Consider the following 144,179-nt stretch of genomic DNA (forward strand, 5'->3'; position numbering starts at 1 on the left):
TTGCTAATACAAGAGAGTGTGTTGGTGCTTGTGTATAGATACGTGGTAATTCTGCACGGAATCAAATTCAAAGCGGGGTAAGTAAAGCTGCTGCATGGAATAGCCAGGCTCCTGAGCTTAATACAGGGAGGAGGTCCATGCTTTTACAGGTGTGCCTGTCTCCAGAGCTGTTGACTTAGGATGCAAGATGATCCAGAGCCCATGCAGCACATGGCTGGGTCCACGTGTGCTGACTTTCTCACTGGTTGCTGCTCCTGCTGCTGGAAAGAGCATGTGGATGTCTGTCGTCAGAGTTGTACTGGAGGAAAGCTCAAAGGGGCGATGCCAGCCTGGTGCTGTTTCTTCTTCTTTTTTCCTTTTTTTTTCTTTTTTTTTTTTTTTCTTTATCACTCAGCTGCACTGAAGCCCGACACCTCTGGTAGCCAGTGGTGGAGCAGTGAGAAGCTGGTTTTGTTGCTGAGCTTTTACAAGAGAAGCTTGGCAGCATTAACTCTTGCAAAAACAATTACCTAGACAACTCGAACAAAATCCAGTGATGGAGGTCGGCTCCACAGAAGCCAGCAGCAGTTCCCAAGGAGTCACCGGCTGGCTGGATATTACCCTTGTCACCTGCACTGAAACGGTGACTTTCACTGAAGTGGTGGCAGAAGAGGAGTGGGGATCCTTTTACTATTCTTTTAAGGTATTCTTTTAAGGCGTGCGTTACTTTGCTCACATGCTTGAGTCTGGGGTGCATTTTCAGCACCTTTTCAGGGAGGCAACTAGGGTTGTTGAACTTTTTCACCCAGCTATTTGTGGCTCTTTCCCCCCCACAGACAGCAGACAGCACGTGAGGCATTTACTGAAAAACAAAATAGTTGGAGGAATTGGTGTTCATACTTTCAGGTCTTAGCCAATTGTATCTCCTTCCAAGAGGGGACGGTACTGCTTTTCTATAGAAGTATTGTAATTGAACATGCATCTTTAATCAAAAGCTTGTATTAGTTTAACACATCTTTTATGTGATTTCTAATAGACATCGTCTTGACATGAGGGGATTTCTTTTCAATTTTCAGCTGCAACAAACATGGGACACAAGTGAGAGTGTTTTTTGTGTGTTTTTGTTGTGGGTGTTTTTTTTTCTTTTCAAATCACAAGGGACAGGTTCTAATTAGTCGGTTGGTTTGTTTGTTTGTTTGTTTGTTTTTCACTCGATTGGGGGATGCAGGGTCTCTTGAAGGCTGCTGTTAAGAATGCACCAGATGAGTCATTCAGTTGTGAACGCAATTGAATGACATGGGAATATATTCATTCATCACCCCAAACAAACATCACTCTTGCAATATGTGAATGTCAGAAAAAGGATGAAAGAGATACTGAGATTCATCTTTCCTTCAGATTTTCTGTGCCTGTTGCCATTGCTTAATTTCATGCTGCATGCATTGTGTCACTTCACTGTTGTGGCACGTTGTACAAGTTAAGTTCAAGCTGTTAAAAAGTCTGTCAAGGAGTACCCTGCCATTCCTTCTGGAGCTCAGGACCAGAGAGATCACTTTCAACTGGAAAGATATAGGCATGTACATCATCTCACAGTACGTTATGTAAAAGGGGATATGTTCAGAGGCAGTTTTGATTTCTGTGAGATTGTTAATACTCTGACACAATGCCAGTGGCATCAGTGAAATTACAACAGGTTTCCACTGTTAAGGAAAAAGTTGATCTGTAGTTCTACAATTAATTAATGAGAGGCTCGTTTAACATGCTACTGATAGTGGGGTTTTTTTTCTTGATAAGACAGTACTTTCTTATCTAGGATTTCAAGGATGAAAATTTTTTCCTCTTTTTCTTTTCTCTTCCTATTAGAGTCCAAAAATGCTCTTGAAAAAATCAGAAGTGGCAAGCAAAATACCTTTAACAACTTTCCTCTATCTCCTTTGTTCTTTCCACAGTTAGGGCTGTATATCTTAACAGTGTCATGGGAGCAGTGTTTTATAGTTGTAAAAGTGACAATTAGTTCCATGATTAGAAAGTCCACAGGCAAGAAAAATGCTCCTTAATAGGGGAGGTTGAGTAAATTACAATAATTGGGAAACCATAGATAGTCATGCATGCTTGTCCACTGCTAAAGGAAACTTGATTCTGTTAGCGGAGAGCTTCTCATTAGACTTTCACTCCTCTGTCGGATGTCTAGCTCTGGCATATATAGCATGAAGTTTGCAAGTGGGTTCACTAATTTCACATCAGTTACTAGCTGTTGATAGGCATGGAAATATTTTGACTATAGAGACAAGTGACAGCTGGTGCTGCTGCAGGAAAGAAGGGATAAAGCACCTGCTCTGATAACTACGGTGCAGGGAAGACAGGGCTCCCTGCCAGCAATTTCAGCTCTCTGTAAAAGCTCACATGTGGAAGGTGCTGCTGATTCCTGCTGACTCAGTTGGCTGCCTTCCACCAGTGCTGCCCGTGTGGTGGCCGTGCCCTCGCCCCCCTCCAGCAAGCTAGGCAGCATGTCCTTCCTCTTCACAAGGGTCTGGTTAAGCAGCTAAAGCAATAAATGTTTCACCTTGGGATTGGCTGAATGGATCAGTCATCAAAGAGCTGGATCCTACTGGATCCTCTCTGAGAACAAACACACTCTCCTACCCTCAGGGAACATTCGGTGCTGTTGCGGGCCTGGCAAGGGAAGGTGCTTCCTCCAGCCTTGAAGACTCCAGCCCTGTGGACAACTAGATCAAACCGATTTCAGCTTTTCCCCACACTCTCCATACAGTTTTCTGGTTCACACCTATTCAAGAACACACAATTAAGAAGGTCTTAAAGTGGAGGAAGGCCACAGGTTTTCAGATAATCTCCCTTATTTTCAGATTTCAGTATTTGGCAGAGGGCAGTTGACACTCTTTGAGAGCCCTTTTATGGCTAGATTAAATGCATATGGGAGAGATTGTAAAGGGATGCAATGAACTCTCCTTCAGCCTGTGAAGTTAGAGCTGCAATTAATACCAATTTTCACATCTGTTTTGAATTTGGTGCTGATACAGCCAACAGAACTTCTGATGCTCCTGGATTGGGACAGTAAATTACCTGGATGCCTCATGTAAAGGCACCCAGGAAGAAATATGATCTGGGCTTTCAGGGACCCTTTGCCATAACACAGCATCAAGACCTGAACATAGATGAGGATGAGCCCCAATGGGAAGGGGAATGACCATCTCATCTTGAATGTTGTGTGGTGCATGGGTGCACCCAATCCTACCCCAAAGGCTGCGACTCTGTGCCCCTAATTAGCACACTTGGTCATGGCCCCAAGGGAGGCTTCCTGGGCAAAGCCTTGGTGAGCAGCGGCCAAGGAACTGCAGTAATGACTACCAGAAGGGAGATGTGCACTCCTCCAAGTGGATGAAATGCTCCATTTCCCAGAAAAAAAAAAGAAAAAAAATCTAATTGAACTGGCAAACTGCTTTCCAATCTGAAGCAGCACACAATTTAGTTGTTAAGCTCTGAAGGGGAATAGAGAGAAAATCAAATGCTTCTGAAGGGGGGAGCAGAGGAGCACTCACAGCTCAGCCTGCAACAGGATCTTTTGGCAATGAAATGCTCTAAGGCACATTACTTTACTTTTATCGCATTGCCACCTCAGTATAGCACAGACACTACATCAGGTGGGTACAGGCTGTCCTTTTGAAGCATGGGAAGAAAAGAAGAAACCAACACATGATCCCTTAGTTAAAGCAGCATGTGAGATTCCTTGTGTAGCTGTCATTGGGTAAAATCATTGAGAAGTCATTAACAGAGGAACTGCTCCAGGTACTGGGTGAGTGTCACTCCCTTGGCTCCACTTATTGGCTGAGATCATGTTTTGCTATGAACATTTTGGCAAGATAGGTTGCAGCTGCATTTCCCAAGCAGAAAAAGCTTGTGTGCCCTATGTTGGACTTACTGCAACCCAGCACTCAGGCTCTGAAGTCCCCCTGTGCAGTGGCGACTCATCCAGCCTGCCTTCACTGTCAACCATGGGCTACAATGCGTCTGAAAACCCCAATAAAATGCCAAGACCCCATTTGTAGCGACAGGTTGAGCACTGAGGTCTGGTTCAGATATTAACCAGATATTCAGATTAACTCAGATATTAACCAGCATAAGCACAAATCTAAGACCATGTGTTGCTTAGGCATGGGACTTTACAGTCCTCTTTAAAGAGGTCTGGGCTTACCATCTCCATCAAAGAGATGAGGAGACAAATGTGTGGAGAGAAAATTTGCATAGACTTGCACTGCAGGACTATCAGGCAAAAAGCATTTGTGTCCTTAGAGTCTGCTTTAGGTCAGATTCTGTTGTCCCTATCATTTCATCCAAATTCAGTAGTCTCTTTACCTCCTGGAAAGCATTTGCCTATGCTATTGCTCATTCTGATTTTCAAACAACTTTCAGAGAGTATCCCATCATTGAATACATAATAGAAAAATAATAATGGATGCTGTCAAGTTTCTGGAATAATCTCTGCAAATGCAATCATGCAGTTTAGAAAAATAGGCATATCAAGTAATTCGTAAGTAACTTTGCCATCTTTGGGGGGGGGGGGGGGGGGGGAGGTGGGGAGAGGAGGAGAATTAAGTCTACACAAATATAATGTCAGGAACCCCTGAACACAGCCTCTGTGATATGCTGTAATGACTGTTGCTGTTCCTGAGATACCGCACTGAGAATGAAATAGCTGATCAGCCTGTGAAACAAATATGCAGCGCTGTTAGCCAGGCTGGCTTCATCTAGTAGTTGAAACGCAACACAGAAGTGATCTGGCTGCGTGACAGCCCGACTGGGGGTAGTAGCTCCAAGCCAACCAACCTGAGTGGGTTTATACTAGCAGCCCTTCTGACTCCTGTGGTCCACACACCCACAGGGTTTGGGTCTGTCTGCCTCTTTTATATAAATATGCCTAGAAAGTGTTCATTTCTCCAGTTTTGTGAGATGTTTTAATTGTACAGGTTCAGCATCCATAACCATTTTACCTCTTTCTGTGATTAAGGGGAAAAAAACCCCCAGCATTCCACAGGTGCTAACAACAGAGCTGTCAAAATCGTATAAAGACCCACAGACCGTTGAGTGATCTAATATTAACTCTTCATGTTGAAATTGTTCTAGGGAAAAATAGATAGGCACACGGTGAAAAATGTATCTTTCCAGATGACATGAAAATCAGGCATATCTGTTTGTCCACTGTGGAAGTTTCCTAGGGTGCAGTGGGTAAAAAAGTCCTGCAATGACTGAACAGTAGTGTCACCATTTATCACCCATCTTGTTCCAAAGCACAGCAAAATGGCAAATGTGAACTATCAGCTAGTAAAATTGAATTATTATCATATGTTATGGGCTGAAAATCTTCCCCTCTATCCTAGTCACCACTATGGAGAATTTTGGGGTGGGTTGGGGTGTGGTTTGTTTAACAGTCATTTGAGCTTGGCAAATCACAGCAATTCATATGTGCTAAACATTGCACACTGGGAGGACCCTGCCTCACCTGTGATGGTGAAATCAGAGCTAAGAAATATATTTTTAAAGGCCTGGGAATGACAAAAAAGACAAATGCAGTGATTCTAGATTTCAAAAGGATGTGAAGGTGACATTAATAACATAATTACCCCTTTCCATGATAAAGTGGCTTGGTTTAGTGAATCATTTAGACTCATCTTGTCTGTTTCCCTAAGTCTAAAGGTGAGGAAATATTATAGATTTTTTCCTCTGTATAACATATGAACATTCACAGACTATGAGTGCAATACCATATAGACACAAGCTCAGGCAAAACCACTTCTGAAGTTTGGCAGAATAGAAAACATCAGCTTGGGTCCCTTTGGCAGTGCTCTTCTTCCACACAGAAGGACGCATTGGGAGGTGACTGTTGTCAGCACTTCTGAAGTGTTATGAAGGCAGCACACACCAGGACTGCCAGAATGACCAGGAACCCTGTACTGGGAGTATAAGACATCCAGCCTGTAAGAAGTCACAGAATCACAGAATGTTAAGGGTTGGAAGGGACCTCTGGAGATCATCTAGTCCAGCCCCTCATGCCAGAGCAGGATCACCTAGAGCAGGTCACACATCCAGGCAGGTTTTGAATGTCTCCAGACATGGAGACTCCACAACCTCTCTAGGAAGCCTGTTCCAGTGTCTGTCACCCTCACAGTAAAGATGTTTTTCCTTCAACATCTCAGTAAAACAGTTGCTATCAGGCACGATCTGGGACTGCACTAGTATTTATGCAGTTTGAATCAGGTTTCATTCCAGGCCAAGCTACCAAAAAAAATCCAACTCCTAGAGGGCTTGTTGCCTGCTCAAACAGGTTTCTCTCAAATTCAATCATAATGGAAGCACTTTCAAAGACTAAATAAAAATCTTAGCTTTGAACTTTCTCTTTCCTCAGTCTTTCTTATCTTCACAGTTTTCTCAGAGCTTTCGGGTGTCAATGAAATTTTTTTCTCCAAAAATTTACAGGAACATCTCATGTGAGCATTATTTAGTAATGTCTTCTTGGCCTTGCTTTGCTAGATGGAAAATGTTCTTTCAAGACACACTCGTATTACAGGCATAGCCAATAAAACTTCCCTGCTCCTTGTGAGAAGTAGGGCATAAGATTTCAGTAATTATCTCAGTTGTTAGCATGTTTCTTTCTTACTGAGATAAGGCCTATCTGCAAATTAATCAAGTGAACCAGCCATTTTTGCAACTTTTCTTCCTCCCCAAACATTCATTCCCTTTTCTTTTTCTTATTCTTTATTTTTCTTAAGAATTAGGAGCTGGTTTGAATTAATCACCTGAACTTTCACATTTAGGTGCCCAACATTAACTTAAGAAACTTACTTCTAGCCTAAATACTCCCATCACTGTCCAACTCTTTGTAAGATATTTGTTGCCTTCTACTTTGCTCTCTCTCTCTCTCGTCAGAGTATGAGTAATGCAACTACAGCTTTTCTATAAAGAGATTTCTGTTGGTTTTTTTGCAACCCAACATGTGTTGAAAGTTTCAACACAATAAGAAGTATCGTTCCTTCTAGATGGTACATGAAGCTAGTTTGTTCTTTTTTATCTATTAAAGAACCTTTATTTTATAGCTGATAAACCAAATAATAGTCATGATTCCTTCAGTGGCACTGGACTGCACTTGTGACAGATCATTGCTCAAGCTGGTCGTGCCCTGGCAGAAATTCTTCATCTCAGGCTTCTTATGCTTCCACATAAGAAAAATGCTACTTTACTTTATTCTTTTTAAGGTGGCTTTTTTTCCTAAGACTAACATGGTTGCATCATTCCCATGCCAGTAGCTTTTACACCCATATTCTTGACTTGCATGGTGACTTTTAATTTGTGCAAATATTCCCACAAAGATCTGACTTGTTCGTCTTCCTGTGATAAAATAAATAATATACAACTTGTGCAAAGTACTCGTGTGATTACGTCTGCATACCTTTTATGTGTCAAGTACATTCCTTAATGAAATAGGTCCTATGCATACTTGTGTGTGCACAATAATTAGGGTATTTTGAACTTCTGTGTGCCAACCACTTGAAAGCAAATTCAAGCTATTGCCAGAGCGCTCAGGACAGCGTCCACTCAAGTTTCAAATACCTTCAGGAATCCTGCAGTCTCTCTGGGCTCCCATCCCAGTATTTAACCACCCTCATGAACATTTTTTCCTAATATCTAACAAAAATGTCCCCTGGTTCGACTGTTATGTATGGACTCTTGTGCTTCCTTTGTGCACTTCTGAGAAGAACCTGGCTGCATCTTATCTGCACTCTCCTGTTAGGTAAGTGTAGGCAGCCATTAGATCCCACAAGGGTCCTCTAGGTCTTCTGCTAGAGAAACCTGGCAGGATAAGGCAGAGGGATTTTTATTTATTTATGCTTTGTTTACTTATTTTAAAAAACTTTATTAATTATGTCAGAAGTTGTGCCAGTAAGACTCTTCAAGTAAACTGCGTCAATGAGTGTCTGTCTGTGATTTCTTTCAGTGTTGCAGCCCAAAGAGCAATTTACCTTAGAGGTAAACTGATTATAAATCCCTGACTGGAATCCACCAAACTGCATAGCACCTGTCTGCCTCAGGAAAACTAATATTTCTGGATTGTTGGGCTGGGGGTGGATGTTTGGGGTTTTTTTTTTGTTTGGTTAGTTGGTTGGATTTGTTTATTTATTTATTTTGGGGTTATTTTGTTCCATCTCAAATGGGGCTGTTAAAATAGCAAATCCATCCAGAACATTTTCAGTATTGAAAGTTCAAGATTCCAGATCTTCAAGAACAGAGTTAAAAAATGCAAAATCTACACTTCTCAATTTTCTTGTATAACCTGAAATTAATGTGATTATTTCAGAGTGTGAGAAAAGATTTTTTTTTTCTCCTTTAAGAAAGTGCAATGCAATCTACTAGTGGTGAACCTGACTACGAGCATGACAGTTCCCCAGTTTAGCAAGATTTATGTGTTCTTATTATGTGCTAAGAACATCCTTACAATTTTTTTTTGCTTGCTCCATGATTACATTTGTCCTACAACCTCAAATTCTGCAATAGGCTACACTAGAAATATATTTTCTAAAATATACCAAAGGCAAGTAGTAAAGACCATTTGCATATTTTCAGTATTTAATCAGCCAGCAGGAAGTTGTTCAGACACTTAAACTATAAGGGATCAGTGCTTCTTCTTCACCCAAGTGACCAAGAACATGGAGGTGACCTGGAACAAGGTACCAGGTCAGCAACGACATAAATTCTCTATAGGCTTCCTCTCTTCATATTAAGGATGCCAGCCATCCATCTCAGGATCAGACCACCTCTCCTTCTTTACTGTTTATTTGTTAATTTTTTTTTGTACCTGTGAACCTATTCCTTTTTAGGCTGTTTCCAAACCAATATCATCAGCTAGAATGAAACTGTTTCATTCAAGTACAGATGTGCTTTGTCCATTGATATTTGAACCTCTCCTCCCATTAGGCAACTGCTTTGATATCTGGCAAAGGCTTCTGCACCTCAAGGTTTGAGCAGCAGCACCTCCATAGGGATGGGATATCAGGTATATGCCTGTTCCACAGCCAAAGCTGGTACCCCCAAACAGAAGAGATACAAATCCTGAGAAATAAGGGATCAAGGAAGTTGGTTGGGGACAACTGGAGGGAGGGATGCCATTGTGGCACCAAGATGTCTCCCAATGGCTCCAAAAGGGTTTAACTATAATCTTGATTAAAGATGCTGACAGGCATGATCTCTGACTCAAATGTAAAGCAGAATACACCACTTGCTAGATTTACTGCAGCCTCAGGATTCAGAAATTTTGTCAGAGAGGTAAAATCACAATCCTCTTCTACCAGCAAAGGAAAATGTGCTCAATTTTCAGATGGTTTTCTGGCTTACATTCCACCCACCAAGAGGCTTGCTTCACTGACTAAAGCTGGCTTTAATCTTGAAGCAAATTAGCAAAACATGAATGTGCGCTCCAGATGTCAAGCACTTCCATGTTCCAAACACAGCAGTCTTGTGGAATAGCTGCGTGTGCAATGGTTGTAGTCAAGCTGGGGAAATCCTCTTGACTTTGACTTGTTCTGTGACCTTAATTAAGTCACCAGCATCTTTAGTTCTTCTAATCTACAGGAACTGGTGTATGACACTAGTCTCCCTCATGACATTCATGTGTAGTGCAGTTAGCAACACCCGCTGCAAAAGCAACCCTTGCCAGAAGCTTTTACACTGGGTTTTCGGAGTTATTACTATCTTCCTTTATATCTAGAATGGCTCTAATGTCTTTGCAACATGCAATTAAACAATGATTTTTGTAAATCACTTTGCTGAGGTTTGTTGCAAAAAGAGGATTTTTGCTTGATGAACAAACAAGGCATGAAAAGAAACACCTCTATGTCTAAGCAACCTCAAGGTGATGAATAAAACAAAAATTACAGAAAATGTAGCTGGAGTGAAGTTCAAGGATCAATCAACTTTCTCTCTAATCTACTATCTGGTTTTAAGACCTTCACAGACAGAGTTTTCATTGACTCAGTCTATGTACATATATACAGTATATTTTTAAGTCATTTTTAAAAAATGATCAACCTGAATTCTGTCCTGTAATTTTGGTTCACTGATAGTCTTGGCCAGTTTGCAGTCGATCAGAAGAGATTATTCCTTTCCTTTTTACATCAGTCTTTTTTGCATCTTCAAAGCTATGTACATACTTTCCTGCAGTCTGCTTTTTGCTAGATTAAACAACTTAATTCAGTCTTTTTTCCTGACTATATCCTCTAGACCACTGTCAACTCATCGCTCCACGTCTCTCTTGAAGCGTGGTGCCCAGGAGTGGGCATATTTCAGATGCTGGATACAGCAGAAGGATTAGAACAGAGGCACATGAGATTAGTGCCAATCCCATGATGGTGGTTGTTGCTCTTATGATAGACTGATATTGCTAAATCATGTTCCACCTGTGGGGCACTTTACGCGCTACATGCAAGGGTGGGTGGTGTTTTGAAGGCTCACACAACCTGATGTGATTACACTCACTGCATTGTAGAGTCCTGCACTTCTTTGCTGAGCAGAATCTTGTTTGTGGTTTTGTTTCTTTACAGTGGATGCTTCTAATTTGTCAAGATCATCTTGGATTCTAATCCTAGCCTCTGTGAAAGTCTTTATCACGGTGGGCATCCCATTAATAACCACAGAAGTTTTTATTCTGCAAGCTAACACAGACTGAGAGAGGCTGCAGTGATTTAAGTTGCCTATTATTATAGCTCCTTAATCCCTAAGAACGCGATCTTTTTCTCTTCTCTCTGAATGGCAGCTACCACAAATAGATTAATAGAAACTTTGGCTTTATTCCTTTGTCTATGGCCTTTCAAACTTATCTCTGCTGTACTCAGCTTTTGCACCTTTTAGGTTATCTTTGTAGCTTGGTTTAATTGTGTATTTCCATAGAGGCTTAGCCTAAAATTGCTTAACTGTTAAGCATGGCTTTTTAACTTGGTAGGAGGGGATTTAAACTGACCGTATGTGCTGCGCCCCTATGGCGGGGAAACACCCCTCTAACACAGTCTCTGTTGCTCCATAGCTATTTCTTCTGTAGGAATCATAGTGTCAGATCCTTGTTCTGTTTGTATCCATAGCAGTATAAGATAGGAATACAGAATTTCTTTCAAGGAAATGCCCTCCTGATTTTATACCACAGAAAATGGGAACAAGTCTTGTGCCTCAGATCTCTTCATATGTAAAATATATGTTTTCTGAAATCCTACCTTTTATATTTTAGTTACCTTCCAAAAAGACAGTTGCTTCCAATACCTGTACAAAGGAAAGGATCTCCATAAAAATAGTTGTTGTGTCTCTGCCACACATTGTGAAGGGAATTTGCTTCCAAGAAATTCAAGAGATTTGCAGACACCCAAAGAAGGTGGGTTTGATGGGATTTTTTTCTCTGAAAGCTAAGCATCCAGCCCACACAAGTTGTCTTATCTAAGTCACTTTATAATCAGTGGAAACAGGTCATCCCAAGGTAGGTGAGATGAATAGTGACTCATCTCTCAGATACTGCTATTACCTAGACTACACTATGACAATTTAGAATAGTTGTCTCTCTTTAAAGCTTTAAAGTTAGGTGAGATGACCCAGATGCTAGATTACATTGGCAAAAGTTATCATGGTGGGAAAAGCTGACACCATCTAAACACAGCCTTCATTGTAGGCTTAAACTAATTTCTGGGTTCAGGCACAGAGCTCAGACTCAAACTGCTCATACACCACGTCTTGCTTTTCCTGCATGTCCACATAACCCACAGGGTAACATGGCCAAATGTTTTTAATGAGTGCTTTCCCTTCCTTCTGCTCCATCATCACCCCAGCCAGGTAGGCCCAGGTCTCCCTGACAGCCTCCTTTCCCCCACCTGCTCAGGGCAGTGCCTTGGGGTCACTTCGGTAGGGCCAACACTGGGATCCTTTTTCACATTCTCACATGGCAAGGAGAAACCTACAGAGTGGCCACCTGAAAAGCAGCTATCCTGCATGTAGAGAGGACAAAATGGGGCTTGGTAGGCCAAAAGGAAGGAGAAGATTGGGTGTGAGCTCACAAAACAAGCAAGTGTGCAGCCAGAGGTTCCTGATGCTTTGAGAACCGAGCGATTTTTGTCTTGCTTTCTCTGCTCTGTGCACGCTGCCACTAGGGGACGTTTCGTCATCACGTATTGCTCACCACACAGTTCGCCTTTTCCTTGCAGTGGGTCTTGCTTTCTTTTCAGTCTTGGTGCACATCTAGATCATGGAGTGGATGTCTGATTTTATGTAGGACTTGTGGATGATCCGGGCTCACTGGAGCTGGGAAGGAGAGAAGTATTTATTTCCCCCATTTCTCTAGAGGAGCCCATCTATCAATATTCCTTTCAAGGCAAGGCAGCTGGTTATTTCACAGCTTGCTGGAGCAACACGAGAAAACTGAGAGCTGCCTCTCATTTTAGTGTTAGATGCAGAACACAGACATCGCTAGTTGTTTCGTGAAGGCAGAAGTAATATACAGCCACTGCAAATCAACCTGGAATGAACACCACCAGCTCTGATGCATGTTAAGTATTTTCTGAATGAACAAGAATATCCTTTAGACTAAATAATAAGAAACCTATTGGCAAAGCTTACATTTCACTCTTTTTTTTTTTTCCATTCTCACCTCATTTGTCCCAGGACAAGTGACTGGCTTAACCCAAGTCTCTACCGACCCACCTACTGATACACAACACACTTTTTTTCCTTCTTTCCAATGCAGACAGAGCAGCTGGTGACTCTTTGGGTTCTCTTCGTTGTCACAATTGCTGGAAATGCCATCGTGCTCTTCTCTACTTGGAGGAGGAAGAGGAAATCCCGAATGACCTTCTTTGTTACACAGTTGGCAATCACAGGTAGTGCATGGGAGGGGAAAGGGCATCTGAACTGCACAGGAACCAGTATTAAAATGACAAATAAGAGAATGCAAGTTGAGTGGTGAAGAATTCAGTTGCCATAAGACAGATGAATGACTGCTTATCTTAGGACTCAGTCTGCCTCTGATCTAAAAAGATGTTGCTAGATGTAGTAGTGTCTCTGTCAGAAGCAGCAGCTGCAACTCATTGATTTCACTGAATCTTATCTTCCAGTCTGAATTTGCATCCACATTTCCCAGAAGTTATGTCCCCAGCTGTTGTTGTGGAACTGTAAATTAAACTAGTTTGAGATGAATCTCTTGTGGTTTTCTACTAAAACCCTTTCTAAAAGTACTTCATAATGGTATTGCTCCATCAATTACACTCTTACGTTCAAGAGCGATAATGTCTGGTTTAAGCTAGTAAGGGAGATACAAAAATGTAAGTGTGGAGAGAAATGCTTTTGGTTAAATTTTTTGAAATGAGAAGAAAAAAAAAGTGATTCTGATCCAAGAACTTTGTAGATTTTAAACAAAATGGAAAATGTACAGAAACCTCATTTGTAAAAACGTCAATATCTCAGCAACTAGGAATGGAAACAAGAGCATAAGTAGCACATTGTTCCTCTGTAGGCTTGAATGGACTGAATTTGTGGGGTTGTAAGTTTCCCGGGGGAAAATATGTGCTGTTTCTATAAAAATGTCCTGCTATTAATCCCTGTTCATAAGACAACTGTGTTGTATTGTTTGTGTACATAGGATATATTTATATACTTTCTGTTGCCTTTATGGGGGGGGGTGTTGAGGTTTTTGGGGTGTTTTGTAAGATATGGTAGGAATCGCAGCACTTTTCCACTGAAGAGGTTTTTAATATGCAATTTCCCAGCAATATTGTAACTCTCACTGATGTCTGTTACATCTCTTTCTAAACTGGAATCCCCAATTTTCAACATGGATTTTTTGCCACTAAGTAAACTCCTGCTCATGGTGACAGCTGTGTCTGCCCAGGAGCTTGTTCCATTTGAAGAACTACTCTCAGCTGGGACAGTTAGACCGAAGTGTTCAGCAATGCAAAGGTACTGGCCTGTTACTACAGATGATGTAAGAATTATTGCAAAGTGAGGAGGTGAAGGTTTGCAGTGACTCCTGAAGTGCTGATGGCTGGTTTTCCTGTTTGCCTGTGAGTCATCTGTAATAAACGGTTCTACTCCTTATCTCAGTCATGACTTTCACATTGCTTCCTTTGCATGCCAGTAGTATTTCCCACCAGGTAAGACTTGTTGATATAGCCTCATGGCACAGTTTAGCAACATCAATCACAGATCAAGTATTACAGTGCTTCCAGGAGTTTCAAAATAGCTAGTTTCTGCTCAAAGAGCTCCCAGTTCCAGATGAATATATGGAAGATGGTAAAAGGTAGGCAACTAAACTATGGACAGATGAGCAGTTAAACCCCCAGGCACTATCTATTTTCTACCTAGTGAGCAGAGTACTGGGTCACACCCCATTAGGCATGGGCTGCAAATAGTGCTATACAGCCAACATTATGATAGTGACTGAGGTCCATGTGTTCCACTTGCTGATTCTTCCAACCTCCCCTTCCCTAAAATTGTCCCTGACTTTTAAAATCAGATCTTCAAAGTGCATGAGTTCAACAGTTTGTTGTTCAAGCGCTTGTCTGGGGGAGCAAAGGGGCAGGCACTGATCTCTTCTCTTTGGCAACCAACAAGAGAACCTGAGGAAATGGCATAAAGCTGAGACATGGGAGGTTTAGGTTGGATATTAGGAAGAGGTTCTTTACTGAGAGGGTGGTTGGGCCCTGGAACAGGGTCCCCAGGGAAGGGGTCACAGCACCGAGCTTGACTGAGTTCAAGAAGCATCTGGACGATGCGCTCAGACACACGCTCTGACTTGGCTGGATCTGTGCAGAGCCAAGAGTTGGACTTGATGGTCCTTATGAGTCCCTTCCAACACAGGACATTCCATGATTCTATGATTCTAAGATGAGTCCTAATAGGAAGAGCTCAACTAAACAGCAAAGGGTCTTGTCCTAATAAAAATCCAAATGTATTTACTACAGAAGAGAAAGAACCAGCATAAGGATATAGGTGTCAAGGTCAAAGGAATAAAGGAAGAAGCAGACAGAAATGTCTGGACCAGAATACCTCAGGAGAAGGCTGGTCCACGAGTTGTCCTAGAAGATGGCTACTGATGTTGCTGCACTGGGTAAAGGCCTGGGTGAGAGTTTTGCCATTTTCAACCCATGGAAAAGTCTAATTTTTTGGATTAGAATGCAGATGAATAGAGTGTTATTCACTAGAATTTCAAATAGGTGTTGCAAGTGCAGTTTTGACAGAATTGGAATAATCAGTGCCAGACAAACAGACTAATATCCCATTAGGCACGGGCTGCAAATACTGCTGTACTGCTGACATTACGATAGTGACTGAGGTCCATGTGTTAAACTTGCCGATTCTTCCGGCCTCCCCTTCCCCAAAGTTATCCCTGACTGTTAAAATCAGATCTTCAGAATGACCGAGTTTAACAGTTTGTTCCATTTCACATCACAGAAATTCACATACAAAATTCACATTCACATCTGCAATATTAAAAGAAGTAACACCAGCTTGAACAGCAGGGATCCTTTCAAGTAATGTTGACTTCTTTTTTTGTGATGCAGGAGTCAGAACTCTAGTTTATCTTCCTGCACCACGAGTTCCTGTCAGTATTTTGGCACAAAGAAATTACTTAATTCCTGAAATGGAGCCATTTCACTTTCTTATCTTAAAAAATATTAATAAGAACAAAGCAAGCTGGCAACAGTCATCATCCTTTCACAACAAGTTATGAGGTAGACACAGAACATTATGAAAACACTGGCTTGTCACATTGCTTTGACATGCCAGGCATATTTAAGTCCTACCAACTAAAGCCTAATCTCCTGGCAAACAGTTTCTGCTTAGTCAATGTTACTACCACCATCTATTTCGGGACTCTTAAAATATTCATTATTTCTACCCCAGCAGCAGAGAGAAGAATAATGGATATAGCTTTATCAATGCAGACATTTCAAAGCCATTTAAAAACTTTTTGTCTATTGATCTGTGGCTCAATAGCTGAGTAGTGGCCTCAATTCTCACGTCTTCTCACTAATGCAGTACCAAAACGAAATGAAAATATAGCCTTCGTGTTAGAATAAACAAGGTATTCAAAGCAAATTGTGCATAATACATGAATAGGAAATGAGCGCTGTTGTTCTCCTTGACTGGTTGCCAAGCCAGATGCAGGAGAGAAGTAACTAACTGATTGAGGCTTCTTTCAACACCACCAAAATTCAGTGATTCAACCCACTCGGCAATTGCAGAGATATGACTCGTACTGATCCCTTACTACACCATAATTCAACGTTGGTGCTCCTGGCTTGCAGGGGACTGTAGGAGTGTGAGTAATCCATTCAGCTTCACTGTGCTTAAAAACGTTGCTGAAGCCTAGATTCAGAATATTTCATATTAAATATATGCCTATACATTGCGGTTTTTCCCCAGCTGGCAGCCAAACACCAAGCACCTGCTCACTCACTGCCCCAGCGGGGTGGGGGAGAATGAAAGTGAGAAAACTTCTGGGTTGAGATAAAGACAGTTTAACAGGTAAAGCAAAAGCCATGCATGCAAGCAAAGCAAAGCAAGGAATTCATTCCCCACTTCCCATGAAAGGCTTCTCTGGGAAAGCAGGGCTTCATCACACATGACAGTGACTTGAGAAGACAAACTTCATCATTCTAAATGTGCGTGTGTGTATATGTCCACCCCCTTTCCTCTTCCCCCAGCTTTATATGCTGAGTATGACATCATATGGTACGGGATATCCCTTTGGTCAGTTGGGGCCAGCTGTCCTGCCGGTGTCCCCTCACAACTTCTTGTGCACCCCCAGCCTGCTTGCTGGTGGGGTGGGGTGAGGAGAAAAGGCCTTGGCTCTACATCACTGACAGTGCTCTGCAGTAACAAAGACATCTCTGTATTATCAACACTTTTTTTCAGCACAAATCCAAAACACAGCCCCCTACCAGCTCCCTATTAAGAAAATTAACCCTATCTCAGCTGAAACCAGGGTGCTCTGCAATGCCTGTGTCAGTCTTGCATTTAAGTCTGTGTTTAACTCTCAGCTCACACACAAATCTCTCCGAAATTATCTGTGAATTAAGCACTAGGAAATCAGCAAAGAATTAACAGCTGAGTTGAACAATAGTACTAATCACTTTGCATCAGGTAATGTAATGAAGAGCAATATTGCCATGTTTGTCTTGTGTTCAACTTGCTTTCAGGCATATTCCTTTTTTGTAAAAATGTTCTTTTTCTCAAAAACAAGCTTGTCTGTGAAGACAGAAACTAAAGCTGGGTTTCCTACAGATTTCTATCTCCAAGGCAATTTAGTTTCTCAGAAAGTATGTGCTCTGAAGATTACCCTGCGAAGAGGGTATTTCTAACACTTTTTGCCAAATAGATTTCTTCCGAGTTTAGCAGAAGTTATGCTTATGGCATAGTTATCTCTCCTGGCAGGAAACCTCTCACATCTTCTGCTACCTGATGCTATTTCACAGAACTTCAGAGTCTTTGTGTCTTTAAAATCTTTGCCTCTGACTGAATTTACCGAGTGGTTCAAGATCAAAGAGTGAGGCCTGACAGGCAGGTGAGTTCATAGGCGCTGTATCAAGCTGGAAATTTTCAAGTGAAGTATGGTCATTTTCAGAAAAGAAGGTCTGTCTACACATTAACATTCATTTAGATCACTTCACCCAGCCCTACCAAATGAAGGCTGCCTTAACTTTACTCTCAAAATACAAAAGCACAGGACATGAGCATATGTAGAACACAATTATTTGAGTGGCATTGGACAAGGAACATCATGTGTTGGCTAAAGAGTCTATTCAATAAAAACTATTGACCAATTCTAAAACCAATCAAAACAAACATGAAAAAACTCTGCTGAAAAGTGTTTTACTTGTCATTTTTCATCCAACTTCACCTACTATTGATAGAGGAACAAAAAGTTCCTTTTGACGATCAAAAGTGAGGACTGGGGATTTTTTCTTCAACATTAAACTCTGGAAAGTCGGAGCTGGAAATATTATGACCATTAGCTATGTGAGTTTCTCTTCTTATTCCAACAGTTAGCAGAAATCAGTACCTTAAGATCAGTGTTAGACTTTGTCCACTGTTAGGGCCAGAAGTCATAGAATCACAAAATCATAGAATTGTTAGGGCTGGGAGGGACCTTAAAGATCTAGTTCCAATCCCCTGCCATGGGCAGGGACACCTCTCACTAGACCAGGCTGCTCAAGGCCCCAGCCAACCTGGCCCTGAACACTTCTCAGGAGGGGGCATCCACCACTTCCCTGGGCAACCTGTTCCAGGGCCTCACCACTCTTGCAGTGAAGAATTTTTTCCTAATAATGTACCTCCTTCCAATTTAGAATGATTCCCCCTCATCCTATCACTACATGCCCCTCTCAAAAGACCCTTCCCAGCCTTCTCATAGGCCCCTCAGGTACTGGAAGGCTGCTATAAGATCTCCCCGGAGCCTTCTCCAGGCTGAACAACCCCAACTCTCTCAGCCTGTGCCTACATGTAGACAGTTTACTGCATGCCCAATTTTAAGCCATAGACTGACAGACTTAGTTGGAAATAGATGTTCAGAGTATTGCCGTGGTTGCAATGAAGTAAGAAAATAAAAAATGTCAGCTAACCTTGATGATAGTTTATATATGAACAGAAAAACAAAATTATGACCTGTAGAAGTATTGAGCTACACTCTATTTTGTGATATAAACACCAAGTCCTATGGGATGACTTGAGAATGACATTAAAAAGGCAAGGAGGTATTTTTAAAAGTATATCTTTCTATCACTGCCACCTTATTCAGTTGCTTCTAGAAGGTTGGACCACAGGAGACTTTGGTTCTTGAGAAACTGCTCTCATTTTGTTCACTGTTCAGTAAAAAGCCAGCACATTGAAAACCTGATATGAGAGGTTTATGTGAGCAATTAAGTGGAAATGAACCCTGTTAAAGCAATGAGTGTTTATTTTCTGCCTTCTGCTTCTGACCAGATCATAGGACTAAAACCAACTGGGCTCATGCACTGTCTTCTGGGATGGCTTTGGTTAAAATGACTAAAAGGGAGAGTTTGCCAACTAATCTGCAAGTTAATTTCACTAAACAGGTGTGTTAAACTCCACTACTACAACAGCTAAATATGAGCAAAGACATTAGAAGTTGTCCTTTCCTTTTTTTTTTTCCCTCTACACCGAAACGATGGCACTGACCACTTCAATGGACTTCAATAATTTTCTTCCTTGTCTATGTGACTTGAAGGAATGAAGATGACTTGTTACTCCCTGATCTGTACAAAAGCTTAATATAATAACACCATTAACAAAATTAACATGTAGAACAATATTAGCAGCTAATTGTCTCTGTTCCAGCTTTTCATCTGGAAAATGGTACTTGTAATATTTCCACACTTCAGAGAAATACGAATTAATCAGTTTTACAAGTACCTTAGACATCACAGTGATTATGAGCATCGGAAGTTAATTGCGTAGAGCCAATTAACAGCTAACTCAGCAAGTCACCTTTATGGAGCTGGACTGTTGGCAGCCACAGAGTTCCCAGTTATACTGGAAAACCTATACCTTGTTAGCTGGGTCTTGGCTAGAACCTGCCATCTGATTTACATGATTGCCTACCCATGACACAGAAACCTAAATGCAGAACTGAAATAGAGATTATTTCAACAATTCTCAGAAAGCTATGTTTTTCTTCCCTTTCCACATCTTGATTTTCTGCTAATTTGCAAGGAAAAAAGTGAAGGCCAAGGGAAGGTGAGAGGCATCATTATCCTACCTGCAGAAAAGAAGACTGGAGGAGTTTAGCAATTTTACTGTAGAGTTCACTGCTAAAATTGAAAGAGGGCTACCTGTATTTCTTATGTTTATAATGTCCTAAAAACTCTTGAAAATGTAATTACCATATGGTAAGGAAAGACTCTGCTTATGGATCATCTGTGTTCTACACTGAAAAGGGTATGTCAAAACTATGAAGGATTAAATAGAGTAATTTGATAATATTCCCACAGTCTCACAAATCCCCCATTTTTGGAAGCAACCTGGTTCCTGGATGCCTAGCTGGAAGTCCAACAACTCTGCAAATCACCTGAATCCACACATGACTTGAAAAGAAAGGGAAAAAATAGCTTATATCCACCTTTCCTCTGCAGGCTAGAGAAACTACAGTCTTTAGTACAAGTATTCATTTTGCATTCACAGAACAAATGAGAATCAATTTACCAAGAACAGAAATGGTCTCCAGGAATAAACACAGCAATATTAACATCGCTTATTCAGTGCATCCCATGAAACTGTGCCGAGTTCTTTGGACTGAGAGGGAGTAAGAAAATTCATTGCACAGCTGCATTAGTTGCCTGGAGAAAAAGCAATAATTTTCTATCCTGATTCTGCCAAGAAGACTAACTCAGTAACTGGAAAACAACATGGGGCTTACTTTAAGTCAGGTACATGTTAGTGCATCCCCCAAAACCTGAGACACAAAGCAGATTAAGATAAAAATAGTCACTCACTGTCTGCAATATCCCATGATAGTATATGGCAAAACAGATTTGATATCCATCACCACTTCTGAATATTTAATACCACCTAGGAGAAACTCAAATTCTCTGTTGAACTTTAACTCAGATTTGAAGATGAGTCATAGTACCCTAGATTGCAATAAGTAACTTGGACACTGACGCTGTGTGATTCCAGCTTGATGTTATGAATCATGCTTTACTATACTCTTAGATTCCTTACGTGAACAGCCAGGAATATCCTGTGTGTCTATATACAATCACTCTTGTCTGCATAGATGGTTATTTAACACCAAACTCAATCTTTCCCATGGTAAATACCCAATATGTGCATCTCTCTCAAAATGTGTTTTCTCCAAAGCCAAGCCTGAAGTTGGACAGGGTAAGAACTGGAGTATCCTTGGAAATTAGGCAATGAAACCAAGAGCAAGTATTAGCCTCAAAACTAAGGGACTGTATGCAAAGAAGTAGCCTCTTTTGGAAGTACCAGAACCTCTGTTACAGCTAAAAGAAGAAACAGCTATGGAAAACAAAGTATATGTCATTCTTTAGAGGTGAAACCATGAATTCAAAGGTCTGGCACAAAGAACTTGGCATTCTGAAATGCATTGTTCCAATCCAGTCTAATAGTGTAGCAATGGTGAAATTTGGACTAGCACACAAGCATTTGGTCTAGTTACATGACCTCCTTGTGAGGTTTAATGTAAAAGAAACTGGTTTTGGTGCAAAATTAACTCTCCTTGAAAAAGTAAAGTTGTGCTCCCATGAGAATTGGGGCTTTATGAAAAAAAGGTGGCCTTGGAGGGCTGAGGTTTAAGGCAGCTTCATCGCTTTTGCTTTCTATGTACACAGGTGAGAGAATTGGCATCAAGAACATATGCTAGGAAAGACAAAGAAACAGCAATGGAGCCAATCTCAATGCAATAGCAGAGAGTTTTAGTCTAGAACATGCTACCCCAAAAAGCAGGTGGGCAAGTGCCCCACAAGGGAGTTCCTATAGAGGTGGAACACCTGGAGAGTATAGAAATGAGCTGAAGTTTCTGAAGTATCTGAAAAGGCAGATACTTTTGCTCTAGTTTCCAATTCCAAACCAAATTCAAAGTGGTTTTAACCATCTTGTGTACTCTGTATTTTGCCTAATACTCCAGTGTTTCTAGATACCTTCCTAAGGGCTCACTGGAAAGTCTAGGGCTGGACACAACATTTGTGTTTGCTGTGATCCAACCCATTGTAGCTCACTGCAGTAGGAAATAGTAGCTCTGGCAAAAAGCTGAAAAAAAAAAAGAATGCTGAAGTGCTGTATCTGTAAGAGTAGCATGCAATGTCCCTCTTGTTAGTGGAAATATAAAGATAATGAGCTCTCCAAATTTGCTACTGGAAGCAAGAATGGTCATCCACTTAAAACCCCTGTAATGGCTGTTATTTATATAGCCTACTTTAATCTTACAAACGCAGGAACAAGATGTCCATGATTCATGGTTTGTAATTAATGCAATCACAACCCAATAGGCAGACATTCCTAAACCAGGATTTTTCAGCCTGTTGTCTCTGAGCAGTGGTCTTCAGATCCCATGCAGGTAGCAAAAAATTCTGCAGCATAGCTCCAAGTGTAGAGCTGAGGTCCCTGCAGGTAAGGAGCACTCATGGAAAAAACAAACTCTTCTTTCCTCCATGTACAGCATCTAAATGCTGTACTAATTGTTCCAGAAGGGGACAGTTCATGTGTTCACTATCCATAGGTGCTCAGAGTGGGACTTTCAAAGAGCATGGTGATAGAAACTGTATCCCCTCTGCAACTGCAGAACAGCAGACACACTCTCCCAGCTTGCCAATAGCTCCAGAACCAATTTTGGTGTAGAATATGGTGGCAGTGATTTTTATAGGTTGCACAGGACTACCTGGAACCCTGAGAATTTAGGAACAAAGGAGAGATGCCCCCATTTTATCTAAATTTCAGTCACTATAGCACTCTCAAGCCAGAGAAAGCTTTTTCAACTCTTATTTTGTGGAGCCATAACACATTTTCAGTAGAGGTGTGGATTTCTGTACAAAATTTGAATCTTTTCTTACATAACCTTTAGGGGCTTAATAGGCTTCAGTTCACAAATCCCCCTGCAGAGGAAAACTAGCTACAGTATGCCTAAAAATATTCAATACAGTATGAAATGATTTTTCCTTTGCAGGGTATATGTATATTTAAAATCACAAGCAGGCTTCAAACTTCTGTTCCTAAGTCACCTGGGAGTGCCTTTGAACAACATCCCTAAGGCTTGGGCCCCAGGACACTCCCACAATGGAAATAATAATATTAGTGGAACATCTCATGACAATCCAATCACCTGAAATTCAGCCCAGACCATACAATTTTAAACTAAGATGGAATCAGTTGCTCTGTTTGCTTTTCCTGGGTAATAAGTCATTTCTGAAAGGATTAAAAAATTATGAATGGACCTTAGATGCCCTATCTTTACACAAAGGCACTGTCTTCTCATTTCAACAGACACACACATACACACACACACAGAGCCTAAACTTGATTCCACTTCCCCACCTACAGATTTCCATGTAGGAGATCCACATTTACCTTTTCTACTCTTTTAAAAAGGACCTGTCGTTTTTTCAGATCTTTGCATACAAATCCTTTTCCTGATCAGACATCTGTGTGAGTAAAATGAAAGCACTTCCTTTTCAGATGGTTTTTGCTGGTAGCTTTTTTTACCCCCTTTCACCTTCAATGTAATTTCTCTAGCTCTGTGCCGAGACCTGCACTGTGCAGCTAAATTATTGTGCCATTACAGCTCTGCTGATACCAGTAGGGCTGTGTAGAGATTATAAAGGCTTGCCTGGCCGACTACAGCACTTTTGAGGGCTGTAAAACAAAAATGCAATGTGGTCTGAGTCCATGTGCTAGACTGGCCATGAGGTATTTGAAAGAAACAGCAAAAAGAACCACTAAATTCTAATCTTAGCAACTTTTCTAGTCAGCCTAGTGAATTGTAAATTAGGCAAACATCATCAGACACATTTTTCTCTTGTAGTTAGGCAGTTGAGTACATTGGTGACAACCAAATTTGCAGTTTTATTAGCCAAAGGGATTTTAAACTGTGACCTTCTTCACCTGAGGAAGTCGCTGTTATTCGGGGCATTACACCTTTTGCTTTATGCAGCACCATTATTAGCAGAAAGGGTGCAGGGAAAAATACTCTGTCGGCTTCTTGCCAGGTGTACAGAAGCAGGTCTGAAGAAAACATATGGCTCAGCATCAGTCCTGAGAAGCAGAATGGGACATAACTGTCATAATGATAGTTGGATTGTTTCATGACTGCCTTCTTGCACACTGGTATTCATTTTAGGGATTATTCATGCTATCTATTTTAGGCACCTTACTGTAGGTATGTAAGATAGGAAGTCGCTCACCCTGTGCTCCATTTATAGCCAATAGAGGAAAACAGTCAGAGCTGCCTTCAGGTTTCACTGACTTACACAGAAGCATTTATTTCCTAATTTAGGTCCCTAAAGTTGGCTATATAAATCCCCCCACTGTTCGTACGTCACCAAATATCTCAGGATTACTACTAATCCTTGACAACGAGGAACCTAATCTCCCACCATTTCAGTCAGACCTCAGACGGCTCTGACTCAAAACCCACCACCTGTAAATGCAAAGTTGTACAAAGAAGGTATTCCTCAGTACTTTTATTTATTTCCAAGCACAGCAAGGTGTAGCAACATGTTACCTGGGGGAAAGCGTGTTATTATTTCTTTTGTGCTCAGCCCTGTTTCTAAGCAGCCATCTGGAATTTGTCCCAACTTTTCTGGGCTCTGCTCAAAACACTTTTTATTCAAGTGAGGTCTGGAAGAGAGTGTAGCTTAAATGATAAACATTACATCAAACCTGTGCAGTAACACAACAGCTGCATGTTTAACCTTAAAGAAGAACATCTGCACTGCAGAGACCTTCCATGCACTTCCGCGTACAAGGAAAGAACAGTCTGAACTTACAGAAGGGTTCAGAGTGGATATGAATGTGTTTTAGCAGCTCACTCCATTTCTGCACACATTTAATACACAAACCCACAACAACCAAACCAAAGTCTTTGTCACTGTTAAAATGAGGTGTCTAAATTCCATAGCCCAAACTTTGAAATACACAAGAAACCTGCAGGTAAGTCATAGATTTCTCCACTCTTATTAAGTTAGGCAGGCATCAGAAAGAAAGAGAGAAGGGCAAAGACCTATTTAACAAGAGGACTAACAGTCACAGCAGGATGGAGATTACAAATGGACAAACCCCCAAACATTTAACTTTGAAGACTGACATTGGTACTTCTTAGGAATCAGGGATCACAGTGCTGAGAAGCAGAAGTGGCTGGTTGACCATAACGATTTCATAGACTGATAGATTACTGACAATGAACAGAAGCAATTTGTCTCGCACGATGTTTGTGCTTTCATTGTAAACTAGCAAAAGAGAATGCTAGGCAAAATATTAACCCTAACATTACAGAAGCCTGCAGACTAGAAATGGGGAACAAGGACTTTTCAGCACAAGGAAGAAGTTTGCTTTGAAGCTGTAGGAACCTGAAGAAACATGACAGAAGTAGTAAACTTTTTCCTAAGAAAACCCAAACCCAACAGGATTTTACGTGCTTATATGTGTGTAAACACTTTTTAAAAATCATTTATCAATTGAAGAAATTACGTCAACAGCAAATATTAGAACCTATTCACTGGATGTACCAGTACAACTTTTTGACATTGTGTTTTGAGTGTAACTTTATCTGTAGAGATGCATAGCACATCTCTGCATTCATAGATGGTGGTGTTCTATGGATGGATATTTTCTTCTTAAATAGAAGATTTGATTTCTATCAGCTATCACTTTTCAGCTTATGCAGGCAGGGAGGAAAAACAGGGACTGATGCCACATGCAGGAGGGATGGAGAGCCTTATTAGAAAAATGGATTTCCCATGCTACAGATACATGGATTGTATAAACACTGGTTTTTTTGATGTGTTGAGAGATTGCTGGGCTTACTGCTAAGTTACTACTAAGTACAGAAAAACAGTTTACAGTATGTTGGATACAGTAATTTCACATTGCTTCTTAGGAAATTGTCTCTCCAGTGGTATCTAATAAGTCAGCTGAAATCCCAGAGATGTCATTTGTTACCCATTCTTTTTGGTTTTAATGAAACATGCAAAATATTTTTGTAAAAAAAGGGGAGATATGCTGTCTTATTTAAAGTCTTTACTCAAGAACTGCAAGGTCAACCTTTGCTTATGGAAGTCAGTAGCAGATTCCCTCTAAAAGAGTTGAAAAGCAAAAGTGGCTTTTTCTGCCAGTCCCCCTAGGAAAGAATCCAGCATCACCACTTCTGAGGCCATCTTTGTATATAACCCAGGAAAAGTGAGGGTCTCTCAGTGGTTTTTTCAGTTCTCCAAAAGGACAATACCATGTAATCTCTTCTATATTTAATTTACAGACTTAATTTAAATGTGGGTTCCTAGATTTCTAAGACAGAAACACAGAGAGATACACAATTAGCCTGACACATTTTATATGCTGGGCTTGTTAGATGGCACAGCCCATTTGGAGTAAGCCTCACAGTACTGGCTGCATGGGACCTGTGAAATCTGCACTACAGCACTGATCCACTCATCCAATGTACGCATTTCCAACTTCTCATCATCCTCTCTGACGAGTTTTACAGCAGCCTGGTACTCAGGCTCCCTACGAAACATCAAATGTGTTTCTTTGTGTCAAAGAGTTATTAGTGGCAAATCTTACTGCTGCTCTATGTCAGAAAAGCTCATGAAACTTTAATGCACGGAAGACAACGCAGCTGTAAAAATACCCACCTGAAATCTTTGCTTTTCAAAGGTATCTAATCTAATATTAATACATGTCAACCACATCAACTGCACATCAACCTAGTTTCTCTGAAGGGTCCTCTCATAATATTGTGCTGCAAAATCTTGCCTCTCTCAAACACTGAAGCTTCTTGAACAAACAAATCAGTAGTGAATCCTGTACCTTCACAAACTGGTTGCAAGGAAGGACTGTTTGTAAATCTCTCAGCATGGGTATGCTAGCCCATAGAGCTTGGCAAGTTAACTGGAGCACCACAAACAAGGTTTGCATCAAGTACCTCCCAAATGCCTGGTTTCCTTTCCATGCAGACAGTAAACCACCTGCATTTGTTCAAAATATGGCACCTATTGCACCCTCAGGTGTTTCTTGGAAGCAGTTATTGTCTCTTCTACGGAAAAATCTTCTTCAAGCACAAGTTTTGAGTTGTGTGGGCATGTAGCACTTTGGATAACAGGGATCTGGTTGTAGAGTGGGTGAGACAGAGGTTCAATCTTGGTTGTCTTCTGAGGCCTTGGAGCATATGGGTGGCTGATGGAAATCAGCATTAAAGTGTTTTGCACTGTATCTCTGGCATTGGAATATGAGCATAACCTACCTCAACTATAGATTTTCTGTCAGCAATGGCATTAAAAACATCTTGCTTTCTGTAAGCACCCATCATCTCCAAAGGCATGCAGCATGGAGCAGCTAGTATGCTTAAAAATATACTTCACCTCACTGCCTATTACCTTCTTCTGGGTGCAGTGGAAAAACTCCACCACTGAGAGTAACTTTTAAGAGCTCTTCCTGGGGGGAACTCTCCCACCTAGACCAAAGCTATCAAATTATTACATATCAACAATTAGAGTTGGGAGTGAAGGATGGGGATGGGAGAACTGGAAAGGAGGAAAAGAAAGCAGTGAGTTTTACTTAGAACAGAAAGTATATTCCACTAATACACCACAAGGGAAAAATAATTTCCCTTTTGGGTGAAATCATGTGCCAATGGAGAAATTGTTATTTGGTATAAAGATCTTAAGGACAACTGAAAAGAATAATACACTGACAATTTGATACTGGCTGGATTTGTGGCAGTTGTTGTCTGTGTGAAGGTCTGAGATATTCCAACACATTCTGCATCTTTTATATCTGCAGTTTACAGAAAGACTTCTCAGGCTACAGAACCTGGACTCTGCAGACAGTATAAAGTTAATGCTTAGTTTACTGCAGAGATAAACAAAAAAAATGAAGAGAATTACAGAAAAAATTATAGAAAAAAAAAAAGAGACAAATCTATAATGAGGGAAAGAACAGGTTAAACCCAGGGCAGCTGCCATGGTGGAAAGTGTCCCCAGCACGTTGTGAGGATTGGCAATACTCTGACAATTCAGCTCCTGGGTGCTACAGCAAGGATCAGTTCTCTCTACCTGGGAAAGCTGCAGGTCACCCACACAGGGTCTGATATGGAGAGGAAGCACATCCTTAGATGAACTCCCAGTTCTTTAGGTAAAGGAATTAACTCACACGTCTGAATGTTACGTTCATCCCTCAGGAAAGTACGACCTCAGGAGAGAGGAAGATGGCTGTTTTATTTATCCAGAAACTAAAACCACATGCCACTTCATCAGTGAACACCAAGGGTACCTTTAAAATAGCTCCATTATTATTATTTTACTGAGTCAAACACTCACAGTATGTGGTTACAGAAAGCCCCCTTTTCCTCTGTGGCTCCTCAGATCCCCATTTTTGGGACAGACTCACATTAGCAGGTAAACCGGAGAACCTCTGCAGGACAGGGCATCTCCAGAGCACCCATGGTTTTGGAGAAGGCCATTCATGGGCACCAGGGACATGCTTCTGCACACTCTGAGAAGGGTCTTTTTATATCAGGAAAGACTGTATGTGCCACCTGCCTGTCATGGCACCCCCCTCAGCAAACAATGCTCTGATACTTGTCTTCTTGAACTGAAGGGAGAGTTGGAGTCAAATCAAACGAGTGATTGACAGGAAAGCACAAGCTGTCAACTGGAAAACCACGGTACTAACCCCAGCAGAGCACATCTCAATATATTACAATGCATTAGAAGTATTAGAACACTTCAGCTCGCGTAGTTTGGAAGTTATGAGTACAAAGGGCATTTGCCTTTTAATAACATTTTTATCAGCTGCCTGAGTGGTTTGCAGGCAGTTCAATATCCAGTGCTGCATGCCATTACTGATGCATTTTCTAGAAGACTGCTTGGGAAACACAAGAAAGAAAATGACTGTGATCAAAGTGAAATTACAATACATGATTGCATTTCTGTGAACACTAGGCCCAACTAATACAAATAGACTGGAAAAAATGGATTCAATAAGATCCATCAGAAAAACAAAGCAGTGCTTCCAGAACCATGCCCTTACAGGTATGCTCTTCAATAACTTTGTGCCTCACACGGTTTATAGTGCCGGTGCAAATTTGACAGGATCCGGAACAGGAGACAGGTTGGAGTTCCTACATTGGAGTTCTTTGTGCGCAGATAGCACTGCAAAAAACATTTTGTTCTTGCTCAAGACTAATTGGATCATCCTGAAATGTCACAAGCAAATGGACTACCTACTCTTGCAAGATAGCATTACGCATTTTCAATTGTATTTCCAAATCCATAAACACCCGCTCATTAGTACATCCAATACATTCTCAAATTAGTGCTTTGGCAGGTTGGCATTGTTTTCAGCAAACAGTATTTTCACAATGCATTTTTTATGCTCTCTGTTCTTGAAAAGCTAGTGAGGTTCTGAATTCATTGGATTAATCTATTTATAGTCGGGGGCTTGTGTTATCTATTTCTCCTAAGAGGTTGCTAAAAATACTTACATCCCTTCTTGGTTGACCATTCATTGCTCCAGAAAGTGGAGAAAGACACTTCGATCTGCGTGAAGATTTTCCCACAGAGTTACACTTTTGGTGTGAGTTGTAAATCAATATGAAAGTTCATACTCACTATTTTGGAAGACATTCCAATTTCAGAACTTTGCTAGGATGCTGACTGAGGCAATGCGGAGACGGTACAAGTAAATTGATTTTAGCTTTTAAGCCAGAGTTGTAGTTCACACTCTTTACACTCATCAATCTCACTGAATTGCCTACAAGGAAAATCCAGATTTCTGGTTACTCATCTCAAAGATAACCAGATATTTTTTGTCCAGAAGAAAAGCCATCTATTTTTTAAAACTAATTTCCTTTATAATTTTAGCATGCCATGATTTCAATTTTGGGCTGGGATTGCAACCTCGACACAGCTGCTGGCTGGCTTTAGCCCTGGAACCAAAAATCACATCTCATCCAAAGACTCTTGACACCAGTGGGAAACTTCGATTCCATTTTAGCAAAGCTCTGTGTAGGTCTCAGGGACTCTGTGTGCCCTCATATCATCTCAGGTTGAACTCTTTGGGACCCCAGGGAAGGAATGTGCACAACCAGCACTATCAGAGAGGTCTGACTTGGCTACACCAACAAACATTTGATGCCCCAGGTCCACTTTGTGTTACAGGCCACAGACACAGGGTCATGGGTGGCATAAGCACAACTGTTGCTTGTATCAGTATTTGGCAAAACAGAGCAGCAGCATCTCAAAGTATGTCTGGTAAAACTTCAGTCCTGTAAATTCACCTTTTCCTAAATGAGTATCTTCAATGCAGCCCCCCGTTTTTTTTTTTGGGCATGGCAAAGTGCAAGACCAACAGTAGGTTTTATATTCCTATCACACTCAGCACACAGTGAGGCGCACGGAAATGTGAAGGCCAAGAGGTGAACTTGGTCTTTTCTTTGGGGCCCCAGAGCAGAAGCAGACATTAGGATGGCTGATAATGTTGATAACCTTTCCTGTGTCCCAGTGGTGCCCCTGAACGTGCTCTGTGGACACACTCAGCAGCCAAAAGACCAAACTAGGGTTGTTTTTTTTTTTTTTTTTACAGCAGCAGCAGCAGTCGGCTTTTGCTGTGTCAATTTATACCACTATACCACTTTATAGGAAGGTTTAATTCTTGTTTTGACAGCTACAGAATTGTTCTGTGGTCCTGAAGGACTGATTACGGTTTTCCTACCTTCAGCCTGCTTCAGACATTCAAATCCTAATGACAGTTGTGCTACATTTGGTTTTGTTTTTAATAAAAGGTGCTTTGCAGCCAAGCCATACAATCCTTTGGGTCCAACATTCTAGCATTAATGGTGGGGGGAATTGGATTTCTTTCTGAATTGCTTGGAAAATGTGTTGCCTCTCAAATATATGGATTCCAGTTTGATTCCCTGCTGAAAGCACAGGCAAGATTGTCATCTGACAGAGACTAATTTCACAGTTACTCTGAGAGTTTGACTTCTGATGATAAATGAGGGTGGGTACATGAAGGTTTTTACCTGACTTCCTCAAATGCTGGCAGTAAACACTGAGAGGCAACAGCACGAGCACAGAGCTGCCAGGAGTAGGGCCACAACCAGGCTTTACTTGGAACAGTCTTTTAGGATCTCATTAGCGCCCTTTAAAAGATGTTACTTTAAACTTCTGACATTAGATGTACAAATACGTCACTACCACCTTTCAGTCCATCATCTGAACTGCAGCATTCCTAGTTGCAATCAAATGGAAATCACACTGGAAAGAGCCTAAAAAATGAACTAAAAAAACCACTGAAACAAAAAGCTACGTTAAGGCGGCAGGGATTTTCTCTGTTCCCTTCTTGCATATTAAGGCAGCGATGTTTGTTTATTATTCTGAGGTAGATTTTCTTTGTGCCAACAAACCCCTTTTCATCTTTTCCGTCTTTCCAAGGGGCTCTAGGATGAAACACCCAGCATTTTCAAGCCGTACTTCCTTACCTGCCAATCTGTATGACTCACATTAACATACTTTACAAGCTTTCTGTGGAGAGTCACCTAACTCCCTTGATTAGCTTGGTTATCGAATGCTCACATAGATTTAACAGAATCTATGACATATCAATGATATCACATATGGCACTACAGAGACTTAATTGTTCTAATAAGACCAAATGCTTAGAAGTCCATTTTTACCAAATTCAGCCCAATTATAGGACTGAAATCCAGATCATATGTGATGAAATCTTTAGCTTGCTCTTTTATTGCAGTATATTTAATGGAAAGCAGCTCAGTATTTTGTGCAACCTACCCCACATGATGATTTTACAAGGCAGTCCTCCAACAAATCTTACCAGTATGCTTTTGTTCATGCTATCAGCCAACACCAGGGTAGACAAAGCAGGTTCAAAAATGGGAATGATCACTGTTCTGCAATTGTGAGCCTAAGGTTGGACAAAAATTGAGCCACAGTGTGTAATATCACTGCTTGAGCATCACAGGAATCTGATTTACAGTTTGTTGTGAAGGAGGAAAGACGGCTTTATTCTCACTATTCCTAATTAAGCTAAAGTATCTACATCAACAATATCTGAGCTTAATAAGACAAGACTGAATGAAGTATAGGTGACTATAATGACCAGAATGTCTGAACTACACCAATAGAAAATATTCCCGGGATAGTCCATATTTTTCAGGTAAGAATAATCATGCAGCACTGTTGTGACAAACATGCAGTCCTTAAAATACTTGAGGGAAAGAGTTATCAGAAAGGATGATTTGGAAGGAACAGAGGAAACTGTGTGGGGAAGGAGAGAATTAACAGGAACTTGTTTGGTACTTGGTGTCTTAGAAGGTATATTCCCTTTGGTAAATCCTTCAAGTACAGATACCCTAGGAAATAAATTAAGAGGCAATGAATTCACACACAAATGATACGATTTCTATGTCCTTTGAGAAGGCATGGCCCTTGTTTTCCAGTGTGTAGGTAAGACAAGCTGAACCATAGGAACTTACCTTCTGCATTTGCATTACCTGAGGCCAGCCTCCTCTATGCAGGTTCTTTCCCCCGACTCCTTTTTCCATTCTACCTGTTCTGCTTTGCTCAAAAGAGTGAAAAGGAGTTAAATTAGTGAGTTGCATTTAAAACATACTTTCCCAACAGTTAAATAATGGTGATCCAACACTCATTGGTTAGCTTTGGCTTACATATTCAGGCATGCATAATTCATACATTGGTGCACCTAGAGAAGCTCAATTCTTATTTCAAAACCTAAAGCCACTGGACTCGACAAAACAGAAGCCTGGACTATGGTTTTTGCAGGTTTGCTGTTACCTGTTGTGTAAACAGCTGCTAAAACTCTCTGTCCACTCTTCAAATCCTAGTGTGAAACGCTACTTAGCTGCTTCTATATAGCTTGTTCAAAAAAATTCTGTCACTTTAAACAGAACTTCTTGCTGAGCAACCACACGCAGCAAAATAATGCTTGATCCAGTAGACTGTGGTCTCACCTATGTGTCAATAACACAAGATGGGAAGTGGGAACCCTCTTCTAACATTCAGAATTATCATCAACTTCATTTTCCCTGCACATTCCCCCTAAAGGCACTGCCAATCTCAAGCCATGGTGTCAGCAGAGATCTGAAGAAGGGGGCATTTGAATGGAAATCTTTTGCCTTCACTTTCCTGGATGGTTCATAACACATCTCTGTGGTGGTTCAGCCCCAACCAGCAGCTGAGCACCACACACTGCTCTCTCACTCACAGAGGAGAGAGTCAGAGCCTCCATGGGTTGGGATAAGGACAGTTTACTGACAAAATCACTGTGAACATATAACAACAATGACAAATTACACTCACACCCAGGGATAACCCAGAGTACTTTACTGACCTGACAATTACAGAGGGCTACCTGACACAAGGACAGACCAAGCAGAAACTCCAACCACACTCAGACTGTCCTGGAGGCACCAAGCTCCTACCTCTCCCCAGCCAGCCCCTTTTATGAGGAAGTGCTGTCAGGTGGTGTGGAAAACAGCCTAGGCTAACTCAGCTCACCTGTGTTGACTGCTTGGGGAGGTTGACTTTGGCCTGGCCAGAATCAGGACAATCCCAATTTTACAAGAAAATTATTCTCCAATCAGTTCTTTTCCTTTGTAGGAGGAACCAGGTTTTCTGATGATGGAAACTGATGCTGACATGGATGAACTGGTATTATAAGCCAGATTCTCCTCTTTGTTCACCCTCCACTGCATTTTACGTGCCACTCCTGTTCCACTTGTCCTACCTTGTTTTGGTGGGTGCTGTGCTCCCTCCTGCACCACTGCCAGTTTAGTCGAGCCCCCTCTGTCCCTCCAACAAGGGTGAGATGGGAATGAAAGGTAGGAAGAGATATTTTTTCTTAATAAAGGCAAACAAAACCCTACCGCCCTTCACAGTGGCAGGGCATGTGGAATGTAATTCCTAGGGACATGCTCTCCAGCTCGCTATTGTAAGTGCTGTTTGTTAAGAAGAAAACACTGTGCAGTGAATGACTTTCTCAACCCTTCATCTTTTAACCCGGATGAGCTCTGGGATGATTCTGAAGCCTCGCTGCATTCAACCTTTACAACATGTAGCCTAACAGGGCTTGCCTCCTCTCAGGAGGAGGGGGACCTCAGAGCAGAATGTAAGAAACGCAATAAATAAATAAAATGCTCACCCAGTGCAACAAAATGTCCTGTCACTTCCTATGAGCCAGAAAGAGGAAAAAAAGCATCACTTCTGCCACTGAAGAAAAACCCACATCACTTCAACAGGGGAACTGAACAGGTTTCCTCTCGAAAATTTTCAAGTGGCCTTTGTTTCATCCATTACATGTTGTGTTCTGCTCCAGGCTGCCAGACCTCAAGGAGAAAGCATGCAGAGCGACTCAGCACGCACTGTTGGCACATGTGGCAAACCCGCTGCCTCATCCATGCATCAGCACAAGCACCACAGGCACCACAGCAGAACACAGCAGTTGTGGGGGTGCTTGCTGATTCCTCACAAAAGCTTAGCACAGCCTGAATTTTGGCTCATGGTTTTCCCCCCTTTTGCCAGGGAGTTTCTGGCAAAGAGCTGGGATCCTTGTACCCTTTAAGCACAACTACATCTGCTTCACATCAACACTTCTAAAAGAGTTTAAATTGGTGTGGGAGGGTTATTGGCAGCCCTTTGGGGTGCCAGCCAATCCCACCCACATTGACCCCATCTCCAAAATCTTGCCCAGATGCTCTGCAGTGCTGGAGCAAGGGGATGCAAACACCCACAAACTCAGACAAATGCACCTGGAAGGACTGTGAAGAGGATGAATAGACTGTCAAGGGGTGAAAGTGTGAAATGCATATCACCCATCCATGCCCTGCGTGCAGCCCCTCACTGCACGCTGGGTGCACTACATGGAAAGGCACTGCAGCACGGTGCTGGGAGTACAGTGCTTTAAGAGCTTCAATCTAATCTTTTTGAAAGGCATCTTGCAAGTACCTTGTCCTACAGCTGCCTAGAGCAGGTACGTAACCTATTTCACCATCAGCTGCTGAATGAGTGCAGAGGGCTGGGTACGTTTTCTAGCTAAGGTGGTAGTAGAATTATTTCTAGTGCCACAAATAGTTGCAAAGCCATGTGAGGTGTTTTCAGTGGAGAGCAGAAAGGGAACAAAATGGGCTGTGGGAGGTAGGGCGGCTTCTCCTGCTCTCTGTCCCCTGTGCCAACCTGCTAAGCTTTAAATTTAAATGGCTTGCACCTTCAGTTCTGTGACAAAATCAGCTAGGGGTTTTACTGACTTGCAAGATCCTTGTCAGCTGACTGCACATCAAGCGTGATCCAGAGAGGCAGTATCAGAGCAGTGATGGCTCCCTCATCACTTCAAAGATCACGGACAGGACCTTATTGCTTTAGTGGGGCAGAGATGCCATTTTTGTTTTTAAGAGTCTATCACCCTGTTTGTTGCAGGCAGGTGTTAGTAAAGATGCTGCTTCTGCTGCTTCCAGGGGATGTGCTCTTTGGGGAGCAGTAGGTGACAGGGGTGAAAGCGGTGATAGGTGATAGGACAAAGGGTAATGAATTCAAGCTGCTCAGGGCAGGTTCAGAATAGACTTTAGGAAAAACTTCTTCACCTAAAGGGTTATTGGACATTGGAACAGGCTTCCCAGGGAGGTGGTTGAGTTACCAACCCTGGATGTATTTAAAAGATGGGTAGATGAGGTGCTCAGGGATATGTTTCAGTAGAGGACAGGTACAGTTGTACTCAATGATCGCAAAGGTCTTTTCCAACTTAGTGATTCTGTGAAGAAAACGCCCAAAGCAATAAAGCCACGTGAAATACTCAGCCCTGATGAGGAACTGCATCCTCCCAGGCTTGCCTTACAAAATTTTGCTGCTGCTGTGGTGCCTTCTGCAGCTCGGTGCTGTCAGCAAAGAAGAGCAAAACATCCCTTATTAAAATGGGATCACTCCGTAAGTGACATGAAAGGAGGGATGGAAATTCAGTAAGAAGCGCAGCTTCACCAAAAAGGCATCACCATATCCAACTAAATAGGACTGTTCTCATCAGGGGAAAAAAAGAGCTGTAGCTCAGGTGACGTGTGGAGCTTTTTAACCCACTGCAGTTTACCAGCAAACTGCTTTCCACTCCTGACAGAAAAGACTTTCAGTATCTTTAGGGTAAGTGTCTTAAGGGAAGAGTGGTGTCAGTACTAATAACCAAATGATAGAGATATTTTCTTGCAGACTTGCTAGCACAGATTTTTGTCTTAACCTCCTTAGTTGTAACGAAAGAAATATCCTGAAGTCTGCACAAGGTACATCCCTTTGGCAATGCCATCAAGTCAATGAATGTCTGTGAACAGATTAACTGAGACAGTTGTAACCTGTCTCTATTCCCCTGCCAGATTGCTAATTACCCCCATTTGTTTCCTATAATGAACTTCTATCTCCGTGGAGCGGTTTTTTGCCACAAAAATTTGTCTCACTCACAGCAACAGCAATCCCACGTTCAGATTCGTCCCTCCAAGGGCATTGTTTTCTCTTTCACATTTCCATGCCTGTCAGTCACACAAAGCGGTGGCCACCACCTAAGCTGCTGCAGTCGCCTCCTCAACCAAGCAGGTCCTGTGCTAAATACATAGAGGTAATGACTGCATTCAGTCACAGCCATGAAAGATCCAGTTTTTGTTGAGCACGATGGAGACTTGGGTAAAATTGGTCTTTAGGGCCCAGGATTTTCACAGGTTGTGTCAGTACCTGCCGTATTTCCCAGCCACGGATGCTGTAGCACTTCATTCAGCACGTTTCAGTCTCCTCTAGGAACAACAGTCTGCTTCCGTTTCTCAGTCGTGTTCTCAGTCTTTTAGAGAAATGCTGTTTAAAAATGCTGCACATTGAAACGATGACAGGGTTGTAAAGGCAGACTCTAGCTCTGCCTCTGTGGACTGGCTGCGGCGCTGATAGCAAAAGGGAGGAGGCAGCTGAAGGGTTGCAGACCTGCCCGGTTCCTGCGGCTCCAAGTTGTGAAAATCCCAACAGGCCAATTACTGGGCCAGTTTTCCCTCCCTCTGCACCCCAGGCAAAGTCATCTTTCCTCCCTATCTCCCTCTAACTTTCCTTATTACTGAGGTCCCATGGACTTTTTCTTTTAAGTTAGTTTATAGAATCTACACCTCCCCTCAAGACCAAACTGCCACCACCCCCATTACAGTAGTGCCACGTCTTCTCCTTAACAAGAAATTGTCTTTTCTGCATCATTTTATGAATACACCACATTTGGTTTATGTTAACAGTCACAAATTATCACTTGCTGGTATACATATTTCCTATCAGATGAGAGTATATGTCATTAACTGTTTTTCTCCCTATTTTTTCAGATAAATCAAAGGACCCTATAACCACACAGTTGCCTAGCAATGCTGACACAGAACCACAGTACACACACCACTGCTTGGTTAAAAAAAAAAGCAACACAAAACTAAAAAGAATATAAAGACTATTAAGACAGCAGTGGCAATGACAGGTTCACATACAGTTATGAGTGAAGGCTGATTAGCATTGTTTTCAGGAATGAGCACAGTGCCATTTGGCCCAGGAACATTCACTAGCAAAAGAACACAAGTACTTGACATGTAAGCCACCAGCTTAGTAAGGAGCAGTGAGGATAGCAGCACTAACGAGGAGACCAAGCTTCAGGGTGATGGATTGCCTACATTGGTTTTCTACACCTGACATTTACCACTTAGGAGGTCAAATGATGCGATTCGGTGACACTCATCGAGGTGTAGGCTTGCCAAAAGGGAACATGTAATCTGCTGAGATCACATTGCTGAAATCAGCTGTTATACAAACGCAAAACTAAATTATTATGTTATAAAAACACAATACAAATTGCACAACAAATGAAGATTTCAAGACACTGCGATCATGGCTGTAATATCATCTGAGATGATATGTGGGTGGGGAGGATTCATCTACCAGTGACTAAAGCTCTGCCGGTAGTTCATGATGTGTGCATCAGATGCATCACACTGGCACATTGGGCTTTTGTGTGATAGGGGGCTTGTAGGTTAAAGCAATGTTGTGAAGGTGTGAACAGTAAGAGAAAAGAATAATGAGCAGCACGTTCATTCTCTAAATCACTAGTAACAGTTTGCACCAGGTAGTTGTGGCACTAGAGGGGAGGAAACACAAAGCGAGAACTGGCCAGGTGGGACATTCAGGGCAAGAAGCTCTGATAATTGTTGGAGCCTGCATGTATGCTTAGGACAGAGGCAACCAGTCAGCTGGCTAGGGAGCGAATAATAGACGCACAACAGGAAACGATGCACAGAAACAACAGATTGGAGTGCACACAGCAGGCAGCGATAGCAAAAATTCCTGGCCATACTTTGTAGGGTTGCAGCGTTTTTCCTGCATGCTGCCTGATCGCTTGCATGAGGCACATTATTTACCTGCTGGCCCTGTGTTAAGTAACCTGCTTCTGCATGACGAATCCCCTAAAAGCGGTGCGGTTGGGTCAGACTGAGAAAGTCCGGCCCTTTGAGAATATGGGATAAGAAACACCCTCTGGAGCTGACAGGTGAAGGGAAAAGGAGTGAGAAACGTTGGTCTGATACTTGGTGGGACTGGAAAGGAAGAGATGCTTCTGAAACCTGGGGAAGGCATAGGGGCATTGTGTGGGAGAATGTTTCTATAATTAAAGGGTACTAATAAATCTGGCTAATTTCGCAGTCACGCACAGCTGGATGCATCTGCTTTGGCACGCACATGTATGTTGTGCTCAGGGGCACATACTTGCTGGAGAGCAAGCCAAGCCCTTCACAGTGATTCAGAAACTCAGCACAAAGAGCTGTTAAAGTGTACCTCTGGGGGAGAGGACCTGAGGCTGCCAGCACAAAGCTGTGAAGTTTAAATGTTGCTTAAAAAGCTCTGCAGTCACCTGAAAAACTTCACTCAAAGGCTTTCAAAGGAAAGACAGTTTTGAGTCGTCTTTAAAGTTCTCAAACTTCTTAAGGCTATAGCTATATTGGTAGCTAATGCCATGCAGTGGGATCAGACCTGTAGCATGACAAAGATGGAGCTTGTATCCAGACTGCGCATTGGGGGCTGTGGTGTTCTTCAGCTGAGCAAACCCCCCATGGTCCATCAGCCCAAGTACTGGCTGGCAGCTACATGGTGTGCAGTGCATGAGGGGCACTCCTGGAGAGGACCTTTGGGTCAAGCATCAGCTGAAGTGAAGGCTCATTGCCCTGTAAGTTCTCCATCACATGAGCCAGTAAAGTGGGGACCATCCACAGGTTAAAAAACACATCCCAATGCAAACTAAAAAGCCAATGTGGGAATACACTGGATCTGTACTTCTAGATCTGCTCAAACAGCATTTGCATAGCAGGCAGCTCCACACTTGGCATCCTGGACAGGATGACACTGTCCCATTTTTCACCTTATGAGCAGGATGCACCTCCAAAGTACTCTCCTACTGCATTGGAAAGTTATGGTGACATGGTGGTGAGAAGACAACTGAGATGAGTAGGAGTGAGGGCAGCTCCCACACCCTCCTCCTCCGGAGAGAAGCTGAACTTCCATTTACCACCTGCTTGAAAAATGCTCAGACCATCAAGAGCTGGAGGATACCCTGAGGTGAAGCTCTATTGATGTGTATTACTTTGAACCAATGAATATTTCATTACTGGAGAGAGAGAGAATATGAATCAATAATTCAGGAGTAAGGAAAGGGGAAAGGATGGGTTTGAACCACTGCTGGAGGATGCATTTCATGTCTTGAAGCACTTAAACTCTGTGGTTTCTTCAAAGACCACCTTAAACATATGCATCCACAATTTTTTCAATAAAGTCTTAAAACCACTATACGCAGCAGAGGAACAATCATTCCTGGTCCCATCACTCTAATCAATGAGCAACTTTTAACATGACTTTCCAAACCATTATTTTCTGCTGCCTTGGGTGGGTGTGAGAGCAGCGACCACAAAAGTGCTGGTTGGAGGAGCCTTCTGGAGGTCATCTCTGAGCCAGTATCCCTCTGAGAAGAGAGAAGACAGGGTTGGGAAACACCAGGATAGGAAAGAGCCAACCAGAATTAATTGGACAATAAAGTCATAAGGAGGGAGGCGATGTAATTATGCACAACATCAATGATATTTCTGCTCTCATTTCACTTTGAACTGAGCCTTGAAGAAAGAGAGGAGATAAAGGATTGAAGAAAAAGAGGAGAGAAAGGATTACTGATACAGAAAAAATAATCTTAGTTTTCTAGTGAAGCAAAACAGGCTGCTGCTTCTAACACATTAAGCTGAGTTCTCAATTTCCAGCTAGAAGTATCTGGAATTTAATATCAATGGGTTTAGAAGAAACTAATTTTGCCAAGTCTGTACCTATTTGCTTGGACATACTGATTCAAACTGTTTAGTGCTCAAAAAAAGTATTATTTGAAATCACTGAAATATTTTGTTTCCAAAAGCAAACGTTTCAACCCAACATCTTCTGAGGTGGGGATTAGGATGCCTTTATCACAGTAAAGAGATGGTTTTTCAATGTATAAAACAGTAGTATTAAAATGAAACATTTTGCCTCACCACTCAAAGTTTTTAAAATATGGATTGGAGCTATTTCTTTGTGTTACTTGGTTTTGTTCTGACAAATCACATAATATGTTTTCCCAACCTGCTCTCTCCCTTTGTGGTAATCTGTGCAAGAAAAGCAGCATGCTGTGTCACTTGAAGTGGCAGAACACCGGATTGATGCACATCTTCTTCCATGGACAGCTCTTAAAACATTTATGCCATCCTACCAGAGAGAACTTTTTTATTATCTTGGTTTTAAAGACAAAATTTAGCATCACCCATATGTGCAACAGCAGTAGCAGCTTTTTGCATTTCCTTTGTAAGACTTGCGTTGCTGTGAGCGCTCATTTGTTCGATAAGAAGCTGAACAAGAACAAAGGCTGGAACATCTCCTTAGATTTTCTCAAAAAAAAAAAAAGGAAAGATGTCCTGACGTATTTATTTTGGTGAACAGAAAAGCACAGGCATAAGTAGGTTAATTTAAAGCTGACAGGGCAGGGTTAGTCATTAAATAATTAAGTTTGCGAATAAAATGCTGACAAAATTTCCACTACTTCAGTAGCTTTTGGATATCACCCCAGGTGCTTTCACAGGAGACATACTTCTTTTTACAGGGAAATAAAAGACAAATGAAAAAAAAAGATATTAAATAGTTCAATATTTGGCACAGCTGGGATCAAGCTGATGCATTTAAACACTAACCTACAGCTTCTCTGGCATTATATTTTATCCACACCTCATGGAAACACCTCTTTTCCACAACCCATGGAAAACCTGGGGGCCCTCAGCAGACCTCAGGGCCCACCAGGTAGCTCCCTCCACCTGTCTCAGGAACGAGCACGAAACATTTAGGGATGTGTGGGATTAAGGCCCATGGGTGATTTTTTTTTTTAATGCAGCTGTACTTACAAAAAGCAAATTGTTATTTGAGGAGGAATTGAGCTCAGGTAATTTTAAGCATCTTTGGTATAGATGTGGGTAAATACCAGGACTTGCATCCAGCCTAGGGCTGACGTGGCTATCTCAGCTGGTCACTTCATATCCCTTTATAAGTAACAGAGAAAAAAGGCACTTTAAGGGTGTAGCTCATCTGCTCCATTTGCAATGACAGCCAGGCTGAACTGCAGCCCATAGGGCAATGGCAAGTCCTGCTCAAGAGAAACCAGCTCCAATGATTAGAGGAATTTTGCCTTGTCTGTCTGAATGGATTGGTGTTAGAAAACACGAAAAAGAAATACACAAAACTCTAAACATTTTCTGAGGATTTCTCAGCATTTCTAGCAGCCAGGGTTTACTGGTGGTGATATGGCTGCTCTCAAGACTGGGGGAACTGGTACATCTTAAGGGTCGTATCTGCCTCTGTGGCTCACCTGCAGTCATGTGTTTGCTTCTTTTAATGCTCCTTCAGCTAATTTTCTTTGCAGATTCATTCACGGGACTCATAAACATAATGACTGACATAATTTGGCGCTACACTGGAGATTTCATGGCTCCTGATATCGTTTGCAGAGTCGTTCGCTACTTCCAGGTATAGCAACATTATGCTCCCCTGTATGTGTCCCCACAGCAATGAACCCCAACAAAAATGCTGTACAGACATTTTTCTAGCATCAGAAGTGATAAATGCTGGAAGTATTCATTTAAAGTTGAAACACTTTTAATTAAAGCATGTTAAAGCATGTTAAAGCTTTATATTTGTGGACAATACAGAGAAAAAGATCAGTGTGGTCATTTTTTTTTCAGTAAAAGTTTTCAAATATTCTTAGTTCAGTGTTCTCACTGACATATTTTCTTCAATAAATGGGTCTCAACTGCTGCCTTATATACCTTCTGCCCCAGGTGGTCCTTCTATATGCCTCGACTTACGTCCTTGTGTCACTAAGCATAGACCGGTATCATGCCATCGTTTACCCAATGAAGTTCTTGCAAGGAGGTAGGAGAATTTCTGTACCTTGCTATGGATATTTTTGGATAGTTTTTTTTTAGTTTAAAAATTCTTAACCTTTTTGCCATGAATTATTCATTCCTGCTGGAGCAATATTTGGACTCTGTTACATTTTTCCAAATGGCAAAGGAGCTGTGGCTTCGAGATTTATTTAGCTGCACTTAGCCCTCAGCAGTTTTTATAAGCATTGTGTTAGCAAAGAATGAAATGACATTTTAAAAAGTATGGAGGTTTTCATTATCTTCCAGCATTCTGAGAAGGTTATTGCGGGCCAAAGCTATCCCTTGTACAACTACACTGACTCTAAGAGCAGCAAGAGCTATGCTGTCTATTTATTCACACTAAAAAAATGACTTGGGTAGAGTGCAGTACTGAGAATTCATACAACAGTTTGATAAGAGAACTTCAAAAGCTATAGCATGTAAGTTTGGGTATCTATTGTTTCTTATAATTTGTTCTATTTGTTATTTTTACGGCACTCAGATATATCCTGGCTGCTTAGAAGTACAATTTAAAGAACATGATTTCTTCCCTACAGGGTTTGAAGTGGGACGTTAAGTATGTTGCACTGAGTGAATAAACAGAAGTAACAGGTGGGGGGGAAGGGGAACAAGTACAAGAACCGTGAGGTCTGGAAGATGTGCTTTAATCAGTCAGAAATATCATTCTTGTTTTGGTGCAATGATGGCTTTTGACAGCCTGCTCTGTTCAGGGCATCAGACTAATGGTCCTTTCGCGCCTTAAAAACCTATGAATCAGTCACAGCCCAGGCAGTGGTGCAGCTTTGGCAAATGTTAAGGTCTGAAAACTTCAAATACTTGTGTGCTACTTGGCAGACCAGCTTTTTCAGCCCAGGGGGATTGATGTCAAGGCTTTCTTAGTGGGCTTTGAGAGGTGCAACACAGCACTCTACAGCTCCTGCCAACATTGGGTCAGGCTCATAAACCGACTCAAGCCCCAGTGGCCAGCTAAGCAGGGCGAGCTGCAAGGCAGACCCACTAACATTTCTCTTTCATACATGGTAGAGGAAAAACAGCACTTGTTAAGTTACTTAGCAAAAAATTTGGTGGTTAGTCTTTGTGAACCCCTTTAAAGTTGAAACCCCACCACCACCAAACTACCTCAAATCTTTCTAAAAGCTTTTTTGTTATAATGCAGCCCTATTTCCTACAGCTATACCATTTTTTTTTTCCTCTCCTCTTTAAAATGGAGTAGAGTAGACATTGCACCCAGCCAAGGGGCAGCAGAGCCATCAGCTGGATGCAGTTTCGGCCCAGGGTGGGGGAACAAGCCACGAGCAAAGATAATGTTGGCAAAACCCACCTGCCACTGGCAAGGGATGCCTACACCCTAATGGGCAAGCAAAGACTATGTTCAAAGGGAAAAAGGAGGCAGCTGTAAATCCAAAAGAAGATCTAGGCATATAATTTACCAACAATTTCCTGGAATATAAAAAAACATTCAACTTTTGCACCCCAGCTATTCCTAGCGGTGTTATCATATGTGAGGCCTTTGAAATGCTTTCTTAGCTATTTTGCAGGCAGAGAACAAAGAGATCTGTATCATCACCAATGACAAAGTTTTATAGAGAAACTTTAAAACCAGTTATGAGTCAACCTGTGGCAAATAGCATTGTTTTTTCTTTCCAAAATGAAGCATTCATCCCCCAAAGTCCTTCAATCACAAGACAAAAGAATTGTTTCTCCTTACCACATTTGAAAATTATGTTTCCATGTAGCCTTGAAATATCATTTTGGAAAAAAAAAAATCAAACATTTTGCTTTGGAAATGTCAAGCAAGTTTTTTTTAAAAAAAATTAGTTTAGCTACTAACCTAAAGTCATGTTAAGAAAACATTTGCATGACTTCTAAGAAAACATGCTTCAACAGTTTAATATTTTATACTCGCTAAGCAAACACATAAATGACAGGAAAAATTGCAGGATGTGGAAGAATTATACATTCTAATTCCAATCCTTTTACTGTATGAGGCACCTAATTCAATAACCAAAGGGATCATTAAGAAAAAAATTATAAATATCTAAAAGAAAAACTGAGACCTTATAGCAGAAGACATTTCATAAATATTTCACCAAATTGAAAAGATACATACAAGCATCATACAAACTAAACAGCAGGCAAGAGTAGAACTGCTTAAGTAAAAGACAAAACCCAAGGAGGTGCAAATTGTCCCTTGCATGGGGCTGGGCTGAAGGTAATGCTAAGGTCCATCCGGTCAATGAGGTTCTGGAAAATCTCTCTCTCTGAATTTAAAACCTTATTTTATCATGGCACCAGCTTCATAGAAGAATTGTTCTGTTCCACTGCTGTTCATGGTAGAAAGGACCAAAACTCCCCTCCAGAGGTGCCTCCTTACCCCACGATGCTGGGAGCAAGTGGTTGTGCACAAAACTATTGCTGCTGTGCATGGACAGCGGAAGCAGAGCAAAGGGGATGGTGACATGAAAGCATCCTTTAGGCCAGTCAGTGCCAGAGCTCATGACTGCCATTCCTGCTCCCACCCTAGTTGTTGGTCTTGACCGGCCCAGATGGAGAAACTCTCCATTTAAAGAGCAGTATTGTTTTCAAACAACAAAACTGAGACTGGCTGAATAGAATATCATATTTCAAAAGTTGTTTCTTATTTGATTCCATTTATTATTGCTATAGTTCTAGTTGTATGATTTGCTGACATTTAGAGCATAATAGAGAATTTACCAAGGGAAAAAAAAAAGCCAATGTAACCCTTCCACACTTATGTGGCAGACAGTTAACATTAGCCTAATAAGAATCTACTTACCTAGATATTATCAGTGCCCTGCAAAACCTTTTAGAACTAGCAGGGCCATATTCTACCAGACAAGAGGGTCATTTAAAAGCAGGATTAAATGAACATCGCTTCTATTGTTTTACAAAACATGAAGACAAAATACCACTCTTTCCCAGCTCAAATTGGCCACTTCTCTTCAATTTAAGAGTGTTGCTACACAGAGCAAAAAATAAAGTATTATCTTTTCCCTTTAGAAGTAGACACATGGGCCCCACCAAGGCTTGTATGTATGTAGTTTAAGTAGCTAACTCACAAGTGATAAGCCCTTTCTGTCAGGAAATATTTTGTGAAACTTACTCTTAATATTCCTTTTGCTAAGTTTATTCTGTTATGCTTTGGGAAACTTTACAGGTCTCCTTTGCCTGTGCAATATTTATAGACTTAATCTAACCCTCTCACTTTTATAGATGTCATCCGAGTTCCCTTAAGCCCTAGATTAGCAAGACCATATTTTGCTGAACATGGATAGCATTTAAAAATGAGCAGGATAAGTGAATATTTGCAACTGATGTTTTATAAAGCATAAAATTACTTTTTGAATGTTTCTCCCACATGCTTTCTTATTGCTCTTTGAGCTTTGAGGAGGGAAGACATTCGTCTTGATATACATAATTTAAAGTGATTTTTCTATTTCACACACAACCTCGGGTATTTTGTGGAACAATAAAGCATTTTGACACTAAAGCTTCCCAGATCAAAAAAAAATCTGTCCCCATCTGTTCCTCTTACAATCTGACTCAGGAGGAATAGCTGCTGCTGAGAATCACTGGTGCTCCACAGATCAGCCCTTTCTCCCCACTTCTCAGCTAAAGCTACCTTGATTTTAGCCAGAAGACACAGATTTGTGAGAATGAAAGTCTTGTTGTTTGTTCCAACCCATTGATTTTTACAAGATCCCATGGCTGCCACCAGGTATCATTTGGTTTTCCACCAGTTTTCCCCACTTGGCAGCAGAAGAGACCAAAAATCAAGTGGAAGCAGTAGCCCAAACCTGCCAAGTGCTTTGGGATCCTTCAGCTCCTGATCTTCTCCATGAGGTCCAGACGGATCTCCTAGTTGATGTCTGTTGTGGCAGATAAAATGGGATCGAGCACTTGAGCATCAGCCCACCATCATCTGCTCTGTCTCATAGTTAGCAGTCTACTTCTGGCACGGCTTGGGCATATGCCCATCAACAGGAGCTGGGTTTGGCCCCACCATAATGCAGAGAAATGCCTGGGTTCTCCAGGACCACATTTCTTTGGGGCAGTAAAGTTGTAGCTGGAGTTACAGGCAGCTGGTTGTGCAGTTTTGTCCCGATCCTGAACTGAGGCATTTTCTCTTTCCTGATAGGAAATGTTTTGTGAGCTTTCTCACTTTGAGGTGTACCAAAATGTTTCATTTCCATTCCAAGGAGCACATTTTCTTTGCCAGTACATCCAGTATGCTCCAACCTAATTTATGTTTTAAGTATCCCTTCCTAGTCTCAGCCCTAGTCTGTTATCTGTAGCACAAGGGCTGCTTCTTCTTATCTGTATCTGTGTCCTCCTACCGACCATCGCTTTTCTGTGCCAGGGTCACAGCAGGGCAGGCCTGCAGTCCTTTCCATTCATTCATGATGTTGTCTTGGTGGCAAAGAGGAACCATTTACATCTCATGTTTCTGACTTTCTGACCCTGACCGGTGCATTTTTCATAGCGTTTCAGATTTGGCGAGCCCTTAGCATCTTTAAATAAAACCTGTAAAATACAAGCCCATAACAACCTGGCTTTTTATCATGAGAAAGAGATGAAACCCCCATTCTCCTTTTGCAGTCTCTTCAGCATCAGCCAGCCGCAGCCCTTTCTTCACACAGCTTCTGTCAGTACTGCTACACAGGCCGATCACACCAGCACCGCCATTAACACCTCCTGTTTGACTCTGTTGCACAGAAAGACAGGCGAAGGTTCTTATTGGCGTGGCCTGGAGCCTCTCCTTCCTGTTTTCCATACCGACTCTGATCATTTTTGGGAAACGGCAGCTCTCCAACGGGGAAGTGCAGTGCTGGGCTCTCTGGCCTGATGACTCTTACTGGATACCCTACATGACAGTGGTGGCATTCCTGGTGTACTTCATTCCTCTCATCATTATCAGGTAAGCCTGAAACACAATCAGTAAGCTTGTGATGAAAGCTGTCAAGTGTGCAATCAGTTTAATGCTTTAATTTCCATTCATCCATTATGATTTCATTTCCACACCTGCCCTAAAGCTGCTTTGGTTTTTAACACATAACTCTCCAGTCACGGCACTTGCCCTGGGTGTTGTCCATGGGGTATTAATAGCCATGAACGTTTCCTCTGAAAAAAAAAAAAAAAAGGACTGAATCTCTAAAGTGTGTCCACTTATCTCTGCAGCTTCAGGCTGGAAATGCATCTTTGTAAATGCAGTAAGAATGTCTAGCTATTATGACAAAACATAGTTTTAATAAAGGAACAGGAAACCACATTTATGGCTAATTAAGGTAAAATTAAAGTGCTCTCAAGCTTCCATAGTACTAGAAGAGTGTTTTTTCACCAGGATCAGAAAGAAATCTGCAAGTGTTTGAAGCTGCCAACCACTCCTAAAATCCAAACAAGTAAAATTATTCCCATTTTGTAATGAGAAATCTGAGCTGCAAATATTTGAGGCTGAATTGCCCAAAATCACAGAGCTGATCAACAGCAGAATCTGCTTTTAAACTGAGGTCAATTGATGTCCTAGACAGTGCTCAGTGATCAGTGAATTTTATTGCCTACATTTGGGGTGCTGCTGTGACCCACCATTAAACAAAAATTATCGAGCCATGAGAAGCCAGTAATGCAAAGGAGAAGTCAAAAAATTATGTGGAAGGGGAATGAGGTTTCTTAACTACCTTGAAAGGCTGCTGGTGGCAGTAACTTGTTCTTCAAGCCCAGAGGTATTCGCTTTCTTTCTTTCCCTTTCATTCTGTTTCAGTAGCAAGGTTACAATAGGATTTCTTGGCATCCATCTTCTCAGTGGCAAAAGAGACTTGCTGGGAGTCCCTTTGCTCCCCATAATTTGGTGACTTGCTGTCTGAGCTGTGAGAAAGGAGCAACGTTTGCATGTGCCTTGGACATCTCTCATGGTCCATTTGCTATTCCAGCAGGTGATGAGCTGCGAATCTTAGTTAGCTCCTTCCCATTAGCATCCCAGGTGGGATCTGGTGGAGGAGGGAGCAGAACTGATCTTTTCTAGATGATGACAGGACTGGCCACATAAACTTAATACTAAAGACCATGTGGTGGGTTTTGTTCCTTTTCAGTTGAATTGTGTCTTGAAGTCTTTTACTGTTTAATCAGAGAGATTAGGTTCTGCAGCTTCTAACGGAAACAAGTGTCTCTTCGACAGAACCAAAAGCACAGGAGCATGGAAATTGTGGTGCTTGAACATACCTAGCTGACTTTTTGAGACAGATTCAACATCAACCAGTGTTGGTCACTAGAGAGAAGCGACAATTTTCATATTTTGCTCGTAATACATCACTTTGCTAATCCTTTCATTTTTGTGCCAGATTGCACAGATACACAAACAAAATCATGAGACATTCTACTTGGATATTGTTGTCATGTCCTCTCTCCAAGAAGAGAGAAAAACTATAGAGAAAAACTGTTCCCAAATTATTCGATTACTCTTCCTTCCTGAACAAGGCAATTTCTCTTTGTATGCTTTCCTGTATCTTAAAACCAGCCTAGCTTCAAAGAAACCAACAAATATTCTTGGTCATATGTAAATAAAAAATGTGGATCTTCAGCCCAGCACTAGCAGCACAAAGAATAAACACACATAGAAGAGTGTGCACAAAGGAAACAGCACTACAAAACTCTGAGGCTGGCTGCTACTACGAGAGGAGTTTCGTTATGAAATTTCTCAAGTAGCTAGCAATCAGGAAATTCTAGCAGCATCTAAAATGTTACAGGAAAAAGGCCCATAGCCCGTCCGGTTATCAGTCATCCCATGGCTGTGTGAAACATCTCTTTCACACTCAAACTTACAGATTTGCATGGTTTCTATTACAGATCAGCCGCTCCTCCTTACATGACACACATACTTTGGCAAGAAAAACCAAGCTACACAGCAACAAGTTTTCCAGAGCTGCTGACATCATGCTCTCCCCCCCACCCTCCCATTCTGCCCCCCCGCCAAAGGAAGCTATTCAAACCATATCAGGTCTGTGACTTGCTTTATAGTAAATCCCCAGAAGCAAGAAGGTAATGAAGACATGAGGGAAAAGGAAAGCCGGTGAAACTGGCATTTCATGAGATTGCCCTGACAGCTAAGACCTGAATAAAGAATCCTAAAATTTTTTTCAGCTTTAACCTTAAGTGACTTCTACGCAAGAAGTTTATGGCAGGGGAGGAACTTAAAAACACTGGCCTTGGAGCCCCAGGGCAGAGCGGTGCCCGTTGCCTGCCCAAACACGTTCTGGAGTTCAGTGTACAGTGACACAAATGTTCCCAAGCCCTCACCAGCAGAAGGCAAATTCTTGTCAGATCCTAATTGGAGGAGGAAAATGGGGTGAGCAAGGGAAGGATTTTTTTTTTGTGCCCATTTATTTCTAGTTGTCGCTCAGAGTATTTTCTTCAAAATAGAGAAGATTGTCTAAAACCACTTAAAAAGAGGATTACCACCAGGACAAGGTCAGCAGAAGCATTATGTACAAATACCATGCAGTTTGGAAAGAGCTGACTCTTCTTTTCACATTTTTTCAAGTTTCAGGCACAACACCAAAGGTTGCAACTTGCCAGCTGATGCATCTGTGAAACATCTGTCAACATAGCCCTAAGGCATGACATCCAAAATTTCTTGTCAGTCCAGGACAAGACTAATCTTAAAAGCTAATCCACCTAATATGGCTGCAGTGTATAAATGCCCTGGTAAGCAGTTTGCAGCTAAAGTATGGCAGGAATGGCTGTTAACATCTGCAGGGACTTGGTTTCTCTGCAGAGGTTTTGTTCTGAATGCTTTCAGGTGCACAGTAGGTTTGATGAGAAGTGAGACTCTGTTCCAGAAGGGCAAATGAGAGAGATCATACACGCTCTTAATTGTGTGTTACTCTGCCGAAAGATTAATTACAATAACAAGAGGTGTTATTTAGTAAATGCAGGCAGGCATTTTGCATAGGGGTTTGTTCTTTAATTCTGTCGCCTGTCACTGAAGATGCTGTTAAAGAAAGTCCATCACGTAATGGAGGTGACACAACCCATAAACGTGCAACTAACAAGTCAAGGATCAGTATCTAAGAAGCCGGGAACATGAATAAAGCAGAAGCCGAGGCACAGGCCGCACTTACCGAGGAAGCGAGGCACACAGGGAAAGAATAAGACCCTTGCTGCAATAATTCATTTTGTTTGTGCAGCTACTTTATTTCCTCTGCCGAAGCACTCTGATTTAGCTGCATGGCAGGTGCCTGGTGCAATGTGGGACACTGGCTGGCGGAGTTAATTCTTAATTAGTTCTGCTGCCTGAATCTGCTGAAAACCTAACCTCTAGAGCAAAGCAGTTCACTGATGACAGCACTTTTTCTGGTGCAGTTCATCCGAAGTGCATACAAAGGATAAAATTTAACTTTTCAGGTGCAGGACTTAATTCCACGCTAAATATGCCAGCTTGGCTGAGCGGTTTTCACTTTCTACAGTCCAGGTACCTTCATCTTTTAAGCTCTTCTCATCCATCCCTCAGCTCTCTCAGCAGAGCTCATTTCACACGTTCCTGACACAGCCTTCAACTAACTCACAGGAGTTGTGTTATTCATAACGCTACAGCCCATGGAATGAATTATTTAGCTGGTAACCTTATGCTCAGTCTGGAAAACCCTTCCACTGATGAGCTAATCCCCCAGACGTGGTGTGAGCAAACCCTATAGGTTCCAAGTCAAAACACAAACCAGAAGAAAACAACAATCTCTCTCTCTTTTAAACCTCATATGTATAAAAAGGCAATCTATGAACAAAACTGCAACAGCCCTGTAAGATTTAAATTTTGGGAGGTCTGTTCCCACCGCTTCTTCACAACTGGAAAATCAAACATCTTGTGGTTTTATGGTGAGTTTTTTATCTGATTATAACAGAAATGAACAAGGCCTGAATAATGAAAGTAGAATGAAAAGCTGTGATTAGATTTTAAACCCAAGTGTGTAGTTATCTTTGAGAGCTAAGAAGAAAGGGAGAATATTTGTTCTTCTCATGGAAAAGCTACTGTTCTTCCCACCATCTCAGTGATGGTCAGGGAGAGCCACAGATCCTGCATCAGGTTCTTCTTTACAAGGATTAAAAATTCATCCTGTTCTTCCCTCTTATTTAGACTAATTACCACTTTTTATGCAGTTTATACTGTCAGCCTACCAAAACCCAGAAAATTCAGAAAAATTAATTAGGCAAACTGCAGCAATTAGTTCTCTCCTGTGCTGGATCAAGTGTCATCAGCTGTAACCAAAGCTATTTCTCCTCTGCCAAGATATGCCAAGCAAACCTCAAGCAGTATCTGAGATAGTTGAATACTTCTGGGGCATTGCTGAACAGCGGTTACATATGGGTCAAATCAAGATTACAGAGTGGTCTCCTGCAAATATTTGCACCTGGCCCCCTCAAGTCCTGTGATGAGGAGACAGGAGAGCTACTGGGTTCCTTTTCTGTACTGGTGCTCCGTGCCAAACCATAATTATATTCTGGCACTTGAGTATCCTGCAATTCAGAGCCTTTTTAGCTGTTAGTCGTGACTGCCAAATATATTTTCTGTGTTTTAACTGATAAATTAATACATAGACATTTGTCTAATATAATTTCAAATTCAGGTTAAAAAAAAATAAATTGCAAAAGTTCCTCTTGAAACACAGAGGAAAATATATCCATCTGCTGTTTAAAATCAAAACTCCAAAGAGAACATTTGCTTTGGAGCAGCAGAAAAATAATTAGAAGGAAAACCACCAGAATCAGTTAAAAGGAAAAAATATGGAACTAAAAACAAGGCATTGCAATGAAATAAAAAGTAGATTCAATAGAAGGTATTGTTCTGAATTAAATCAAATAAAGGGAATAAAAATACCATTAATAAAAATACCAGAGGCCATTTTTTGAGCTTGATTCAAGAATCACAATCATTTTCGCCTGCAATTTTCATTTCTCTATAAAAAAACCTTACACATATGCTCTGATATCTGCCCATCTATTCACTTAGCCGTTATACATGTCTATAATGGTTTGTTCAGATGAAGTTACATATGCCTTTTGTCTTTGAATAAATAGCGCTGTAAATTAGCTGCCATAAAACACAACGCAGCTGCATCACTTTGCACAAATAAAGTACAAGGAATAATAGGCAGCGCTGAATGATAAATACAAGCAATTAGCACGGAGCTTAAATGTCCTCTTTGCATGGTATAAGACTCATATTACTAGTAAATACTGAGCCTTGGTGAGATGCTATCATATTACAATCATTTATGTAAAAATAATAAAAATATTTGTCTAAAGAGTGGGCAGATCAATAATTCTTATGATTGTTAATATCAATACATAGCTTTACCAGAAGACAGTTTATTTTCCAAATCTAGGAACTAAAAATAAAGATGGAATGGCACTTTTCAAGGTAGCATTTGCATGACTAACCGTAAGTTAGTTATTTACATGGACAAAGAATGCTGTAATTACCAATGGGGTCAAATTAAACAACACCATTAACTAATAACACGCCTCAATGAACATGCGTCTTAGTCCTTCAGAATTTGGATCAAGCTAAATTGCTTTTGGAGATGCAATGAATCCATCATCTGAACCATATTCTTGCAGTTTCCTGACACCTCTATCGATTTGTGTCTTATCAGGGCTAGAAAAAGCACTGCATTTTCAGGTCACCAACATGTCCCTTCTATCCTGTGGTCTTCACTGCCTGAGGAGATCCTTCTCAAAAAAACTTGGTTTATTTTTCCATCCAGATTTGACTACTACACCTGAGCTCTTTCCTCCCTTTCTTTAGTCTCTCACTTGCAAATAACAGGCCACAGTGACTCATACAGTATTTTAATATCATAGTTTACCTTAAAATTACTACAGCACATGTTTATTTAGCCCCTGAGAATCCCCAGTGAGGGCAGAAAGACCACTGCACTATTCACTTACAGACGCAAAGAAACGTGACAATTACCAGGCCCAACAAACTATAAATCACGTCTCCTGATGCTTTCAGTGGAGACAAGAGCAAGCAGCATGCAGGCATGCTACATGTGTTGGAAAATGAGATTTGTGGCAATGTGGTACACTGTGCTTTCATGTCTTGGCAGTGAAGGCTGTGCAGTTTAATGTCAAGAGGAAGGAAACAGAGATTATGATACGGTCAGAATGGTGCAGACCATTGCCAAACACCTTCCTGCCCATCTGAATACCAGTTGTCATCCACCCCCCTCACTACTCTTTACTCATCTGCCACTTCATTTTCCATCAAGAGGGAATATCTTCCCACCCTTTTGAGATGTCACCAATGCTCACATCCTCCTCCAGCCGCCTTTTATGGAAGGAAAGAACCTACAAACACATTCTGGAAAAAACCCCTACTTTTCTCTTGTAAGAAAAATACAACTTCTGCTCCATAAGTACTCTCTTTTTATTGTTGTGGCTTTGAAACACACACACACACAGATGCTTTTTTATGATCTCAAGCTTTGGTTGACACATTTCTGGAAACTCTAGTTTTTTAGCTCCATGCCAGCATAGCTGGAGAAAAGAAAAAAAAAAAAAGATTAAGCACTAGTAAGATATGTAGTCCCAGTGAGATCAAAGCATAAAGGCATAAATGTGGCTGGCAAAACAGTCTCTGGGAAGTGTAGCTAGCATGACAAGCGACTCCTCTTTCTGACACCCACCCTGAGCAGCTTTACACCACCTCTGGTCCCCTCCCGATAAGGAAGGCTCCGGTAGATCCAGCTATAGAGAAAAGAAAGATAAACAGAGGCAAAACCACCAGTACAAATCCACAATGTTGGCAGCACTTTAGAAGCCACTGGATTAAACCAGGAATTAAACTTTTCCCTGGATTTATAAAAATTAAGGATTCAAATGAACCAGCACATAATCTCATACGTAAACTGCCAAGAAGACAACCCCTACAACTGCATCTGGTGAAAGAAATGGTCCTCCCAGACCCTGCAGCCAAAAGGGCAAGATTTTGGGGGTCATAGTGGGGCAAGTGAGGAGCCTGGATTGATAATTGAATCCTTGTGACACTTGGCTGGAAGCAGGGAGAATTTTTACTTCAGAGTTAGAGTTGACTTCGTCCTGATGCTTAGGCAACTCTGAATGTGTCCTGTTGGAGACCTAGGTCTGCATCAGAGGGGATATTGTTTCAATTGCAAATAAAGAGGTCAGGTTAGAGTTATCAGTGGGGAGAAAATAGGAACAGGACCTTCAGGAGCTGCCTGCAAATTTCCTTGAATATGACAACAATTATCATTATAATACATTCTTATTCATTGGAACAATCAAAGGAGAAACGATACATGAATTTTCCACCATTGTCAGTACAAAGTACAAAGGAACTCTCAAGTGCACCAGCTGATAAATAAACAGGTTCTTGAAAAGCTAGGAGATAAGAGGAAAATGTTCAAGTCAGCTGGGAGCCATGCTGGACCTTTGAAGGGATTAAGGAGGGCAAACTGGAGTCTGTACAGATTCATGCAAAACCCTCACTGGGCCCTCACTGGGCCAGCATGCTGCTGCCCTGCTCCACAGCCCACAGTCCACATTGAATTTCCAGCTCTCACCTATGGAGTCTGCAAACCAGGTGGCTCAAACTTCCACAGAAAGGAAACCTTCCAAGACACACAAATACTGTCCATGCAAGCGAACTGAGGGAGCTCTAGGAAAGGATCATGTATCAGTCTGAAAGCCCTAATAACAATGTCTCTTCTGATACTAGAAAGAAACCACATGATCATAAAGACTCATTTTTGTCTCTATAAAGCGCCCAGAAATCATCTCCCTTAGTTTCACCTTTTTCACAGAGCCACCACTAACCTTTATGGCAACTAATGCTCAGGCTGCCCCAGGCCCCTCAAAACACGGTGCTGTATTGCAAACAGCACACCTCAACTTCTGTTCCGATGCTTGGATTTTCACACCAGGAAAACACAGCAACCCGAATGCATCAGCTGGAATATTTTTTAAATTATTTTTGTCTTCCTTAGCAGGCTAAAAAGGAAAACATCAGTGAAAAGTATGCTGTTGCTTAGCGATTTTAACTGCACGTTATGCATGCTTGCAGGAGAAAAGGCAGACAGAGCAAGGCCTCATATTTTTGATTTTTTTGTGTAGGCTGCTCATCCAGGATGCGGGTTCAAACAGCTCTTCAGGTCGAAGGAATTTTTTTTACCTATTCTATATTAAATAAACAGAATCCCAGTTTTGTTGTCACCTAGAGATGTCATAACTATCTGACGTCACTGCGGACTAGGGCACTTTTCATCTTTCTCATACATACACATATATATATATATTCACCTCTAAATATGTAAATCAAGGTGAACCTGATTTTGGATCATAGAACTCTTTCCAGCTATCTGATATTTCTCTCTTTCTCAATTCCTGCCCCAGGACCTTGAGACCTGAGAGTGAGCACCACAGCACTTCACTGCATTTCTGATGGATCTTGACCCTGTTGAATTCCCCAGGCTATCATTTTATTTGTCAGCTTCATACACACAAAGTAACACCAAACCAGCAGCAAAACCAGTTCACTTCTCCAATTTCAAGGCTAGTGTCCTGGGGCTGGTAGCCAGGCAGATTTGGCCGCAGCTAGCTCGAAATCCTCAATGAGCTCTTGCCTGCAAGGTTTGGCCAAATCATTGCATTCCTCTGAGCTTCAGATTTGACATCTGCAAAGCCAGAGTGAAACAACAGTGAAAACTCTTCAGATCCACTTCAGAAAAGTACCGCAGGAGAGCCATGTTTTTGTTATTGCTGTTGTCACCATCATTGTTATCATTATTACTACACAGTCCCGTCATCTCAATGAGCTCCCTACATGCAGAGCACAAATAACAAGATGTCAGTCAAATTTGCTGTGCCTCATAATGCCAATGACTCTTTCCCTTCTGTAGCGTCATATACTCGATTGTGATTCGAACCATCTGGATGAAGAGCAAAGCTCAGGCTGTCATAATTTCCAGCTGCCCTGGTGAGTGTCAGCACACATGTGTCCCCAGCCTTGATTCCCAAATCTGGGAATGCATGGGCATGGGGCATCGCTGTGGGCCCCCATCGCTGCAGTGGGAGTGGGGTTTCTGTGACTGTTCATTCATAACTCTTCTCTACATTATTTACCTTCTTTCCTTTGACACAAAACACCTTCAAAGAAATTACAGAAAACATCTTCTAGAAAAAAATTAAAAAGTAAAAAACCCCTTACTCTAGAGCTTAGAACCCCAGAACTTTGCCCATTTCCAGAATATTTTTTCCCTAGTATATACTTAGATACCATTTTTGCTGTGTTTATACATGCCCTTGCTAGTCTGGATTTTGGTCAAGCTCAGAAATTCCTAGCTAGGGAAAGCCATAAAACGAGCTGATCTTTCCACCCCAATAAATATTTTTTAACTGTTCCGAGCTATTTTGGCAAAAAGCACGAACCATTTCAACATGCTTATTGTCAGCTGCCTTTCCTAGTAGTTATGATGAAAAGCATGTTCATTTACACTAATGTGTTTTACCACACAACTGTAAGAGCGCACAACCAGATAGTCCAGCCAAATGGTGAGTGGAAACACACCGAAGCGTCTTGATGTGATGTTGCACATATTCAGATATCCTTACATCTACCTGACATCTGGTAGCTATAACATTAAGATTCACTCCTCCCTTGCAAAGCTGGAGCAGGACTGATTTCTAATGATCCTGCCTCCATGACGCAATAAGCATTAACTAGTCTTGAAATAAAACGTTGTTCTCCTCATCCAGGAGGAATATTCTTCTCTATAAGTCACCAAGTGATTTCCAGTAATATTACATATGGATGAATTTCAAGCTTCTACATGAGATATCTCATGAGATATCTCACTGATAACAAGCCCACATTAATTTTATTTATATTTCTTTACAAATTACACAGCCTTGATGCATTGTTTTTGTAAGAAGTGAGAGGAGTTGTGTACACAGAGTTATTTCTGATTACGTTAATCAAAATTCCAGTCCTAAATTTGGACTACAAGAGTTTAAAGATGTTTTGATAAAAAAAAAAATTACTTTCTTGTGTATTCACTGTGGTGAACCTAATTATTCTGACCCAGCAATATGAACAGTAAATTGACATTAATAATGAAATCAGGCATATTATTGCAATCATGCTGGTACTGTTATTCAAATACAGAACTTGATTCTCAGAGACAGTAGTGTGACTTCAGAGGAAATGAGATCAACCAGCCTTGGTGTGAGACTGAACAGAATTTGCTTCTCGATTCAAGCATTCATTTTCATTTCTGAAAAGCTGGTCTGAGAACATTTCGTATCTCGTTATTGAGTCAACATGAAGAGTAAAATGCATGACATTATCCAAATCATCAAAAAGAGTAAAAGGTTAAGAGAATGGAGTATGTAACTTCTAAAAGCCTTCTGAAATGCAGTAAGCAGTAGTCTGTTTTGCCAGGTTGTATGTTCTCTTAATTACAGCTGCCAGTTCCTTCCAGAAAATGTCTCCTCCAGCATCACTTTGGTTGTGGTTTTGTAGCTGTGATGGTGCATGGCTCTTACTAGACTGATACAGTTGGGCATATAGACAGTGCCTCTTCCACCTAAGTGCCAAGGATCAGGGATACCCAGATACCACGATCTTCAGGACAATCTCTTGTGCTTACACTTCCCCTTTTGACTTTGGGTGGCTCAGGTTTGACGTGTCCAACTTGAGCATGCTTGCAAGTGTCCACATTTCAGGAACTACTGAGCCCCTGCCCTTCCCTGACACCAGGGAAGGATGGGCTGCATATTGCTGTCCTGCCTGTAGAGGTACACACCAATACATCCTCACACCAACCCTGCTCTTTTACTAGCTGAACTGTCTCTCTCCCCAGGTGGCAAAACCTCTGCTGGCTACACCAGTCGTGGGTTCATATCCAGGGCAAAAGTGAAAGCTATTAAGTACAGCATCGTAATTATCCTTGGTAAGTGAAAAGCCCCACGGCTGGTAGCTAGGGACGATGCTGACATTTGGAAGCCAGTCTTCCTCAGCTCCCTTCGTCATCAGCTGACAAAATGCAGCAGATGAGTCAGAGAAGGAGTTTTGCTTAGACGCCCCTGACTTGCCTTCTGACCTCATTCTTCCCCTCTCCTCTGGTTGATAAGCTCCTATTTTAGGCATCGGACAAGCATCAAATGAAGTTATATGCACAGCACCTCATGTGCAGAGAGAAAGTAAAGGAGGGACATTGCCTAAGAGAAACAAAGGTAGGGGTTATCTTCTTCCCATCCAGGATGCTGAAAGACACTCAACTGCATTGTCTTTTAGGCTTAAAGACCACATATGGCACATTAGGTGCTGGGGTGGTTCAAGGGAGAGGAAGGAAAGGCTAGGGATGCAGAGCAATTGAATTTGATGTCAGAAGTGTGTTGCCAGACGAGGTGGGAACAACAAGCTCTCCTTTACCAACTGGGCAGCAGATGACTCAGTGCAGGTGTCCGCCGTCTCCCAGGGAGATGACATTATTCTGATGGAATTAGGAGGCTGACATTCTATCTCGAAAAATAAAGACAGCGTCACACAGGGCTTGTGATTAGCTGCTGGAGACTGGCAGGAAGGCAACCAAAGCTATTTAGTCCCAAGAGCTGACAGCCATCCCCTGCCACTGAAAAAGAGATTGCTGCTCTTTCCAACGCTACACAAAATTCCGATTGGATGATATTATCATAATAGTTATTTGTGAGGTGCTTAGCCCACTGTTTAGCGGTAGTGTCGGCAGACATGAGAGAGGCAGGTGTAATTCATGCTTTTCAGAAGTCCAAAATCAGCTTCTCTGTGTTTAAACCTTTCTGTGTGGCAATCAGAGAAAGGCTTTTGTCAGAATCAACTGCTATCTCAATGATATTAGATGTCAAGAGCTCACCTGGGTGCTCAGTATTTCAAAGGACCTTGATAACATTGGGCACCTGGCATCTCTAGACATGCAGATTAAGGCACCTGGCAGTCAGGGATTTCTTTAGAGGCACTTTAAGTTCTGCGTAGTCAGTGCTATGACATTTTTATTCTGCTGGTATCTCCATAGACACCGCCAGTTTGGTTACTCTAGAAAACAAGACGAGAGTTTACCTCTTCCTTACACATCTAGAAAGCACTCGGCCAACCAAGAAATACTGATTACTGCTACAAGAAAGCAAGTGTGGGGCCACTCTGCTGTCTCCTTTGGGTCAGGGGGACACAATGTGACTGATTTCACAAATACCCAGTAATTTGCCACTCAGGTACTTAGGGCTTTGTTGAGGGAAGCGCCTGTCCCAGTGTTTCTGTGTAAACCTTTAATCAATAGCCTTTGTGAAAGGAGGTGGCATAGACATTTGTGAGGGATGGATTCATTCCTTACATCTGCCAATATAGCTAAACATAGGGCCTTTTTATTCCTACCACCTCTGAACAAAAGCAGGGCCCATGAACAATGTCATCCTTCCCCCCCCCCCCCCCCCCCGCACTTCCCTTCCCCAAATTCATCTCTCAAATTACATTATAGGAATTAGGCAGGCTTCCTGCACACTCCATATACACAGCACCTCCAAAACAGCATGCCAAATGACATGCTGGTCTGCCATAATGTGGTGTGAAAGGGTGTAATTCCTTGCTCCTGGGAGTCTAAGAGCCCTTTTTTAATAGGTGGCAGTGACAGGCAGTGCTGTCACAGAGCAGCACTTTGGTGGTGTGTACATTTAGATTGGCTGCTCACTCAGGGGGCCATTAAAAGAGCACTTCACTGTAACTTATGATGCTTTAACTGGCTACCTATTCACCCTTTATGTGTTGTGTAGTGTTCAGAAGTGCCTCAATATGTCTAGAAGGAGCACTCTAAACACTTAGAGGAGCACACATAATACATTTTACAGGCTTTAAAATAAAAATAAAGATAAATAAAGGCACAATCTAATAACTGTTCTCTTAAATAAGACCCTGAAGAGGGAGAGATATTGGTTTTTGCATGAACAAATATTTACGTGTTATGACAGTCTCTCTGTGTGTGTGCGATTATGTCCCTAGAGAGCTAAACTATCTAATGCCAGGCTTCTTGCCTTTGTCTCTCTTCCAGCATTTGTTCTCTGTTGGAGCCCTTACTTTCTTTTTGATATTCTGGACAACTTCAACATACTCCCTGAGACCAAAGAGCGCTTCTATGCATCTGTGATCATTCAGAACCTGCCAGCCTTGAACAGTGCCATCAACCCCCTCATCTACTGCCTCTTCAGCAACCGCCTCTGCCCCCCTTTCGAGTATTGCTCCTTTACTCTCAATCTGACTACCCCCAAGAAAAGAGGGATCACAAAGGCATTGACCCTAAAATAACTACCTGTTTTCACCTGATTTAATTCTGACCATTCCTTATTTTCTTTAGGGAAAGAAGAACACGAAGGCTGGGGGGAACTTTCCGAGACAGGAGCGATGGAGGGCAGGAGATGCAGGTCCTGTCTAAACCAGAATAGATCTAGTGTGGGTGATGCCCTGCAAAGCCATGCCGAGACCTGTACCCAGGAAAGTGGAGGTCCCCCTCAAGCCTCAAGCACCATGAGATGACAGATACCAACTGAAAATAGCCCACATCTCGCTTCTGTCGAGCAGCATGCGTATTTTGGATCGGTACTGCAACTTCAGCGATCGCATGCTGCTAGTGCCACACTTGGTTCAAGAGGTTTGCATGCCATTGCTACGAGGGCTCACCTTGGCCACACATTTCCAAGCAAGCTGTAGTATATATGCATTCCAAATGGCAAAAATCAGTGTAAATGGTGTCTAGTCAGAGTCTTCTCTCTGTTTTTCAGAAGTCGCTAAAAGCCATCTACTCTACCGTATGGCTTGCATAACTGATAAAGAGTATTTACAAGCAATTATGGAGCAGGGACCCTACTTGAAATGGAAACGCTGGCACTTTTCCAACAAGAACGCACCACCATCACTCTCTCTAATTATATCTGATTTTCATACACAACCACTTATGACATGATACAGAGAGAACGGGGTTGAAGGGCTGTGTTACTGCCTCCCACCCCTCCTGGCCCCTCTCCTCAGTTCACACCAGCACTCCCAGTCACACAGTCCCTGCAGCTTGTGTTTCCCTTCCCATGCAGTACTTCCCTGCTGTCCTACCTTGGCGCATCGGTGGCCCCCCAGGGTCCCTGCAGGGTTCCCACACAACGCATCTGGACTGTCATTTTTTTCTGGACTACTGTATTAACAAAAGTGTTTGCCAGCCCCTCCTAGATCCAGTGGTGCACGGCAAGTACAGATCTTCCCATGCTTCTGTGACACATGCCCTGAGCAGTCCTCTGGAGACCCTATGGGGAGCTGCCATATGGGACACTTCATCAGTGTGGATCGATATCGCTGCCCAGACAGCAGCATTTTCCTGGCTCATGCCCTGTGTAAATCATCCACATCACTTAAATCACGCAGAGAACCATAAACATCTTTAGGCAATCTCAGAGCTGGACAAAGACGTGAGTGAAACAATAAAACTCAAATTACATTTAGAAGTTATCTGCTGATGGTCTAGTCTTGTAAAGCCATTGTATGGCTCTCAGAGCACCAGCCATCAGGCAGGACCTTGCTGCATGGTGCCTGAGCAGTTGGGCATCTTCTTCCCCCAGCCCTTGGGGCATCCTCCTGCCACACTGTTCTCAAATTTAAGGAGAAACATTCTCATGCAGGTCCAGCAGGTGGGTGGATGATATTGACTTCCAACATTCATTTTACTGCAAGGCAGCTTAAAGCATTTGTATGATAATATACACTATCCAGCTGTATGGCAAGTGTGTTTGTTTCCTCTCGATTAAAAAAATGTATTCTTACTTAAACAGAGTCAGTTTAAAAAGGAGGTTTTTTACTATGATGATCCTTTGCAGTGACTTTTTTCCCCTGAAAAACAAGAACTGAATAAAATTTATTTATAATTACCTATAATACAAAATAATTTTATTCCTAAGTAGGAGATAAATAAGATCATGGGGTTTTATGTTCTCAGGAAAATAAATAAGGTTTCTCTCTATTTTTTTTAATATGAAGTTCTGCTATATCTAAATTTTGGTAACAGATTAATTAAAACCATTAATCTACACCAGCCTTTACAGCAGCCACCTTCGATAGATTGTATCTAAGAACTACACAACACTTTTTTTCTTGGGGGCATGTTATAACTTTCCTAAAAATTGACTTCTTGGTTTAAGCCTCATAGTGATAAAGATTTTGGTTTTTAACTTTTTCATCTGATACATATACAATGGCTACTTACTTTTGAACAATCAATGGAGTTTGTAGGCTTAATACCTGGAAACCAGATAACATTTCTGAGCAGTACTTTGATTTGCAAATTTAATGTGACTCAACCTCACTAAAATTTACATATTATTCACTGGGGTCACCACATGAATTATCCAATCTAAATTAAGCATATGCATGAGTAAATGTAGTACTCCAGCTTTAAGTGAAGTCATTACCCCTTTATGTTTCATTTATTCATATTATTGTATTATGTACCTTTTATAGGTCATTCATATCCTTTTTCCTCTAGACATGACTGTGATGCCCTCCCCCATATAAAGGATCTTTCAGTATAAATGGCCTCACACCACATTCGTCTGCACCCTTCCCAAGTGCTCAAATGGAGAAATAACTAACTCATCTCATTTTCTATTCTGCCTTCTTACTGTGCAGAAGATGGCATTTCACTACCTTTTTTGTATTCTCCAAAACCGTTTGTTGTAAAGAAACAGAAAGAGATAAGCTTTTCCCATTAGTCTGGAAAACCCTTGCATGGCCTTCCCTTGTCTCTTGGGAGAGCAATTTAGGGAATCTCATCCAACTCTGGTAGATTTCTTATTCTTACTCCATGTCTGCAACTTGCTCTACATCTGACAACTTTTTAGTTTCTTAATGGTGATAGTGTTGTTAGGAAAGACCTCACAGCTATGAGGAGAGATAGCAAAAGTCAGTGTCAAGGTCCCAATGCCCAGAAAGGGAGCCTGAACACAAGAAGAGGAGGGCACCCAGCTGGTGTGTCCATGACAGCCCATGAGGAGCTGTGTTTTTCATCAGCTGTGACACTTCACGATGCATCTGTGAGATCCTTTTGACATTCCCACGGCAACCAGAAATGTCTGTATGAATGACTATTAGGACATTTAATCCTGTATGATGATAAAGTCCTGTGTGATTACAGATTCCCAGGAACCATGAAAAAATCAGATATCCCTCAGAGAAGTCACATCAAACAGCATAGGACTAGAATGCTTTTCAAACTAATACATTAATTCAAGAGAATAGAAAACGCATGCTTTCTGTGACAGGTTCAAATAAAATCTGAATGAGAAAGCTATTTAAATTGCTCTTGGACGTTTTTTGATGGAATTTAAAGCACAGTTCTCTTAGTCCAGATTTCCATCTGTTGCTAAAAGCGTAAGGCAGTATTTTGTCTTTCATCTTGGTTTTGGCTTTGAAATTTGTGTCTCCTTTTATATTTTTACTTTGAAAAAACTAATGCGAGACAGCAAAATTTAACATCCAACTCTCCAGGTAGGTATAGTCTAGCAGAGTGAAATATTCCACATTGCAACCGTAGAAGGATAGCAAATTAAAAGTCTACCTAGCAGCATTTTGCATCCTCCTGCATGCTGCTGACCAAGCACTTAGAGGCACAGACATTATCAATCTGGTTTTTTTGTAGGTTTGGGTTGACTTTTCTTTTTTTTAAAGGTATCTTTCATGGAAAAATGATTAGATGATCATATATGTTACAGGATGAGTATTCTTCTACAGAACAAAAAGGTATCATTCTTACGCAGCTCTAAGACTTGTGAGGCACAAATAAATTAATATCCACATTCTATGAGTTGCCTAGACATATAAATAGGAATTCTTTTGGTGTGAATCAGGCACATAAATCTCTCCACCATAGTGGAGTTACACAATGTGTTTTCAGTCTACTGGCTATTACAAGTGTCAGACCCCTAATGATAGCAGTCTCTGAGGAGGACCTATAAGCAGGAGAAGTAAAAGCAAGTCCAGGACTTATTTTAGTTCAAATCCTGGCATTTGAATACCAGAAAGTTTTGTGTCTATTAAGATGTCATATTTGCTTGACACTACAAGATGCATGAAATCAGGAAAATCCTCTTTCAAACTGCAGTCCCATATCCAAAACACAGGGAAAAAATACAACAAACAAACAAAACAAAAGAACATTTTCAAATTGACTTTGGCAGAGAATTTCTCAAGAACTGAGCGCTTTAGGGTAACACTGACCTGAGACAATCTCTTGGCACTTGGCTCTACAAGGAATATTCTTGCTGGCGAGATGCTTCAAGCTACATATCCCTTCAGAAAGCCCTGCATTGCTGCTTATGCAAATTTGTTTCAGACAAGAACTCAGAAGGCATCACGCCACCTGCCACTTCACCTTACCCCTCACAAGGACTGCATGCAGTTTTCAGAAATGAGTGATGAAAACAGAACAACTACAAAATTAAAAAATTGCAGAAAGTGTGGCAAAAAAACACAGTATATAAATGTCAAGGGCATAAGTGTCTTCTTTAAAAGACAGGAATCATTCCACAGATAAAAATAAACTGGTGCAGGAGATATCTGCCTCTACCTTCCAACCCACCGCCTGGCGCTTACTGGAGCAGAGATTTTTAGTTTATTCATCAACCTTGAGAAACATGATTGATTTGGGGAGTAAATGCAATTTTTAGTGTAAGGTAAAACATGTTTCATTTTGTTTAGCAAACTGTAATTTATTTTACACAGCGTTCAATTTAGATAAGCATTATAGCTGAATGGTTCATCAGATAATCTTTTGTCATGTTTGATGGCATCTTATTCTGAGTACGCATAAAATATGGGGGTAGAGGGTTAGGCAGAGAAGCACGGGCATGAATTTACAAATAGACATTGCTGATTCCTCAGACTGAGCTGGTTATAGCGGTACATAATTAGAAGCTTAACTGTTAATTTAGACTCAAGCAAACAAGATGAGCACGGGCCAAAATTCAGCAGCTTTAATAAATTCAATAAAATTGAATGGAGTCTGAGGTCACACACAGAAAGAAGGAGGGGGGGGGGGGATCTTCAGAACCCAAAAAGCAGAAATGCAGTGAAGTGTACCACACCGTGGGCTGATAGCCACGTACATCAGTTACTAGAAATTCTATTATAAATTGGAAGCTCATCAAATATCTGAAGAGAAGAAAGCCTGAAGTGTGTTCATTGGCCAGATGATGCCCAGCTACTGACCACAACATGGCCAGCGGGATCAAGGGGCTAGTATGATCCCAATATGTATCTGGCGAAGCATTTGTCAGACAAGTTGTGCTAGTGTCATTGTTACCCCTGTTGAGAATACCCTGTGCAAAAATGAGAAAGAAAAGACACAGAAAGGAACAGTCTGAGATTTTGGATTGTTTGGGCTGGTAAAAATGGAAAGCTGAAAAGGGGTATTTCTGCTGCCTGTTAATGTGAAGATGTCAATGGGAAAAGGAGGAACAGGAGAGAACTACATAAAATACATAATAAATCTGCAACAAACCCTTCCCTCTGGAATAACCTCACCATGAATAAATTTGAATAAATTCAACAGACATAACCATCAGCTTGCCCAGACCTTATTGCACGCATCAGGAACAAGCTTTTTGGAAATAAGAGAGCACGCACCTAGTTAGTGCTATGGCTGTTTATTGAGATCTAAATGCAAGGCAAGGCAAGACTTTCTGTCCAAGCTTTTCAAGGGGATGGTTCATGTCATTCTGAGTTGTGCTAATGGCCATGCCTTTGCAATGGTGCAGCAAGGAGATCTGATATGAAGAATATCCATGGGGCACATTGATTTGGAAAGATAATATCTTCTTTACTCAAGGTGACTGTGCTGGAGAAACAAATGAACTTTCAGGCATGAGCACCCCTGCCCCATTCCTGCCCTACCAACTCACATCACAGATTTCAAAAAAGTGCAAGGTAGCAGCTGGCCTTCTTGCTTGTATTCAGGCTTTCAGGTTGAGGCCAATGCTAGCAAGAGCAGAGTTATACAAGCATTACTCTTTAAAGTATAATCTTCTCTTTGCCCAAGGCACCACAGTTCACTCTGTTTAGCCTCACCTGACAACCTTGAGTTACAGCAGCAGCCTATAGCCATGCTGGCAGCTTGTAGACAACCTGGGTCTACTTACCTGGTATCTAGGCTGCCGCTCAACTACCTTCACATGTGCTCTTGGTTTTACAAAGAAGTGATTAAGAGCCTGTAATCGGGCATGCATTTATGCATGGCGTGACTGGAAAACTGCACCTCCTGGGCAGTACAGGCTAATGCCAAAGGGAAAAATTCTTGTAGCCGTAAATTAATAAAGTGTCCTTGCCTTAAAGGATTTAGGTCCCTTAAATGCATTACACAGAAAATTAAAGAGAAGTCAGATTCCCTTGATCATGCTAAAAGCTAAAAGGTGCTTTATGAAGCTACCATAGAGCGAGAAAAGACTTTAAAGTGATCAAGTAGGAAAATATCACTAAGTCCCATTTGGAACCCATGGCTTAATCTTATCATCTGGGAGCGAAGGATTACTCCAAGAGAGTCTTTAAAAACCTAGATAGAGGAATTACTGATTTGCACAGACATCAGGTAGGTGGAAGAAGCATACTCAGGCACCAAAATAATTTAAAGATGACTCTACTTTGCTGTGTTTATAAGATGCCACGGATGTAGCATAATTAGTAAAGGAAACTCAAATGCAGTCACTCATTAAGTAATACTTGACAATTCCCCAAACATCCCCCAGAGAACAGACTGCTAATGCGGTTACTCCCATGGGACAGGGTGTAGCATCATTTGGGAATATTTATTGTCAAACAAAAACATGCAGGAATATATTTTTTTATAATATTTTGATTTTGAAGGCTTTTGCATGCAAAGAATGCCTTCTGGATGAAACAGAAAAGGGAAGTACCTCAATATGGCCATGGGCTTAGAGAACGTGCTTAAGCAAGGTCTTGATGTAGCATCCCTGATCTGAAAACCCCATGGCTATAGAGCCAGGTACTAAATAAATATTCACTCATTTGGATGAGAACAGCTCCAGCAAGAGAGGTAAGGACAGGCTTCTGGTGACTTCTCCCCCATGGTCCCTGCAGCAGTGAACACCTCGGTCTCATCTCCCAACTCCCCATTCAAGAAGGAAGATCCTCACAGAGCAGCAACCTGGGTCTCCCTTTGCCTTTGAACCTCCCTGCAGTTGTTACCCTCTTTCTCAGTCTATCTTCCCTCCCGTATCAAGCATTTCACATGGCTTGACACTTGCTATCAAGTCTGGAAAACTGTTTGCATTCTTAAGGAAAACACCCCACAAAAAAGAAAACAAAAATCCCAAACAAAAAAGGAGTGAGTTTATCCCAAGAGTCAAGAGGGGTAATGTTGCTTAGCATCAGTTTTCTTGAAGATTTCATGGTAAGCAAGAATTATATCAACATATCATGTTACATGACAACATTAAATTCTATTTTCAAATCTAAAAGGTGTAGGCGAGATACCTAATTAATAATGTATAGAGGCATGTTCTTGATATGGCTCATACAGTGGTTCTGTTGGAAACCCACTGGTACAAAGTTGAACCTGTTAAATATTCTGAGCAAGATCCTCCATTCATGTATCTCAGCAGGGTTTTATCACCTTCTGTTGAACATACCATGTTTTTTAGATCAGGCCTACATCCATGTTTCAAGGAATATACACATGAACCATTCTGAACCATAATCAATCACCAGAAAAGAGGCATAACTATATTTTTATATTTATTAGAAAAATTGCAAAAGATTAGCATCTACTCAACTGGAGACGTTGAAAAAGCCTAAGGGCAATTAAGCTGCTATTTTCAAAAGTATGTAATACATTTATTTCTTTTCTTACATAAAGTAGCATGAACTTCAGTTTGCATTGTCATAGGAGATCTGTTGGGTGGTAAGTGTCACTGGCAGATCAACCCAGCCCTATCACAAGTCAGGAAGATTTTTCTTGCTGTTTTCAGTAGGAGTTGATCAGGCTCTGTTCAAGGAGAACAGGAGACCTGTTTAACATATTTATGTTTACTGCCAAACCAAATTCAACTGACATTTAAAAAACAGGTCACAGAGACTTTTTAGGTCAGCCAAGAAAAATACTAAGAGAAAATAGTGCACATTGACATAGAATTACCTAAGAAATAGGATGGGAGGAATCAGTTAAATGGTGACAAAGTAGGGAAAAAAAATAAAGCAAACGCACACATCCAAAATCACAACCACCACCACCACTACATGTGCTTCCTAGAAGCACAGGTCATTCCTATTTCTTGAAAGATTTTCCTAATACAGAATCACCGAATTGTAGGGGTTGGAAGGGACCTCCAGAGATCGAGTCCAACCCCGAACTGATACCCAGCTGAAGTTTAGTGGATTCAAATTACACTACAGAGAGGAACATCGGAGAATGACAAACACTCTTTGAACAGTGCATTTGATAACACTGTGAGGTACAGATCTCTGAAAGAACATTGCATGACCCTCAAACATATTCTTGATACTTCCACGGGCTTGGCAGATGTATGAGATATTTCCTGGATCACTGGGTATGGTTAAGAGTCCCACCTATAGGAACTAAAGGTAATCTAAGGGATAACATAAGCCTCTCCCTACTCAAGATCAGAACTCTGCTGAATTTCAGTCCTCCCTACCCCAAACTGGGAGTAAGCAGCACAAAATCCACGTTACCCATTTCAGCGGTCCCAACAGACACACACATACCCCCTTAAAGTCAATAAAGTTTTTGTGACCAAAAGTTACAGCCTTTCAAAAATGGGTCGATTTGACAGGTGCCAATGTCTTCATGAAGAGTTTGAGGAGTCACTGACATCTCTTTTTACTCTGGGGAAACCCTGGTTTCTGTGGGGGTAACCGGTAACAGGTGCCAGTGGCTGCAGCCTGAACCCCAGTCTGGAGAGGGAAGACATCAGGCTAGAAAAAGCCCAGGAAAAACATACTTGCAGTCCAAAGCCACATCCAAGCCCATCGTTTGAGTAGCCCTCTGCATGGCACTTGTGTGCCTCTGTGGGGTAACAGGCAAAAAAAAATATCTGGGGTCACGGTACCCTGACCATTCTGCTTCATATTCAGAGCCAGGTTGGACACCTCTGCACGCTGCTGCAGCCAGACGTGTCCTTGGACACTGTCTCTGTGTACATGCTACCCTTACGTCTAGGCTACAGTCACACTGATGGCTGCCTCTTTAATAAAGAAGCAAAGCCTCAAGGCTATTGGATAAAAGACTCAGCACGCCTGCTTGCTTTGCTGTTTGTCCAACAGACAGTAAAAGGTGAGCTCCAGAGTGCAAAGACATAATTTTTTTAATATTCATGATATAGCAATCAGGTTTTAATATTGTTATGAGTATAAAAGCCACCCACCACCACTCCATCTCTGCTTCATAAAGCTAGTATGACTCAGACAATTAACTCAAGGACAAATGGTTATCAAGCCACAGGACATTCACCAGTAGAGTCATTAAACCCTTTAAACATATAACCATTGCTCTATTGACTGACAGTCTTTGTGTGATCAGCGGCATTCAGTTCACGATCGTTTCAGTCAGTCACCAGCACAACACGCACGGCTGCAGTCTCCCAGTTCCCCTCCTCCAAACGGCTGCATTAGCCTCCTCTGAAGTTTGAATCACAAGGATTTGTGAAGCTTCTGCTGCTATCTACTAAAGTGATTTATGGTTCATACCATTCTAGGTGGCATACCTGCAGAGACAGAAGTGGCACTTCTTCTCTAAAGCTGCTTTTAAGATCTTTAAAGCATTGCTGAAAAGGAGCTTGGGGGGTGGGGAGTGGCGGGTGAAGATTTTTCCAGTAGAGAGTGACTCTCAGGAAAGTTTGTTTAGTGCAACCCACAGCTACCATCAGATGTGCAGCCTGGCATTTTAGCGTATCAAGCCCTCTCAAGGGCTTTCTCCTGCTACCCCATGACTGCCGTGTAAATCCTTTACGGCGCATCAGAAATCCTCCCATCACCATATTGCAGTGTGTTGGAAACCTGGAGCACGAAATATCCTGCTGATGGCAGGGATACCCTTTCCATCTAATTCTCCACCTCTACTTGCTATGCGGACAAGGGATGGGAGGAAATATGGGGAATAGTGAGGGACAGACAGTGCAGGCAAAGGGGACTTTGAGAACCCCCCTCCCACTGAAGGTCTTTTCATCAGGGCTCTTGCAATCCCTTTCCTACCAAGGGTCTGGAGAAATATCATATTGATCCGAAGCAGTATGCTTATCACTTGATTTGGAAATATATAGAAAACAACCTCTGCTAAACTATGCTGATGGCAGAGAGATAAACACAGATGAGGGCTGAGCGTTCACAAAGGCAGGGCAGGGACATTCAGTAAATTAGTCCTATACAAAAGAAGTATTAGAACAGTCAAACACCAAGCTATGCATCGAAGGGAAATAAAAACGTCCCCTCTAAGTGTTCCTGTGGCTGGAAAGCCCGAGACTAGAAAGGAAATTGAGAGAATAATAATGAATAAACAACATAGAATGAGCTCCCAGTGTGAACAGGGGATCAAAAGGGATCAGCGGGGGAAAAAAAAGGGGTGTTCAATACCCTTCTACACCCGGTGGCAAGGGCAGATGTGGAGATAACACCTTTTTCAAAAGGCATTCACAGAACTTGGGTAGGCTGCCAGTAAGAGCCATAAATGAACCAGAGGATGAAAGGAAATCTCCTACAGTAAGAAAGTCAAGATCAATCTCTTTTGCTTAGAACAGAATTACCAATAAGAGCAACTAAGAACTTTCACAGGGAGAAAAAGCACAGTGCCAAAAAATTGAGTTTAGTGGAGCAAGGCATTACACAGCCATGGTACAAAGCTGAAGACTACAAATCAAGTCAGACATTAGGGTCACATTTTAACAGTGAAAATTCTGAACCAGCAGAGGGAATTACTGTGAGAAATACTGAATTCTTTATCTTTGATATCTTCTAATCAAAACTGAGGAGTTTATATTTTATAAACGTTATTCAACAGTTTAAAGGTCTTTGAAATCTTCTGCATTGCTTTACATTGTCTCTTCCAGCAATCGATAGCTGTATCAGGTAATGTAAGAACCAAAAAGTAAAACGGTTGGCCAGCTTACAACCTGATTTTTGCATCCTGGGTTTTGGATAGAAACAAACTCAAAACAGTGGCTGTTTACTTCTAATCAAAAGGAATAAAATGTCTGGCTATTTTCCAGAACACGTTGAAGTGACAAAGCAAAATGGACTTTCAGACTGGGCAAAGCAGACTCCTAACCTCATCCCAGCAGTACCTAGGAAAAACAGGGCAAGGGATCAACAAGACCACAGCCGGGTGGCAGGAAGAAACTTGCAGGACTCTGGGGGAATTCTCCTGGCCCTCCTGCAGTCAATGGAAATTATGCCCTTGAATTCAAAACGAATCAGGATTGCATACTAACATTGCCTAGTTTATTTGGGAAAAAGTCAGGATTTGGAAAGGGTGGGACAGTTGCCTTGAAAGGGCAGGAATAAGATATCTAAGTCAGAGATACAGAGCAGACTGGACACTGCTATCTATTTTGTCCCATAACCAAAAAGAGATAAAGCATCAGATTCAATTAGGAAGGCAGTCACACTTGTAAGCAATCACTGTAAATGCAATATTATAATTAGCATATCAGTATTTGGAATTCATTACTCCATGCTAACACTTAATCAGTTTAAATCTTTATAAACTCTTCAATGCTTGACTGAAAAGGGCAGCACCTGCAGTTTCTGTAGCTCTGTGTGGGTTTCAGATTAAAAATATCATAATTGCTATATTTGCAGATTAAAAAAAAATTAAAATCACCAGTGAGATCAGAATTAAGCTTCCATCCCCTGCAACATACAGTTGTGAATGAATGCCCTTTCTGTACTGCTTTTGGGTCTGTCTTCTTTTCCTCTGCTGATAAACCAACTCATTGAAAACCACTCTACGGGTAAAGCAGGACATTGGGGGAGGGTGGTCTTTAACCCATATGAGAACGTCAGTTCCTCCCTTTCCTCTTCCAGCAACTGTTCTGACTTGATATAAATCTTTGTATATGATATTTTGCATGTAGCAAGTAGGAAGAGGGTAATTTTTCATTTTCACAGTGCAGCACAATGATATTAACAGTTGCAAATTCAGTCGGTAGTGTGGACTGGTTATAGCTCTATAGCTGAGTCACTGTGATGGCTTGGATCTGCTTTTGTAATTTTGAGAAGGAATTATTACAAAAAACCCCACAAACCAAAACACAGTGTGGGCTAGAGGTGTGGTAGAAAAAAGGGATTGAACTGGCTTGCTGGTCCTTGGCAAACACCAGAGTCTTTTTCTCCTGAATGGAGATGTAGTGGGCATTAATCCTTCCAGAAGGCAGTATATTAAACAGATTCCCATGGGCACCATGGTCCATTGTGACTATTGAGATGTTCTGCTTCAGAAAAAACCTGACAACTGCTCTTGTCTAAATGCCAGGATGCCTGCAGCCAAGCAGCGATGGGCCAGGCTGCCTATTGGGAGAACCTCGGCATACAGGACCCCGGGACACAGGGCAGCAAGGAAAAATCTGTTCATTACATGGCTCCACCAGCGATGCTGGGACTTCAACGTGCTTGAGCCATCCTCAAGACACAATCTCTCTTTGAAAGGACAAGTGTGTGCATCAGCATCTCATACATGGGAGGGCAAGCACAGGACCTACAAGCACAAGACAGGCTCGTAAAGGTCTTCACAACAGTTAACCTATACAATTTTCTCATTTCATTTTCATTTCACTTGAAAGCCTGAAATTAGAATTCCACAAACTAATGAAAAAGTTCTATTATCAACAAAAACACAGAATTAAACCTCTTTTCATTTCTTGTAATTCCAACAGGAAAGTAATATTGTGAACACCCTGGTTTGGATTTTTTTTTTTTTTAATAATATCTCTGTGTTCAACTGCATCCAAGCTTAGTTTAAATAAATCATTCCCTCTTCACCTTCAAGCTCAGCTGATGGTATTTTTTGTTCAATAAGACATATGTGGAAATTATTCATTACCTGATAAAATACTGGCAGCTAAGGAAATGCATTCATGAATGCTTGAGGGAATTTGTTTACATGTACTCATTCATTGTCAGTGTTAACCAGACTGAATGTCTTTGACTTTCCTTCTTCCCCCCTCTCCCCACATAAACAAGACATTTGGAGACATTTTGAAGGTTAATTTAGCATTTCTCAAATGTCACCCAAACTCTGAATGATAAAGTTTATCTAATTTCTTTTCCGTCTTCCATCACAACAAACCATTAGCAATGTACTCACTTAGCAATTCTCTGGGCCATAATCTCTACAAATGGAAAGCATCTGAAAGCAGGAGCTGAGCTCTTGGTTGCACTAAAAAAAAAATCCCACTTCCTTAGCTTTCTTTGGTTTCTTCAGCTTCATTATCTCCACAGAAGATAGCAACAGGGCAGCCAATTCCACCTACACTTCCATGCACTTACCAGGCAAAGATGCTAAGAAAGAAGGGGTGGGCATCCTCTCACACAGTTTTTAGGCTGACAGCTTGCTAGGTCCTTTGGGCAGCAACTCTCCATGGAGTTTAAAGCCAATATTTTCTCACAGCTACTGAAGCCAATCTGAATCTGAGGTGCCACAGCCACCAGGCTGGCAGAAAGATGACTATTTATTTTTGTAAGAGTTGTTCCTAGCCAGATCATTCTGAGAACTGCTAGCATTAGCATGAGGGACGCAGTGCAGACGTGCTGTGGAGGACAGTGGGAGTCCAAACAGCAACAGCCCTGATGGATCAAATCAGCACCAGAACCACGACAAAGGTGCACGAATCCATGTGCAAAACTGCCTGCACCCTGACAAGCCCAATGACACCTCTAGCTGACACAAAACCTGAGGCACTGGAGCAAACTCTTCACATTACCCGAATTCCTGCCTCCCTCACACATCAGGAGTATCCTGCCAGGATACTTTACAGATGAACAAGATGAACCGAAACATGGGTGCTCCGGTTAAGATCTGCCTCTGGAAAACTTGCAAAACAGAGACAGTCAGGCTCCGATGCCACTCCACACTTCCCCAGGGAGAGCCATCTCACTTTGCACTGCAGACATCTGTTGTCCGACCAGGGCACAGGACATCAAATTAGCTGATGGGCTGACTGCTTCCACCTAACTAGAACTTCCTACTGCAAATCCCAAAGAAGGAAATCACTGCTGACGAGCCACCACTGAGCATGGAGAGGTTTGGCCCAGAGACTTGTGGAAGTTCTGTGCCCCACAATTCAACTGTCACTTGCCATTTTATACCTTTCAGTAGTAACACAGTGGCAGGTTACCACCACTACAAGAAAAAAGAAAAAGAAAAAGTGAGCCTTACCAGGCTTTAGAGTAACCTTGAATTGATTTCTTAGTCAGCATGGAGTGAAGGGTGAAATGAAGTCACCTCCCTGACATATTGTCAACATCCATCCAAGGGCATATCCACATCAGCCCTCCTGATACAGACAAGGAGAGTCAGTCAAACCCCAAGTTTCAGTTATTTACGTTTGCCAGAAAAACTCAATCCTGACAACTCTTCCCACAGCGGATTTCCAAACAGTATTTCTTTTGTTGGTGAACGTGACTTTTTTCATTTGGAAATGGCAGCCACAAAGAGCACGCTCTGAAGCACCAGAGTGAAACAATAGCAGGAGGCGGGAAGTAGGGGGAGAAAGGCATTCAAAGTTACCAGGAGGAAAACTGCAATTTTCCAATCAGCTCACAAACAAGGGTCCATTGACACTGTGACAACTAGTGTTTCAATCAGCCTGCAAAGACTATTTTATCTAATTTGCTGATGAGCATGGGCAAAACCTTCTTGTTTATTCAGTTCCTTGGTCTAGTGCTAACCAAACATATCGCAGTAGCTTGTGCCATTCGCCTGTGTACCCCAGGGACCATCCACCCAAGGACAAGCATGTAGATGATGCCTGCTCCTTCAAAGTCAGCACTAAGCTAAGAAGAAGAAAATATATTAACACAAATACAATAGTGATAAAAAACCCTTACCAGGATAACAGCTTTAGAGGAAAGGAGGCTGATATTGTCTCTGTAACTGTAATTACTTAACAGGCATTTAAAGCAGCAACATAATTATTCAAGCCTGACTGTATCTGTGCCTTGGAATTTCACAAAACTGATGAAAAGAAAACACAGAGTAAAGGGTCAATGCAACATACACAGTTTCCATACAGTGTAGCCCCTTACCATGCAAATAAGATGCACCAAGACGGACCAAGAATTTGCCATGGGGATGTCGAACCCCAGAGAACATAGATCCACAACCACACAGCCACCTCTCTCCAAGCTTGAGTCTGACAACTCAAAACTCCCATGGACCTTATTTAACTTAGTACAGAAAAACAGTGATGTGATTTGTCCCCTGTTCGCCTCTTCTCCTTGGCTGCCAGGCAAGGAGGGAGAGGTGGAAGGATCATGAGCACATTTCCAAGAGGACATTGCTTCTCGCTGGCTGCATTTTTCAAAGCAAGCCAGACACTGTCTGCCCTTATATCAAGTCAATCTCCACCAGCAGCATAGCTAGAATTCAAAGAGGCACTTCAAAATATAACTTCATCTCACCAAATACCCTTTCTAGCATCTCTCAGACCCCATCTTCCTGCATTCCCTCAGGCATTTGCTTCAGGAGGATAAGGTTTAAGAGCAGGCACCTTAACACATGGCATGGGATTGACTGAGCTGTCTATAACACCATGGATACCAAAAGCGTGCTTAAGTGTGCATTTGAATGGAGACCAGCTGAGCACTGAGATGCCAGTTCAGCCCATGAGCACGGGATGCTGAGCTGACTGCACTGGGGTAGCCTGTTGTTTCTCCTGCACCCTGACAACCCCACAACTGCAGCTTGCCCTGCACCCAAACAAAACAGTCCCCAGAAAGAAAAAAAAAAAAAAAAACCAAAAAAACCAAAACCAACCCAGTCCAAAACCCTAATTTGAGACCAGAAGCATAAAAGCAAGGAGAGGGAAACACCAAGATCCTCATTAAGAAGCTCTATGCAGGGCTGAAGGAAAAAGGCTGCCAACCAGATGCCTATGGAAAATAAAGACCAAGTTTCACATGGGATGCTCAGGTTTTACCCCTTGCCTTTCCTTGGGGAAGTGATGGCTTTTCCCAGAGGCTTGTTCAGGTCACTGAGTAGGCTCAGTCTCCTGTGTTCAGTAAAAGAATACATAAAGGAACATCATCCAGGTTGGTGCACCTGAACCCACAGAGCAAGACAGTCAGTCCCATCTCCTCAACCTCTGCTGGAAGCCAGTCCCAGGCAACACCAGCAGAATTTGGTTGTAAGAAACCGATTCCTTTACTCAACTTTAAATATTAGATACCTTTCTGAAGCAATTTCTGACCTTTTAAAAATGTCATTTTTATTCATTCAAGCAATTTGCGATACTAAATTTTAAATATTATTCAGAGGGATCCTTTGCCCTTTTCAAAATTCTGTTATATTCATCCAGGCACACATATTTTTTATTTATATGCCTCTTTTTAATTCTATTTTACTGTATCACTGAAAGCAAAGTGTGCAACCTTTGACTACACTTTGAATTCCTCTTTAATTGCACTGCTGCAAGACTTCACACTGCACTGAGTTTGTGGTGGGTCTCCAAGACTGTTTCTTTACCTTCTTTGAAATACACTTGACTGTAGGTAGGAGTCAGGGCTGTGCTTCCCAACATCCTTGCAATTTAAATGAATGCCCTGTGGTCCCACAACATCCCTATCCGTTCTCCAGGATGCAGGAGTTCATGGCACATCTTAGCTGTGCCTGGGTATCTGTCCGCTCTCCAGCACACTGAAGGTGCAGCATCACGAATACAAATACAGCTGTGCAGATGCACGCAAGGTAGCTTTTCATCTGACCAGGCAGGATCCCAAGAGCACCCCTACTCCAAGGCATATCAGCCTAAACATTCAGGAGCAGCAGCACTGCTGCAGTTCCTTTGCTTTTGTCACTGGGGATATTGAGACCAAAGCTTTACATCTCTGTTTTTACTCCAGCTACAATCTTTAAATCCCAGATTGCAAAGTTAATATACTCTCAACCCTCTGATATACCCATCCTTGTTTGTACACAGGCAGCGACATCACACCAAGGACCATCCCAGCGCTGCAGGTTTCAGGCTCACCTTGAAACAGCCCCTTGTCCTGACCTATTAGCCAGTGCTTGAGAAAAAAGGCCTTTTTTTTCTTTTCTTTTCTTTGGACTATGGACAAAACCTGTTGGTGTTACAAATTTACATTCAAAACCCTGTGGAAATAATTGGAGGTGTGTGTCTGTGTTGTTACTTGCTTATCAGCTGAGGCTGTGACTCACTGTTGGTATCCGAGTTAAATGGTTATGTGCAATAGAATGAACACAGGAAGAGCAGCTTAGGCAGAACTATAGGCAAGAAAAGTTCCTCATGGCTGGCTTTTAAGTTATGTAGTTCCTTATAGTAAGCATTTAAAAATCTGAGAGAGAAAAGATTTGAAATCAGCCTGAACCCAAAGAAAAACAGACTATTTCTAGAATGGTAAAATTCCATTATTTTTTGCATTTACATTTAAAGTGAGAATGCTTTTCTGAGTTATATATTAGCACCTATTTTAGTCATCCAGCACAGAAAGTGCTGCATTTTGACACAGGAACTTTTGCACTTAAATGAGGTCTGTTTCTGTAGTTACCCAAGGAAAAGCCAAATAGAGAACAGGAAAAGGCAAGAAAAGGCTGAGTGCAATTTTCTTAGTGCTCCAGTACGTACAATTTATAGAGATAACAGCATACCAAACACTGAACTGAAAGCAAACCCCAGCCATTTTGGGCTGTGACTGACTACCCTTTGACTGAAGCTGATGATGTACATTCAGCCAACTCAGTATTTCTGAATTCCTCATTGGACTGAGCTTCCCTCCTGATTGATCAGTGGATACTATGCTGTGCCACCAGACAACGGATCTCAGTTACCATCTACACGATCTTTCAGCTAGAGCACTGTAATTCAGGACACCTAGGTGCCAAGTGCCCTGGATGTGCAAGGCTCCTTTGGGCCCCCACACATCCCTCCAGCAAGCAGGAGGGTACTGGATCTGTCCCACTGGATATGGGCAGCTGTTGGGTACTGTGCCACAATCAACACATTGGCTGTGAACTTTTCAGCACTTTAGCACCCAAAACAACAACTGATAAAAGCCTACAAGCTCTGTGACTGAGATAAAACACTTTTGTCCCAGGACAGACATTGCTGACCAGTGCCAGGTTGGACTGTCCTGCTGGGTGACACAGGTGGCACTGACCTACTGTGTGAAATGGAACCGCAGCCCCCAGAAAGGAAACACAGTCATGCTTGTTGGAAGGACTCCATGAAAGCAAGAGAAAAAGCAGTAAGGCATGAGATGGAGGGTCTTGTAAACATGCAAATTTGTGTGTGGTTTAGCAGGGAGGTGACATGGTATGCTTTGTAATGTTATGGAAGGTGCAGACAGAAAGACATCTCGACAGACAGATGCCTGCACAGCGGGAGTCCACCAGGGTGGGACAACCTTTTGTTTAGGAAAGTTGTGGCTCTTGTGTTAATGAAAAGTACTGAAACCTGACTCCAGGCTGCTGCATCAGCCATGAGAGAGTATAAAAGTTTGCTCAGTTGTTATTAAAGTTGTCTTCGATCCACCACAACCGGAGTCCGTGACTTTCAATACGTCACAACCTACAGCAGTGCAAAGCCTGCTTCTGATGGTCAAACACAACCAGACACCAGAATCAAAAGGCATTCTCTTCGTTCCTAGCAATTTTATCCTGAACTCTCTCCAAATCCCTGGCTGTTCAAGCTGAAAATGAGCAAAGTCAATGAGAGAACTTTGCTTTTCTCATCTTTGGCACTTGTCCTGGTTTCGGTCAGGATGCAGTTAACTTCCCTTCCCTTCCCTTCCCTTCCCTTCCCTTCCCTTCCCTTCCCTTCCCTTCCCTTCCCTTCCCTTCCCTTCCCTTCCCTTCCCTTCCCTTCCCTTCCCTTCCCTTCCCTTCCCTTCCCTTCCCTTCCCTTCCCTTCCCTTCCCTTCCCTTCCCCCTCCCCCTCCCCCCCACTTCTCCCCCTCCTCTTTTCCTTTAAAGAGCAGGCAGCTGTGTGGATCTCGGCTGTCAGCTGGGGTGAAACCACAGCAGCACTGCTCAAAAACTTTGTGGGGTTTTTTTTTCCTCCTGGATTTTCAGAGCTGTGTTAGTGTCAAGAGTTGGCAATGCACCAGATGGGATACTTTTGTTCTCACCCTCTTGATCCATTTGTGCACTCTGAGGTTCTCCTTAATATATCATAGAATCGTTACATATCCTCATATCTGAGGAAGAGTGTGGGAGGAGGCTAAAGAAAACTAACAAAACTTTTGTAGCACACAGTGTCTCAGGCACAATTATAGCTTCACCCTACAAAACAAGCTCATGATGTCATGCTTCCCGCCCCTTGTGCATGCACAGGCAGAGGTGGTGACTGCTCAGGTGATTACTTATTTTTTTATGTATATATATATATATAAAATGTTCCTTATTTATCACATGTACCCATATTTATCCTGTTTGGCATGCACTTGCCCTTCCCCTCTTAATCAAAAAAATCTGAATATAATCTTGAATAATTGTCATGAAACATTCATCACATTTTAAATGATGGAGGAAAAAAATAATCTGTGGCTTTAATGTAGAATTTCTCTCTCTGCAACAGGAGACCTTTCAGGTGCTGCTGGTGGCAGTGGGTATTCTGGCATGGGCAGTTCTCTACCCAGGACACAGTCAGAACCTCACACTGCTTCGTCTCACAGTTGCTCAACCTTGGCATCAAAACCAGACCTCACTTTTCACAACAAGTAAGTCTAACGCTTCAGGCTTTACAGTGTGACTTCGTAATGTACAGCAAGTTTATCAGAGGGCTTGCAAAGGGTTTGCAGCACACGTTTCCCTCACCTTCAGCTCTCAGCTGTTGTCACTGTGTGTCTACTCCCACGTTAATGTTGCACAAGCACTTCAAGTTTGCTTTAATGTCAGCAACACAGTAAGCATTGTCTCAACCAGTTCCTATATCCGTTTCCCAGTGTGACTTCAGGAACAACCCAGCTACCCAAAGTAAAGGGTGATGGAGGGAGAGAGCCAGGAGACTGCTTTCTGGCAGCAAGCACAGCTCACAGATCAGCTCATGGATCCCCGGCATTGGCTTTGTACCTGGAAAGCAGGCAGCCTTTTGAATTGCCAGAGCCTTGCAAAATACTTGTCTGGTAGAATGTACTTGGAGGACAAAGCGTGAGAGGATACCACAGATGAGAAGTCTGAGCCCACACCATGTCTGGCAGTGACCTGCTATTTAGTACATACACTGACTGCGCACACACGAGTGCGGCTGCCTGCATGTCCAGGCACCCAGGAATGTGTCAAAGTTAATCCCTCCAAAACTGGCACAAGTCAAAATTAGGTTTGTGGGTGACAGTCAATCTTCCTCTTTCTTTCTGCATGTGGACATAACATAGAACAGAATTACTACCACCAAGTATATTTATTTAGTCATACACAGAATAGACTACCCTGATTAATTATTGTTCCTTAGTTTACCTTATCCAAAGCATTCAGTGTGTGGCCACACCCCCACCCACCTTTACATCACACTTTCCAGCTGCACTTGTCATAGGTTAGTTTTTTTCATACCCATCATTAAACCACAAACTTAAGTTAGACGCATCCATGAAATTATCTCCCTGACACCTGTGTGAGGAAGCCCATTCTTCCAGTCCTACACAAAAGGAGATTTGTGTCATCTACTCTAAATCTGTATCTTCAAATGAAACCTCCTAATGGCTCAACAGGCAGCTCTGAGTCCTCAGCTCTCTTTAAAGCCAATTCCACTTGCATCAGTGAAGGCTGGAGAAGCCTTATTAACCCCTTAGCCTGGTCAACTTAGTTAAACTACCAGCATCTCAACCACATGCTAGGAAATAACTCACTATATTACAAAAGCACACATCAGAATGTACCCCAGAACTCTGGCACTCCTCAGGTCAAATGGAGACACAGCCTCACATCCTCACTGTCCCCAACCCAGTCCACTCAAACCTGCACAAAACACAAGACCCACAGAAACCCCTCCGCTCCACACCTTGTCTTTCATCACACACTAAGGTCCATGGCTTTATACATACCTGCAAACCCCACAGCCCCCGCAACAGCTCCCTCTCTGTGCCTCCTGCCCACTTGCTCCTCACCCGGACCAGGGAAAAGCCACCAATTGCAGGATCTACAGCTGGACCTACCTGCAGCCCCCTCTGGCTTTCTGCTGTGCCCTTGAAGGGATAACCACAGTCCCCACAAGCCAGAATTTCCACAGCTATTTAAGTAACATTCAAACAATATTGCCATCCTGGATCTCCTTGCAGCAGGTGCTCATTCCACTTGTCCTGACTCAGCACTGCTCAGCAAGGGATTGATGTGCTCTGCAAGGGCTGCAGCTGCAGCAATCACCTTCAAGCCCTTGAGGCATGGTTGATCCCCTAGAATGTATAACAGGATGCATCCAGTTCTCCATCATGGCCTGTGGATTTAAGGCAGGAGAAGGGCTTTTTTTTTTTCCTGGAGGGGGCAGATAGCAATAGTATCATCTCAAAGTTAGGCTACTGCAACAATTATACCTTGTAGGCATCTGCATACCTTCTGATTAGAGGTCTCACTCTTCCTCCAGTGCATAGGGGTGTGGGAAAAAGCTCTGAAATATAAGCACTTGCTAAAGGAAAATAAACCTGGCAGCCCTACAAATAGTGACTCCTGTTCTCCTTAGCTTTGCCTCCCCTTTGCTTTATCACTCTAGCCCCCTTTTCCATTCATCCTCACTACCCACATACAGGTGAGAGGTGATAATGCTGCTGTTGGGGCAGCTGGGTTCTGCTGGTTTAGCAGTGGGGAGGTAAGGATGATCTCTCTTGCCTTCTTCCTATCCTCCAGTTTCACCGAAGCCTGTAAAAAATTACCTCTGGGACCTCTACCTCCCAGCAAATTTCATTAAGCAGGAGCTCAAAAGTTTTTAGGTAGGGGCTGACAGAGAAGGGCCCTCCTGAAGGTCTAGTCTCACAGACACTTTAAACCAGTGTAGGGTGTCCCAGCCATTAAAAGAAGCTGATGGCTGCCTGTGTCTCCACAACATTTTCTCTCCTTGGTTGTTACAAGGTTTCCTGTAGTTGTGTGGTGAATGAGATCACACACTCAGCTGATGTAAAAAAACCATTTGTTTTGCCAGGTGAGTTTCACCTGGACCAATTCCTAATCTGGTTTACTGCACTGACTCCATGAAAGTTCATGCTAGCAAGTGAACTGGCAGGGGAAGAATAATTTCTTCTGTGGTGCTCTAGTTTACACTGATCTGCCACATATGTGGAATTAGCCAGACTGAATCCTTCCACCATTTTAAAACCACTGAACTGGAAAAACCTTTAGAAGAAGATTGTATTTAACGTTCTCATACCGGTATTTTGCATTAGCTATTCCCTTGAAGTTAAATTAACTTTTTTTCCTTCAAATGTTTGCCATTCATTTTACTTTTAATTTCCTTTTTAATAAACTCAATGAAAAAGAATAATTAATGTTTTTTCTCTAAGTGAATGCAATCACTGTGTTTACCCTCAGTCTAACAATCTTTCTCCAAGAATAGTTCTAGGAGGTGGTACTACAGCTTCTAGAAGTTTTGAGTTTAGTCTTCAGTAATCCTGAGGACATGGAAAATCTCTACCTCAGGGAAAGTTCAATTTATGTTCATCTAAATTCTTCCAAATGGACAATGAAGTGCCATCCAGTGATAAGACTAAATCCAACCTCTCATGAAACAAAGCCTGAGGAAAATAGGCTCCTGGGTGCTGGAACAGTGGACCAAAGCCAAAGGAAACCTCCCCAGAGTCACTGAAGTGCACTTGAATGACATCATACTCAGCAGTATTCATCAAGAGATGAAATCTGATTGAATGCTGGCACATCAGCTGTTCTCCATGGTGACAGCCCACAGCATAGTACGTGTCTTTTGGATGGGCCTTGCTGGTTGTTCCTTGCCACCCATCTTCTTACAGCTATGAATCAGGCAGTCACATGGGAATCAACAAAGTTCATTTACAGATTCTACCTCCAGGAATAAATGTAACGTTTGGAAGGATTTGCTGCAACCGACATCTGCCACCGACTGTGCAGGAGTAATAGATACCCCGAATTCAGTGAGCGTGAGCCAGAAAGAGAAGCTCCTCTGCCTTATTACCTTAAAATGGTTTCGCTGCTCACTTCCTCTCTGCTGCCAGCTCAGATGGCAATAGTGATGGGCAGCCTGCAGTCACCCTGTGCCATAAGGAAGGAAACACGAAGCAGTATCAAGAACTCATGAACTGATGAAGAGATTCTGTGCCATTCACCCTCAGCTGCGTGTTCTAATTGTGTGCTTCCCTCGACCTTGGTTCTTACCAAGGGTAGTATGACCCATCAAGAACAGACCAGTGTGATTCTGTAGCACTGTCAGCAAACGTCTCCTGGCTTTTTTGATACTTTATCAGAGGGAATTGCCTTGATTTGTGATGTTTTCAGTAGAATTTGCATATCTGTTTTCTGTATTTGCACGAGCGAGTTCCCAAAGGAAATGTAGACATTTAGAGTGATGGCAGTGGTATCAAAAAGTACATCACCGTTATCTCTTTGTGGAGTGTAAATAGGGGAGCACAGAGCAGACAACTTCCCATCGTAGTAAAGCATTTGACACTGTCTTCCACAGCATCCTCATGACTAAACTGAGAAAACGTGGTTTGGAAGGTCGAGTAGTGAGGTGGATTGTGACCTGATTGAAGGGAAGAAGCCAGCGAGTTTTGATCAATGAGACAGAGTCTAGGTGGAGGCCTGTATCTAGTGGAGTCCCTCAGGGGTCGGTACTGGAACCAGTACTATTCAATGTATTCACTGATGACCTGGATGAGTGAATAGAGTGTACAGTGAGTAAGTTTGCTGATGATACAAAACTGGGAGGGGTGGCTGACACACCAAAGGGTTGTACTGCCATTCAGCAAGACTTAGACAGGATGGAGAGTTGGACAAGGAAAGTTCAATGAGATTTAACAAGGGCAAGTGTAGGGTCTTGCATCTAGGGAACAACAACCCCAGGTACCAGGATAGATTGGGGACTGGACTGCTGGAGATCAGCGTAGATGAGAGGGACCTCGGGTCCCGGTGGACAGCAGAATGACCATGAACCAGCACTGTGTGCCCTTGTGGCCAAGAAGGCCAGTGGTATCCTGGGGCGTATTAGAAGGGGTGTGATTAGTAGGTCAAGAGAAGTCCTTCTCCCCCTCTATTCCACCCTGGTGAGACTGCAACTGGAATAGTGTCCAGTTCTGGACCACTCAGTTCAAGAAGGGCATGGAACTCCTTGAAAGAGTCCAGCACAGGGCCACCAAGACAATTAAGGGAGTGGAACATCTTGTGTCCTTATGAGGAGGGGCTGAGGGAGCTGGGCATCTTTAGCTTGGAGAGAGGAGACTGAGGGGTGACCTTATTAATGTTTATAAATATGTAAAGGGCGAGAGTCAGGATCTTCTCAGTGGTGGCCAGTGATAGGACAAGGGGCTACGGGTGCAAGCTGGAGCACAGGAAGTTCCATGTGAATATAAGGAGAAACTTTTTCACAGTGAGGGTGACGGAGCACTGGAACAGGCTGCCCAGAGAGGTTGTGGAGTCTTCTTCTCTGGAGACATTCAAATCCCACCTGGATGCGTTGCTGTGTGATTTAATCTAGGTGGATCCTGCTCTAGCAGGGGGGTTGGACTAGGTGATCTTTCAAGGTCCCTTCCAACTCCTAACGTTCTGCGATTCTGTAATGGACACAGATGGTGTTTAAATCCCTTCAGTTGCAGAGTGGAGTGACGTCTGTAGCACAAAGGAATTGGATGAAGCATGATGGTGAAAAGGTGAAAAAGGGGGTGGGGGAATGACACAGGATGAAGTAACAGGGAACACTGAGGCCCTGTGCTTCACCACACTGACAACAAAGATGACAGCACCCATGTGCTGCCTATGGAAGGTCTAAATGGTTTGAAACAATTCTGAAAGCACACCAGTACAAAGATAAAAAACCCAGTTATACTAGCAGTCAGTATTGCCATGGAATAACATGACCAGATTTCATGGTTTTAAACACTCCAGACATGTCATCTTTTGCTTCAAAAGCTCTGAGATCAGAAGGGGTGACTATTGGTAACATGTTCATTAAGCACAGGTCTTCACAAAAGCTTTCCAACCGAACTACTCAGCATAGCAGAACAACATCCTCCTGTTTCTTCTTCAGTGGCTTGTCTCAGTGTGCTTTAACATCAGTCTTTAGGGGGTAAAAAAAAAACTGTAAAAAAATTAAAAGGAGCCTCCAAGCAAAGGGATCATGTAGTTCTTCATGTGGCAGCAAAAAACAATTAGCAAGCTGTAGTCCTACACTCAAAGCAGAAGAGCAGCTTGAAAAGTGCTCATTGAAGATCAGATATTTTTTTAAACTGAAGATTTCTTTGTTGAGACACTTCCAAGATTTACCATAACTAGTGCTATACAGATAGCCAGGAGTAAGCTACTAGTAGGAAGTAAGTGTCTCTGCCTTTCTTTTAAATGTGATTTGGGTGTCAAAAGTTTTTGCTTTCAGTAGCAGTTCTGAGTGACTGACTGAACCAATATTTCTTTCTGGAACTTGGGCCAGGACTGCACACCCTAGGCTGAAGGCACCCAAAATCATTCTTAACTTTTGAAAAGCTAGTCCTTCACCTCTTTCATGCTAAACTTTGTTTCTTAGGTTCCCAGTGATTAACAGTCCCAATGATCCCTCATTTTTTCTGCTGCAGTCTTGAGGAGCATCCTAGTTCAAAATAGCCTTCTATAAAATTGATACTCAATATTTTATATATATTAAAAATATATATTACAAGCATTATGACAGGACGTTCTTTGATCTCCAGTGTGCTTCCTCTGTGGTCTTCTACTTGGTTAAGTACATTAGACAGATTACACTCCTTCTGAAGGATTACAGCATGATGCTGTATATGACATTTGTCCAAAGGACTGTTAAGTCGTAGTCAAAGTATAGGAAACTTGATTAAAACACCACTCTGATGTAACACAGATGTCATTCTGATTCATAGTAGCTTCAATTAATTACTCAGTAAAACAACTTCTGGATTTACTGATTAGTTCAGTAGCAACACACTTACTCCTCACTAAAAATAAACCCAGCTCCTACCCAGTGACTAGTTCAAGGCCACACAGAAGATGACATGGTGTTATCATACCCATGATACACCCCCTCAGGTCCCTATTACCCAGTACAGGAGAGCATGCTCTCAGTGGTTTACTGTGGTGAGCACCTGTGTGACAGAAATGAGCTGAGACCTGTCACGTGGGATTTGTAGCTGAAAAAGTTATTTTCAGATCACATAAACAAACAAATGATGTGTGGGGGTTTTTTTTCTCCACCTCACCTTTCTGTGAGGTCCTGACTACAACACAACTCCAGGTTTAACCTTGTAAAAGGACCACGCTCTTTTTAAGTCATCAATAAATGAACGGCAGAGCAATAGAGAATGAAGACAGACAGCCCTGGTGCAGGAATGTGAGGACAGCTTCATCATCTAGTTATTGGCACAAGCCAAGCATTTTGACAAGGTTTAGGAAAATAAAAAAAAAAGATGACACAAACACCTTCTCTGCTTCAGCTATTCAATTTTGCTCAATTCTATTCTGCTCAGTTTTATCCCATTTCCCAACATCGAAGTGAAACACAATAAAATGAAATAGAACAGGAAAACACAATTCTAAACACACTCTGACTTTATTGAAACTGTGTTTCCTTTCGGCAATCCTGCCGCACCTTGACACTGCAAATATTTACGCTTTTCAATTTATTTCAATTTGAACTTTATTGCTTCACTACTACCTCATGTGTAAGGACAATCTTACAGAAACAAACCATCAGCGCTGACTGGTTTCTTGCTAAATTGAATTATCAATTCAGTTGCGCATGGAGGGTTCAGAAGAAGGCAATACATGTCACAGGCTTCTAATTCAAAGGCATTTTTACCATCCCTTTTTATTTCAGGCAAAACCCTAATGGATAAAGCAAACCTGCAACTATTCAAGTAAATAGCCAAGTCCTCATTAGTTTAAAAACTACAGATTCTGCAGTACCGCTTGCTGAGTAACATCTGATTGATTTTAAGCAGAGGGTAGTAACTCTAAGATTAAAGCACTGAATAAAGAACTCATGTCATCCAACTTACTTTTGATCATCTTGTTACTATTTCTCCCTTCTCCAACTATTTATTCCTATTAAATTATGTAGTAACACAAAAATGGCCAAAATGTACCAAATCAAAGATGCTCTATGCAGCAGCCCCTAGCATGGTAACTGCAGCTAAATCCAGCAAGGATTGAAACCAAAGAAAACTAAGGTTAAGGAAAACATCTGCTCCAGGAACACTTCTATGCAACTTGTGTTTTGAGTTGAATGGCCTTTGAAATACATCAGGAATACAAAAATTTGTACTCTACTCAGCCACTAAGCTTTTCAACTTTAGCTTATTTTTATGAGCAGTGAAAGATAAATTTCTCCAAATATAAGTGCATTATATTGTCCTAATCAAAATCAAAGAGAAGCAAGGCAAGTAATTCAAGCACCATCATAAACCTAATTCAGGAAAAAAAATAGACATCCTACTCTGGTGTGTTTTCAGGCTTTGCCAACTTTCTTTAGTTACGGAAAAAAAAAGTTAGATTTTTAGAAATAGTTGAACTATAAAAGCCAATACTTCAGAAGAGGCTAGGACATGTCTCTCTCTTTTTCCCCAGAACTCAGGCAGAGATATCTACAGCAAAACATTAGCTGCTTGCAAATAATGTTTGCTAACTGCATCTGAAGGCACTCGAGGGAATTGTCGCCAGAGAAGCCGAGCAACCAGTTGCTCAGTAACATGAAGACGATTCTGCACAGATGTTTAAACCCAGCAGTAAGTAGCACTGAAAGTAAGAACTGGGTGCACTGCCTTTGAAAATCCACTTAGTCAAGACTGGAGAACAAACTCAAGATGACTTGTTTCCTTTCAGGTGAACAACAAAAGGACACAGATTTTCCCTTTAGAAGTTCTTCTGTGTCAGGCTCAGTAATAACTTTACATGAGATCCAGTAAGTGTTTTCATATTCTTCAGGCTAAAAGCTACATCTCACCCTTCCTGCCCAACAGGTGAAAGACGTGCTGCTCTAGAATCAATTAATGTGCTGATAACCTTGATAGGGTGGAAGGCTGGCTGCCAGGATCCTGCCCCAGTCCTCAGCCAGATATGAAACCAGTATTATTCACTCGCTCCATGTCTTCTAGCCACATGTCAAGATCTATTGACAATAAATGCTCTATACTCACTGTAATAGAAAGCAATAAAGTTGTTGAACTACTACATGATGGACCCACTCAAACAACTAATGGTTTCAGGCACTATGTGAATTTTTTTCAGCAATGGAGAGTTACAGGAGATCAGAAACAAGCCATCTTGCTGGAAAGGAAGAAGATTCTGCCTAACCCTGTAAATCTGTCTAGTCCCCTATTCAAGTCCAATGAGTGAGCTTAAAACTCTGCTACAGGCAGTTTATTAAAAGGTTTTGCTTTGTACTGAAATAAAGTGCTTACATCATACAGCTACAGCTGAGAATTGGTTTATCATGACACAAAGATTTCACTGCCCAAGCGATTCCTGCAGAGCTGACCAGTTCTCAGAAGTTCTCCAAGCCATTTTATTGCCCCAGTCTGAATTTCAAAGTAGAGTTATTCCTTAACATCTAAACTCAGTATTAATATTCAAATAGCAAAGTCTTCCTTTCATACCCCATCTGCCATCCTGTTCTTCCCTTATAGCGCAGCACTACAGCTTACACAGAACAGCACTACTATCCCTTCAGACTTGGAACAACGCAATCCGAAAACACGGGTCCTAAGCCATAATTAGCAATTTCTGATTGCTTTCAGCAATGCAGATTTGTGACAACCCTGTGTTTATACTCTGCCTTACATAGCTGCTTTTGCCAAATGAGTTTTCTTTACTTCATTTGGAGTCCAATCGTGTGGTATGTAACTCTGATGTCTTACTCATAAAATTCCAAGAAATGCTGATGTACTTTCAGTGTTTAAGCTGCACTGAAAATTTTTAAAAAAAAAAGGAAAAAAGGAAAAAGCAAAGCTATCTTTTTAAATGGTTGAGGGGAACAATGAAGTGCAAGTACGATGCAGTGCTGCATAGGGCTCAGCATCGTTTCAAAAAGGTGCCTTGTTTGGCCTCCATACTAAATATTAGTGTTTGCACAGTTACCTGAAGTTTGATACTGAATTGTCATTGTTCCCATTGTACTGAAGAAATTTATTGCACTCAGAGCTAGCAATAGTCCACATAACATTGTGCTCCTAAAGTGTTGCACTATTTAAGCTCAAATTCTTTCCTTCGGAACTGAGTGCATATTACTGCTAAGAACAAGAAACAGTTAACGTGATTCACCCAATTCAAGAATTCCCATGGTTCTTCCCCAGAATCATATATTGCACTTTTTTACTTCATATTTTTCCATTATTAGATTTCATCATCTTAGTATTAGATGACGATTGCAGAATCATAAAATTGCCTTGGCTGGAAGGGATCGTTTAGATCATTAAGTCTCATCACGACTAAACCATGTCACTCAGCACTACATGTAACCAATTTTTAAACACCTCCATGGATGGAGACTCCACCACCTCCCTGGGCAGCTTGTTCCAATCCTAACAACCCTCTCTGTGAAGAATTTTTTCCTAACATCCAACCTAAACCTCTCCTGGCCTAACTTGAGATACTCTTTCCTCTTGTCCTATTGCTTGTCACTAGGGAGAAGAGGTCAGCTCCCACCTCTCCACAACCTCCTTTCAGGTAGTTGTGGAGAAAAATTAGGTGTCACCTCAATTAATTATTTGGTTTTAAGGCCAGTTCAAAGAGAGAGGCGGTATCATACCCCTCAGCACGAGCCGAACATTTACAAAGAGCATCTGGCCACACAGTCAGTAACAACAGCATCCACATAAAATGAGGAGCATCTTTACTGAAGTACATCTTTGAACCTTAACTTTTAAATCTTTCTTCATTCAACCAGTGTTTGGGCTTCAATCTTGATTGTCCAAATTCAGAAACTTAGAACAAAAAAGGGAGTGATTTTGAACTGCCCTCCAAGTTCACTTCGCTTGACATTTTCTTTCTTTTCACGTAATCCTGCCCTGATATGCCAAACAAAAAGGAGTCCGGAAAGAGACAAGTGAGTTTGGTTTAATTACCTGAAGCACTTCCGTGCACTCTTTAGTTGAGAGCTCAGCTTCAATAATTTCTGCTGCAGCAGCTGTATTCAACTTGAGTCCCACAGATGTAAGAGCAGAAACATAACATCCATCAGAAACAGGAGAACAATTTCCATCTTTTTCTTTTTATTTAACCACATAAGTACATGTCAACAGTTGGCATAAACTTCATAAAAATACAGTACCTTTTTGTGCTGTAACACTAGTCACAATGTTTATATAAAGATTTTTCCCCCCCACTTCCTTGAATTCAGTTAACATTTTAAAAAGTGACTTCCCAAAAGCCCTTTTTTTGTGAGTTTCCTTATAGAAATTTTTTCCAAAATCTATTCTGTAAAAGTTAAAAAGCTAATGCATTTTCAGCCATTCTCTCTCGCCCTCTCAATAAAACAGATTTTAAAAAAATAAGAAGTCTTAGAATACTGATCAGCTGTTACACTACTACTTTATCCTAGGTTCCCATTTAATTGATATCGTTATAGGTGTGATAGATGCTGTTCCTACAGCATCTAATATTGCTAGATGCTGTTAGGGCTAAAACGACCAGTCATATCAACAGACTGATGCCTTAAAAAAGAAAAAAAAAAAAAAGAAAAACAACCACCAAGCTGAAAGAAAACATGAATGATACACAGAGAAACACTGGACTTCAGAAGCCTGGTACTGCAGAATCACAATGACTGTGATACTTCCCAAAGGCAACAGACGTACAAAAGTTCTACCGAGTCAGTTAAACAACTAAAGGGTGGCCTGGCACAGGGTTGTCTTGGAAAGCGAATTCTCTATTACCTATAATATCGGTGTGACATCAAGATGACAGAAGAACTGGTCTAATATTGTTGGAGCAATTATACCCACACAACTGACTATACCCATACCACAATTGGGTCACATTTCACTTTTCTTTAATGCTGATGACAAAATCCAGGCAGGATCTAATAGAGGGGGAAAGAAAACAGGGCATAAATTTTGAAAGCAATTTCTTACCAAGTTAGGCGCTGAAGGTCTAGTTAAGGCAGTGAAGGGCTTGTTTTAGTATCTTTCTAAGGCTATGACAGATTTTCCTGAATAAAGCATTTCCCCTTAAAAATTTCACGTATATTATGCCAGCTTATTCTGAATGCATAAGAATGCTAAAAATCCTTGGACACTGAGAAGCTAAACTATTGCTCACTGCAAACATTACCCTTATTAGTCTTCTTTTTTAATATCAGTAGGATTCCAAGAACATGCACCTAAGCAATGAAGTTTCACGTCTGCCCACACACTTTCAACAGCAAGCTTAAAAAGCACACGTTAAACAGTCCAAAGCCACCAGTGATCTTAATCCCCTCAACGAAACTAATTATTTCTCTCAGGCATGACTAGTGAAACTACGTGACTTTTAAGAGTATCACCTTGTCCAGAAGGGAGATCAGCAATGAAAGTGACATAAGAAACGCGATGCCAGATGCTATAGCACCATTCCTTTGTTCCGAGCTGCTAGCACCAAAGCTTTAAACAAACTTGCTTTGCTAAGACATTCTGACAGTCCCATTTCACATCATCATTGGTTTTTGAGAATGGAGTTACGTTCCATAGCTACTTTTAACTCTTTTTGGATCAGTGTTAAATAAAATGTGCAAACATATAATCATTTGCATAGCAAATCTCAAGGGACTGACCCTGAAATAGAAATCCAAACTGTTAGGTTTAAGATATTTCTATAATCAGAATTCACTTAAAATGGTAAAAAATAAAATACACGTGTTTCCATTTTAAGTCTAGTACAAAACATATTTCTGATTTAGAATTCTTAGAGTTATTAGTTTAAAAAGCTGGAAGATTGATGGTTCTTTGCATTTAAATGTTATTCCTTTGGAATCTTCAAGACTCTGTAATTGCTGTTTTCAAATACTGTGATGAAATATGGCCTGGATTCCTTGCTCATAAGGGTACATAAAGGAATTCTACCACTATTAGCAGGATCTTCAACATCCCAAATTTCAGGCATACTGCAACCAGGCCTAGAAAACATAATAATAATAATTTTTTTTAAAAATTAAGAAATTCCATCAAAAAGCATACAGTTTGCTGGACTAAGTTTTATACACCACCACCACCCCCAATTGTGCCATCTGTATTTAAGATTGTCTTTACACTAGAAATTCTTAGGAGATTACAAAATCAATAAATACAGCAGTAATTAAAAAAATAGTATCAAGAAGAATGTGTACAATTTGTCTACCTTTGTAGTTCCATAATTAATAAAAATTAATTTGGAGGAGAAAGCATGTAAACCAACTCAAACTATACAACATGTATGATCAGGGACCCTTACAACATCTTATAAAATGAAGGATGATGTTCACCCTCCTAACATTTCTAAAGAAAACCCAGGATATAAAACAACTTTAAAAAAAAAGTCACTCTCTCCTTTTTTATTAAAGCACATAATCAACATCGATTCCCTGTACAGTTATCTTAAAATCAGAATTACTGAGAACTTCCTAATTTTTTCAAAGATAATAGCTAAGAAATAGAACAGATTTAATTTTATTCTAAATGCAAAGCAAATGAAATAAAAAATCCACACTAAGTGTGTTCTAAAGGCCAAAAAGAGAAGGGTGGGTGGGGAAGCATAGCATAATATTTTGGTACTCTTTTACACTGCACCTTTTACTCATTCAAGCTCTTAGTACACACACACACGTCTGTTCTTGCCACCATATAATAACTTGTTTCCTTTGTGAACCTCTTCTGTATTTTACAGCAGATTTTAAAGATACATTCAACACAGCTTTTCAGGAGCACCCCAAGGCAAGACCACAAGGTTGCTAATGCGGGTAAAGTTAATTATACTAATGTTAAATATATATGGTTTATACTAAAGTTAATTATGTCCAGTGGAGACACTGGACAAAAATGTATTTTGGACACTTAATGGAGCACAAATCAACATTTCAAAACTCTAACTTGATATGAACCTTATATTACTTATTTGAGCAGCATATGGTTCCCGTGTGGGGAAATTACTCACTTTTTCCTGCTTACACACAATGACTCCTCCAGGATGTAGTAATTCACTCCTAGTTTTATCAATTCTCTCTTTACTTCTTTTGCAGGTTTTCGGCTGTACATGGAATACACGACTTTAGTTCTGGCCCTTCAAAAGAGAGATGCACAAGTTAGCTAGCAACACTGCATGAAAATTTAAGCTTAAACTTTAGACTGGATAGGAAGGGGTTTTATTTCATAAGACAATTAGGCTATAAGTTAATAAGGTTAAAGCAAACAACACTACTATTTCTTCAGGAATACAACGACTACAAGAACAATGTATACATCTCTGAGACGGCTTTATAACAAGATCCACAGTTACTGTGAACAGAAGTAACGACATCAAAGCAATGCATTCCCCACATCATATTCAAGGCTAAAAATGACCTTGCTTTGGACTGGAGGTGATCAGAAGAAATCATCTGCCCAGTCTCTCTGCAAAAGGTCATACTCATTGCCCTCCTCTGGACGTTTTTAACGCAGAGTGCAAGACCTGACGTCTGCCTATGCTGAATAAAGCAAAACCATCACTTATGAACCATTATCCTGTTGTAATATCCTCCTCTGATTGTGCAAAGCATGACATTGTTAACTCCTGCTCATTTTCAGCTGCTGTATCACCTGTAGCTTGTTTTCCCCAAACATGCCCTGTACTATCATTTCATACAAAATAAGAGTATATCAGTTGTAAGGGACCTACAATGATTGAGCCAACTGCCTGACCACTTCAGGGCTAACCAAAAGTTCATGCCAGACACAGAACCCAGGATGTAAGGCATGCAAAATGAATCCCTTCCTTTTCTCCTGCATCCCTAGCTTGTTATTGCCTTCTTTTTTTTTTTTGTTTTGGTTTTTAAATTAGTTTTACCAAATTACTGAGTAAGTACACAACTCAGTAATTCCATTACAAAATTTCCATTTCAACAGTCTTAATATTTCAGTAATTAGATATATTATGAAACAAACTGGCAAACAATCACAGAGAGCCAATGGGAATAACTAAACTATGGATTTTAAAGAAATTTTACAATATAACATATCATCTATCACAATCACCTCTAGGGAGGTGATTGTTCCCCTGTGCTCTGCACTGGTGAGGCCAAACCTTGAGTACTGTCTCCAGTTCTGAGCTCCTCACCATAAAAAAGACATTGAGGTCCTCGAGCAAGCCCAGAGAAAAGCAACCAGGCTGGTGAAGGGGCTGGAGGGTAGATCATATGAAAAGCAGCTGAGGGAGCTGGGGATGTTTAGCTTGGAGAAGAGGAGGCTGAGGGGAGACCTTATCACTGCCTACAACTACCTGAAAAGAGGTTGTAGAGAGGTCAGAGATGGTCTCTTCAGCCAGGTGACAGCTGATAGGACAAGGGGAAATGGCACAAAGCTGCGCCAGGACAGGTTCAGATTAGGAGTTAGGAAAAACTTTTACTGAAAGAGTTGTCAGGGCCTGGAACAGGCTGCCCAGGGAGGGGGTTGAGTCACCTTCCCTGGATGTGTTTAAAAAAAAAAGGTAGATAAGGTACTTAGGGATATGGTTTAGCATAGGACAGGAATGGTTGGACTTGATGATCTTAAAGGTCTTTTCCAACCTTGTGATTCTGTGATTCATTTCTACCAACATCAAGAGAATTAGTAGCACACAAAAATAAATCTTCAACTTTGAAATTTACCTTAATCCTGCATCTTCATAGTGAGGATGATTTACAATAGGACGAAGTGTAGACAATTTAACACTTGCCATTGTGGGCATTGCTCCTGCAAAAACAGCATCTGAAGCACAAAACAAAAGGCATGTCTGAGATCAGGCAGTAAGTGTAGAGAAGCAATCTTCAAATATCTAAACATTAATCATGCACAAAAACATAAAGAGGATAAGGTACTTTTTTTTTTAAATGCCTTATGTGGCAAGAACAGGCAATGCACAAAATCACCTTTAAAAACTACAAAAATCCCAAACCAAAACTCACTCCGAACTCAATTTAAGTCATTAGATAAGTAAAGACCCAAGAACAGAGATTTAATAGATCTTATTTTTCTTGCACAGAGAATGACATGTTAATGAGAATGACATTGTAACAAGTTTTTGTTACTTCATACAAATCTCAGTCCACTTTGGTTTGGAAGCATTTTCCTGCTAAGAAGGTAACTACTTTGTTTCCAGCAAGTTTTCCAATGACTTTTACTCAATTTTGTAAAAATAAATAAATAAATAAATAAATAAATAAATAAATAAATAAATAAACAAACCCAACAAAAAAAAAAAAAAAAAAGAGAGACAGATGTAACTGCAAAACACACATTTCGAATTCTCTTTCAGCAAATCATGATGATGGGATCATGGACACTCATACAGGACACAGTGTCATTTAAGTAAAAAACCTACTTTAATTGGACTTTGCAAAAATCACTTCTGTCATAGAAATACTACTCCATTGGCTAGAACCTCCAGATTGGTTCCCTAGAGTCTAACAAAGCAAGCTTTTGGTGTTCATTTTTGGTTTGTCTTTTCTTCATCTGAGATAGTCACATATACTTATCTTTATAGAAGCTAAACCATGGCATTAGGATAGTCCCAAGGCAAAGCCACAGATAGCACCTCTTCAGTCATTCATATCAAGTTCTATACTTACATATATCTCATACTAAATGGAGAACATCATACATTATTATATAGTTTACCTTGTCTGGTACTGACTTTTATCCACTCCAGAAGTTCTTCCTGTGGCAAATTACTAAATTCTCCCATGACATTCCACTGGGTTTGAAGGTTTGCTGATCCCTCTATTGCCATCAATGCTAGAATAGCAAACACCAATGTTTTGGGCTGGATTTTACAGAAGAGCCATCCAAACAACTGAAATGCAAGAATCAATTAATTTCGAGACAACAATTCCATAACCTTGCATGCAGCACAATTAATTTTTATTTCTCTATAAGGAGCCTAACTTATATGAAACATCTTCGCAATTGCTTCTGCACTGAACTTCAGCAAGACCTCATAAATACTGTTCTTGTTTACCAAATGTAGGGCATTATGTTTGCAATTCTATAATAAAAAGAAGTTTGACATTAATGCAGCTTTTGAAGTTGTAGTTCAAATGTAAAATTCTGCAAATAAAGATGATTCAGTAATGCTAACTGCATTTTATAGTGTTTTATGTCCTATTCACATCCAGAGTTTCTAGCTGTTGTATACAGCTTAGAGATTGAACTGCAAGCTTCTGAAAACATATCCCAAGATCAGACTTTAGATATAAGGGTAATGTTGCTTTATATCCTACTCTTCCCTTTCTTGAACGGAAAACAATGGCCTTTGCATTTTTCCTAAAGACAGTTTTTGCTGGAGGCTCTAAGCAAACTCATAAATATGGGAAACGGGTAGTTAAGAAGAAAGTACCACCAAATTAGCTATGCTGAAGTTTAGTTTGAGCAAGAGCACTCTCTCATCCATATCTGCTCTAAAAAATAAGTAAAATGAAGTATGAATTACTTTATTTTTCAAGCTATTATTAATAGAGGAAAGTCATAGTATTTCAAAAATAGGAAACCCACACTAAATAAATACACTTCATTCAGAGTACCTTTACCCATCTTTTTAATTAAATCATGAAATGATAAAGTTTCACAGCAAAACCTCCCACTAGGTTGACTATACCAATTAGGTAGTGAACGTTATTTGTTATAACTAACTGTAAACTACATTAGAGTATTAAAACTCTCAAGCCATCTCTCCAAAGTAGTGTTCTCTACTCTCATTCTGGAAGACTTGCTAAACATTCCAGCAAGAACAGCAATTCCATCCAAGCAAACAGTGTACCAGATACACCTGACCACTGCATACGTCTGGCAGGATGAAGGGAAATGTATTCATCTGTATGCAGCTCTATGTGAGCAAACCTCCTTTTTACCAACAGCTGCAAAAATCTCACTTCAAGAACATATTAGGACTTTGGAATTCTTTGAAATACACGCATTTTCAAATTAAAGAAAATCATACTCTGATCATGTTTTTATAAAACAACATTCTTGTTTGAAGTATCTAAATTTACCACTATTATCTTCATGTAACAAGCCTGGAATGGTCAAACAAATAAATATGCAATGCAGAAGAAGCATTTCTTTTATGGGATGCTGTTCCTCATTTTCATATCAAGTTTTCTAATTTGTTTTTGTCAAATGAATATGCTAAGTCTTTCTCCAGTTATTTTAATTTGCTTTCAAAATTTCCACTCCAGATAGTATAATTCCTCCTAAGAGAAAGAGAAAGTGTGTGGATGTAAACAGTTATTTTCATTGACCATCAGGTGCCACAAGCTATAACACTGAGGTAAATGGAAAGAACACAGATTCACGCAACCGGCTGAAAGAACTTTTCCGTGTGCAGCAGAATAACTGTAGTATGTGCTTTGCCTGTTTGCTCATTTTTGGTTTACGTTACAAATGTCCATCTCAGCCTGAGTGTTGACCAATAAAAGGATATATTTTGAAAGGCAGCTGATTGCCACGTTATCTATACAGAGCCTCAAAATAAGTCAGTCCTACTAACATACCACTGCAGGTAAACATCTGTGGTCTGCTAGAAGAATAGATAGTGTTGATTTTGATTACAATGGGCTAATTAAGTTAAATTTGCTTAATTTTTTCTTGCCTCTGTAAAAACAAATTGCTGTTTATCAACTTATCCTTTAGGCAAACATCTAAAACTTTACATAACAATAAATGTACCAAGTATTAATCAATCTTTTAGCCACAAGTCCTACCTTCCCCTTCTCATCTCCTTCCACTGCACCAATTATTCTGAGTCAGTTTTGCAAATATGGTCAGATTTTTCAACCTCAAAATACTACTTCTAATCAGCAGCCAGTAGGACAGAAAAATCTCACTAGAAACCACTTGGTATTTTCCTGATCCTACAAAAAAAAAAAGTTTCCTTATCCCTTTGCTTGCTTAAGTCACATCAGTCTTAGAAGTGGTCTGGTCAATAGCAGCTCAGCAGCCTTATGGGTCAGTGTTTCTCTCATGCTGAAGCCAGTCATACTACCTGGAAGATTACCAGCTGCTCCCTATTAAATAAGGTGTACATCAATCAGACCAGAAAAAAATCCAGCTTGTCTTTTACAAGTACAGACACCAACCTAGGGAACGTGCCAGACAGGTATAAGAACCTTCACTGATAACACAACAAGGGAATTAATTTTATTTTTACTTACGTTGTTCACCTAAAGCTGGGCACTCCTGAATGCAAGTATGTACTTCTCCTGACACCCAAGCCAGGGCCAGGATAATCACAGGCCTTACTCTATGGGGTAGCTGCTCATTTATTTTCTGCACAGAAACGCTGTTCAAACTGCAGTCATCTAAAGCCTTGTCCTCCCTAGCATACAAGACTTTTTTTGAAGCCAACTATACCTCCATGATGTTTCAAAGAAGGAAGAAAAAGTCACTGGACCTGAGCCACCTGGTCCAACAGGGGCAGCTCCCAGAATCGGGAACCCTTGCAGCCTCCCATGAAGGTTACTCTCACTCTACAACCAGAGGAAACAGCAGAATAACAAACGGGCCAAAATGCAGCTCAAAGCTGAGAGAAAATACCGATAAAATACTCTGAAGCACAGAATATCCTGAGCTGGAAAGGACCCATGAGGATCATCAAGTCCAACTCCTGGTTCCACACAGGGCCAGCCAAGTCAGGGCATGTGACTAAGTACATCATCCAGGCGCTTCTTGAACTCAGCCAAGCTGGATGCTGTGACCCCTTCCCTGAGGAGCCTATTCCAGTGCAATACCATCCTCCCAGTAAAGAACCTCTTCTTAATATCCAACCTAAACATCCCGTTGTAGCCTCATGCCATTCTATCGCTGGTCACTAAAGAGAGATCAGCACCTACCCCTTCACTTCTCCTCATCAGGAAGCCATAGACTGAGATGAGGTCTCCCCTCATTTTGAACCTGTCCCTTTTGCCAATATTTACACAGTGGTAACATGTGGCATCTTTGAAGATCTAAAATGCAATAATTACCAGATGCACCAGTTTTCATTAACTGGCCTGATAACCTTAGTTGCACTACTACAGCAAAAGCCACAACAATCCATAATGAATTAATGTTAAAAAAAAACCAATAAAAAGATCACCAGCTGAAAACTTTTTACTAACTAGCAATGCAGTGGCTAACTTACAATATAGAGAAAAGCAAGTGAGGCTGCATACTAACAGAAACCATTCCTAGCAGCTCATCTTTCAGTCATTACCAGTTGCAAGGTACTTTTCCCTACCTTTCAGAGATTATTTCTCTTAATACAGAAGAAAAACACAACCAAAACAACAAAGCCCACAAGAAGCAAACAAACTTTCAGTAGGCTGAGAGGCCCTTTCCTATGACATGAAATTCAGAAATATTTCAATTCTCACCTTCACCCATTAGAAAAGTCTATAAAAGAAGTTTCAATAACAGGGCAGAAAAGCCCATTAATTATATTCTAGAAACACACAAATCGAAGACAAAGAATTAAGAACAAATTAATTTTGGACATAGTTCATTAATATTGCAATTGCTCTCTACAAATTTGATTTTTTTTTTCTTTTTGCTTTTCTGACCTGAGAATAGCAACTTAAGTTTTAAATTACTTAGGAATACCTCCTGAAAATTCATTTAGAAACATTCAATTAATACTGGCAAATACTCAGCACTTTTACCTATGACAAGTAACAAAACAAGGCATCAATTTAAATAGACTGATACTCTGTAGCTTGTCCAGCATTACCAAAAACTGCCCTTCCCTGAAAGAACATCCAGAGAAGCAATTTATTTTCTGGGAAACAATCATTCGTTTGGCTGCCTTAACAAGTGACAGCATCTCCTCTTTGCATAATTCTGCCTCATTCACATATCTTCCAGTTGTGTAACACAGCTGTCAGATGTTCCAGTAATTGCCTCCACCATGCACCCCTAATTCACCTTTAGGACAGGGTCCAACCACAGATATTATGGGAAAATCAATGTATATCACGTATTATAGTCTGTATCACATGCATATGCACAAGGCAGACAGAAAAAGGTATATAGCCCATCAATGCTGGCACTCAAGACTTTTCAGTACTGAACTTTGTAATGTTGTATTTCTTAAATTTTCAAAAACAGTAAACCTAACGACTCCGGTTTCTTATGAAAATCCTAATTTTCCTCCCCCGCCACTGCCAGTTCCCCCCCCTCTGCCAAACAGTTTTCTCTTTTCCTTCTTCTGTGCTACGTCACAATAGTTCTTAGCACTGGATTCTTTCTTTCTCCCACTCATCCTCATTGGGACATTCTCCATATAGACATTTTCATGAGTTCCCTGTCTCACCTTCCCAATTTGTTTTCTTGTTAGCAAGCCCAGCTCACTATTAATCATAATCTTTCACTCTCTCGGTGTGGGATATTTAATTTGTGTGATTTAAGTAATACATTCTACAAAATCACAGCAGAGGCTGGAAGGGACGTCTGAAGGTCATCTAGTCTAGCCTCCCTGCTCCAGCAGGGCCACCTAGAGCAGGTTGACCAGGACCATGTCCAGACGGCTTTTGAGTATCTCCAAGGATGATGACACAACCTCCCTGGGCAACTGGTGCCAATCCTTGGTCATACAGTGAAAAACTGTTTCCTGATATTCAGAAGGAGCCTCCTAAGTCTCAGTGTGCACACATCACCTGTCCTGTTGCTGGGCACCACTGAAAAGAACCTGACTCTGTCCTCTTTAGACCCTCCCTTCAGATATTTGCATGAAATAGTAAGATTCCCCTGAGACTTCACTTCTCCAGGCTGCAGAGTCCCCACCTCTCAACCTTTCCTCACAGAAGCTATGCTCCTTAATCACCTTTGTGGTCCTTTTGCTGGGCTCTCTCTCCAGTATATCCATGTCTCTCTTGCACTGGACAGCCCAGAACTTGACCCAGCACTCCAGGCATAGCCTGACAAGTGCTGAATAGAGGTGAAGGATCACCTCCATCAACTTGCTGGCAGCGCTCCTCCTAACACAGCCCAAGACACCATTGGATTCCTTTGCTGCCAGTGCACATTATTGGCTCATGTTCAACCTGGTGCCCACCAGAATCCCAGGTCCTTTTTCACAAAGCAGCTTTCCAGCTGGTCAGCCCCCAGCATGTACTAGTGTCTGCAGATTTTCCTTCCCAAGTGCAGGGCTTTGGCACTTTCCTTTATTCCACTGCATTAAGTTTCCATCAGCGGATTTCTCCAGCCTGTTGTGGTCCCACTGGACATCAGCACACCCATCTGGTGTACCAGACACCCTTAACAGTTTTGTAGCATTGCCAAACTTCCTAAGAGTACACTCTGCCCCATCATCCAGATCATTAAAGATTCTGGAACAAGACTGGACCCAGTATTAACCCCTGGGGTACACTGGTAGTTAATGGTTAATCAGACTTCGTACCACTGATCACCCCTTTCTGGTCCAAGGTGTTTGGACAGACAAAGGGCTGCTTACCCTACTTTGGATGCAACTGTAAAGCTTCTCAAACAAATGCTTACATCCAGACTCAATCAGGTTAACTTCTCAAAATCACAGATAATGAAACATAAAAAGCCATTCTCAGATCTTTCACATCTGGAGAAAATCTAGGAACATTTTATATTATCGATGTCTTCAAGCCAGGAAAATTAAACCTGGGGTTAGGCATATAACTTTTGACTTTTAAGGCTGCAATGTTTTCAACATGTAAGGCAATAAGCACTAAAAAGCTGTGACAACAAAGTCAAACACTGTTTAAATAAAATTAATAGCCAATAAAAAACTTGCAATGGCAGAGAAGTGTGTAAACACAGTAAAACCCAGTGCAATTCTCCCTACGCTCAAGCTCACCACACAGCATAGGAACTCGTGTAATAATGCAAATGGGCAAGTCGCATAAAACAAGACATTTGCTTTATTTGGGAAGAGGGGAGAATGGAACTTGTGTAACCATATTTTACAACAGGCAATATAATCTGGTTTATTTTTAATGGGTACACTCAGATTCAGCAATTACACACACAGAATATTGCTTTAGGACAAATATCTGGGCAATAGTCTAAGTACAAAGATATCTACAGGGTTAAAAAAGAAAAAAAGGCCTTACCTGTTTTGAACACACCAAGGAAGCCATAACACATAGATGTGGCGTCAAAAACAGCTTTAGTCTCATTATTAAAATTGCTAGGACGCTGTATGCCAACAGCTGCAACGCATGGTATACCAGCTGCAAAAAGAACACACACACCCACACCATACAACAGCTTATTTGTATACTTTTCATTTGTGTCTTAACATACAAATTTATTTACAGTTTAGCTTAAGTGATGAGCTTGTCTGAAAAAAGTCAAAGTAAAGATCTTCACATTTCAGACAGTGACAAGGACTTTCTGTTAGCTTTTTTCTAAAGTGCACGTAGTATGCTAAGGTATGGAGCAACAGAAAGGATAAACACTGGAATAAAATCAAAAGCAGCTGGAGAAATGGGTAGCTATGTAATAAAGCCTGAAACAAACAGGCAATAGCATAAGTAAAAGTTCTTGTGTAACTTCTTTAGAAAAGTAGGGAGACCTGAGACCTTGCTATTTAATACCTAGAACAACTAAGCATCAAATTAAAGCAGCAAATAAAATCATTGGTATCCACAGAACCCCAGGCAGCTTGCTTCAGTATTCTCCAAAGAGGTTAAAAAACAGTTATGCCCTCACCACTCTTAACACTGAATCTCTGTTACTTGTGGAAGTGCTGTGGTAAATCATAGAGGCATTTTGAAATCAGTGCTTTTATCTAATTAACTGAATATCATATTTTGAATGGCATGAGATTCCTCTCACAGCACAAACCACAAATAAACTGCTGTTAATAAAATTTATTCTGTCCTTGCTGACTTAATTGCAAACAAAGAAACCATATAAGAAAGCTGCCATTCAATTATATCTTTTGCACAGTTTTATTACAAGAACCACATGTAAACTTATTTTCTTTCATATTTCAAATCAGAATTTTAACATTATCTGTCAGGTGAAGCCTCAGTACTGGACCCAGTCTCCTTCTCGGTCTATATGGGGAAAATGGAAAGTCCAGCATAATTTCAGTGCCTTTTTGTAGTGCTACAGTAAAAGCTCCGAATACTCCTTTCACACTGCCACCCCACCATTAGCTAGTAAGTTTTTTGTTCACCAGCTCAGAGTTATTCTGGTGATGTATAGGACCCAATTTAAGGCGAGGGATTAAAAGCTGCAAATGCTCACCTTCAAAGAAACCACGAATCAGGATCAGACCATTGCAAACTACACTTAATGCTGAGTATTCACATTCACATACGAATAAAATCGTGCAGAAAGAATCTTACCTCACCATGGTTAAAACGTTCCTCTCTGGATAAAAGCAAGCAAACAAAACCACAACAGAAAAATCATTTTATTAATGTACTGCAGAAGCACTGGTTTTATTTAGAAGTCATATACAGTGGCTGTAGACACCTGAACTAATCCAGTAGGCATGAGTCACCACCTGCACAGACTTCCCCCCCCCCCGCCCCTCTAACAAGCTTTCAAATATATAGCAAATCAGTAACTATCTTCCTCAATCCCTATATTTAATTGGAAATCTGAAAATTAACTTTAGTGGGTTTTTAATCCCTTCCACAAATTATTTCACATGTAGAACAGTTTATTTAGAGAATGAAACTTCAGCAAGCTAAAAGGAAAAAAAAAAGGGGGGGGGGGAGGGTGGAGATGTCCATCATTTCCTCGGATACCATATAGATTGGCTTTGGATTCTCATAAGGAAAAAAAAAATGTGAAAAGAGCGAGTCGTGTACTTGCTGCTCTCCAAACACATTTGCGAAGACAGGATCCTGAATCCTGCTCACATCTGTTGAAATACTCGTAAGGGTCATTATACTACAGGAAGAAGAGATCACTGAAATTATTAGTGGTAAATTTAAATATTCAATTGGATAAACTGACTGCTCTTAAGCACAGCATCAACAAGTGATGCCAAATGACTGTAACAGGTAGCACATGTATTATTAGAAAGAAGTTGGGATCCCTTCCTAAAGATGAAACTCAGGTATCTCTACAATCTGGAGAAAACACAGCGGGAAGGAAAGACTTCACATTCATTGTTTATAGGAGAAAAGCAAATAGGCCCATAAATAAATATTCCTTTAGGAACAAAGCAGAAAATTAAATGATTAAATAGAAAATTCGGGGTAAAAGTGTTAGCTGTTAAGTGTAGTTTTAGACATCTTATAAAAATACCATATAGCACATTTAAGCCATTCAGTTACTGAAATAAATTACTCTTCAAAAAGGACTAACACAATGTAGAATTCTGAATTATTTAACATACAGTAAATCAAATAAGCTTTCAGTCAGTTTTGCATTAAAAAAAGACAATATTTACCTTTCATATTGGCCTGCCTGAGATAAGGCCCACATAACATATTTAATCGCCTGAAAAAAACAAGAGCAAACAAAAAGTAGGAATCAACTTTCTAAAGCATTTTCCCCATTTGCTAGATCAAATTACACCTGGGTAACCTCATTTTGAGATAATGCTAAGATAAAGAAATGCAATGTTTTGGCTAAAAATTCTTTCTGAGGATGTTTAATTAGCCAGGCAGTTAGCAGTAATCCCATCTGTTCCTGTGTAAACTGTAAGTTGTTTTCACACAAATTATACATAATCAAATTTACAAAAACAGTTATAAACTTCAGTTATAGCACTCATCAGCTAAATGACAAACTTTTCAGGTGCTTAACATCAAAGCCGTCAGACCTTTGCAAAAGCCTAAGCAACGAGAATACAGAACTTTAAGCCAGTATTTCTGAAAACCTGTTTTTTATCTAACTGTATTGGGTTTACAGGATAAGGTTTTGGTAGCAGGGGGGCTGCAGGGGCAGCTTCTGTGAGAAGGGACCAGGGGCTGCCCCCATGTCAGATAGAGCCCATTCTGGTCAGCTTCAAAACAGATCTACCACTGGCCAAAACTGAGTGCATCAGTGACACTGGTGGTGTCTCTCTTGGTAACAAGTTTAAGAAAAGGTAAAAAATCAGTGTGGACGATGGAAGAGGAACAACTCTGCAAAGACCAAGGTCAGTGAAGGAGGAGGAGAGGAGGCACTCCAGGAGCTGGAGCAGAGATTCCCTGGTGGAGAAGACCGTGGCTTGGCCAGTTGTCCTCATGCAGCCCATGGAGGTCGGTGGTGGAGCAGATCGCCACCGGCAGCCTGTGGAGGACGCCATGCCAGAGCAGGTAGACATGCCCTGAAGGCCACTGCTGCCCACGGAGAACCTACGCAGGAGCAAACTCCTGGCAGGAACTGCAGCCTGTAGAGGAGCCCACACAGTAGCAGGTTTTCTGGCAGAAACTGTGACCCTGAAGCACTTTACCCCATGGAAAGGACCCATGCTGGAGCAGTTCTTAAAGAACTGCAGTCTGTGTGAGGGACCAATTGAGCCTAGAAAGAATGGGGTGGGATGAAGGGAAAGTGGTTTGAGTTTTCCTTTTTTTCTCACAATCCTACCCTATTTTTAACTGACAATAAATTAATCATCCATAACTCAGGTCTGGTTGCTCATGAGAGTAAACTGGTGTGCGATCTCCCTGTCCTTATCTTGACACAGGAGTCTTTTCAATTCTTTTCCTTGTCCCACCTATGATAGAGACCAAGAGCATGGCTTGGCGGGCACCTGGCAACCAGCCAAGGCTAACCCACCATAGTAAGTATGTCAAAATAAATAGTGATTCCTTCAAAAAAAAAAAAAACCAAACCCCTAAAAACTAAATTCAAGGTAAATCCATCACTTACCCTTTTGATGATTACCCCAAAAACCACCAAAACAACTGGTAATAGCAGAGTCTTCGTGTATCTTACTGGAGTCTACAATGGAAGTAAACAGTATTAGTTGCTTTCTGTCACCTAGAATTACTTCAATAAAATTTTTAAAGAAAACAATATAAAGAGTTCTTCAAGTAAAATGTAAATTTAAACATTCAACAAGAGCAAGGCAAGCTTAAAAGGAACTTACATTTAAAACTCTACCCAGCAATCACACTAGACGTTGTAATACTAGGGTCATTAGTAAATTACTCCCAGTCCTTTGGCAAGCCATCCAAAGACTAACACTTGATTGATTTTCATCTCAATTTGAGTGATTTGAGTTGAGTAGCCTATAGATATTCTAAATGTATATCTAGATATTGATGAACTAAAAAAAGCCACATTAAGACATTTTGATGTTGTTCTGTTGTCTAAATCTACTGCACAAGACTTCTGTGGCTCTCAGTACATTTCCCACAACCACATAAAATCTGAATTTTGCAGAACTCTTAATCTTTCATTTATCCCTGAGCAAGTACTTTTCATTCAAGCACGAACATTTCTTAGATCCAAAAACCAAACCACTTTTGGATTTAGTTAATTTAAAAGCAATAAAACCAGTTACATTTATCTTAGTTCATTAATGTCTCTAATTCAATGAGTAAGAGCTTGAACTTAGGATAACAGTAGCAGTTACGGCTCATGGATGTTTGAAGTTATAAATTAAGACAAACTATAAAGTTCCTTTTTCCATAATCATCTACATTGATCAAATTACCTCTTTTTCCATGAAATCAAACTCTGCAGCACAGGTATACATTAACGTATCAAAATCCTTGTAGCCGATAAATTTAGATTTTAATATATTTCCTATATGAGCCTGGTAGGGGAAGAAAAAAGTATAGTAAGCAACAACTGCCCTGGTTTTCACAACAGAGTAGTTTAAATGTATATGAGAAATATTTTTAAATTTGGACAGAAGTTTATGTAATTTACACTATCATTATAAAAGCATAAAAAATCTGTTTCAGATATACAAGATGGCATCTTTGAGTATATCACAGATAGGACTGTTAAATAAAAAGTGGAAAGCAGAAGAAAAAAGGTTTTGCCATTGCAACTAGGTTCAACAACAGTATAGTTTTGCATGCTCATATTTTAAGATAGGAGCTTCCCATCTTTTGGTCCTTGATGCAGGCTTGTAACAATAGAATCTGACAATAAAGTGGCTGAAGTGAAGCAAGCAGTCTTAGTTACAAGCAGCATTTCAAAACTGTCTTAAAATTTAGCTTCAAAGGGAAGTGAACTAAGCAATTGAGTAAATAAAGAAGAGATGTAAGTAGAAGATATCTAAAACAAAAATCTATAGACCCACATTTAAAAGCAATCACACAAAGCACTAACTTGATCGTAAAAACATTTGTCTCTTCAAAAGCTTTGTTAATAATACCTGAAAGTGATAATAATGAATGAGAAAGCAAATATGCAATACTTCTCTCTCTTCTGCAAAACAAATCTCGGAAGTTCAGCTAAGTTGATCAGTAAGATGCCAAATCAAAATACAAAGAATTTGAAATATTTTGAAAGACACTATCCAAATCCTCAGACAAGAGAACTTACATCATCAGCTATTCCAAACACTAAAGAAGTTAGGTATTTCAAGGTGACTGTCCCAAATAACCAGGCACATCCTTCAATGACCTTAAAAAAAAACATACAGAGAGAGTACAAAATAAACATCTCAACAAACCTTTAAAGAAACTTTTTCTTTCTAAACGGCTGATTAAATTTAGCTAGAAGTTACAAACTCACCTACACTGCCAATAATTTCTAAGCAATTACACTTCCCAAATATCAGTACACTACAGTGTCTTAAGTATCTTCTTATTTTCTATACAGCTGAAAGTGTATAGAAAGTGAAGTGGTGCGAGTGATGTTTATTATGGTTGCAGACAACATCTTAGCTGAGGAGGTACCATAGCTAACTTTAATCAGGGGCTGCCTGAACATTGATTCCACCTGTTTTGCATACACCAGCGCATATTGATTATTTCCCACCAACAGCCCCTCCAGCCTGTACTACTCTGGTAATTCAAATCTTTGGAGGAATATTCTGATTCATTGCACCTTGTCAAGGTAATCTCAGATCAGAACTTGAAGGAAATGCAAAGAAAGTATGCACAATTGCTACTTTTAGCTACATATCATGCCTCCGCTCCTGTACTACAGCCAACTGCACTGAAAGGTTATACATGCACTGCACTTTGTTAGAAATATATATATATTTTAATTCCTTTATCATTCCTTTACAGTAACTGTATGTATTCCATCCAGTTTTGTGAACAGGCTACCCTTTATGTAATAAAAATAAGAATGCTGAGCTTAAGCCAGGCATAGTCTTGGGAGACTCCAATTTCAAGTGTTACTTGTTTACAAGTTATTGGTTATTATGTCTTAAGAAGCAAGTTGCTTCTTATGTTTTCTACAGTGTTATATTTTGTCATAGTCTTGCAGGTGTCCTCAATGTCTGAATATGACAGCTCTCAGTCCCTACCCACACACCTCACACCGTTTTACTTTAGTTATATAATTCTAAGTTGCTTGCTGTTGTTACAGAAATTATCCTTAAAAAAATTAAATAGGACACACTTTAGTAAACATCTACTGCAGTATCTTAGGCTCCATTTCTGCAAGCACTGTCCTTTATTTTAAGAGGATTTTCATACAGATCTCAGGTTTTGTAAACACAATTAAGTTGGTATTTTAAAATTAAATGCGTTGCCACTTGAAGGCTATTTCAATTTTCAGATACAAATGCGTGCTTATACCCCTTTTTTTCCTTTAGTAATTTGCAATTAATTTCTGGGTACACCAACAACTTCAAGAATAGTTCAGCTATATTTCTTGATTTTCAACTATTACAGAAATAGTTTCTGGTTTAGTTCGTAGTTCTTTTCTCAAAATCAAGATACATCAAATTCCTTACCCATAGATAGACTCCTCTTCTGCTGCTTTTCAAGACTTTTTGACTTAATTCAAGAATTCCCTAGTAATAAAATGAATGTAGATTTTTAGGTAACATATAATAATGAGATATTTCAGCACCCTGGATGAGTTTTGGGGTCTTTATTTGGTAAATGCCTGTTGTACCACATAGCTCTTTATTAAAAAGCACTCCATAATTAATACAACCTGAAATATGAATGAATGGGTAGTATTGTGATTTCACCCTGCACTGGCAAAACACAGTGTTTCAGACTGGTTTGGGTTGGAAGTGACCTCAAAAATCACCTAGTCCCAATCCCCCTGCCATGGGCAGGGACACACTCCACTAGACCAGGTTGCCCAAAGCCCCATCCAACCTGGCCTTGAACACTTCCAGGGATGGGGCTTCCACAACCTCTCTGGGCAACCTGTTCCTCAACACCCTCATAGTAAAGAATTTCTTCCTAACATCTAATCTAAACCTGCCCTCTTTCAGCTTGAAGCCACTGTCCCCTGTCCTGTCACTACAATCCCTGATGAACAGTCCCTCTCCCACTTTCCTGTAGGACCCCTTTAAAGTATTGGTAGGCCATAATTAGGTCTCCCTGGAGCCTTCTCTTCTCCAAGCTTGAACAAACAGCAGTCTATATACAATTAATGGAAGACTACTCTTCCCCTTAGTAAGGCTCTGTATTATACAGTTCTAAGCTTATTTACCTCAAAGCCCATGGGAAACCGAATTACGTCTGCTTCCACAAATGACAAAAGACACATTTCACAGAATGACTAGGATGGAAAAAAGACCTTTAAGATCATTCAGTCCAACCATTCCTGTCCTCTACTAAACCATATCCGTAAGTACCTCACCTACCCATCTTTTAAACACATTCAGGGATGGTAACTCAAACACCACCCTGGGCAGCCTGTTCCATATCCCAACAACATTCAAAGCAATAAATAAATAACTGGCAGTATAAACCAAAAAGGCAACAGAATACGGGGGGTGAGAGGAGTTACAGCCTTTTTTTCTGTTTCACAATATGTTCCTCATATTCTGAAAAAAGGAAGACTAACTTTAAGCCAATTTGATGAAGAAAGTAATTAAGGAACACTAAGAATTAATTTAAAAGAAACCAGTCCATATGTGACACTGAGACTGAGGTTACTATAAGCACACAAATAACAGAGAACTAATAAATATTTATTTCAATCACAAAATATGCAAGAAATTCAAGGTGCCTGTACTTACTCTATAATTACAAAAGCTGCTACAAGAAGTTAGAATGAGTTCCAGAAGTTTGCGGATGACACCAAGCTGAGTGGTGTGGTCAACACCACAGAAGGAAAGGAAGCCATCCAGAGGGATCTTGACAGGCTAGAAAGATGGGCCATGGGGAACCTAATGAGGTTCAACACTGCCAAGTGTAAGGTGTTGCACTTGGGACGGAAGAATCCCAGACGTAAGATACAGACTGGGAGAAGAGCCCATTGAGAGTAGCCCTATGAGAAGGACTTGGGGATTGTGGTGGATGAGAAACTTAACATGAGCCAACAGTGTGCTCTTGCAGCTTGCAAGGCCAATGGTATCTTGAGCTCCACTAGAAGAGGGGTGGCCAGCAGGGACAGGGAGGTGATTGTCCCTCTCTACTCTGCCCTCGTGAGGCCCCATCTGGAGTACTGTGTCCAGATCTGGGACCCCCAATACAAGAAGGATGTGGAACTGTTGGAGAGGGTTCAGAGGAGGGCCACAAGGATGATTAGAGGGCTGGAGCACCTGCCCTACAAAGAGAGGCTGAGGGAGCTGGGCTTGTTCAGCCTGGAGAAGAGAAGGCTGTGGGGGGACCTCATTGCAGCCTTTCAGTACCTGAAGGGAGCTTATAAGCAGGAGGGGATTTGACTTTTTAAAAGAGCAGATAATGGCAGGACAAGGGGGAATGGACTAAAGCTAAAGGAGGGAAGGTTTAGATTAGATATTAGGGGGAAGTTTTTTACAGAAAGAGTGGTGAGGTGCTGGAAGAGGCTGCCCAGAGAAGTAGTGGATGCCCAGTCCCTGGAGGTGTTCAAGACCAGGTTGGATGGGGCCCTGGGCAGCCTTGTGTAGATCCAGGCCTGGAGGTTGGTGTCCCTGCCTGTGGCAGGGGGGTTGGAGCTCTATGATCCTTGGGGTCCCTTCCAACCCAGACCATTCCATGATGATTCTATGATTCTTAACAAGCAAACTGTATCACAGCAAATACCAGTAGCCAAGGCAGCTTATTAGCATAAGTGAGAGAATACCAGTCTTACTGGTGGACAATATAGAAATAAATAAATCCCTGAGTTCACTCCAAGCTTCTGTGAGATGGAAAAAGAATCAGAAGTGGAGATGATTCGCACAGTACTAAAATATATCTGGTCACACAATCTCATCTTGTATCTTTTACATCCGTAACTGCTTACGTTAAATTGTATGAAACTGAAAGAAGTTGGAGGTTGTTTTCCCTATTTAAGGAAAAATTAATATAGTGAATGATTGGATGATGAGTCTTCAGTGAATTAATTTCACTAACATGGCAGCATGACTCAGCAGTCTTAAATAGCCTAAAACCATTTTTATATGTGTTTTACGTATTTGTTCTGCATCTGCAGTTTCACAATCAATAGAAGCATTTAAAACAAACTCCTCTTTGTTTGTGTTACTATTTTACAATTCTTTGGGACAAAAATAAATAGGTGGCAATTCTTATATTTTTATAAAATTAAAACTATAAAAACAAGAGAGTTATGCCTTAACTGAGGTCTTGGTGTAAAAACCTGATTTTTTAAATCGGTATTTAGCCATTTTCCAAATACTTTCAAGGTCTAATTCTGTCTGTCATGCAAAAGATTTCTCAACTATCTTGTAATGCAGCAGAACTTCACATTTAACATTAATACATGATGGTAGAGGATTACAGTCTTAGTGTGTCATGATTTCTTTTCTAAAACAACTTACCCATATAACTACTAATGAAGCAGCATAATATGATGTCAATAACATTGAATTACCAAACATCAGAATAAAACACACTACAAGAGATACCTGAAAGAAGAAAATAAAAGGATTAAATTTTAAAATGAAAAGGATTGCCCAAACACAGAAATTATCTTGCTTCAAGAGCTTTAAGTTTAAGACACCTAGTTCACAGCAAGTGCAAGCTTGATACTCAGCTTAAAGAATTGTTCCAAAAACAACTGTAAGCACATACTGGCAAAACGTAGCCAAGTGTTACATGAATTTATATTTTAAAAGTGTTTGCAAACAAAGTGCAGTGATCATAGGATTAAGTCATCTTACATGATATACTAGCCACATGTTTGAAGTTATTCCTAATATATTATTTTTTAATTGTTAAATTATTTCTCCATCCTATTTGTTATCTTTCAGAATCCATGGACAAACATAAAAAATGTTGAATATCATGTCTGCTGTCTTCTGAGAAGCATATATTTAAAATATAATCATCACTAAAGTCAAGGAAGCAGAACTCTGCCCATAAGCACTTAACTATATGAGGCTGTAAGTCAAAGCTGAAATACAACTTTTATCCGCAATCCTGATTCTCCTATTATGCTGTCTTTTCAATAGAAAGCCAACTGAATAACATTTTCTAACTTGGAGAACAACCTTAAGGATCAATCTCTGCCTTCTTATACATGGGAATAAGGAAAAATAGTTATTTTTAAAGTATGCAGATTTTTGAACTCTCTTCTCATACAGACTTTCACAGAAGAGTTGGGGGAGCACAAATTGGGACACAACAAAACAGACTGGCAGTCTAGTCAGCCTCATTAAGCTTTCTGTGTAATAGACCATGATTGACTACCTATCTCAAAATAGGCTTTTTATGACATTTTGGCACCAAAATTATGACAAAGCTATTGGCATAAGCCTAAAGGCTTAAGTATTTTATCCTGCTTCTGTCAAAAAAATTACTAAACCAAGTTGCTTATTCACAAATTTTCGTGTTAAATCTGACTGGGAACAAGCATTTGCTGTTCCAGGTTTGTATCAGAAATAAGGTGCAGAGAACTTACTACTGTCTTTATTATTTACAGTATTTCAAAATAGGTTTGAAATACCATTTAGCTGAAAAATTTCTTTCCTGTGGTAAAAGTTCCCTTTTTGCCCACTAAGTTTCCATAGCACAATTTCAGCAAAAATCTATTTTTTAAAAACATTTTTTCAATCAAAAAAAAGGTTTTCACATCTTCCTGTATATCTAGAACCGTAATGTTGCTTCAAAGAGCGAAACCCTTGGTGACAAAAGTTGAGCATTACCTTAACTTTAAAAATTAAAATCAGGTATATTAGGGGGAAACTTACAGATCTTTTATATCGTCTCCTTCCTTTGTTGACTTTCTCAATCAGTTTTGTAAAAACAGTTCTCCTCAGATGAGTAGTTTATTTTCTTTATCCTCCTTTCTGACAATCTCCCAAATCGTTTAACCACAGCATCTCTGCATGCCTAAAACTACCGTAGTCCTCAAAAGTCAATTTTAGATGGGGTCCTTCTCATTCAAGGTTGATTTACTACCAGTAAGTTTTGCCTTATTAGCTTCTCTTTTTTCTACTAACCTATAGCATGAGGTGAATGCTGTCTTTTCAACTTTTTATTGCTCATCCTCTATTACTCGGTATGCTTTCTAGTCTGCTGTTTGAGACAGTATCTTCAAGTCCGTGGAATGAGTAGTGACAAAAAGGAAAGGCAAACATTTATACAAGTCTTTTAAGTTGATAATTTTTCTGGAGTTCGAAAATACTTATGCACCAGAGCAATCCTACTTCCTGACACTGTGATATAAGTGTACACTAAGAACAAATACTCAAATCCAGGTCCCTCCACCCCTTACTATTGCATCTCTTCAGCCATCTTGCAACTAGGGAAAACACTTCAGACAAATGCTCTCCTTTGATGCTCTGATCTCTTTGAGGGGATTTAAGTTTTTTTTAAAAAAAAGTATTACCATATGAGCAGTGAGTATCTTCTGTAATTTGCAGGAGTCAATATAACCCATAATACACACAGCAAATAATGAAGCTATCTAGAATCAAAAGTGAAAGGTAAGTTAAAACAATTTGCAGTGGTGCACTCTTTCTGCACACATTCATACAAAAAAGTGATTACTGAATCATAACTAGCTTTTATTGCTACTTTTTTGCTAAGTATTTAAGGCATTTAATAATGGTTTCTTCCAAAAAAAACCCGTACCATGGTGCTCTGAATAACAATCATCACACAAATTAAAATATTTTAAGAAATATTAAATCACCTTTACAAAAATGCAAGTCATCAGAACAGCACTAACATCTTCCACTCTTAGATTTTTTTTTAATCAAAACAAAAAAGAAAAGTCCTTTAACATTATTTAACCTTCAGTTCTCAGCAAAGTATGGAAACATCCATAATTTGCTGCAGAAGCAAATGAGATTTATGGAATAGGCAGCTTGCTGAAAGTCACAAAAGAAATGAATGAAATCACAAATTGAACTGGTAATTTCAAATTTCAGGCCCAGCATCTTAAACAAGTTACAGCAATGCATTTTTCACAATATTTCACAGATTTTAATAGCTTCCTCTTCTTCAGCTAGAAAATTAGCATACCACAGCATATATTGATTGTTCAAAACTATCAACTCAAATCAAGCAACAACTGCTCCAAGTTGGACAGACAAGTAAAAAGGTATAGAGACATACATGGATTTCAATCAACAGGCTACATTTTAATCAGTTTAAATACTAAAAGTATGCTGCCTGACAGAACCCTCTTGCTCACATTACCATTTACTATATTTCAGCATGAGCAAAAGTTACATCAACTGCCCAAATTCTCAGACTGTAAGATTATCTCACTATTCAAACGCTCATCAAAATTAAATAGGACTTCATGCAGAAATCATGCCAGATATTACATGCCATGCAATCATTGATCCATTTAAAAATTTGGAATAGCCTAAAGAGATGCAAGATCAATGCCTTTTTTGGTTTTGTACTTCAACATATCTTTTTTTCTTGTTCTGCACTTTTTTAATATACTCATCTTAAACTGGAGACTACTTTTAAGAAAAAAGTAATTTTTTTAGTCTTGGAAACAGAAGACTGAGTGGTATAAATGGTCAACTTTTGAATTTAAAGACTAGAAGACAACAGATGTGACTAATGGTGTGAATCTTTCCTAAAAGCAAGAGTGAAATCTGGCTAAAAGGAAAGAGTCGGTGTAGTTGTGATTTCAATGGCTGTTTACACAAAGTTGTCAATTTGCCTACATATGACAAAGAAGCTATATAGAAGTGAATATGGTCTTACCTGTGTTAGAAGAACAAACTGAGCAAACTGCCAGGGAAGCATGAAAAAGATATTAGAAACACACAGTGCAAACAAGCTTCCTGTATTAATATTCGGAATCCTTGGGAAAAAGAGACAGAATAGGCATCAGTAAGTAAAGTTACACCAGTGTTTACATGTTATTGAAAAGTACAATAGAGAATGTAATAGAAACAGTTACCTTGGAATTTAGCCAGCAATATTGATCAACTACAGATAACAATAATAAAGTAAATTTGATATCCATTTTCCATCGGTTTCCAAAAACAGTAATTCTGATGCTTAATGTTTCTTAACTACTTCATGAATCATTACCAAACGAGTCTTCTCCTGGTAGTATGCAATAAATATAGCAGGCCAACTTATGACACATCCACCTTCTTGCCAGTCAGATCACAACTATTCTCAGAACAGTCTGCACCTGAAAGTGATTTCACTCCTCTCTCTCAAATGTCTTTCATATTTACTTTCTGCAACTTTTTGCTAGCAATCCTGAGTGAGGTTTCAGGGCAGGAAACAACAACAAAACACATGAAACTCATTTTTAACTGAAAACAACCCATTCTTCTGTATCCTGCTCCAAGTGTTATGTATTTAACCCTGTGTTAGCTTTGAGTTCACTAACACATTATGTTTCAAATTTCACTAAGTGGCCTCCAACTGATGAAGACACCGTATATATCCTGCTGTAAAGCCCAAACCCAACAGATGACAGCAGACACACCAAATTCTGAAAGATTTTCTTCAGCTTCTTTTAAAAAGCCCCAAGATTAACTTCCACTGGAAATCATGCTGAGAATGAGTCTAACGTATTAAGTAATATGTCATACAAATGTCACATAAATGATGCAAACAATGGAGAAGTGAAATTCAAGTCTCTGTTTCAAAGGCAGTTCCTGTATTTCACTGAAATACGTAAAACAGAGCTGCTCTTAAAGCAGGAACTGAGAAACAGAAAATTAAAATGTTTTATCCCCTTTTCAGTACCTTGCTCTGAAATGCTTAGATTAAATACCTACTTATCATCAGTAAGCAAGCCCAAGTACTACTTTATGTACCAAGATTTGAAGAACAGGAGTGAACCTATCTAATCAAGAAGTGCCATAATTATAGGTACAGAATACATGTGCTCTGATCACCCTAACGTAAAGTGCAATTTCTTCATGTTTGTTTGACCTCACAATTTAGCCTTAAATGAACAGGTGTCTTTCTAGTATGAAATCTAGCGATGACTCTAAAAACTAATCCTCAAGATACTTTTCTAGACAGCATGTATCTTTTCCTCACCTAAAACCCACAAGTTAGTGATGCACACAAAATATTTCTTGTTTAAACAGCAAGAGCTACAAATCAATTTGACCTAATAAAGGAAAATTCTGGGGTCACTAGCACAAAGTTCAGCTATATCATAAATGCACTGCGAATCTGAAGCAATGCAGTTGATGAAAAAACCCTCAAGTATCAACGATCATGCTTACTTTTCAAGATATTAACACAATCAGGTTAAAAGCCAGAAACATCCACTGAAATGCAGGGCTAACGAACTCAACAGCATCCCTGCATTAATGTAATTAGATTGCTCTAAATCACTGAGCTGGTTAATTAACTAGTTGATTAGTTATAGAAAACCGCAAGAATATAGTAGCTTATAGGTGCCTATAGCATCCTCTGCTGTATAGCATTGGCTTATTTTAAGTGCAACCAACATACCACTCTCCAAGAGGGTCAAAACCAATTGATGGAGTATCAGCTTGTTTCTCATGGGAAGGAAGTGACATCAACCAAACACTTTGATTTTTTTTAGTTTAGATATGTATTTGCCAACACAGTAATTCTGAATTTTATTTTAACCGTGTCTTCAAGTTGGTAAGTTTTTCCTTTTAATAAGTAATACGACTGCATTTCTGCTGGTGCAGGGTCTGCAATGTAACAGCCACAGGAAAGTTTCTATGTTAATATCACTGCTACAGCACACAGAGACAGTTAAATAGGTGCATTTAAATAAATGTCCTGTAACATTCATTTTTTTAAATTATTGGAAAGAGCTAAGTATAAATTGAGAGGTACCTGAGAATATAGGTCAAAAGCAACATCTGAAGCACAAGGAATGGGTATGAGAAACTTTCACGAAGAGGTGGAGTCCACATGACGCGAGTGCACTAAAAATAAGAACTGGGTTAGATGGTACCATTTGCTGCTACATTCCCAAAAAAACAATGTATTTTATTTCAAAATGAGGGACCACAGTTACTTCAATAAAGCAAAACCTAAGCTACATCAGATTTTACTTAGGAACAAAAAAAAAAAAAAAGCCAAGAAGCAGACCAGAGGAATAAAAAGGAAGCGGTTTCCATCCTTGAGGTCTGTGAAGTGCTGGTTTAGTTAAAATAGATCACTGCTTTTCCAAAATTAAATGTGGCAGCTAGAGAACATCCAAGAAAAAGTCAGGACAGCAGCTGCTTGTCCCTGCTTCTGCTGAAATTAACAACTCATTCAGGTAACTAAAACCATTCTCAAATTCAGGCTGTGACTTGCCATACTTAGATGGAGAAACTGTGTGGGGAGATCTGAAGGATAAACCAACATACCCTCCATTATGCTAGAGTTCTCCAAGTTAGATACATGTCACATTTCTACAAGCAACAGCACAGAAAGTATAAAATCCAAAGCTGCCCTCCAAAACAGGTCAGTAAAACTGAACACATGAAATTAAGCTCTTACAGGGCTTATACTAACTCACATACTTCAGTCTTTAACCCTAATAAATTAAAGCATAAGATAATGAAGTCAATTGAAGAGCTTTTTTATTAATTTCTTTGGGTTCATGGCAAATGACTATTATAACTATGATCTCCAATGCTTATGTTTACCCTTTATAAAGTGCCTGCAGATGGCATAGACCATCAAGAAATAATTACAACTTTACAGGACAACTTTGACATAAAAAAAAAAAAGAATTCAAAAAGGCTATCAATAGATATGCACTAAAAATTACAAGTCATTTCTTTACAACTACAGGACAAGAATGCAGTTAATCCTAACATGGACCATAATGAATCTATGAAAACTTAAAGGATGTTCATGCCAGGATGTTCCTTTAGTTCCTATAATCTTAAAACCATTTTTTAAAATACTGTTTCACCAAAGAAGTCACTAGAGTCAACATTATACAATTCCTTGCTTATTATCTTGCCATTTCACAAATATGGTACATTACTAAACATAAAATAAATGTGCATAAATAGTGTAAAATGAAGGCAAAGTCCAGAAGCCCATCATATTAATCATACACAGCTGTTGCTGTCTAAAAGCACTCTCTGTAAAAGCTGCACCTTAATTGCCATTAAAATAAACCTTTCAGAAATCTATATGCTAATGTGTTGTCTTCAGCTGACTGCACAGATATGATTAGTTAAAATAATTTTTATTAGTAATAAATATAATCATGATCATTCCAAAGCAGTGAAGTCTTTTTGATTATTTTTCAAAACTACCGCAACATTTGATTTACCATATCTTTTGATACTGGTGGATATAAAGCCAGGAATGGAATTATGACCGTACACAGCCATAAAAAGAAGCATTACCTTAAAAGTGGATTGACTAAAGTAGCTTATGACTTTTTCTATATCTGGGATGTAATATTAAACTCAATCATCTGTGGATGACTTATCAAGGCTGTAAACTAACTTTGCTGCAGGTATAAATTCATCAGATGTGTCTAAGGTTGAAATCGTTAAAACATAGTAGGACAAGCACAGCACAAATAAAAACATACTGTCTTGGGATCCTCAGCTCAGTGCCAGAAGGCTAACCACTTTTACACAGCATTAGATCTGAGGTATCAAGCCTTGCAGATCAGCCTTACTCAGGTAGCTCAATCCTATCCTTCCAGAAAAGGTAAGCAAATTTTCAGCAACTGGTCTAGCTCCACTGTACATACTGTTCAACCACATGCAAGATGATTTCCACAGAGTCAAAAGCATATTGAAGAGTTAAATAAACAATTTTACATACACATTCATGCACATCCCTTGTGTGTGATTCAACAGTACATACAGCGAAGTTACAACCACCTACACACACCTAACTACATACACCACCAGAACTCTATATACACAATCGTATCAAAAGACTAAGTTCCTTCATTAGGTACACTACAAACACAAAGAGTGACATAAAATTTAACACTGCACCTCTGCAAGCAAAACCTGTTGCTCTCCAGAAATCCATATGGCTGAGCCTAAATGATGGTTGCCCCTACTGAAGCTCTACCTAAGCCCAGACTGCATCTATGTAGAGCTAAGCAGACCCAATTCATGTCATTCTCCAAAATACACACATTATCTGTGTTTTTTCCTCCCAAGTCAAGTCATCCATAGAGATGAGCTCTCCTACAGAGTTTCCTATGGATAGGCACTGCCTGTGCAACCGTGACATAAGTGCTTCTTTTCATTGCTGCTATTTTTGAAGTTTTCAACTTGATCTTTTCAGAAGCTGTACTTTATCAACTCTACAGACTCCATTGAATCACATAAGGGTGTGGGCTGAAAGAAACCTTACAGATCACCTAATTCCAACCTCCAGCAATGGGTAGGGACACGCTCCACCAGACCAGATTTCCCAAAGCCCCATCCAACCTGGCCTTGAAAACTGCCAGGGAGGGGGCAGCCACAGCTTCTCTGGGCAACCTCATAGAGATTTTTTTCCTAATGTCTAATCTAAATCTACCCTCTTCTAGTTTAAACCCATTACCCCTATCACTGTCACTCTACTCCCTGATAAAGTATCCCTCTCCATCTTTTAGTAGGTCCCCTTCAGGTTCTGGAAGGCCGTAATTACGCTGGACAAGCCCAACTCTCTCAGCCTGTCTTCACAGGAGAGGTATTCCAGCCCTCTGGTCATCTTCATGGCCTTTTTTGGACTCACTCCAACAGCTCAATATCTGTCATGTACTGAGGACCCCAGAGCTGGATGCAGCAGTTCAAGCAGGATCTCACCAGAGCAGAGGGAGAGAATCACCCCACTTGACCTGTTGGTCACACTGTTCTTGATGAGGGCCAGGACATGGTTGGCTTTGAGCTGCAAGCACACATTGCTGGTTGGCTTTATATAAACCAACATCCTCCTCAGGGCTGCTCTCAATCTATTCTCTACCCAGATTCTAGTTGTGCTTGGGATTGTGCCAACCCATGTGCAGGACCTTGCACTTGGCTTTGCTGAACTTCACGCAGTTCACACAGGCCCAGCTCTCAAGTCTGTCACAGTCCCTCTGGATGGCGTCCGTTCCCTACACAGTGTGTCAACCACACCACACAGCTTGGCAAGAGTGCGTACTCTTAACAGTGTTTCCTAGCAGAAGATTTTATGATTCACTTCAGAGCCCCTTATAGCACCAAAATAAGTTTAGAAACTCTGTAACATTTACCTGGTCTGGACCAGGCAGTTAACATCCATGGGTGAAAAGTCTTCACAGAAGGTATTTAGAGAAAAACATGTCAAATGAAAATTAAAAATAGAATAGCTACTCCACCACATAGATTTTTGTTTTGTAAGAAACTATCAAATCTCACTATGAATGGAAGCATCTTTCATTGTGCTATGTGCAACTTTTCTAATTTTTTTTTTTGCTTTCTCTTAGGTTCAGCTCAGTAACAGGAGAAAACAAAACGTAACTTTAACCCTTAACATCATTCCATCCTGAAAGTCTTTACAGTACAGCTGCATTGTAAGTAAAATAGAACAAATATTTAGATACAATTATATACAAAAAAAATGAACATTTAAAAACCCAGCAACACTGCCCAAGGGTATTAGAATAAAAGCCAGGACTTTCTTTCCAAAACACGGAACAATGACATGAACAGTATCACCTGGGGACACAGGGAAATATTTTTAGAGGCAGGGTTTTTTTCTTTTCCATAATGCAGCTTACTAAAAATTTTTAGCATTTGAATTCTCTATATACACATATGAAGTTACAAAATTCTGTGTATCCTGGCTATAGTATATCAGTACAATAGAGGTTTTTTTGCTCCCCCGCCCTTTTTTTTTTGCGGGTGGGGGGCTGATGTTAATCAATTTCCAGTAAAATAAACAGCAATGTAAAGAAAACCTACTCATTTTCTGTAGAGTTTTCAAATGGTACATGTAGCCCATTTATGTCTGAAATTGGCATAGAAGTAGAATATTTTTATTTTTTGAAGCTTGAAGTCATTGTTCTACTAAGATTTCGATCTCAGGGCTATTTTATAGTGTGGGATTTTTTTAAACAGGCGACACACTGCACTGTGCTGTATGTTTTTAAAATCATAGACTATTTTGCTTTCAATAATGCCTTATTCCCTTTAAATTCATCCCCTAATAAATAAGCTACGTCACTATCTTTAATAAAATGAGAATTAGCCTAAACTTTAAAGAAAAAAAGTTTTTAAAACATGAGGGGTCAGGGGGAAGGTTGAGGAGGGAGACCTACCTCTCCGTGGTTGAAAAAGAAACACATCACGGTAACAAGGCCTCCCAGACGGCTCCCACTGGCAAAAGAACAGAAACAAATAGGTACACCAGAATCCCATAATGGTCAGTGCTGCTTAAAAATGTGAAATAGCATTTATGTACAGCTAACTGGGGGGAGGAAGCGGGGTGGGGAATACTTTCAAGCATCAAGGGAAAGCAATCTACAGCGTACCTACAATATTAAACAAGTCAGGCAGTTGATGTTTATTTCAGAGCCGGGAACTCTTCATTTATCAGCTCTTTTCTGCAGAACACCAATTTTAACGTAAATAACTTGGAAAAGGTATTCCACTCCTCACAACCTTTGGTTTCAATCATGAAATCTGGTGCTTCATTTGCTGTAGCTAGAGGTCAAGCTTGGTCTTGAGAAGTGACAAACTTTGTTTTTTTAAATACCAGGCAATATAAATGGAATATTTCCTCCCCAAGATGTGGATCAGAGAACTTGAAAATCTGCATGCTCTATCACCAAACAGAGAATTTTGATATGAATCTAAGACTATGCTATGGTAACCAAATCAAGCATGTTCAAAAACCGTATTTAGAAATGAATTCATGATATGGTCAATACACAACAATTTAATTCTTATGTGACATACTGTGATGTTAACATGAGAAAAGCTTTTTTAAGCCCTTGACTTGAGAATACACTTCTAAATCCAAATTCATCTGCTGAACAGTTAGCACCACGGAGTCAACACTAAACCCAAAGATCTTACTTAGATTTATCCCACCTTAAAGCAGTGATCAGGTACCTATTTAACTAGATTAGCATTTACTCATGTCCTGTGAAATAAAGCAAAGAACATTTTTGGGCACACAAGTGTACTACTGCTATGAATGACAGAATATACCTTTTATGCTATTCAACAAAAGCATCAGCCAGCTGCTCAGATTCTTTAAAAACAAACTAACCTTGGATCTTCTCAGATCCTTCACCTGTCACAAATATACAAGTCAAACAGAATCAGTGAGTTCTGGGTTCAAAATCTGAAGATTTAAGCTACCGACTGAGTGCTAAAACCATCTCCAGGAATTGTGCATTCTTGCACTTAAAACCTCAGCCTTCCATTCCACAAATTCTAAAAGCATCAATCCTGAAACCCAAAATTGCTAAAAGAATGTGCTTCCTATTAAAAAAAATAAATTTCGTCTTAGAAACCAAGAAAACTAAAAATTTGCAAAAAGTACACCCTAAACCTGAAAAAAAAAGGTCTATGCTAAAGGTTAACACTGTGATAAAACCTCAAAGTCTAAAATACAAAGGTGTTAATTGTATTATGAACACTTCAAAGCTATAAGCCTCTGTAAGAGATTGCTATTTCACCACATGAGAAAAGATCAGTAAATTTGTAGCACAGAACAGGGAAATGCACCTTATCAGTATCTTTTCCAGCAAAGGAAGTGAACAGACCCCATTTCACTGAGGGTTACGTATAGTGTTCAGTTAGATGGGTTATCTTCTAACGGTGCAATGCTATTATGTGGTAGGTACAATAGTTAAGCCTTCTGTAATGTAATAAACAAAGGATAAGACTATCCAATAAAACTCCTATACCATACTATAATTGGTGAAGTACATGCTCCTCAGTTGGAAGACAATTCCCCATTTTTAATATAGTACAATCTAAATTTAATAAATAATTAGTAATTTTTAATGAACTGCAGATGACATGAACAGTTAACACTTTGCCTATTAGACTCAGCTCCAGAATAAGAAAAATACTTAGTCTTTTGCCCCCCCTGGGTACAATAAGCCAAAGCTTAAAGTCATCTGGGGAAATGCTGTAATTTATTGTTGATTAACATGCAAGAAACAAAATACTGAAAAAGTACTGTTAGGAGGAGATACGGGAAATTCACTGGTAGCTCCTCAACACGCAGTATTTGACAATCACCTTAAGTATTCCATCCCTCCTTTACAAGAGCAGAGAGGGGTGGAATGCTGGGGGGAGGCAGAATTTTACAACTGCATAAAGTACTTATCATCCAAATGCCACTCCTTTGTCCTTACAAAAAAAAAAAAACCCAAACAACAAACTAAAAATGGTATGGGTTCTAACCATATTACTGCAGTTATCTTAACAGCCAATGGTCCACAGCTTGAGACTAACTTGCAACACATAAGAAGATTCTCAAGTGTTTGCATAACCAGAGACTACACACAGAGTACTAGGGCAGGGACATACTACATCTGGCAATCTTCTTGTGGAAAAAAATGGGTAAGGGAACTGAAGAGCAAAAACTACTCCTATGAGAGCAACTAGCTTTCTGCTAGCTTAACTCTGAACAAGCTCATTATAGAGTACAGTGAGCACAGATGAGAGAACACATGCTAGCTTGGAAAACAATGGCAAGAAAGTGGTCTTCTACTATGCTATCACCTTCCATCGCTAGTCAAGTTGGGAAGAGACTAAACGCATATCAAGGCTGAAATAATATTACACCTTCTATGAACATATAAAAAAAATCCTAGAAAAAAACAACTGTGTAAGCTTGACATGATTACTGCTAATAAATTCAGGAATGAAAAGAGAATATTAGAGGATGGTTTCACACCATCAAATGAGTCAGGCAATGAAAAATGCTTTTCAAAATTCATAGCAGAAACAAATCAGCTTTATGAAGGAGATATATGCCAATTCATAAGATTACCTAATTGCACTACTCCAGATTCAGTTCTTTTATTTTTCACACCTTACGGAAAAGTTTAAGTATTCTCGTTTACTTTGACTAAGAGGAACGCTGCAACAGCCATCATGATTAAGCAGTCATCCAGATCTAGTATCCAGCTATGAATATTATGCAGAATATATTTCCTACCTGCAGAAATTTTCAGTCACTTGCTATTTTTCATTAAGCCAGAGATATAGTGGCTTTCACCTTCAAAACTGCATTCATACTTTAGCCATCTTGACTACCTACACTGCAGATCATTTGTATTAAAAACTGAATTACTACCAATACTTAATAGTTATTTACATTCAACATAGTCCAAAGCTAAGGAAAGTACCAAGAAATTAAGAGCTTACTGATTTTCCAATGACAATAATATATAAAATGTGGGTATCCACACATCTCCCATAAGAGAAAAAATACAAGTTGATGACACAAATATTCAAAGTTTATCTGCTTCCTCAAAACACAAGTCATCAATTTCCTATGTCAAGGAATACAAGCATACGCACTTTACCCCCAAACACTTAACAGTTGCACCAGGCAACATCCTCTTTTTACTGTTAGCCCTTGCCCTTCGCTATTCTTTATTTAGATTACCAGACCACTCTTCAGAGAGAATAGGGGGGAAAATAAACAAGACCGTGAACCTGGGAAGAGGGGGTGGGAATCACATCTTTCCAAGGAAAACGTAGCAGCCTTTTGTTTTTTTACAAAACCAATAAATGAAAATAGAAGTAGACAAAAAAATACTTCCACTTCTGTTTTTCTTCTGCTGAATGTGGAATCTATTTTTATATGAAAGTGTATTACAGTTCCTGAAATTTAAGGACAGATACAGTAAACAGAAATTAATAGAAAAAGAGAAGTTTATACGTATCTCCAAAATAATGCATTATCTTAAAAAAATATTTTGGCTTCTCAGTTAAGTTAAAATTGAAAGTCATGCAAGAGGACTTGAGGCAAAACACTGAGGAAACTCAAATCCTGGTTAAAAGTATACTGTCATACAAACTTTGTTTTAAAATGCGTTACGCTGAAAATTTTAAGTGTAGAAACCCATCTAAAGCCATTTAGTTTTATCCACAAACCAGTGGTATCACTTCACTGAAATTTTGCACAACTTCTTCCAGCATCAGCATTTATTTTAGGCAAAAAGCTGCTCTGTTCCAGTAATTTTTTAGTGACAATACACATGTAATATAAAGTACTACTACAGTACAAACAAATAAGTAATACCCCACAAAAGTATTTTAGCATTCACTTTGTTTTGCATAAAAACTGACAGTTAGTAGCATCTGAATAACTCAGTCTCAACTGCCTTACCTGAGGTATGTACCGTATATGAAGAACAGTGACATCATTAATCCATTCAAAAGAAAAATCACAGCAACGTAAAAGGAAGCAGGGTCTCCCAACCCTAACAAACAAATAATTAACATGTCAAATATCAATGCTCACATTGCTTACAATCCAACATACAATCAGTATAATACCGAATACAGCATACTACCTTAATTATCTATAGAAAGAGAAAACAAAAAAATGTTAATGTCACCACAATTCTGGTGGATAATCAATTAGAAAGCTACACTTCTGAGAAAAAAAAAAAAAAAAAAAAGAGATGGGTGTCACAGCATTGGGGCAGTTAGCGACAGAACAAGCATTACCTCTAAAGAAAATACCTGCAATGCATAGAAGGCATAAGCATCACTACAAATATTCTCTACAGACTATGTTTTGACTTCATAGAGCTTTTGGGAACAGCTGTGTACTCCCTATGCTCTTATTTCCCATCTCTTGCAAGAGCAAATCCATCTCTAAACATACCACATACAATGTTCTCTGCTTTCTTTGTTTCCTTAGAAGCCAAGAGATTTTCCAAGAACGCAAGTCTTCCAATCTACTAATTCACAAATCCTTCTGCGTACACACTTCTGTTGTTATTCTCTTTCCCATTATTTCTTTAAACCCTCCTGGCTCTAATCATTTCAGCAGTAAAGCATATAAAGCCTTAATCATTGTGGAGAAGGTAACAAAACTACAGAGTTTTGTATGCTGAAATGATTATTCACCTTTGCTGAAAATACAGCAAGACAGTTCTCTAAAGTAAGATGATATGCTCACCAAACATGGTAGTCTCAATAGTTGGTGGTTTCAATGGTTTGGTTTTGTTTTTAAAAAAAACAGGAAAAGTTATAGATTTATTCACTGTTCATTGCTTCTGACAAAATTAGAGCAACTGAATCATTCAAGCTCTGAAAAAAGTTCTTACTGCCTTTGTGAAAAGGAGAAATACTAACTTGTCACCATACAAAGACATTTTGAATGATAAAAATTAAACAACTCCACAAGCTAACAATCTATTGTTCAGCTTTATGCGACCGCAGAACATCTCAAAAGGGCTTCTCCACAAGGTACTGAACCACTTAATACTTGGCAAGCCAGTATTATAAATTTGGGGGAAAAAACAAACACACCAAAAAGTGGCAGCACTTTGATATAAAAATCAAGGTACAGGACTGAAATTCCTATGCTGAATAGTAGGTCACAAGAGGAAGAAGATTCTCCCCAGCAGAATCATTAGGCAAGATTTCTCTAAAAAGGAGCCTTGTGGTTACCCATTGAACTCATGTACCTTTTCCCCTTCCTCACCACTCCTCAAGTTGTAGTTAGGGGAGCAAATGCAAAGGGTAACTTTTTGAAATGTAGGAACTTGGAAAGGATTTAAGATTCTACAGAAGCTACAACAATTTAATACACGTATAGTGGCCTCAAATTACATTTAGGACATCTTATTCTTTGTAACAGTCCAACATTACAAAGGCTCAGACTACAACTGTGAAGTTTTGCAGTGTAGTATAGCAATTTGACAGGGGTAGGAGGAGCTATCTAGTAAGCAAAGCCCAAATTCCGATCCCTGGTGTTTTTAAAACTATTTTTTTCATGTTTTTCACTTATGCTGTGAACGTGCCAAAAAACACAGGCTTAGCCAAATGAAAGCACATCACTGATAAAGACACAGGAATATTTCTTATTTCAGAAATACATAAAGCCACAATTATACGCTTCCAGGAAGGAGCTAGAATGAAACACAACTCACCCTCGCAGCTTTCAACAGGACTAAGCCCTTTTCCTCTGTTTACAGTCCAACACATCTTTGTCGGCACACCAAGGAAATCCATAGTGGCAGTATACATGCGGTACCAGCTGGCAAGGACCACCTAAGTGGAAAACAGGATTTGAACTTTCTAAAAAGGAAGCCTCAGATTAGCTCAAAGCCCAAGGTAACCTCTCATGACAACTGGACCTCCCCCAGGATCTTTTTTAAACTCACAGTTTCTCAGCTACTTAACATTTCTGTCCATAACTCCCTAAATGCACCCAAAACAGACCAAGTGTTCGTTAACAGACTCAGACTAGGCCTGCTTTAGAACAAGAGATCATTTCATGCATCCAACTGCAATATTTGAACAAGTTATGTATTTCAATATTGTCTGGAAGGTTCCTCATCTAACTCTTTTTGTTTATCATATATTAAAATCCCACACTGTGTTGACAGAGGAGAGTTAGGCAAATTAAATCCACTAAAACCAATCAATTTTTTTCCAACTGGCAAGAATATTAATGGACCAAATTTTAAGGGTTTTTACTCAGATAAACTTTCATAGAAAGGGATTCCAGATGCACATAAGACAGCATTTCCATTTTTGATGCAAAGATCATAATGGTCTTATAACAACCACTAAATTAAATCTAAACACCTGACACCCCCCCCCCCCAAATATCAGTATTTTACACACAACAAAATGATTAATCATCTCACAGCAAAGTCACGAGTTAACATTCCCAAGCTATTCTGTCAGGATATAACTGACTTTATAGAGTTCATAAATGAGTAATGTGGCCATTGCAGTTGAGCTGCTTTGAAAGTTGTAAACCAGGGGTTCCCAGACAGAAAATATTTCACCACTCTAGTATTAGATGTCTCAGCCCTGGGTCACAGAAAACATGTACAGGAAGGATGTTTCCCTCTTTTCTGTGCCCTTACAACTAATAAAACTCTTTATGTCACTTCTATCTTCAGAGAGGGCAAGAAGGAAACACAGGGAATTACACCTCGGTCTCTGAGAACCTGACAGAGTAAATACGCCTGGAAACCACTTCCAAACATATTAAGGACAAAAAAGCAACTGAAAGAGTTCAACATGGATTTACAAAGGGGAAATCACACCTGCCCAACTTCATAACCTTCTGAGATGACTGTCTCGCTAGATGAGGGCACAGCTGTGAATGTTGAGGTTTTTTATCTGGTGCCAACTCCAATTCCATTCTGTCTTTATTAAAACTAGATGATGGCACAAGAAAACATCCTCTGCAAGTCTGCACATGGTATAAAATTGGAAGGACAAGCTGATGCTTGTGTTGCATTCAGAGGCAGAGAAATGAGCCAACAGAAATCTCCTAAATGGGCAATGCAAAGTCCTGCCCAAGGGAGGAACAACACCATGCACCAGTACAGACTGGAGCTGACCAGCTGGAAAGCGATTTTGCAGAAAAGGACCTGTGAGTCCTGATGGACAAATTGTACTTGACCCAGCAAAAAGCTCTTGTTGAAAGCAAGCCAGATGTATGTATCCTTGACTCTGTGTCACCAGGACAAGAGAGGCAGATCCTTCCCCTCTAATTCAGCACTGCCAGGCTTATATCTCCAGAGTTAAGTCCAGCTCTGGGCTGCCCAAGACAAGAGGGACATAGAGCAATGACGACTGAATTGGACTTTTTGGTTAACAAGACAAGAGACAACGAGCACAAACTGAAATATAGGAAATTCGTAATAAAAAAATGCTTTTACTCTGAGGGTGGTCAAACATTGGAACAGGTTGCCCAAAGGTGGAGATCTTCAAAACAAAACTGGAGGTGGTCCTAAGCAAACTGCTCAACTTTACCCCGCTTCTTCAAGCAGTGCTGAGACTAGATGATTTTCAGACAGCCTCTTGAGCGTAAATTGTTCTGTGATTCTGTAATTCACTGATTTTTTTTAATACCAGGACTCCAGTCATCACGGCTCACTTCATCTGTGGCCTTCACATTCTCACAACATGAATTTTACAACTGTATGCTTCCAGACCAAGACTCCCTCCCTCGATATTCTGTCCTGCAAAGTACACTATGTTTTGTACAGAGTATACAAAGAATACAAAGTATGCTGAATTCCTGGAAGCTTTCTGAAGATCAGTGTGCTGGCACTTCTGGACGTGCCTGTGTACTTACACGAACCAGACACTTGCCCCAGATAGGCAACAATGGGACCAGAGAACCAAATCCACATCCTTCCTCTTATCACCTGAATGTGGCTGGTACACCACCAACAGAGCGCACAACATCTCACAGGCATCTGTCTAGCGTGTTTGTATCACCAGCCCTGAAGCTGACATTACCCCAAGTGCATAAAACATTCTTGCTGTATCAATGTCGCACAAAAAAGAAAATTAAAGTATTGATTTACCAACTTCACTTTTTTATGTCACAAGTGTTTGTCTCTGCTGCAGATATTACTACACATGCATACTCCCGAAAAAGGTACCAGGTTAGGTACTTCATGCAGAACACAGAAACATTTTTTTGCCAAAGTGACTTTACATGAAACAGTTAACATGGGTATAAACATGGAAGCAAAACTGCAGGGTCAACTACAGCACAATGGCATTTTTGGAATTTCTACTGTCCCGTATCAGATCAGGCAAATGCAAAACTTGGAAACCAGAACACTGGAGCTCACTCAGAACCCTGTGGATTGGGCTAGTCCTTTGCTGTAAAGCAACACATAGAAAACTCAATCCCTTTTACTACCTGCCTTTGAGTAAGTATTTTAACGCCAACTACACAACACTCGTCATTCCAACTCAAATTTTCATCATTGCTGACACACACAGAAGTATCAACTGTTCTGTAATGAGGAACAGCCAGAGAGTAAACTTAACATTATCTCTCCACAAAGGAATTAACACCTTATCTTTACACTGTTTAGCATCAAAGATCACTGACAGGAACACCGCCACAACAACTGGAACAACCTGACTATGCAGTAAATATCTGGAAAAATCACAACTCTATTTGGACTATGATGTTGTACAACTACAAACACTGACTTGTTGCTTTTGGGGTTTTTTGCTGCTTACATCTACAGTTTACACAGATGATGTAACAATAGCTATGGACTCACTTGACCCTTTATTTTCTTTCTTTAGAAGTTTTCATGGCTAGCACCAGCTGTACACACAAGTGACTTGTTCTACTCTTCTTAATGGGTTTAACATCCTGTTAAGTAACTGGATTTCACAGCTATTTTTGATGAAATTGATTTTTAATTCCTCTAAACAAACAAAATCTTTATTGAAATTCAGCTTTAATGCTACCATTGGGTGGAAAGAGATGGAAAAATTTTGAAATATAAAACAGCAAAAGAAATACTTTTCTGAAAGTGACCAGATACTGAGGATCAGAAAGAAAAATATCACTGCAAACAAAAAAATCCACAAGCATCTTTCCACCACCTTGCACCATTGTAGTAGTCATAAGTAAGGTGAGATAAATTTGGAGAACATACTTCAAATGTAAAGTTGCATCTATTGACAGTTTCATAGATGTAATTATGTGGAAACAAAAGTATTTACGAAATAAACTTTAAAACCCCAACTATTTACAGGAAGGCTAGACATTAAGCAGTAAATAACTGAAAGGAGCAGAGGAGACTACATGTCTGCTTTGCATGCCCACACGGGCACAGAAAAGATGAAAGCATTCATACCTTCTCACCAAGCTCTATGAGCCAACAAGATCCTAGAAAACTCCGAATGAACAGACAAGCCTACACATTTTTCAGAGCAATCTACCTAACATTCTTACAGAAGTCAGCCTCTATATCTGATAGCTCGTTTTGATTTCTTGATCCAGTTTAGTCATCTTTCATGATGATACTGATGATTCTCTAAGAGCACATTCACTTCACCAATCACCTTTTATTTTTATATTTCAGAATACAGCTGAAGTCAATAAATCTTTCCCAACTAAAGAAAACAATTTTATAGCATTCAAATAAGGTGCATGTTTCTAATGTTGCCTTTCCAGAACTGAACTGCAATCCTTTTGGAGTTAAAAAAATCCAAAGCCACCAAAACACCCCCAAATTGAAAACCAGTACAACAGTAACAAAAAGCATTCATCTGTGGCATTTAGTTCTTCCAGAGCAAGGAATTAAGAAACAAACATCACCACTACATGCAAATTTCATAAACACTTGCATGCCAAGAAGTCTTACACATATGGTTCCTGAAAGCAGCTCTGCTCTGACAGAGCAGGTAAATGAGCACAAATGCTAGCATCCAACAATTACAACCATTACTAGTCCTTGATTCTCAAAAAAAAAAGCTGTTGCTGACACAGTTACAGAAACATACATTAACCAAATGAGGTTTTCCTTTGCAAAATATCTGATACAAACTGGCAAAAATGTAAGATAAAACACCCCAAACACACCTGTACTTAACAACATGTTCTTTGTAATGACAAAAAAAGCATAGTAGGAAGTTATCTAACCAGCTAGTAAGTTGTAACATCAAGTACATACAAAATAGCAGCAGTCAAGTCTTCTATAGAGGACTTTCCTCTGCAACATGTAAGTACACTATTACCATTCCTAGATTTCAGGGCCACAGTGAACTGTTGTGATTTTTTAGCACAATGTCCTACAAAAAACACAAGTCAAACTAACCTGTAAGTACCCATAACACTGCAGACAGTATTGTCACATGCTACTGATAGTTCCTAAGTCGTATTTCCTCAAGTACACAATGCCAGCAACCTACTGGCTTTCAAGGAAAAGAACAAAAGACAGGAAGTACAGAATTGGATTGTAACTTCAGGGTGTGAAATACTACGATCTACAGACCTTTAACATGAAGTCTAAAAGTCAATCACAATGTACGAAGTAACTTTCTCATTTGAAATCTGGACTTAAAATAAGGTATTTAAGCAACACTTCATTAGCCACTGTATCTTTACAACCCCATTTTCCAGAGTAACATTTCTTACGTATTTGTAGTCAAATAGAAAGAAACCAAAGATTTATCATAAGGTATTAACTTTAAAACATAGCTCACCTCTGGGTAAAGATTGAACCTTTGTAAGGTGTTAATCACTAAAGGATATTCAGTTAGTCTGTCATTCATAATTGCCCATACTCCATTCCAAAACGACGGTGCCTCAATAATGATCTTGAAGTAGGAATAATAAAGACCCTACAGGAGAGCAGAATCATTATTCCTGATTATAGAGGTCACTTCTGCTTCATGAACTGCCATATACAAGCTTCATTTTTAAGATAAGTTTTGTAATATAACAAATAGGATGAAACTATTAAAGATGACTATCCAGATTTTTCAAATTTCTCCTATTTGTGCCAATAAAAGAAGAAATGTAGGTTTTCCTTCAACCTATGACATCTGGAAATCTCTCCTTTGGGCTATTAACCTCACACTAGCATAGCATTTCACAGCTCTCAAATAAAAGCAGACAAGATGTGCATACAAATGTAAACATTTATTTAAAAATATTTTTTAAAAAGCTGCAAAACGAGACTGCAATTGTAAGCATGCTTCGAGGTTCCCACAGTTTTGTATTTTAGGTCCTCTAGAACCATAGTTTTAAATTACATTTTAAGTAAACTATGAAGAGATACATTCACAGTGATCAACCACAAGACTCAAGAGCCCTGCACGTAAAAGTGTAATGCATGTTAATTACAAGATATCAATATAATTACTTATAGGGAAGGTACTGAAAAATTTTGGAAAGCCCACAATGAAAAAGTTAAAGACAAAACTTTTTTAATCACTGAACTTGTCTTCAAATATAATCTAACCATTTCCGTGCGAAAAGCCATTTCTCTTTCTAGTGTTGACAGGTGAGAAAAGTGACGGTCATTTTCAAAAAGAGTTGTTATGTGACACCTGTTGAGAAATAATAGTAAATTAAAACTAAATAAAGAGCTTTAGAACCTGTACTAAGTCATACATACCAAGGAACATCTGGCAAAAATATTCAGTGAAGACACGGTTACTTACAAACTGCTATTTTAATTTACTCTTACGGTATACCAACATTCTCCTCTATTCAGACCATTTTAAATGGAAAATACATTAATTCATAGAGCATTTATTAAATTGTTTTACATAATTTGCTATAACACCTTAATACACTTTAACTTAAGTGCAAACAGTCAAGGATCAAAGTCTAAAGCTATCAACTCTACAAATTAGGAAAGAAAACGCAAGTATCTGTCAAATGAAAAGAATCACAGATCAAAAACTGGTGAAAACAATGGTCCACATACAATTACCGTATGTTTTTTAAAGAAACCAAACCCTTCCCTGACTTGTATTTTAATGCAGATATCTGCAACTATATACAGATGCCCTTACTATCAGAAATATATTTAAATAAAGGTGCAACTTTGGGGGAAAAAATAGCCAGGAAAAATGCCAATAATTTGAGGCAAAATTTGCCATTTCCTAAAGAAGCTTTATCTCCAAAACAGATGGAAAAAGAAACAAACAGAGCACTGCACATGATTCTGCTTTTGAATAGGAATTTGCAAGAAACAAACTACCAAAAATCAATAGTTCTTTTTTGAGCGAGGAAACAGAGTGGCAGAAGCTGTTTACTTTTTATCTCTGCTAAAGCAGCTGGTGAAAATCACTATTGAAGCCATTCTATTTCAAGTCTATACTACAAAAAGGAAGGGTGAAGATGAAGATGGAACCTGAAACAAGAAGAGTACATTGACAAAGACTAGTTGAAAGGATCTTTTTCTATATACAATGACAACATTGGTCAGACTTCTCTGAAGAGGTTAGAGAAAACGCAGTATAGAACTAAGAAATTGATGCAGAATCCAAATAAGCAGAACACAGGAGAAAGTTGGAAGGGTTTACCTGGACTCAAAATCCACTGAGGCTAAAAAGGTCTGTTAGTGAAAATGCACTTGAATTTCTATAGCTAAGTAATAATTTTCCACCTGGAAAGCAAGATTTACTCTTCACTGAACAGGCTTAAGAAACCTTTCACATCAGCTTCACAAGAACAGAATTACTCATCTCAGAGACAACAACTTGGTTTTGAGAGAAAAAAAAATCTAAATATAAATTATCCCAATAGCTTGTCATAATAAAAGTCAAAATGATACTTTTATTCTTTTAAAATATCATATTACTCTCAAGCAATAAATTTAACCTTACCAATGAAGGACTCCTGCAAAAGCAGCTGTAAAGGAAACAAAAGGTGTTAAGTTACTCAAATATTTAAATCACTGAACATGAAATCATGTTCTTTAAAGTAGTTACAGTACTACTTCAGAGGTGCACAGAATTACTCAGTCTCCAAAGGAACAGAAGAATAGGAAAATTGAATTAACTTTATGGACAGCTCTTTGAAAAAGACACTGATGGCATTCAGCAACAGGCAGTGTTCCCACTCATTTACTGCATCACTCAAGTTGATCCATCAGAATCTAAAGCACCATTTCAGCTATAAGTAACAAAACAACTGTAAGCGGTTTTTTAATACACATAAATATTTTCAACATTTTGAGATACCTACTGTGACTACTTATTCACCTCCTTGGATTTTGACTTAACACACAGCTCATACTAAGGCCTCATGTATGCTAGGAGCAGTGCTGTTAGGTCAAAGCAAGGGCAGTACAGTGGTAGGACCCAAGGATCAGAAAGAGCTAAAGGTTGTCATGCAGCCATTATCACATGCTGCTTGCTGCCTCCTGCAGCCATCATCTTCACATACTGATTGTCTGGCTGCTTCTTCATTATCTGCTAACTCGTGGAAATGGTACAGGCCAAAATTGCAAGCTGGAAAGGACAAATACATCAGCTTACCCCAAAAGTTTTGCAAGCAGATTCCAGCAGCAGCTGGACTGCTGAGGCTTTGGTGCTTCCCAGTATGATACAGGGGACACTTGGACCACAATTAAAGAGGAAGGATGAGCACTCCCACCATTGCCTATATAACTGTTCTGCTCACAGATGCACAAGTTCAGAGTTACACATTATGAGTGAATTAAGGCATGAGAATTCAGAAGTTCTCTATGCAATGTATTTAGTGAATTCCCATGTTAGACTCATCTGTACAAAGTGGACTGAGCCCTTGCTTGTCATGGTTGTTTGCTTTCTTTCCTAATGAGTTCGTAAAGTTTAATTTACATAGTACATAGTCTTCTAAATTTGAGGGATTCAAATGGACCACGACAACCCACATAAATCTAATTGAGAGTATAATTGCTAAAAAAGGTAGTCTCTAGTCTCTCCATGTGATAACATTGTCTTACCATTCAGAGACTACTTGGACTGTTGTCACAGAGGTACAGAACAAGGGAAGTAATTTGAGGGACAAAGGGAAAGACAAATGATGCAAGAATGGTGGTTTATAAAGTCCAGGTGCCCGACTTCTTCAACACGGCAAGATTCAGAGAGTGGAAGCCACTCCGTTTTGCTTGGGCAGCACTCACAACATACCCAGAAATCACCATGAAAGCAAAGCCAGCATGAGTGAGGGATAAAGAGTAGGCATCTAGAGCAACCACTGTGCTCCTTCTAGACTGAGGGTGTGTTAGTTGTATTCAAGTCACACAGGGGCTCTCTGACCTAGAAAGATCCTATAGACTGGTTGTCTTCAATCCAATAAAATATTTGTGGTCCATGACACATAGCTTATTCACATATGCTATACAGAAAGTGGAGGACAACCACCCTCCCTGCTTACATCCAGCTGGAGACAAAAAGGTGCTGAGCACCATGTCCCTCTCCAGGGTGCTGATCTGCACACACCTCCCACAGCTCACAGGCACAGCCCTCACCTCCCTGACTGCTTGGAATGGGTCAAATTGCTTGCACGCAGGTAAAATGTAAAATGCTTGCAGGCTGATGCAGAATATAGTAGGTGAAAGTGAATGCCCGTGAGTTCAGACCCCATTTCACATGCATTATGGTTTGATTCTGGAAAGCAGCAGGGACAAGAGAGAAATACCTTTGTAAAAGCACTGAATTTATGTGGAAGAGGAGTGGCCTGAGCATATGCTTCATGCCCTAGTATATACCTACCCCAAAGCGCATGTTCCTCCAACAGAGAGCCTCGAAGTGCAGTACTTGTTATCCTTATCACCACAATGCTGCTGCTGGCAACACTTGTAACCATTGTCACCACAGGTCATAATGCAACAAAGTGCATTTATGAACCTCACTGTTCAATATTAAGTTTTGTATACAAAGATGCGTGAGGCAAACCAGGTAAGACAGGAAAGAAAAAGACACTACCTAAGGGGGGGGGGAATTGTTTCTAAACTACTTGCCTGTACAGTTTAACATTTACCTCAAGTTACATAGTTCACTTAGTAGTTGAAGTTCTACAATACCACACTGAAACTTCCTTAAGAGTTTTTCAGCTCCACTTCAGTCACTGAAGTAGTTTTCCCACAGAGAAGCCTGGATTTTAGTTAGAAAACAAATACCTCAAGCTTTCATCTAGAACTCTACATTTTTACATATACTTTCTAGAACAGAAAATTCACCAAAGGATTGCTCAGTATAGTTCACATTAAATGGAATTTAATGTCTTCGGAAACTTTTAGATTTATTTTGTTTTGTGGGGGCTTTGGGTTGGGTTTTTTTTTGTACTAAGGACATTTACATTAGTTCTTATGGAGAGCTGCAAAATCCCTTTTCAGAAAAGCACGTATGGATACAATATGAAATTCCAAGTAAGCAAGTTAGCTGTATCAGCAAGACAGGAAACTATATTCCATACACAAACTTGTATGGAATGAAACAGAGCGGTCCGTACCTTTCTTAATTACTACTTAATTGAGTCTAATGTTTGTACAAGCCATTATTTCATTTCTCAGCAGCATTTCTAAGATTCCCCAAAAGATTAGCTGCTAAAATACATTTACATATGCACCCATCCTATTAAAAAAAAACCCAAACAAATTTTAAGACAGATTACATATTAGGTAGGAATATACAGTCAAGTCAAAATAAATGCACACTAGCTGCCAGTACTGTTCATGATCTCAAATTCACATGGTTCCAAATAAGCCAAATATGTTGCAAATAAATTATCTATTAGTATGGAAATTACATTTCAGATTCAAACATACCACTTTTTTCATAGAGAAAATAATATATTTAAATCTGATTCTTCCCTTCCGTAAATACATTCATAGTTATTTTGGAGAATTTAATATACATTGTTATAAAACTTCATAATATCACTCTGAGTATAAAACGAAGACCTTTTATAATTACACAGCAATTCGTGTAATTACTCACATTTCAAGAGACAATGCGCTTAATTCATAGGCTTCCACCATGAGCCTAATTTGGCATTTTCCAACAGACTGCATCCAGACTTAGATTAAGCTAGTTTCTGATGGAAAACATGCAGATCAGCTCTCCCAAATTACCATCCTTTGATCCCATCAATGTCCTTACTGGGCAGGGAATGAAGGACAGGAGAGCAATACTAGGGTCCTAATGTTGCAGAGACTTGTACAGCTACTTGAACACGCAGATGCCATTTCCTCACCCAAACTAAGAATCCCTCAAAGCAAAGCATATGATCAGATTTTTGCAGACTAGGGCTATTATGTAAAATCTGATAGTTTATTCTTCAAATTTCCTATTTCTGTCTGTGTTCTGTTCTAAGAAAAGCAATATGAATGGCACATAAAAAGGATTCTAATTCTGGAAATTAAATACTGAAGAATAAAGCCGTAATATACAGAGCTCATTTACCAAGACAGCAACAAATACTGAGATACCCTAATGCAACAGGATGTGAAACGTACTAGAAACTGATTAATACTATGTAAGTATCCCCAAGGTGACCAGGTAGGAATACAGCAGAACTAGGAACAAGGAGGAACATGAAAGCACTGACTACTTCTACAGCTTATGTCAAAATGTTTCTTTGTGAGCCTGTACAATGTAGAAAGGATGTCTTCAAACAGGGCCTCAATTCAATGGTCATTAAAAAAAACAAAACACATACACACACAACTTGATTGTTGCATGTAAATTGCAGTTAATTCTTAAGGGAAAAAAGGCCATACACTATAACAAAACTGGCTTCAACTGTGTGAGCCTCTGTGTTTCAAATCTGGACCTTACAGCTTAAGCAGAACAACAACAATTCAACTGCTAAAACTAAGGAAAAAACACCATGTCGTATTTGGTATAGACACATTCTTTGCGAATGCAAATCCTGTATGCTATTACATACTTTGCTATTAAGGGTTTACTCATGTTAAAAATATAGATAGCTCCCTGATGTATTTAATTGGTTATCTGGGTTTCACAGTCAAATTCAAAGTCCAGAAATGATAAAGTTCTCTACCTAATCAGCTCTCCAATTCCAAATGAAAGCGTTTTTCAATTTTGACCATGGGTTTAACATTTCTATTTCATTTCAGTAACTAGTAGTCCAGGAAATGCCAAAAAAAAAAAAAAAAAAAAAACCAGAGGCAAGCAAAACAATTCAGGAACAGTTTATTCATCAATTAGTTTGTAAACTAAGGGTTGTTTCCCTGCCACTACTCTGCAATGTAATTCATCAAACTGAAGAAACTCCCTTTGGCAACAAGGACATGGTGGCATGATTAATAGTACCAGCATCTGTGGAATACCTTGACAGTCTTTTATTATACCTTTAAGAGTATATCTAACTGCACATCTGACAAATATGCTATTGTTTAATATTTATTAGCTTTATGAATTTAAATTTTTAAAATAGTTTAGGTGCTTTTGCCAAAACTTTGGCCATTAATCATTTTAGTATTTACTCAAAAATATTCCCAAAGATAACAGCATCTGAATTTACATACCCCTACAGTTCTGCTTCCACCAGCAATCCTTCCAAAACAGGCTGTTCAGATTACACTGCTTAATAAGAGTTGCTTCCCATCCCCGAAATTGGTAACTGAATAGGAGAGATCTATAAATATACAAATGATTCTTTTCCCACAGATTTTGATATCACACCTTTAGAAAAGTTACCAGGTAGGATGTTATTTCCTGTCCCGTTTCAACATAAGCTATATTTCCAAATGTTTTCTGATGCAGTTTACAATTCAAGAGAAAGTAAGGTAAAAAGAACAGTATTTTCCCACAACATATTCCTTCCGCTTACCCAGAAGGAAAGTGAGCCATATCTTGCTATCAGCTTTTAGGATGAAGGCCTTTCTGTCATCAACAAACACTGTAAAAAAAAAAAAACAAGCATCTTCAGCATCAATTGCTAACAGCCTCTGTAAAAGGAAATCCGTTCGAACCCTGCAGCATTAGTTTCCCCTAAAAATCTTGACTAGGCTCAAAAACCGCTGAAAAACGTTTCGTACAGCGAGTTAGTAACTGCACGCAGAAGCTTTAAGCATCACGGCTAAGGCTACTAAGGCGACTACACAAACCATCGGGTTCTTAATGTCTGAAATAACTTTTCCAACACGATTTGTCAAAAGAAGACTTCTACCCGGGCGTGTTGTTGCTGGATTCGCTCAAACAGAAAGTCAGACTTTTAAAGGATAAGCAGCCCTCCGTCATTTCAGCAGAGGGTTATCAAGAAAACAAGCTGTTCGTGCCAACACTTTAAGCTGAGCTAGACAACACGACCAGAGAGGCTGTTTCAACGCGGGCTAGGTGCACAAACAGCACGCTTCTCCCCCAGGGGATGCTAAAGTGGTAAAAAAAGCCCTTTTCTTCCACCGCGCCCCCGATTCTCCCGGTACACGCGTGGCTCGTGTCAGCCTACTGTTCGGCTGTTTGTTTTTCTAACCTCCCCCCGTTGTGCCAGGCGGGAGGACGGGCACGGAGAGGGCGGGAGAGCACCCGGCCACCCGCCGCTGCCCCAGGCAGCGCCGCACGCAACCCTCCCGCCTTCCTCCCGCGGGGAGACGTCGTGAGGCCACAGGGGCGGCCGCTTCCCCGCCAAGGCGCTTCTCTCCGCTCCCCAACCCGCCCTCGCCCGTCCCCGGGTCGCCTTCCCGAGGAAGGACATCCCGGCACTCCCCTTCTTCCCCAGGCGGTTGCGAGAAGCCACCCCATGCGAAGGCGGCTCTGGCGCCGTGCCCCTGCTCGTTCCGGGCAAGTCTACCGACACCCGGAACGAGAGGAGGGAGACGGGAGCGAGCTCCATCCCGCTTCCCCCGGGCGCAAGGGCTGCCTCCCACCCTCCCCCCCGAAGCCGAGCGGGGAGCAGAGTGAGCGGGGAGAGGGGGGGCTACTCTCCCCTCATCCTCCACCTCACCTCGGAGCCGGTCTCTGCAGACGCGCAGGAACCACAGGGGGCCGCGGCCCAGCACGTCCTGCTCCCCCTCAGCCGCGGGCCCCTCCCTGCAGGGTCTCTGGGGGTCGCTCCTGGCTCCCCGCCGGCCGCCGCCTCCCTTCCGCATGGCGCGGGCCCCGCCGGGGACCTGCCTGCCGGGAGAGTGCGACGGGCGCCGGCGTCCGCTCCTGGGGCTGGCGCCCGGTGACTGGTGCTGCTGTTGCCCGGGTTTAAGCGGTGGCGACTCTTTGTTCCTGCCTCGGGTCGGGACGGCCATCTCCGCATAGTCCCCGCCGGGGCCAGGGGTAGCCGCGCCGGAGGGGAGGAGAAGTGAAGGGGGCGGTCCTCAGCGGGGAGATTCCCCCACCCCCGGGCAGGGCCCGGAGGCCACGGGGTAGAGACGAAGGCGGCGGAGCTCGTAGTAACGGGGCGAAAGAGGAGGGGGAAGAAGAGGAGGAGGAGGTGGCCAGCCGCTACTCCTCTGGACTGCGCCGCCACTGCCGCCGCCTGCTCCGCCCGGTTGGCCACGTGGGGGTGGAGGCGGCGCTCCCCGCCGGGGCGGGTAACGGCTCCAGCACCACCCTCCCCCGCTCCGCCCCGCCCCGCCGCTCACGTACGCGCCGCCCTGGAGCCTGGCGGTCGTGCGGAGCCCTGGCAGCTCTCCTGCGGCGCGCTGCACGTGCTGCCAGCCCCGCGCGCGGGGCCCGCGCTGGTTCTGCGGCCTTTCGCAGGGCCCCGGCTCGGCGGGAGCGGGGCGCTTCCTGCTCACCCTCTCCCCCCCGTCACCCCGACGGACGGCCGTGCTTCTCCCGCTGGCCCCCGGACGGGAGAGGCAGCAGTCCTGCGCTGCCTTGGCCTCTTGCTCCCTCCCATTGTGTTTCTGTTGGCTTTCCCTGACCCGTTCCGAAGCTGCCGTGCTTTACGGGCACCGCCTCAACTCGGTGTACCCCCAGAAAAGACAGGAGACACCTCTGGAGTCCTCCCACCCTCACATTTTTAACAGGCAGGAGGTCACTTGGCTGTGGCGTTGGCTGTGTCCCAGCAGCTTCTTGGCCTCAGGCAGCACCATCCCTGCTTCCTCCTTGTTGGAGAGTTCAAGGGTGGGTTTGCTCTATGGTGTGCCAGCTGTGTGGCAACACCACTGCGGCCTCTGCCACAGGCAGGAGACCAGAGCAGCACTGCAGGCTCACAGCTCACAGGCAAGGTGCAACTCCAGGCAAAACGTGACCCTGGCGTCAGAGGTTAAAAGGTCCCGTTACACACTGAGGTGCTGTGTAACATAGGACTTTGAGACCCACAGTGGTGTTTACAGAACTTTTCTAGAGCAGTTGTCTTCAGCCCTGCCACTGCTAACGGCTGGAATTGCTGGTGGTGAACATAGAGTCGGGCGAGACCCAGCTATGGAGAAGCTACCTGTCCTCCTACCTGTGCTTTTCTGCTTAGCACACCGCAGTGGTCAAGGCAGCAAGTCAGCCAGTAGTGATACATTACTGCAGTTACCACTTTTTTTTATAAGGTTGATTAAATATTGCAGAATATAACCTCTTCATTAACTGCAGCCTTTCCAAATGGATCCATCTCACTCCTTCCTCTCTGCCCCCTTATTTTTTTTCCCTGGAAGTTCTGTTGTGATCATACATATTCCTTACTACCAAGGTGCTCTCCATTGCCTTTTTCAGGCTTTCCATTGACCCTGCTCGCTCTTCATTTCTCTTTATATGTTTCTGCCCCCAAGTCTTCTGAGTTTTCTTGGCATCATCAACTTTCCACTCAACTCTTTGCTTATTTTTCCCGGTCTTTCCCTCCTTTTGATCTGACAGAGTAGATGTGTGGCTCTTTCTAAAATGTTTACAACTTCCTTTCTTTATTTTCATCTCCTTTTCCCAATTATTTTTATGAATGCTATCCTGTGAAATGCGAGGTTTGAGCCTTAGGCAGCAAATTCCACACCAAGATAGTTTTTGAACATTTAAAAAAAAACTATACAGTCAGCATATCGTTAGCACAGGAAGGCCTTTGCTGTCTGTGTGCTAGTAGGAAGGTTGCTTCTTATACAAGAGTATAAAGACACAAGCTGGTACCGCGGGATAAAGCGAACAAGTGTGCAGGACTGACAGAGGGCCTGTGTGTACACAAAGTAGTCTTGGCATCTGTCAGCTCGTTGAGAGAAAATCATCCTTCTACCCCCAGCTGTTATGGGGAGATAATTGCAAAGAGCATGTGCTACACCAATCTCAAAAAAAGAAGCAAGGAAGTAGTACTTTTCAATTGACCATCTTATATAGGTGCATAAAATAGCCAGCATCCTGAGCATGCGGGCCCTCCTTCCAACATGAATTACCTGTAGCAGTTCCATATTTCAAGAAAGAACTAGCTGTGCTTATTATATACTAAATATAAATGAAAGCATAAAAGGAACACCATTTACATGTTTGAAGACTGCATGCTATTGTCCCACCTGCTTTCCAAGAAAAGAAGTTCCACAATCTGCTCTTTTTCATATTTGATTTCAATGGTGTCATAAATCTAGTAATCAAAGGAGTCTGTTGTTGCTGTCTGAGGGATTGAAATGTACAGGTCC

General features: G+C 40.6%; 2 protein-coding genes across 2 annotated transcripts; one reads left to right on the top strand and one right to left on the bottom strand.

Moving 5' to 3' along the window:
• Positions 1-303: 303 nt before the first annotated feature.
• NPSR1 (neuropeptide S receptor 1) lies at positions 304-60,772 on the top strand (the record flags this gene model as incomplete). Its single annotated transcript, XM_084280455.1, has 9 exons — positions 304-682; positions 12,761-12,893; positions 41,752-41,855; positions 42,167-42,260; positions 47,012-47,213; positions 56,206-56,282; positions 58,168-58,257; positions 60,382-60,562; positions 60,685-60,772. Exons 1-9 carry the CDS (start codon positions 536-538, stop codon positions 60,770-60,772), a joined length of 1,116 nt encoding a protein of 371 aa, XP_084136581.1. The 5' UTR covers positions 304-535.
• Positions 60,773-92,599: 31,827 nt separating this feature from the next.
• Positions 92,600-141,875, bottom strand: DPY19L1 (dpy-19 like C-mannosyltransferase 1; the record flags this gene model as incomplete). The annotated part of the gene is made up of 23 exons (XM_084279849.1): positions 92,600-92,818; positions 93,832-93,957; positions 95,519-95,618; positions 96,528-96,702; positions 102,965-103,084; positions 104,210-104,234; positions 105,268-105,317; positions 106,677-106,748; positions 107,467-107,568; positions 108,309-108,389; positions 109,675-109,734; positions 112,648-112,734; positions 114,660-114,737; positions 116,000-116,099; positions 118,085-118,176; positions 122,493-122,550; positions 126,536-126,629; positions 128,313-128,433; positions 133,372-133,509; positions 134,133-134,220; positions 135,508-135,532; positions 140,468-140,536; positions 141,581-141,875. 23 exons carry the CDS (start codon positions 141,873-141,875, stop codon positions 92,662-92,664), a joined length of 2,313 nt encoding a protein of 770 aa, XP_084135975.1. The 3' UTR covers positions 92,600-92,661.
• Positions 141,876-144,179: the final 2,304 nt, after the last annotated feature.

Source organism: Gallinula chloropus, assembly GCF_964237585.1.
Source record: "Gallinula chloropus genome assembly, chromosome: 2".
Lineage (NCBI taxonomy): Eukaryota > Metazoa > Chordata > Aves > Gruiformes > Rallidae > Gallinula > Gallinula chloropus.